Here is a 144,179-nt window from a genome sequence, read left to right on the forward strand (position 1 = left end):
GGAGTTACTGGGGTGACAAGCAGCAGCATGTAGTGTGCAGATTTAGTGCAACCCCTCTCCTCTACCCTGGGACCCTCCACCACCTTCTCCTCTCAGGCTGCCTCTATCTGCTCTATATGCTGCTGCTGGCAGTCGGGACACAGGAGGAGAGGAGGGAGAGGGGCTGCAGCCTGCCCAGTGTGGCCCTGGGGCTGGAAATCTGTACAAGAGGTAAATATATGTGTGTGGACATGAAGTATGTATATTGTGTGAGTCTGTGTGTATGGTGCATGTGTGTGTATTATCTATGCATATATGTAACGTGCATTTGTGTGTATATGTGTGTATTCTGCATGTGTATGAGTACTATGTATGCATATAGATAAGTTGTTTATATCTGTGTATGTATATTTGTATATAATATAATATGTATGTACATGTTATGTGCACACACTTGTAACTCCCCCTCCTGCATCTAAACCTGCTGAGGACTCCAGGTGTTAATTAAGCAGGGAGGAAGGAGACTTTGCCTTGAAGTCTTGTAAAACTAACAAATGACAGGCAGACAGGGGGGTGCAGGAAAATAATAAAGAAACTATACGTCCCTCTGTCGCTCTCTCTCAGTAATTTTCAGTAATTTTCGACTGGGTTCTGTGTATGTTACAGCCCCAGCTCCTTTAGCTGCAATGTCACATACTCGGCTGATGGACTGCCTGCTCAGCCAGTCAATGACTACAGTGGTTTCCATCCTCAGTCAGTGATCAGCAATCCATCAGCCGAGTATGTGACGTTGCAGCTGGAGGAGGCCGGTGGCTATTGGATATCATTAAGGAAGAGCTACCCTACAGACAGGAGTAGAGCTGTTTCTGGGATAAGGCTGTGTTCACACAATGCGTATATCTGTTGTGTTTTTAACATGCATTTTGATTGGTGAACTTATTGAGAGACTTGGAAGTTCTCCAACCAAATCGCATCATAAATATCCAGGTAGGGATACCCTCCTTCTGTATTATTTTCAGCAGCTTTATTTATAATACTTTTTGGCAGCCCTTTTTAGGGTGCCTTCACACCTACCGGATCCGCAGCTGATCACACTTCTGCGGATTCGCAGCGAGATCAGCTGCGGATCCAGTATCATTCAGCCCTATAGCACATACTCCCTGATAGCACATACTCGCAGCGGGATTGACATCCCGCTGTATGTGCTTTTACTCCCTGCCGCCCGCATCCCCACCGCCCGCATCCCCGTCCCATAAGCCCCACTGCCGGCATCCTCCATCCCCGTCCCCGGCATCCTCCATCATCCCCGCCGCCTGCCACCGAGAGCATACATTACATGCTTGGCGGCGCAGCTACAGTGAGGCTCCCGGGAGCCTCACTGCAGCCGCGCCGCCGAGCAGGTAATGTATGCTCTCGGCGGCGGGCTGCAGGATGCGGGCGCGGGGATGGAGGATGCCGGGGCGGGGATGGAGGATGCCGAGGACGGGGATGGAGGATGTCTGGGAACGGGGATGATGGGACGGGATGCGGGCGGCGGGGCTGCGGGCACCAGGGAGTTAAAGTGCGATGCCCTGGCCCCTAGGGGCCACTCCGCTATACAGATGTTAGATGGGTGCAGGAATCGGGGCAGCTGTAGGAAGTAGTGGTCACGGTTTAGGCACGAGGGTGCTACAGCTGGAAGCCGGGCTCCTGACCATGCGGGAATACTGGGCGTGCGATTCTTCGTTGTCCTTAGTCAGGGCACCAATGATCACACCAATGCCAAGGTTCAGAAACAACGGTAGTTGTGTATTTATTGTAACGGTGGTAACTAGTAGTAACAGTCTCTCCGGATGCAACCGGGAATAAGGCAATCTTGAATAAAGCAGAATAATGGGTGATGCTGCAATAGGCTGTGAGATTAGCGTGCTGAATAATGGGAGTAGTAGTGATACTGAAGCAGAGATGCTGGGTGGAATGAGACTTGAATTGAATACTTGCTGTTGATGAATTGAGAAGATGATGATGAGAGAAACTGAAGAATGACTGAAGAATCGACACCCAGATGAGAATCTTGAGACTTGAGACAGGAACACAGCCAGTGGACTGGAGCAGCAGAGCACACAGAGGCCTCTCTCTTTTGCAGGGAGAGAGAGGACTAACAGACAACCTATCCCCTTGATGGTAGGGAATAGACTGAGGTAGCACAGGAAGTCACATGGTAACCCCAGCCAAAAGCTCGATGACCATTGGTGTTACCATGGAAGCAGGGCACAGTCACGTGACATCCAGCCATTGCATCATCACACCATTAGGCATATACAGAGGAATATACATGAGAAGTACCAAACTGAATTCACATGCAATAAATGACTGAAATGGCAGACTCAAATACTGAGAAGGGGGACACAGTACACGCAGTTTGCAGTGGACCATAGCTTTCCAGAACAGAACTGTTTATAATGAAAGTGTGAACATAAGAAGGGCTGTTCTGGGACACTGCAAAAGCACATACTCACTGCGGAATGTCAATCCCGCTGCGAGTATGTGCTATCATAGGGGTGAATGATACTGGATACGCAGCTGATCTCGCTGCGAATCCGCAGAAGTGAGATCCGCTGCGGATCTGGTAGGTGTGAAGGCACCCTATAATATAATTACATCAGATTTCCGCAGTCTCCTTCATGTCAACAAATCCGTAGTGTATACCAGTGGTTTCTAAACTGAGTGACAGGAAATGCTGGGAATTGTAGTGTATAAAAATGTCAGTGAACCACAAGTGTTCCTCCAAAAAGTCGGGAGGTATGGAGGAAGGGCTGAATGCAAAGCATTATGGGGAAGCTTTGTGTCATGTGTTTTTAAGTCATCATAATCATCATAAACTTTACAGCAATGGAGAAGCTTTATCAACCTGCCAGAGATAAAACACAGTCTGATTCGCCCGTAGCAACCAATCACAGCTCACATTTCATATCTTAACAAGCACTTATAAAATTAAAGCCAAGATTTGATTGGTTGCTGTGGGCAAGTTAGACTAAGTTGTGCATGGCAACCAATTACAGTTCAGCTTTTATTTTACCAGAGTCATTTGAGAAAAGAAAGCTGAGCTGTGATTGGTTACTATGGGCCCCATCAAATTATATTATTTAGTGTTCTTGGTGTGGCCTAACCATAAGCTGTTTGCTTGGTCACAAGTGTGTTTAGTGACCTCTGCAGTAAAGTGCATTGCCAGTCATTAATGGGTTGATGCTTTAGATGTGTTTACCTGCAGTAACCATGGCAACCGTGTACTGTGATGACAAGCGCTTATGTCATAACAAAGGTTCCATAAAGCAATGCACCGCACCCTGATCAGTGCCATCTTGGATGCACTGTGGACCTTGAGCTTGACTACTTTACTGCCCCCGACCCTTGATGAAATTTGGAGGTTCTAGCAGGAGAAAAGGGCTGGTCTGCATAAGACTACCCCTTCATCAAGTTGCCACCTTCCTGAGAAGTGGATCTGGATCTGTGAGAAAGAAGAGATACATCAGCCTAGCCATTAATAAGGTGATAGATACTGCAGCCAGATTTCTCTCACATCCAGTTTATTATATTTATAGTATGGTATTACCCTCTAAGCCCAGGGGAGGAGCAACTCTCCAGCCATGGCTCCTTCGAGGTTTCCCCCCCAGGGGGTTTTTCCTCGTCTGAGTGCTGGAGGGTGACTGTTCGTGAGTCGGGGGTCTGCCATTTTCAGTGTCATGTAATGTAAATAAAATTGGGACCCTTTCACACCTGATTACAAGGTGTTGTGTCTTTATTTTGCGTTCTTCAGTTTAACTGCAAGGTTTGTCAAAAGGTTTTTTCAAGTGACAGGGTCAAACCCATCATAGCAACATGGACACCACCATAAATATACATCAAATAGACCGAGAAGAGGCAGCACTCCAATATATGGTGAAAATAGAAGATGCTTGAAGTTGCTTGAAAAAGATCTCATTGGGAGATCGAAACGTTGCACATTGATGGGTGAATAAATCATCTTCTATTTTCACCATATATTGGAGTGCTGCCTCTTCTCGGTCTATTTTATCACTAAGGTGGGCTTGGAGTCCGTCCACGGAGGTAGAAGCACCCACCTGAGCCACAGTGCCGCACAGTGCCGTCCAGCTCTATATTATCTCCTATAAATATACATCATATATATGTTGCAGGGAAATGATAAAATCAAGGATGTCCCTAAGGATTTAATGTATGTATTGTGCATGTATGTGTACTATGTATGCATATAGGTAATGTAAACATCTATGTATGATGTGTGTATATATTGTGCATATTTTTATATAAAATGTATGTACACATTGGGAGGGATTTACTAAGCTTACGCCAGAGGCGTACACCAGGGAGAAGGTGCAGATTCGCCCCTTTTCCCTGGCGTACACCTCCCGTGCGCCCCCCCTCGCCCGATGGGCGGGCTGGCAGAGCTTGCGGGGGTGTGATGAGGCGGGAATGAGGCCTAAATCATTTCCCATGACTTAGGCCTGCTTACAGGAGCAAATCATGACGCAAATCTACACTTGCTAAGAGCAGGTGTAGCTTTGGTACACCAGGTTCAGATTCAGGCGCCCGGATTCACTAAGAGGCGTACGCCGGTCTTCATAAATTCCCGCCCCGTTATGTTCACTAATTTGTACCTCCCCCTCCTATGCCCAAACCTGCTGGGGACTCAGCGTCCAAAAGTCATTTCAGCAGGGAGAAACCTCTTTAACTCTTTGTACCAGAGAACTAAAGCATTTTCTTTACTATGGAAGCACAGACAGATATATTTAAGGTACCACGTGTCTTCTTGACCTAACAACATCTAACAGTGTCAGCAGTTTGGAACGTGAATTACAGCTGACAGATTCCCCAAAGGAGAAGTCTTGTGAAACTAACAAATGACAGGCAAGCATTGGGGTGTGGGAAGATAATAAAGAAAGTATACTTACCAGTCCCTGTGCCCTGTAGCGTTGCTTTCGGGTCTCTCTCACTGCTGCCAGAAGACATTTTTGCCCTGGTTCGGTGTATGTATGCGGCCTGGTTCCTCCAAATGCAATGTCACAGAGCGGCTGAGGGATTGCCTGCTCAGCCAGTCAGTGACTGCAGCAGTGTCCATCCCCTGTCACTGATTGGCTGAGTGGGTGATCCATCGGCCAAATATGTAATGTTGCAGCTGGAGGAGCTGCAGGAGGCCGGCAACTGTCAGATATCTTTAAGGAAGCTCTATGAGGGCATGAGGGCACGGGGACAGGCAAGTATGTTTTTGTTATTATGTCCACCCCCCCCCCCCCCCCCCCCCCCCCTGCTTTTCTGAGATTTCTACTGTCAAGAAAATTAAGTGGCAAGTTACTAGCAGTGAGCTAGCATCACTGGTCACATGCCCAGCTCTGTACAAAGTTGCTATATTAATGTGAAAGGTTTGGCACTGGTTATATCTGGTATATGTAGGGTGGGCCCCTAGAATTAAATTCAGGCACTGTAAATATGCCTTCCTTAATATGTTCCCCCACTAGAGGCATCCTGGGGGAGGAGGGGGGAACTACAATACTATACAATTCTAGGGTCATCGTGGAGCGGGGTTTAACTACAATACTAGGGGCATCCTGGGGGATGGGCTCATATACTAGTAGTGCACTACTAGTAATTTTTACTGCCCACATAAACCCCTTTAAGGGAACACTCTAAGGGTGGTATTACACGGGCCGATGGGGGCCCGATAATACCTGTAAACGAGCAGCAATCTGCTAGATCGTTGCTCGTTTACTTGACCTATTACACGGCCCGATAATCGTTAAACAAGGGCTGCAGGGACATCGTTACCGATGTCCTTGCAGCCTTTGTTTAAACTGTATACATACCTAATCCATGGTCCAGGGTTCCTCTTCTTCTTAACTTCTCCCCGGGTCCGCGCACTTCAGCTTCACAGCGGCTTGTCTCTGCTGACAGGCCGCTTGGCCAATCACTGGCTGCGGCGGTTCCGGCCTGTGACTGGCCGAGGAGCTTGTCAGCTGACACAGGCCACTGAGAAGCCGGAGCGCATGGGACCCGGTAAGAAGCTCTGAGGAAGAGGAACCCTGGACCATGGATTAGGTATGTATTCTTCTTTGCTAATCGTCAGCGTCGGCCACGCACCGCTTTTACACGTAGCGGTGCACGGTCGGCGCCCGACGATTATAGGTCTGAACTTATATCAACGATCAGCCGATGACAACGATCCAGCCCGATTTGGCTGATTATCGTTCCGTGTAATAGTACCCTAGGTATCCACACACAGTATAATGCCCTCAATGCTATCTTACAACCTTGTTGACAATAAATATTACCACCATACAGTGACTATATATTGCTTCCATCCTGCAACTAAACAAAACAGAAAGACATTACCAATGATACCACTACATAATACCGCCACACCAAGACCAATATCACTACAGAGCCTATAAGAGAGTGCAATTACTTCCAGTGACTCACAGGAGGCGTCTTCTCTGATCAGAGTCGTTCACTTTTTCTTTTTCTCTCCATTCTGCCTGGGCCATCTTACAGCCCTCTTCTGGCCATGAATCCTCTCTCCAGAATCTGCCAGAGAAACATTTTAGGCTACTTGCTTCAGAACATATAGTAGTTAGATCCCCTGTGCCCCTATATAGTATAGTAGTCTGACCCCTCTGTGAAGCCCTTATATTGTAGGTGGCCCCCTCTGTGCAGTTTGTATATAGTAGGTGCCCCCCCTTCTGTGCCAACCCCTATAGTAATCCCCCCGTGCTCTCTCCATAGTAATCCCCCCTGTGCTCTCCTCCTAGTGATGTCCCCTCCCCATAGTAATCCCCCTGTGCTCCTGTTAGTAATCCAGACTGTGCTCCCCCATAGTAATCCCCCCGTGCTCCTCCATAGTAACCCCCCTTGTGCTCCCCATAGTAATTACCCCTGTGCTCCTGCATAGAAACCCCCCTGTGCTCCTGCATAGTAATGCCCCCTGTGCTCCCCATAGTAATCCCCCCGTGCTCACATAGCAATATCCCCCTGTGCTCCCCATAGTAATATCCCCCCGTGCTCCCCATAGTAATATCTCCCCCTGGGCTCCCCTATAGTAATCTCCCCTGTGCTCCCCAAAGTAATCCCCCCTGTGCTCACCATAGTAATATCCCCCTGTGCTCCACATAGTAATCCCCCCTGTGCTCACCATAGTAATATCCCCCTGTGCTCCACATAGTAATCTCCCCTGTGCTCTCCATAGTAAACCCCCCCTGTGCTCCCCATAGCAATCTGCCCTGTTCTCCCCATAGTAATCCCCCTGTGCTTCCCATAGTAATCCCCCCTATGCTACCCCATAGTAATTCCCCCCTGTGCTCCCCATAGTAATCCCCCTGTGCTCCCCTTAGTAATATCCCCCCTGTGCTCCCTATAGTAATATCCCCCCTGTGCTCCCTATAGTTATCCCTGCTGTGCTATCCCATAGTAATCCCCCATGTGCTCCCCATAGTAATCCCCCTTTGCTCCCCATAGTAATTTCCCTGTGCTACCCCATAGTAATCCCCCTGTGCTGCCCATAGTAATATCCCCCCTGTGCTCCCTATAGTTATCCCCCCTGTGCTACCCCATAGTAATCCCCCCTGTGCTCCCCATAGTAATATCCCCCGTGCTCCCCATAGTAACCCCTTGTGCTACCCCATAGTAATCCCCCTTTGCTCCCCATAGTAATATCCCCCTGTGCTCCCCATAGTAATATCCCCCCTGTGCTCCCCATAGTAATATCCCCCTGTGCTCCCCCATAGTAATCCCCCCTGTGCTCCCCATAGTAATCCCCCCTGTGCTCTCAATAGCAATCCCCCCTGTGCTCCCCATAGTAATTCCCCTGTAATTCCCATAGTAATCCCCACTGTTCTAGCCCATAGTACTTCCCCCCTGTGCTCCCCATAGTAATCCCCCCTGTGCTCCCTATAGTTATCCCCCATGTGTTATCCCATAGTAATACCCCCCTGTGCTCCCCATAGTTATATCCCCCCTGTGCTCCCTATAGTAATCCCCGTGTGCTCTTTATAGTAAGCCCCCCCTGTGCTCCCCATAGTAACCCCCCCTGTGCTACCCCTTAGTAATCCCCCTTTGCTCCCCATAGTAATATCCCTCTGTGCTCCCCATAGTAATATCCCCCCCTGTGCTCCCCATAGTAATATCCCCTGTGCTCCCCATAGTAATCCCCCCTGTGCTCCCCATAGTAATCCCCCCTGTGCTACCCCTTAGTAATCCCCCTTTGCTCCCCATAGTAATATCCCTCTGTGCTCCCCATAGTAATATCCCCCCCTGTGCTCCCCATTGTAATATCCCCCTCACAGAACATCAGAAACAAACAAAAAAACAAACAAATGAACTCACCTAGTGCAGGCTCCACCGCAGCAGCGCCTCTCCCGGCAGTCGGCGCTCCTCTTCTCTCCTCCAGTTCAGACATTGTCTCGGAGGTGCTGCCTGTACCGGAAGTCCCCACTCCCGGGCGTGCCGCATACGCATCTCCCTGCGGTGCTTAATTCCCGGGATGCCCCTGGTTCACCCGGCGGCGCCCCCTTTGATTGATGGGGTGATGCGCTCTGTGCGGTTGCACAGGTCGCACACTCCTAAGGGCCCTGCGCATACGTCAGGGGGACATAGTGATAAATCTCCCTCAAATTCTGCAACATGCCGAGCTAGAGTTACAGAGGCCTACTAAGACTTCAGGTACAGGAACTGTTGTCTGGTACCTCAAAAGAGCCTCCAACTGGGACCATGGGACTGTCCAGATTTGTATCCTATGATAGGAAACCACAGCTCAACTGGACTGCAACATCTAGAAAGTCAACAGCACACCAGGAGACATTATCCCCCAGTGCGGGATAGGACCAGGGGCTAACTTTGGACTTGACACAACTATGATACATACTGCACAGGTTTTACTCTTCACTACCAGCAACATCCGTCAACTGTTTAAAGACTTTGTGTGCTGTTCAAGTTGTGGACCTCCAGTCTGTGGAAGACGTTTTTTTTGTTCAGTAAAGTTATGACACAAATCTATTTTTATTTACCTGTAGCACAATCGTAATTATTACAAATTCTAATATTAAACTGGGGGTATATTCTTGATCTAAAGTTGGATTTACTAAAGGGTCAATTTCCAAATAGAGATGGGATCTATTCTCACTTATGTGATCTTTGCACCTCTGGTGTCTAGGCAATTAACCCTCCTATTGCCTGACCTTTGGTGAACCTTCAGCACATAGCAGACTTCAACTTGTGAGAGAGTCTGCCAAAGTACATAAAAAGAAAACAGCTGTGACCACAAATAGAGGTGCACCAGCTACTACATGCACAGGGTTTTATACCCATCTGATGGTAATAATTTCATTTCCAGTAGTAGAATATATAAAAGCTGCCATTCATTTTATTCCTGACATCATTAAAGGATGGTTGAGTTGGTCGTTCTTGAAGGGCTGGCAGCGAACTCTGCCCTCTGGACCACTCTCAGCTTTACAGATGGTAATTTTAACTGTGCAAATTGATAAGAAGATCAGTCTGTGCTATTAAATAACTCTGAATTAGAGACAGAGCATAGTGATAAGCCATATCAGTGTCAGGTTCCTTTTAAAACAGAGTTATACATCAGAAGGTACTTTTTATTCTTTTTTATTAACTTCCTCAATCCTTATCAGATTCTATTGTATTTGAATGCAAAAAGCGACTCTCACTTCTTACAATATTTTATTAAAAGAGATTCTCGAAAATGAGCAGATCACAGGTTATCCCTCTGCTGACACCTCCAACATTCAGCCCCAATCTCTGTGACAGCCAAGTTGTAAATGGTTAATTTCCCTGCAAAACCTTCATTGGGTAATTAAAGCATTATATGGTGCCCATTAAAATCAATGAGACACCTGTGTAACGCATGAAAACACTGGGTCTTCCACAGGGACATGCCCTTTGTATCCAGGCTCAGATATAGATTATATATGAGGTACTTGATGAGACTGACCCATTTACATTTTATGTGGATAGAGACTATAGGAAGTCCTGGATTACCTGTGCTGCTGTTGAAGTAGTATTCCCAGAAAGAAGTGGTCACTATGTGATCCCAGGACGAACAGCTGACAATCTTCTCTGCCACAGATTTCCTTTAAGATCATTATCTATCTTAGTTATGGTATAAGGCTTCTTGATGGTAAAAATTATATTTTAAAAAAGAAATCACTAGAAAATATAGATAATCCTGCAGCATTGAGCTGTCATCCATCCAACTCCAATTTGACCCCAGCCAGTTTTCTATATAAGTAAGATGGATAGTCTATGATTGGAGCTATGGTCAGTTTATTTTACAGAATCCAGGATTGTAGCTTAGATCTAGTCACCATTCTAGAGTTATCACATGTTGCAGGGATGGAAGGGTGAGGGGATGTGTGCTCTGTACTTGGCAGGCTCAAAATATTCCAGGCCGCAGTTGGAGCTGTGAGCTGGAGCCTAAATATAGATGCCATAATTCAATCCTTGGGGAGTTGTGTGCAGCCACTGAAAGATGGCAGCTCGTACCAGGGATGCCTGGGTCAGGTGCTTCTTCATTCTGTTCTGATGCCAGATGAATCCTGATGCATAACTCATTAACCACAGGCTAACCCTGGCAGTGCAAGACATTTCTGCATGGAGGCTATCCAAGGCTTACTTCCGCTTCAGAAAGAATGAACTCTGTCCCTTCTGCCTGAAGATTATATACCCCAGGGAATGGGAATGCATCTCTGTATGTATATGGCAGGCAGTTTGGTGCTATGCCACATAGAAATGGCCTGAAATGCCTCTATAATAGGCCTCACATTCAGCCTTGGAATTATGTATAATGTAATATTAGAACAAGTGCCCAATATAGGCTTTGATATCTGAACACGTACATCCAAGTTTACATATAGAGGCTTGAAAAATCTGAAAATCGGCATAGTACATTACCCTCTGACTTGTAAGGAATCCACCATTTTGCAAAGCGCATGGTATAGTGACTGATTCTGGGGCAGCCACTAATGCTAGTAGACTTCTTAGTTCCCCAAACGTTGACTAGCATCAGTTTCCTGCAATGCACCAGCTGCTCACCTGGCTGTTTCTACACCACCATGAATCAGTTTTTTCCTTGCTTTTTCATGCTATTCACGGCAAGAAGCATTAGCACTGCCTTATTAGCTGCCTCAAACACCTGTCCACCACAAAATGTATAAATGCCACACAGTGTAAGCAGTAGCGGATTATAATAGGTCCGTTTCGGGCGGTAGCTCGGGCCCTGAGCTCCTGGGGGCTCATGGTCCCCCAAACAGACTTACACTTTCAGTGGTGTATTATCTCCAGGCTACAGTTTTGCCATGATTTGCATAAAAATTGCTGTTTTTTAAAGCAAATTTGCTCAAATCAGGGCAAAACTGCAGCCAGAAGAAAATGCAGTAACATTACAGAACATACTGAAGGTCCTTATCATGGGACAATGATGTCACCACAGGTCCTTTACAGGCTGCATTATGGAAGAAAAAGACTAAAGCTAGTGCCCCCTTAGTTACAGTGGGTTGGGGGAGGGGGGCAAGCTTGGTGAACAGCCTGGGGTCCCTGGTGAGTGTAAGGCTTGATTCACACTACATTTTTGCAATCAGTATGAAAAAAAAAACAGATGCATTTGTGTGCATCTGTTTTGATCTGTTTTTCCATTGACTTCCATTAAAAAGAAAAACGGATCACAACAGATCTTTTTTAACAGACACAAAAATGAGGTCGACTACGTTTTTGTGTGCGTTAAAAAACGGATCAATTTTGATCCTGCTTTCTTTTTTATAATTAAAGTCAATGTAAAACCGGATCAAAACGGATCCACAATTGCATCCATTTTTCTCATCCATTTTTTTGCAAAAATCGGGTGAAAAAAAAACGTAGTGTGAACCCAGTGTAGGGCTTTAGAGTGCTCCTACACCTTCAAGGTTTTTTTTTAAGGAATACAACTTGGGTAGCCATTAGATTACTAGGCTTGGCTTAAAGCCCTGGAAAGTCCTTGGGTAGTTATGGAGCACAAATCCAACTTATCCCTACAGACTCTGTATAATGTTCTTTCTCCTCACTTTCTCTTCCTAGGTAGGTTCACCGCTACAAGAAGGGTTCATTGCGGGAACCCTTGAGCCTCAAACTAATCTGGGTTTAATTCACAGTAGGAGTAGTAACATTCTAAACTAAACTAAACTCAGTGGCGTAGCTACTATAGAGGCAGGGTAGGCAGTTGTTGTGGGGCCCGTGCAGGAGGGAGGCCCCGGGGGAGAAGGTAAAAGCGTGTGTCCTTCTGCCTAACCCCTTAGGTACTGCAGTGTGTAAGTGACCCAATGTTTACTTACATGCTGCAACACAAAAAAAGTGTTAACAAGCAGAAGACAGAGATTTCTGCTTTACTGCACTGATAACCTCTGGACTTTGTTCTACAGCTGCGCAAGCAAGTAGGAAAGGAAAATGTGAGTGCAGAGGTCAGGGGTTATCAGTGCACCAGCAGTAAAACAGAAAAGCAGAAAAAACAAGTGAATAGTTTAGGTTTAAAAATGCTCACCTGATGGTGTTGTGCTAAGAACACAACACCTCTAAGCGTTTTCAGTGTAGAAGATACTGGTGATGGTAGCCGGAGCAGCCTGGTCCAAAGGAATACCACGATTCCAAGCCAGGGAAACGGGAATTGAAGAAATGAAGATCCAGTGTCAGGTCCAAGGATTTGTGCCGAGGACCGCAGGGACCAAAAGAACGGAACTCGACGGCTTCAATGTTTACTGAACATTGAAGCCGTCGAGTGCCGTTCTTATGGTCCCTCCGGTCAGTGCCACAAATTCTTTATTGGGACTGTTTATGGAATATGTTAACTGTTGTTGAACGCCACCGATAGTGGCTTGGAGTCATTCCTGTAGCGGACTGTGTCTTGTTCCCGAACTGAGCCTGTGTAGGTAGTGCCAGGAAATTTTTCCTCCTTGATTGGACACAGCTAACAATACCCAACCAACAGGGGTATCCGGAGTACCATTAGAAAGCCAGGCAGTCTTAACAAAATGGCAGATTCAGCCACCTTTTCTTATGGGGGCCTTTCGATTATTAGCATCATATATACCATTTCTGACCCAGATATTTTATAATAAAAACACAGCGACGTTAATGAACTTTAGGACTGGCACATACTGTATGAAAAATGAAAACAGAGCACCATATGGAAAACTTGCTCAAGGATATATCCAGTTTCACCTTGACTGACTGCTGTGCTGTAATGAAAAAGGTGATGTCACTACATCTCTCACACGTCATCTGCCACTTTCATGCCACTTTTCTTGTTGATGCATATATTTTGAGAATATTTGTTTATGGTAAAAAAAAAATATGTAGTTTTAAGCAGAACTGGATCTGAAAAGGTTTAAAAAATGAAACCAGGTCAGGCGTCAAACCAGAGGGGGAAGGGAAGATACAGTGGGTAACCAGTATGTGGGTTAGGGTACAATGTCCTATATCGAACAAAGAAAGGAAGCTCAGCAAGTGTTCCATGTTTGCAAGACTTTACACAAAGGAAAGAATCTAATGGAAATGACATTACGGTCCTCTGGATAGCACATTTGGTGTATGACACAGGGATCTGAAGAGAATACCATATAGAGAATTCTAGTAATAGGGGATTTAGGGGTAGTAGCTTAGCCATAGGTCCTTGGTGGCGGAGAAAAGGCTTTTCTGCCACATAAGAAGATATGAACAGTATAAATAGCAACTGTAACTGGGTAAGGCTATGTTACAGACTTTGAATTGGGGACAGCTTTAAACCTTACACCTCTAATCCCTTTGTCAAAGTCCATCACTTTCAAACCACATGGACACTGACATCGTACAATGGTTTAGTAAATTGTCATTGTTGTTATAACTTTCAAATGTAAATCAGCCAGAGAAGCAAGTTTGCAATATACATTCATTTTTTTAAGTCATATATATATAAATATATATATATATATATAGAAGTGACTATACACAGGAAGTGCTTTTTCATGATAAAAAATATTGAATGTAAATTGCAAACTTGCTTCATATCACATCTACTGTTGATTTAGGTTTAGAAAGTTATAACGACAGCAACACTTTAATTTAGATACTGTAGTTCACATAGTTGCCCCATAAACTGGTAGTATGGTACTGAAAAACATAGCTGTTTTATACCATATACAGCACTATTTTTGTCCAAGGCTATGTCTAGTATTGCCTCCACCTGAATGTGGCTGAGCTTCAATATCAGACCCTATTCATGATAAGGCACCATGCTTTTCTAGTCTCAGACAATTCAATTCACATTATTCTCTTACTTCAGTAAACAGCAGCCGTATACAACCTTATACAGTGGTATACAGATCTGACCACACAACGGTAGAAGAAGAAATGTTTAAAAATAGAAAAAAGACACCTTACTGAGTTGCCCTTTTATAACCTAAAAGATTTTGTCCTCTGCAAGTAAGATTTTCCTTGAAGTTGGACGAATAACTGCAAGTAAGGGAAGACCTGCACGTCTAGTATTCATTGTCGGTTGAGATGAAAAATATCATATGCACTGTAATTTAAATGACCTTGGTTAGAGATGCTTTATATAGGTGGGCATAAAGCACTTTATACCCAAGACACTAGTTTTCTCGCAAATATCCCTGCATAAGTAGGCCATGCCACTTGTAACCCACAGGTGTCATCCCAACAACTGTGAACATTAGCTCATGACATCTATCACCAAACTTCTCATTTTCTTTTGACAGCAGTGGAATGCACTTGAAGTTCTTCTGCATAGATGTTACATGATGAACAGTTCTTATTAGTGAGCTGTCTAATACTACACCAATGATATTTGTGGGTTGTTACGAATGATGCATTTTTGAGACTCCAAAGGATTTTTTTTATCAAAAAGCTGTGGCCAGACGATAATTGAACTTCAATAAAGAATATAAAAATATAAATATAAAACATTCCATAAACTGCTTTTTATTTTGTGTTATTTTTTTTTTTCCCCACTTTTGTGTGTTTTTGGTTCTACGGCATGTGATAGAAGTGCAGTGGGTCTTTTAATTTAATATGTCTGCTAGAGATGAGTAAACTAGGCCGGGGTTCAGGTTCGTATGAACCCGAACCATCGGTATTTGAATCCTGCTGTCTTCCCATTCCGTGGGGAAGGTGGAGACAGCCCCGCCTGGAAAACAGGAATACAGTCTAGATCACAGCCTCGGCCCAGTTCACTTATCTCTAGCTGCACCCTCTATGGCTTTGCTACTGCTTAGCTTTATAAAAAAGCAGATAATCTGCAATACCAGACATGGACAGGTGTGGTGCTGTTCTTATAAGATAGAAGCTATATTTTCTAATGCTTAGAACCATATAACTACCATAAAATTAAAACTCCAGGCATATGCATAAGCAATATCGAATGACATGACATGTTTAAAAACCAACAGCCGTATACAGTATATCTCCCTGTGCAACAAGCAAGTACGGCCAACGGCTGATTAAAGAGAAGGGCTGTGCAAATGATCTAGAGCTGGCCGCATGATCATCAGGCTATGTAATAGGCTCTTCCTAAGAATTTTTGGATCGTGTTTCTTTCCTTCAGGCAAAGTTTTCCCCGTAGCGACTAGATATCCTTAGCATGTGAGTTCTTCTTGATAGTTAAATAAAGGAGCTGCAATACTCTGCAGAACATCAGACTTTTAGCTTCCAAGGTAAAGGCAGTCATACACTAATCTAACTATTTGCAATGTGTGGCTCCAATTGTTGTAAAACTACAACTCTCAGCATGCTCTGACACCAGCAAATTTCTTTGAACTGTACTTTCACAACAGCTGGGACTATGAACTGAAAATATTTCTAAAGCAGTTATATGGCTTAAAGGGAACCTGTCACATTGAAAATGCAGTGTAATTTGCAGACACTGTATTTAGAGCCATGTATAAGAGCTTATTTTTTGCAGGACCCAATGCACTTTGTAATAAGTCCCTTTATTTCACCATAGATTATACTATGAAACAGGAAAACAATTGTGAGGTGCAATTGAAAATGTGGTAAAATTGACATTACGTTCATTCCTCACGCTGGTACCCAACTTGTTACCGTCATGCTTTAAAAAAAAAATTTAAACTTTAACAAAATGTAAACTGCTATTTTCTGACCCCCTACAACTTTTATATATTTTTTTCTATTGCACTGTTTTTAATATTTGTGTAGATTGTGTAGGACATTGGGACCACAAAATGCAAAATTCTGTATTTTTTTTTTTACATTTATGCAATTCAAAGTGTGCTTTAGATATTTTAATAGATAAGACATTTCGACATTTCTAACGAACAGGTTTATGTTTGTTATGCTGGGTTCACCTACGCTTTTGCAGTGCATTTAACAGATCCGTTTTTAAATAGTTACTTTTATTGTACAGAAAATGTGGTCAACTATGTTTTTGTGGACACATAAGATAAAACGGATTTGTTTCTGTCTGTTATTTTTAGCAATGGAAGTCAATGGAAAAATAAATCTAAACAAATCCAGACAATTGCATGCATGCAAAGGTGGGTTTCTGCAGAAATGTGAATTAGCCCAAAGGCTACATTCACACGTCCATTTATTTTCAAGGATGAAAATTTGGATCCCCTATTTTTTTTATTCTCAATCCGCAAAAAATCATCCGTTTTGCATCCGTAGTGTGTTCAGTATTGTAATTGTTTTTTTGAGGATCCGCAAATAGGGGATCGCAAAAATGATGTAATTAGCTGTCCCAACCCCCCAAAAAAGGTCACATGGTTGTTTGGGGGGCCATTTTACAGTCCTTTCTATCAGGCAGGATATATCTGACAGGAGGAGCTTGGTGGTGTCATAAAAATCAGATCCATGATGCAGATGGTTTTGCGGATTGCAATGCTCTCTCTGTGCAAATTTTGCACTCTCCTTAGACTTCTATTGGGGGTACTGTTCTATAATCATGGACCGTATTACAATATGTCCAATTTTTGGGGGGGTGTGGATTGCGGATCTGCAAATTAATTGGATGTATGAATAGCACCATTGAAAATAATGGGTTGTAAGGGATTCCGTATTTCCTGCTCGCTAAAAACGGATGAAAAATACTGACGTGTGAATATAGCATGAGGGCTCATTCACAGGTTCAGTAATTTTTCAGGTCCGCATATAGGTCCACTCTTTTAACTCCGTGATCTGTGAAAAATGATCCGTAATTGCATCTGTATTGCATCTGTATCTGCATCAGTATATGCTAAAATTGTACTGTTCTAGTTAATAAAATTGATAAAAACTACAATAAAATAAACTGATTAAAAAAAGAATTTAACTAGCTTGCCCATATTTAATCAGCATTTTTTTACGTTTGTGAAAAACTTTCTATGCTTTAATTTTTAGAAGGAGTTTATGTCACAGGCTTGGGTCCGACTTTTTGCCCAAAAAACGGATCTTTTTACATTTTGTTACAAAACGTTACATTTTGATCTAAATATACATGGAGGCACTCATGACTGTAAAGTGCTGGGTGGTATTTCTAATGTGCCAGATGCATACTGTATATAAATAGCATGAACAGAAACACATTGTCCACATAAACACATCAACACAACTAATGATTAATAAGAACCAAAATATATCAGGCGTCATAATGTATCATCATAAGAGATATGAAACGGAATCAATTTACTTGACCAAGTACAACATAGAAAACATGGGAGGTTACCTGTAGTCAGCAGAGGACACTAGAAGGGTCATTGATGTAACGCAGTGACTCTCAACCCAATTACTATGGAGGATGCCATAACATATGGGGAAACCACTAAGTACAAGGATGCTGGGTTTAGAACTAGGTAAAGCATTAAATAATTTTATAACCTAGTTAAAGGGGTATTCCGGGCTAAGGTCATTTTTATTGTACAGCCAGGGAGAGGGTGGATATAGAAGGCGCCAATCACTTACCTCCCCGGTTCCAGTGCTGGCTCCTGGATCGCGCCACCCCACCTCAGCCGCTAAATGGCTGAACGGCCTTGAGACATCACATCTCAAGCCACAGCTCAGACCAGGAAGTGGCGGCTGGGCGGGAGAACGGGGTGGTGCGAACCGGGACCTGACACTGGAACACGATAATCCAGGGTCCTTCTGCAGAGTCCCCTGCTGAAAACTCCCACTGTTGCTTGTCTTGGCAGTGACAGCCTGCTTAACCAATCACTGTTTGATGCCCCATGGACACATCAGGAAAATCTATCCAGATTTCCTATAAGGAATTGCCAGGACTTCTTGAACCCATAGGGTTCTATTGGGCATGTACACCTTTCAGGATTTTTCCATACCACAAAAAAGGTCTGGAAATTATAGAACATGTCCTATAATTGTTCAGAATTCTGTCATGGATGCTCCATGAAAAACTATGAGGGCATCTGAAATTTCAGATGAGCTGCCTGGCAGACCGGTGCCACCAAGTGCCACTGGGTGCTGTGCCTGGGTCTTTAACTTTAACTCCTACCCAGGAACGCATGCAGTTAAATGGGGCTCTGTGTATGATAGAGCAAGAAGCCCTTGTCAATCACTCTTATGACCGGAAACAGTATTATACCTCAGGTCATAAGAGGCTGCTCCCCCCCCCCCCCCCAGCATTGCAGCAAATGAGTGATGTCACTCGTACGCTCGCAGTACCGTAAGAGAGGGGAAGAAACTGGAAGGGAGCACTGCTGCAGTAGGTGAACATGTTTTATTCTCTTTCTCCTCCATTTTTGCACAGGATGGTTTCCTGAAGTCTCCTGAAATACTTCCTGATCAGTGTTTTGCGATCCTGAAAATGGCCATGGATGTGTGTGCATGTGGCCTGAGGTGGGACAGTGCCAAGGCCAGTTGCTGTTTGCACAAAAATTTGCAACATTCCCTCGTCATACACCCTGCTTGGGAAGTGGTTTGGCCTCCTCTGTGCCTGACTTATCATGGTTTATACGCCTGCTAGCAGCTGTAAATTATGACAAAAATCGACACCAGCTGTAAAGCTGGATGCATCTCTCAGCAAATCCGGTGTGGGGCATGGGGGCAAGGACTTGGCTTAGACTAGTGTGGAATTAAGCTGGTCTTGAAAAACCCTTATGGAGGAGATTTATCAAACTGGTGTAAAGTAGAATTGTCTTAGTTGCCCCTAGCAACCAATCAGATCCCACCTTTCATTTTTCAAAGAATCTGTGAGGAATGAAATGTGAATCTGGCTGCTAGGGGCAACTAAGACAATTCTACTTTACACCAGTTTGATAAATCTCCCTCTATGTGTCTAATGGAGGCTTAAAGTCCCAGATTTATCAATGTGTCTGAGACAAAAATCAGTAGACTTGTGTTAGTAGTAGATAAACAATCACAAACGAGATTGTTTATCGTTAACCTGAAATCGTTCACCATATTACACAGAATAGATGTTAGTCAACAATTAACAACACACAAGCGATTTTTCGATCGTTGCCTGCTATTACACAGGACGATTATTTAAATTTGAGCGATATAATGATTTTCTGCACAGTAATCGTCCCATGTAATAGGGCCTTTAGTCTGTACAATTGTGATTAATTCAGCACTATGATTGAATCACCTATATAACTACAGTCACTTGCACATAAATTCAGCTTGAGAGAGAGAGAGAGAGAGAGAGCTTTACAATAATTGATATGGGAATACACCTTTAAGTAACCTGATATACAGACTTTATTTATAGTACTTAGAAACTCTGTAATGATAGGGTGTATTTCCCAGAACTGAGACAAATGTAGTACCAATATTCAAAAAGTGATCCCAGAGAATTCCGGCCTGTGAGTTTAACCTTTAGGCTATGTTTACACACCATAAAATAAAGGTAAAATACAGTCACAATTTCGAGGTAAAAATACAGCCGTATTTTCAATGTTATAATTGGCTGACAATGCACACACCATATAGAATAACTGCTGTAATTGATTACAACTGTCCAAATAACAAACATGCTCAGTATTTACGACCTGCTTTTACAAAATACAGTTGTTTTTTTATCTGTTCACATGTTGTTTTATTTTCAATAAAAATTAGTCATATTTAGCTTTTATTTTACTGTGTGTAGACACAGACTTATAGACAGTCAATTGTTTGAAGGATATCTAAGAGACAATATACTAGATTATCTCAATGAATATAAATACTTAAATGGTTTTATCATAGATGGATCCTGTCAAGCTAACCAGATTAGCTTTTATGAGGAGGTAAGCTCTAGACTGGACTGGGTTAAGTTGTTGGATGTCATATATCTTTATTTCATTAGGGTACAAACCCACTTGCCGGATCCACAGCGAGTCCCCTCACTGCGTATTTGCAGCGAGACTCGCTGCGGATCGCGGGTCCCCGCTCCTGTTTGCTTCGGCGGTTTCCCTGCACGTCCTGCTCGGCCAATCAGTGCGCTGCCCCGCCGCAGCGCACTGATTGGCCGAGCGGGACGTGCAGACACCGGGAGCCCCGAAGTAAGCAGGAGCGGAGACCCGGTAATGTATAGTGTCCAGCCGGCAGGGGGTTAACGGGGCGCGCTGCGGACAAACTCACAGCAGGGATGTACATTCCTGCTGCGAGTTTGTCTGGCATTAAAAGTATAGGGCCGGGATCCGCAGCGAGGGGAATCGCTGCGGATCCGGCTAGTGGGTTTGTACCCTAAAGGCATTTCCAGCTGTGCTGCATAAAAGGTTGGTACATAAGATAAGAGTACTTGAGCTGGGGGTAAATGTGTGTCAGTGGGTAAATAGTTTGCTAGGATCCTCATTTTTTTTATATCTATAGAGCAGGTTTTTATTGTGTGTACACCAGGGAGCGTATGTACAGTAAGTGCTTGCACCTGTGGGTTGCTGTTGCACTTTCTGGTTTTTTTTTTCTGTACTTAAGCCACATCTTAGCCCTCCCAACAAAGCCACTGGTTGCAGAAGTGGGGCTGTGTCACCCCTTACTGGTGCCACTCAATGTAAAAATGTAAGAAAAAAAAATATTTACACTTTCTTTAATAAAGTTATATTACAAAGATTATTAATAGCGATGAGCAAACCTCAAACATGCTCGAGTCGATCCGAACCCGAACTTTCGGCATTTGATTAGCAGTGGCTGCTGAACTTGGATAAAGCCCTAAGGCTATGTGGAAAACATGGATATAGTCATTGGCTGTATCCATGTTTTCCAGACAACCTTAGAGCTTTATCCAAATTCAGCAGCCCCAGCTAATCAAATACCGAATGTTCGGGTTCGGATCGACTCGAACCCGAACTCGGTTCGCTCATCTCTAATTATTAACCCTTTGTAATAATAGATTAAACGGGTATTCCACTGAAACATAGCTTTTGATATGTTGCTGTGAAACTAACAATTCATTCCATACTTGTTATTATCTATTCAGTCTCCTTGCCAGTTCTCAGCTTATTCTTTCTGCTGAAGACACAGAAATCTGTGTATTAGCTTTTATCTCTGTCTCCCCCTCCCTTCTGAGACGGCTGATGTAAACAAAAAAAAAAGTCCATGACTGGCTTCATCTGCAACACTGTAGTTTCTTTATAATGCTGGGCGGTTTAATCCCAGTGAGTTCACTAGCAACTTGACCTCGGATTAACCCTCCCAGCATTACAAAGAAGCTACAATGTTGCAGATAAAGGCAGTCAGGGACTTGTTTACATCAGCTGTCTCAGAAGGGAGGGGGAGGAGGGGGAGACAGATTTTTGTGCTTTCGTCAGAAAGGAGCAGCTGAGAACTGGGGGAAGGAGACTAAATAGATAATAACAAGTATGGAATGAACTGTAAGTCTCACCACGGACAGCAACATATCAAAAGTTATGTCTTAGTGGAATATCCTTTTAGACTGTGGCAATAAGGCAAGACTGTAAATAGGGTAGGGGGTATAAAGGATTGGTACCATGTGTTCATTTATCATAATAATTAGCTCCTTCTAAATCTTAGTCTTTGTGCATTTTCCAATATGTTACCACTCAGGACATCTTCTCTTCTCAGTACAGTTACATGGCTCAGTTTTCTATTCCATTTTTCATGACTGCTGCAGATGACATGTTAGTACAACTGGAGATGACATTGGATTAATCTGTTGGACGTGCAAAGGGTCATTTCTTGACAAATATTTACGTAGGAGTTTTAAGGAGATAAATGAGGCTTAAAATGAAGCTTGATTATTGGAATAGTCTTCAAGAAAACAGTATATTAGGGAGTTCTATGAAAAAGCATTAGTTATGAGGGAATGGTTAAAGGATCGGAAGGAACTTTTGTTAGCGCAATTTTCCATTATAGTATTTATAGATGTCCGTTCTCCGTTCTTTTATCTGGTCTATAAAATACTTTTATTTCTCATAAAATACCAGTTCTGGAACATTTCTCTGGTGTGCCATCTGTCATATATACGGTAATATGTTGTTATGCTTCTTTGTCTATGCACTTTGTTTTATTTTACCTGCGATTAGAAGGGCCCATTGCACTACACTGTCTTATTTACTTATATTGGGAAGGTTCTGGATGGTAGGATGAACCTGTCTGACTTAGCCTCTATTTCTTAAGAGACAAGGGTCAAGTCAGTTAGAGGTGAAGAAGTGAGAGTAATGCCCATTATCCTATCTTTCCAGACAGTGCTACTGTACATCCAGAAAACGCCTTGGGCATAGGAACCCTTGTGAAGAGGAAAATGTATACATTCCAGTGGACAACACACATCCCATCCTGAGGGAGGAAAAAGAAAGAGAGGAAGGATTAAAGAGCAAGTTATAGAGACATTGAAGAGGAGGTCTTCCAGCGCTCCATTGCTGGGCCAGGACCCTTTCTGGCTTCAGGCTGGGAAATTGTGGCACCCCTGGACATAACTGGACACCTCTGGGAGCCAACTGTGTATCCCTTCAGTGGATAGAGACTTCCTGGGCTAAAGACACCCTAAGAGGTTAAAGTACCCTATTATACAGTTCTGAAAATCCCCAAGGATGCAACATTACTCCAGCGATTTATAGTCAAACATTTGTATGGTGTTGACTGTGTATTACTTCCAAGAGAATTATCCTTCAGCAGTAAAAAAATAAACATTAGATATACCAGCGGCACAGAGACAGGGACACTTACCTCACTGGTACTGCAATTCCCAGCTGGCCAGTTCTGTAATGTCCATGACATGGTAGCTATACTGTACTAGGCCTGGCCAAAAGCCTACTTCAATCCTAGTGTGGAGCTTTGGGGTTTCTCCTCACTCCTACTCAGGGCCGTTTCTGCCATGAGGCGGAATGAGTATTCCGCCTCAGGCGGCAGATTCTGCGCCCCTGCAGGGGGCGGCAGACAGCAGCCCTGCAGCCGCTCACCTGTCCTGCCGCAGCTGTCCCGTCGCCAACGCTTACCGCTGTCTTCACGGCCCTGCAGCCGCTCACCTGTCCTGCCGCAGCTGTCCCGTCGCCAACGCTCACCGCTGTCCCGCGCCGTCAGCCAGCAGCTGTCATCGCCCTCCAGCGAGTCATAAGTGCCCGGGGTCAGTGGGGGCATCACGGCCCCTGCTGACCCCGGGCACTCACGACTCGCTGAAGGGCGATGATAGCTGCTGGCTGACGGCGCGGGAGCACGGAAGGGAACAGCGGTGAGCGTTGGAGGCAGGACAACCCATCGGCGGCAGGACAGGTGAGCGGCTGCAGGGTCGGGAAGACAGCGGTGAGCATTGGCGGCGATGACAGCTGCTGACTGACGGCGCGGGACATCAGTGAGCGTTGGCGGCGGGACCGGACGGCTGCTGCAGGACAGGTGAGTGGCTGCAGGGCCGGCCGGGGAGGGGGGGGGGGTTGTGCAGGCGCGGGGGGGGGGGGGTTGTTGCTAGTGAGGGGGCGGCCGCCTGAGGTTTGCCTCAGGCGGCAGAGACCCCAGAATCTGCCCTGCTCCTACTGCAAACATAGAACAGAGTCATGGACTGAACATCATAGCTGGTGCTCCTCATCCATGCTGTCCTGGTCTTATCACTGAGTTGACTTCCTCTCTGTAGAGAGGCTGCACTAAACTAGGCCTGCCTGCTCTTCTGAGAGAATTCTGCTTTGTGCATGTGTGTATGGGGGGGGGGTAACTCTTTACAGCTCCAAGCTTTGCCTATTATATAGGAAAAAACCACAATCACATAAAACATATTTAAACAGTGCATTTAGTGTAAAACATAAAAGAACATCCAAGGATCTCTGCGTGTACAGATTGGTTCCTGAGACTTGATGTAAGATGCAGTAGTCTGACCTCAGTGGGAGGGAGACAGCCTACTACAAGAGCTGCTTTGTAGTTAAGGAGACAACCTGCTAAAAGAGTAGCTCTGCAGGGAAGCAAATGTCTTGTCACAGAGAAAGAGACTAGGATACAATACACTTGGATTATATCAAAAAGGTGAGCTGTCTGCTGCTGTCATTGCTGCAAGTAATACAAAGACTGCTTCAACACGTACCAACTATCTGTTCACTTTAAATATTTGGGTGGTCAGCAATTTGCTCTGCAAGGACATTTCTAGGCATCTTTTTAGAGTTTGCCATCGTGGAGATAATGCCACTACTGGAATGGTGAGACCACTGCTAGTGACAGCTGGCCTCTACAGAAAGGGCAGGGATGCTTTATGACTGTCACTGCCTTCCTAACCCTTCTTTGGTATACATGTCAGCAGTATCTATAAAGCTTCCCATCCAGGAGATCATGTAATGTGGGCAACTGCTGTGACCTGCTGGGTCTTAATATGCCCAGATCAGCGCTGCAGTAAGTGCCGGGGGGGGGGGGGGGGGGGGGGTATTACCCCTACACCTGCGGCTAATGTGTCAGTTACAGGGGAAAACAGGAAAATTGTATTGTTCTATTAAAGTGCCCATGAAGGCCTTATGTGGGGCACAATATGTAAAATAAAAATATAAATATATGAAAGATGGGAAAAAAATGAATTTAACGAAATAAAGTAAAAAAAAAATAGTCCCAAATAAAATCTTGTATATTGTCTATGTGGAAATCACTGTACCAGAATTTTTAGCAGCACTTTGTGCTATTAATAAGAAAGGTTATATAAAAAAAACAATAAGAGACACCTTTTTACCTTTTGTTTTTTACATTTTCCCTCATTATCGAAAAATAGAAGTTTAGAAGGGGGGGGGCGGATAATGCATCTGAGCAAGAAGAAACCTCGGTGGCTGAGCTTTTGTTTCCCCTCTCTGTGCAGGTGACCGAGATGGTTCCATACACTTACATAAAAGGGGTTCTCTCAGAAACAGTGTTAGGGCCCTATTACACCAACAGATTATCTAACAGATTTTTTAAAGCCAAAATCTGTAATGGAATTAAAAAGAGGAGAAATCTCAGTCTTTCCTTTATTACCTGTTCTCTGTTTATAGTCCATGCCTGGCTTTGGCTAAAAAAAAATCTGTCAGATAATCTGTTGGTGTAACAGGGCCCTTACTCTTGTCCTCAGTTTTGGTGTGGTTTGGAGCTCCGTTCCATTAAAGTGAATTGAGCTATTTTACAATTCCACACACAACCTAAGGACAGGGACGGTGCTGTTTGTGTTTTTTTTATGTATAATTCTGGATAACACCCTTAAAGCGGCACTATCAACAGGTTCGGGCCAATGAACCTGCTGATATGTGCCAGCCGCTAATAACTGTAGGACCTCAGTGTCGCTCTTCATACTCCTGTGGGGTCCAGATTTTTGATAATTCCCGATATGCTAATTAGCAGGTTCCGAGCATTTGGGGCGTTCCCTGTCTGCCCGGAGCACCCACTCAGCCGCTCTAGCCTGCCCTCCTGGCCCACCCACTATGCATATTCATATATGCATAGCTAGGCCGCTTGTTACGGAGCATGTGCAGGAAGCAGACTGTAACAAGTGGCCTAACTATGCATAACTGGCCCAAAGTGCTGCTTTAAAGAGTCGGACCTGCAGCTACAGACATCAATATTGATGTGCATCCATGACATGTAGAATAGAGGTCCAACAGCATCCGGGGATGAATTTCAATATTTATTGAAAGCCATGTACAAAAATTACGACGTTTTGACCCCTGCTGGTGTCTTTTTCAAATATACAGAACCGAAATATACAGGGGCCGAAACGTATTCTTTGTAAGCTTGGCTTTCAATAAATATTTAAATTCATCACCAGATGCTGTTGGACCTCTATTCTACAAGTTACGTGAGCCCTCCTGGGGATTCTGGGCTCTCCGCATCTCATGCATCCCACAACATCTACTTATCAGGATCTATTGGTGCTGCTGACTCCAACCATTGTTTTGATGCATCCATGACAGTCTGCAATTGTACGGAGCCATTCATAGGTGTATGGTGATCCATGCAGCGCCCATTTAACATTTGTGATCATAATTATATGCATGCCATTCCTATACTTGTTACAATACTATTTGCTGCAATCTTCTAGGTATAGGACACAGGACTTGCCAGCATTTTCTATGCAGTGAGGCTGTGTTATAAAAGCACCACTCACCCTTCCAGGCAGGGCCGTATTTACCACTAGGCACCCGTGGTCCGGTGCCTAGGGCAGCACCTTGCAGGGGGGCAGCCACAGGGAGCAGGGGGACAAAAAAAAACAAAAACATTTTTTTTTGTTTTTATTTTTTTAGTTTCCCTTCTCTTGTTCAGACTTGCCAGTAAATCTGGTGTCTTTTCCAGGGGGGTGGGGGGTATGGTGGTATTGGTCAGGTCTGGTATCGCCAATAGGTGCGTGAAGATGGGGCGTCTTCAGGTTTAGTGCCTAGGGCAGCAGCAGCTATTAATACAGCCCTGCTTCCAGGGAAGACTGACAGAGGATGCTCATTCACAAGTATGTTATATTTGAGTGGAGAAGTGTTTTACACGCATGGATTCAGTTGCTGTATTATCTACATACTGTAGATGTCACAGATTTGGATGACTACATGTCAGGGATAGCTTCTTCTACTGTTTACATAATTAGCAAGTATCTTCTCAGCAAGCATCAGCTACAAGCTTCCTATATTGAATCATCTTCACATACAATCATGGTTTACATGGCTGAATATGTAATGGTCTGAATGCCCTGGAGCTAACATCCGCCATTCCTTGCATCTTTCATACCATGATGAATCTGTTTCTTGCCCATAGAATACTTTGTAAATCCTTACTTAATTCAGAGATCAAAGCAAGGGATCAATTGCAAATTCTATAATCTCCTGAGCTTGCAATGTTTCTGAGCATCACATTGTGTAACGTGCCTGGCAGGTCTGTTTAACATACCACCAGTGTAAACTCCATAATCCGCCTAAGTACCAGAAAATCTAGAAATCTATGCTGCATGATTACTAATCGGACTGTGTAATCTGGGTGATACTGTGACAACCCTGTCAATCCACGGTCACCTAATGGCTGTCATTTACAGTTATCAGCTGTCATGTATTGAGATCCAAACAGCTTCATATATTCGTAAAGGGAAATCCAAAAACAAAGTAATATATGTGAGCTCTTCTGAACGTTAATCCTATACTGACAGTCACTCTCCTTCATCATTCTATTTCTACTGACTTCAGTCTCAGTTCTCAAAGTTATGAAGGTCATAAAGGACACCGAGAGAATGTGAACTGAGATAAGCTATAAGAGTTCTTGGTAGCTGTCCTTGTGTTACTGATAGGTGCCTGGCTTCCTGACCTGGACTTATTAGAATACAAGGTTAAAGGGGCTCTTCCAGAATACATAATGTTGCTCATGGGCAACTCATTGATTAGAACTCAAAGGTGGGGCATATGGGGCCACCCCTTCTTCTGTCCCAAGCTCTGCAGAGTGCATATACTATACACCATAGAAGCAGCCCAAGCAAGACTCATAAAGACAAAGATCCATTACAAACTGATCTAGTATTTAAAACATAAGGAAACAAGACCAATCTGGACCCAATCTAGAGGAAAATAAAGGGTGGACATGCCATATGTATACAGGGGGCCCATAGGGTAACGAAGCCAATAATTTCTGCAGCTTCCTACTGCATGTAACGAATTTTGCTGACCAATGTCCTGGCATACAATTAATGGAGAGGTATTAAAAAAAAATATGGGGTGATCTATACAGAGTTACTCACAAAGCCAGTGGGCTCCCTGTTTACTGAGACCTCCACTGTATAGAACAGATAGTTGAGATTCAGATTCGGATGCTGAAGGATCCAGAATGCTAAAGGATAGATACCGGAGGGTCATTGTTAATGGTGTATATTACGAGTAGACACTGTTAATATGAAGGGTCTGTTTCGGGTCTAATTCTTTTTAATATGTTTGTGACATAGGAGAAGGTTTGGTAGACAAGGTTTTCTGCTTGCTGATGACACAAAAGTGGGCAATAGGGTTGATATTCCTGGAGGTGTCAGTAATATGGAAAATTATTTAGCTTTGCTAGATACGTGGTCCAAACAGTGGAAATTGAAGTTAAATGTTTCTAAATGTAAAAAAATGCACTTGGGGAGGAGGATTAATCTATTCGCAAATCATATCGGCAGTTCTATGTTGGCAAAGACTTTAGAAGAGAAGGATTTAGGGGTAGTGATTTTTGACTTAAAATGAGTCAAAAGTGCAGCCAGGCAGTGGGGAAAGCAAATCGTATTCTGGGCTGTATCGCTAGAGGTTTAACCTGTAGGAAGAAGGAGATTGTGATCCCGCTGTATAGAGCTCCAGTGAGACCACATCTGGAACACTGTGTCCAATTCTGGAGGCCTCACCTACAAAAACATATTGATAAAATAGAGCAGATCCAAAGACAGTGACAAAAATGGTGTCAGGCATAAAACATATCAGGAAATACTTAAGGATTTGAATCTGTATAGTCTGGAGGACAGAAAGGGGAAAATTATAGAAATGTTCAAATATGTTAAAGGACTAAATAAGGTTCAGGAGAGAAGTGTTTCTAATAAAAAAAAAATTGAACAAAAGGACACAGAATAAGATTACTTGGGGGAAAGATCCGAAGCAACGTGAGAAACTATCACTTTACTAAAAGTGTAGAAGATGCTTGGAACAAACTTCCAGAAGATGTGGTTGGTAAATCTACAATAACAGTATGTAAACCTGCCTGGGATAAATATATATTGATGCTAATATAATAAGAGTGGTAATAATAAAAGGACAGATTAGATGGACCCAGTGGTCTTTTACTGCTGACACTCTTCTTCCATACATCTACAGTATGCTTGCTAGGATAGAACAGCAAAATGGCAGCACATGGGACCTTAACTATTTCTGTCTTGCCTGGCCCGTCTTGAAATGTCTATACACGCTCTATACCTATCATGTCTGTTTACAAGGTCAGCTGCAAATGACAGGAGCTTTCAACAAGTCCACTTCAATCACTAGTATAGAGAACTTTCTAGTGACACTGCTAATAGTGCAGCGGAGCTCACAGTAATCCTGGCGAAATATGCGCTGCCTGCCATTGGGCAAGTAACTGGGCTTGGCAAGAGCACTGTCTGGCATAAACATCAAACCAGTGCAAAACCACCAGGATCATAGGGCAAACAACAAGGCACTGGCAGCTTTGCTATATATATCACAGCTGATATGTCCTGTCAAGTGAGGTCTGCAGGCTGGAAGGTGACAGCACTGTGTGACAACAGGAGAGAGTGTTTGGGGGGGTGGAGCACTGAGGGTTTTTTCTTATCTTACTTTTTAAAGGGGGACTGGAGAATCCAGCAGCTCCATACCGGTCTCGACCACAGGCTGGATTAGTTCTCCTGCAGCTTGCATACTTCTTGTGGGACTTTTTTTCCCAGGCTGAGCCAGGATGCCTGAGCCTGTTAAGAAAACAGGTATATGGGACATGTGGGGAGGTGAAAACATGACAAGGGAGAAGCATGTAGAAGTAATGCATGGGATCTTATGCATGGGATATCAAAGCATCTTGGCTTTTGAGGATGCAGATTTAATGAGACTCACTGGTCTGTACTTTGGTAGGATGAGTGACCTTCCCATGACTTTGATGACCTGGATACATTTCGATTTTGTACATGTACTGTATATTTATATCCATATAATGTGTTGAAAGAAGCATGGTTTTACATTAATTATAGGAGATTATTCCCAATCTTAGGGTTAACTGCTAACATTAGGTGGGTATAAGCAACTATAAAAAAGTGAAATTTGCGTAGGAATAAATGGGGTTGTTCAATATAGAGTCATAAAATTTGGATTTGTCAGCATGTGACAACTGGATGATCTGATTGTAATATTATGAAGAAACCCATTATAGGTGCTTTTTTAAGTATAAGGCTATATTCACACAGCGTAAATTAACGGCCATTGTTTTCACCCGGCCGGACACGTACGTCTGAAACTACGGCCATAGAAATACGAGCATACGGGCTAGTCGTGAAACTACGGCCGTTGTTTAAATTTGCTTCCTAACATGTTTCTAAGCGGGCTGACACAGGTCATTTACTTTAAATACTGCGCCCAGCCAGAGAAACCACTCAGAGAAACATTTTTTACATTAAAATCAAGTTTAATTCGGCAGATATAAGTTTTACGTTCGCGGCTGCATTGAAATCCACGGCCATTGTTGGAGCATTAGCGGCCGGAAATAATTGACATGTTCATTTTTCACTGGTCCGTATAAACAACGGCCATTGTCTGATACGTAGTGTGCATTGTACGACCGTAGTTCGTATATATTCCAGCCAAGTTTATAAACTTCAAAACAACGGCCGTAGTTTTTTGGCGAGGACTACGGCTGTTGTTTTACGTAGTGTGAACATAGCCTAAAACATTTTTTTCTGTTAGGGTGGACTGTTTGGGGGAGAAATATCAAAGAGTCGGTGGCAGTCATTATTCCACAAACATGGATCCAGTTATATCTCCCTTCTACTTTATAAAGTTTATCAATAAGTAACACTGCTATATAGTTCACAACATGAATTATATTAATACACAATAGGAAACTGTTGCTGGTAGTGGTTGACTATATTTTTGGACATTTTCTTCAGTGTTTAAGGGTATTGGTGACAAGTAAATGGGGTCCATCATAATTCATTGGGATTCAGATCATAATAGCTGTCTAGAGGCCATTACACAGGTGTGAACAGAACCTGTAAATTGCTCATCTTTTTAGGTATTTTTGACTATTTTTGTTACTGTATATCTTAGCTTCTAGACTTGGCCATTCAGATTAGAAGTTATTTAATCCAATCCCTGCCCTCCATTAAATGGTTTGATTGTCATCTAGAGAACAGATATCAGTGTTTTTTTATGATTGTAATATGTTGCATTACTAGTATGTATTTGATTCTTATAAATCCTTTTAGTATTTTATGAAATGTTTTTTGGGGGAAATTATGGCTCTTAATTGAGAGTTGGGATTCTTATTTGCCTGGGATATATTAACAAAGTGCATATATTAGGATCTCTATATATGAACATAGTCGAGCTCAGTGCTGAAGCTGGCAGAGGTATGAATTCAATCAATCACTGGGAAGGTGATCTAAACCTGTCCTTGTCACTAAATATACAGCTGCATAGAGCTGTCATACGACCATATGCATTGAAGTTTTGTCACACTGTCAGTGATCTAGGCCTCCTCATTTAAAAGTTCAGGTTAGAACCATAGACATAATGAACATCAATGCATATAATTAAGTATATATGAATTTTAGATGTTAAACCATGTACATACTGTACTGTGATTACTATAGAAATTTCCCAGAAGTGAGTCCTTCTGATCCAGAACTGATCTCAGAGTGGGCTAAAATGGTTTGGGTCTCTAAGCTATAAAGGTCAGGAACTTCTTACCACCTATCATAGTACTTTTTTTTTTTAAAAGACCCTAAAGGTAATCAGTGGAGCATTTGGCTGAGCACCACTACCCACTTTGACTATGGCTCCTCAGGCCCTGCCCCAGTGCCTAAATGGACAGCCCACCTTTGACTCGGCTCATAGATACCAAAAACTAATAACTTTAATTTATTTTAGTGTAATTAGTCATAATTGAAAATCAGGCCAGTAAATAAGATTATTTTGCAACTAATGATGCCATAAGCAGGGATGAAATTCTGGAGCACTTGTTGATCTAGCACTATTAGAATGGCCCTGTATAGTTGTATAGTTTCAGTGGCTTATCAGAACTTCTCAAAAAAAGGTTAAGTCTTAGTCACAGACTAAAAGGAGGGCCATGTATTTTAGGTCAATCATTTAATAGAGGTCTCCTGTAGTAACAATACGGAATATACATTTTTCTTTTGATAAGATGTTACATGTGTGGATTACTTTGGGGCCTCGCTTGTGGTATATGGTTCTGATGGATGGTCGCTATCAGTGCTACTGTACAGCTCAGCCAGAGATGGTATAGTTGTGACACCAGTGCTTGTCCAGCACACAGGTGTGATGTTGGTACCTGCTTTATGTTGTGGCTAGCTGCACTCCCCAGAAATGGTCCGTGACCTGCCAGGTTGTAGTGGGTCCCTTGGGCTCTTGTCACGGTAGTCCTGAGTGGCAATTGACCCACCCAGACTATCAGTACTGCCACCCACAGAAAGGGGAAAAATAACCCAAGGTGTGTGGTTAGTGTGTATAGGTGCTGGTGTGGAGGAAAGGGTGACTGAGTCCCAGTGATATAAAAATATAACAACTTTACTGTACAGTTTCTTAGTAGTGCAGTACTCTTTGGCAGCAGTAGATAAATCTTTACGCAGACTTTAGTGCTTGAACTGGTTCGTGCTGAGGAGATGCTTAAAGAAGTAGAGTAGAGTAGAGTGACTCTTTGTCCTAGGGTGATACAAGCCCCAGCCTTGGTTACCTGGGTGAAGCTAAGCTTCCGGGGCTGTCCCAGTTACCTGCACTGCGAGATAGGATGCGTAGACCTTCTGGTAGCTTTGTCCTATCCAGGCTAGTTCCTCTTGTATATCAGGATACTGTCCTGCACTTTTTAGACTGGTTCACGGCGTGGGCTAGGATGTTCCTAGATTTTTCTCCCTTGGTAATGTTTAGCACTGCATATTAGATGTAGTAGGAATACTGAAAGAACTGGTTGTCTCTAGCTGCACCTGTATACACACGTGTCTTAGACTAAACCAGACTAGACTGAACTGCACGGACTTGTCCCACATGAGGGTCCTGGCAGAGCTAGGCCCTGGCTTAGCTACAGCAGGGATGGCTGCTCTGTGTGTCCTTCTCCCACGAGAATCTGAGTAAGAACTGACGCTACACCTCCTCCCACCAAGCAACTTCCTACAGGGGCTAAGTAAGGTACCCTGTCAGTGGTGGAAAGGAATGTGTGCAAGAAAAAGAAAAGAAGAGATAGGTTAGAAGTGGAGAGCATCTCCTATAGGTCAGCGAAAGCACATGGTAGATATAAAACAGTAACCCATTCCTAACTTCAGCTGTGCAACACATAAGAGCACACATATAGAAAATTCTGACATATAGTGGTGAAACTTTAAAGTGCACTGCTACACCACTTAACCTGGAGTAAGAAGCTTTTGTGACAGGTGCACAGGAGAAAAGAACACCCGTGGTGGGACACCACACATGCAGGAACATACAGTGACAAATAGAGAGTCTGGGGACCTTATGAGATGAAATGAGTTATTAAAATACTATTCAAAGACAAAAGAAAACTCCCTGTGGTTGTTGTTGGTCAGATCTGGGAGATATTTCATCTTACTCTCCACAGGCTTTAACAGTTTCATCACCACTACTGGTCAGGGGCGTAACTAGAAATGGCTGGGCCCCATAGCAAACTTTTGATTGGGCCAACCCCCCCCCCCCCCCGACTGACCACTAAATGGTCAAGTGAAGTCGTATGGCTGCTATAGTGGTAGTTACGCCCCTGCTACTGGTATAGATATGTATTCTTTTTGTGGGTTGTAGTTGTCTGTATTCATTTGTCTAGTGTTTTTTTTTTTACGATAAACTCAATTTTGTGCAACAGGAGCCTTAGGGATGGTGTAGAAAGTATGCAGTGTCACCTTAAAAACCCCAATGGGAGATTAGGACCTATGCAAAAAAAAGGGACGTGTCACTACATTTCTAGGTGGCTACACTCTGAACCTCCCATTGATATCAATCGGTGCCCCCACCCGGTACAGACCATGGCTTAAACAAAGCTGCATCACAGCAAGGTTTTACTGGTACGGGTATCACCCTATTGTTTCCATTCTTTACGTGACCATTCTACCATTCTGCAATACCTAGGGGTATGTAACTGCAGGTCAGATGTACACAAAAATATTACTTATAATCCAAAGGGAGATTCACCAGAAAATTTGCTGAAATTATACTGACTTTGATGGGGATTTTATTTCAGATTTTCCACTTTCCCTAGAACTCTTATTGTGACATGTATGTCTCAGTATACCAAGCCTTTAGCTATGACATATCATCACATGTGACCACTGTACCAGTCACATGTGACCAAAACAATACATAGAAAAGACAAGGCACCACAATGAAGAGGCTCTCCATTATGATGTTGTGTTTCACCTCCCAGATAGGAAGGGCCTGGAGTTTTTTTCCTTTTTTCTTTTTCTGGTCTATGCTCTTTTTTCAACCTTGAGCCAAGTCTCGACCCATTGTTTATATATTGCTAACAGTATAGGTCGCCTTTGAAGGGACGTCCTGTATGGGTTCTCTCCAACAGGGATGGGACCGAACATGACTGGGCCTCCAACTTTTTCTCTATGGTACATGTGCCTTTGTGTATAAAGCTCTGAAATATTTTTTCCATTGTCCACTGTATTATATGCTATATATTAGGGATGAGCGAACTGAACCGTAACAAACCAGATTCGTTACAAAACTTACGAAAGTTTGTAACGAATCTGGTTAAAATAACAATAACAAATAAAATCACAGAATAGATCAGGATACAAGGGATTATTACTCCTATAATCCCTCGTATCCTGGTTTTCTGTGAATATCAAGATGTGTGACATCACCCCTGTTAGGGTGAGACCTTAAATTAGTCTCCTCAGATATACCTGGGTGCTGCCTAATCAAAAATGTAATGTGACAGCTGTCTGTGAGTATCAACCAAGACACATGAAAGCAACTTCAGTGTTCAAGCTGATCTACTTTATTAAGTGAAAATCTCTCAGTTTATATCTTTACAAGAAAGCTTCAAAAAACAAAATAGGAGAACCCTGTTTAGCCGCAACAAAAAAAGTTTAAAAAAAAAAACGTTAAAAAAAGTCCCATCACTGTCCCAGCAAAAAAAAAAAAAAAAAAGTCCCATCAGCTGTCCCATCACTGCACAGTTGTGTAGAAAAATGGGATTCTTGGTGTCCAAGACTGCGCACCCAGGGGGTTATGTCTGGTCCTTTAATTATTGGCAAGGGCAGTACATGTCTGTTAGTGCCCATTGAGTGAACATCCTTCCAGAAGACCATTAGGAAGTTGGCCCATTCTTGCCACTGTCACCTCCCCGGTGCTTTAGGGGGCCAGTTCTGCACCTGTTCTGCCTCCACCACCTTGCAATCATCCGCCACTTTGACTGCAGTCCAACCTGCCCCGGTGTCTTACCAACGATGTCAGGACTGGCGATCTCAGGCTGTCCTCCATTTGGTAAGCCTGGGTGAACGGAGCCACAGTGGGCAGGAGCTCCTCCAGACCATCAGGGAGGATATATATGAATGGCTGACCCCACGTCAACTAACGGTGGGAAATGTTTTAGACGACAATGGGAGGAACATTGTCTCTGAAGTGTAGCAGGGAGGGCTAAGTCATACACCTTGTATGGCACATGTGATAAACCTCATAGTGCACAGGTTTCTTTGAACATTTCCTGCCAATTGTTGATCCCTTTTGAGGACGTGACTCTGTTTGTAAGCAGGCATGACTTTGCGATTATTGACATCATCCCACTTATCCGTGTTCTGGAAAGTGCGCTGAACAACATCATCAGCAAGGATTTCCAGGCCACCACTCCAAGGCTGAACATCCTCCTCCTCCGTCAATTGTCTGTTCTCAACCATACTGGCCTGGGTGCAATGAAGTGGTGCCACCTCCTCCAATATTCTCTTCTCAACTATACTAGCCTGGGTGCAATCAAGTGCTGCTGCCTCCTCCTCCGTCAATTGTCTGTTCTCAACCATACTTGGTCCAATACAGTACTATTACTGCTGCTGGTTCCACTGTCAAAGTCTGTTTTCCACCCTACTGGGTCCAAGGAACTTTGTGTCCTATGTCCCGTGTATTCACTTACACCTTGGCTAATTTTTTGTCACTATTTTTGCACTTTGATTTTTTCCACTTTTTTCTTTGTAATAGCAACTGCAACTAAACAAAACTATACCCTATCAGACTCCCACTATTGTAGCTGCAATTATTCTGCCGTTATAGCAAGGTTTGTTTTAGGTTCGGTTCATACGAATCCAAACTTCACAAAAGTTCACCTGATCGAACCGAACCGAACTTTTCAAAAGTTTGCTCATCCCTACTATATAAATATTATATTTGCCTCAGATTTGATGGTTTACTTTGCTGGATCTTAACTTGCAAGTCAAGATGATGATTAGTACATTCATGATAATCCCAACTAGTTCCCAAAGTTTTTCTATTAAATGTAATTGTTTCTTTATGGCTCTAGAGTATTATTCCACTACTTTTGCTCACTTTTGTGCACAGCTTTTACCAAGAAGCCAAAATCTTCAGAGGTTGTGGTGGGAGATTCCATTACCTTTGAGGCTGAGGTAGAGAAAGCTGGTCTTAAGGTGAGGTGGCAGAAAAATAATGTAGACATCGCTGCTAGTGAAAAATATATCATCAAGTCTGATGGAAACAGCCACTCTTTGACCATCAACAATGCTAGCGCAGAGGATGAAGTCGTCTATGCCGTCATTGCTGGGACCTCAAAAGTCAAGTTTGAACTCAAAGTAAAGGAAGCAGGTAGGAACTCATCAACCCACATCCAGTCCTGTACAAAAGATATATTGGTTGTTTGCATTGTATGCTCTTTTTTAATGTTAGTATGTTATGGTATTATTAGAGCTAGTGTGTATCTATCCTATAGACATATTATATATATATATATATATTTTATTTTTTTTTTTTTTTTTTTTAAACTTTTTTATGATGTTAACTACATGCTATGGTCACTTTTGGGCACAACTGCTAATTTGAGTGTATTCACACACAGAGGCCAAGTGAATGTAACTCTACAGTAACCAACTTACTGTCGTAACATGTTCTTCTGTTGTACAGCATCTCTCTCCTGTACCAATCTCTAAATAAGAAAAGTACAGGAAGGGGAAATTACAACAACAACCACTGACATGCTACCCACTTGTAACATCCTGACAACTGACAATAGAGAAAAGGTTAATGTAAGTGCATGGAACATTTGGCAGCATATTGTGTTTCACAATTAGGATGGCACTATGGGGTATTGTTGGGTTTGCCATTTTTAGAGTTACTATGACACTCTGGAAACTGCTATAAGTACTATAAGTGGTTTAAAAAGTGCAGGCATAGTACAGGGGCAAACTTGTCATGGCATGTTGTGAGCTCCTGTACCATTTCCTTTTTCCTCATCTCCATGCAACCTAGTCAATAAATTAGTAATGTGACATAAGATGTGACATAGATACAGTATTAGGCCACGTTCACATAACGTATCTTTAGTATCAATCATGGCCATTGTTGCCCATTTGCAACAATAGCCGCGATTAATACAAAAGATACATTGCATAGAAGTCAGAGGAATACTGGCCGGAGTGTATACACGTAGTATACACTCTGGACGAGATTCCAACCGGTCAAATGAAAAACTGACATGTCAGTTTTGTGCAGCCGCTATTCATTGAAGCTTTGGCCGCACTTTCCATTGTGTGCAATGTTGAATTGGAATGCAGGCACACACAGATGTGCCCACATCCCAATTTAATAGAAATGAAGTTTATCCCAGCCAGTACTGCAGAACTGTCCGGGATAAACTCCACTGACTCCGGCCATTCTGTGACGCGGACGGGTCACAGAATGGCCAGTGTCTCACGTTGTGTGAACGTGGTCTTAAAAGTTAAAAAAGTAAGCAGAGTGTTCCAAGTACCAAACCCCATCTTAGGAAAAGAGGTTTTCATCTGACCATCATTTTAGAGGGAACCCATAAGCATAATTGTGCTGATATGGTTCCCAGCACCAAAGTATACAGCTAATGTGCAGCTGGCAGAGTATACCACCAGTAGCTGTACAAAGCAGAAAAAGAAGTTTTATTATGTCGGGCAAGGCCGGGAGAGGGGTGGCAACTAGTTATCTGGATGGGAAGTCATTTGTGACTATTCACAGCTCTCTGCCTGCTATCGTCCAGTGTGGGAAAGATTGACAGGCAGAGAGGTCCGTGAATGGCCTCTTTATCTGTCAATAATTCAGACTAGTCACAGACAGCTCCCGGCCCATATGACTAGTTGCCACCACTCTGCCTCCCATGCACCGCATAATAAAGGATCTTTTTCTGCTTTGTACAGCTACTGCTGGTGTACTTTACGAGCTGCACAGTAGCTATATACTCTGGTGCTGGGAACCATACCATCACAATTGTGCTGATTGGTTCTCTTTAAGCTTGATGTTATGAATAATTAGTACTCTGTGATCAGGACAGAAGCACAACAGAAGCATGTAGTCAGCAGTCCCTGATAAATCACATGACTTCTTTGCAATAGCTTTACCTTCAAAGGCTCCATTCACAAGGAGTAAAACTGGCGGAATTCTGTGGCGGAATCCTGCCAACCTCCATGTCATAATGACAGTCTATGGGAGGCTCGCGCAAGCCACAGAGAGAGGAGGTGCGCAAGCCTCCCATAGATTGTCATTATGACACGGAGGCTGGCGGGATTTCGCGGCAGAATTCTCCGCCAGTTTTACTCCGTGTGAACGGAGCCTAATGTGTAGCTGAAACCTGATGTTTAACAGATGTACCTTGTCTAAGATGGATAGCAGCGTGATTACACTGGTCTATGTCAGTATTTGTAGAATACACCATACGTTTTGTGCTCTGCAGTATCTCTTGGAATCCCTGGCAAAAGGCTGATTTTACTTTCAACAGTTTTTAAGGATACATTGGCTCCTTTGCTGTATATTGCCTTGCAGCAGTGCTAAGAAACACAAAAACTCATGATACTGGAAGCAGGTGCAGATTTGTTGCGCGGGGTGCAGGGTCTGCTGACTTTACCGAGAGGCATGCCCCTCTTATTGAATCCGGCCAGGGAAAAGGGGACAGGAACTAAATTAGGACTGGCGTATGAGTATGCCAGTCTTTGTAAATATACCCCTATGTGTCCTACTGTATATCCAAACGGTCGCCCTGGCCCTATAAATAGCCTAAAATCTGACTTGTAAGGCTTGGGTTCTAATGGAAACCATTACTTCACACACATTAAAAAATTCTGTGCCTAATAATTCAGTTGACTTTGGATGAATATCTGATATTAGTGGCCTACTATACTGGGTATCAAGGTTATTGTCGCACCCGGACACTAAAAGTTCTCGTCATTGGGAGACCGGTACAATACTGAAGTGAATGTAAACATGCCTGGGATAAACATATAGCCATCCTAGGATAAAAATAAAAAAGAAATGAGGGCAGACTAGATAGACCAGGTGGTCTTCTTCTGCTGACAATCTTCTTCTATCTGGAGAAGGCAGCCCTAATATAGCTTATCCAAATGAAGCGAAGATGAAGTAAACGGGTAAGGGCAGAAGATTATTTTTCCTAACAGGAACTGAACACATCAACCCAAAAATTGCTTGCCCCATCAGAATCTTGATGTTCCTCTTTTGTAAAGTATTCCTTTTACTTTCTATGCTATTAATATGTGTATAAGCTTAGAAACTCTTCTAGAAATCTGCAGACCATTGCTCTGTTCCAACTTCCTCTTCCTTTACTGATACCAAAGATATATTCCACATAGAATATCATGTTTATGTATAATTGAGCAATAAAAGACTTTTAGTTCTATCTTCCTTGGCCCAGTGGGTAAATGCTAAACCTGTAAGTAATAACTTGTAGGATTTACACGCTCTGTATTCTCTTTCGAACTGCAAACCTATCCTGAGATGTATCACAATAAAATTAACATTTCAGTCCATGTGTTTATGACCCTTGACCATCTTTAGCTCCTGTGCAGCTGTCAAGGAGACATAGGATGACTTATCTCAGATGTCTTCATCCGGAGTAATGTGTATATGCTATGTTTATTACTGAAACAATTGATAGGGTTAAACATTATTTTGAGATTCAGAGAACACTAAAGTTACATGGTATTTCCATGATTCATTCTTACTGGAGGAAATACTCATTGTTCCTGATAAAGCCACTATTCTGGGAGTTAAAGAGCCATTCCAGTCAATTCCTCTGCCAACATTTGTTGTCTAGTCCCTATTAGATTCAGTTTAAAGGGAAACTAACAGCAGGTTAGAAGACTGTAACTTGCTTTTACATTCCTGTAGAGCAGGAGACGTTGAGAGAGAAGATAGTTTTCTAAGCTTCATCTCAGCACCATCATCCCTGCAGTCCTCTGTTTTATAATTACTTCGATGCACTGGGGTGTAATACCGCCCTTGAACACCAATTCACCTGCCCCTCTTCATTAATTCGGCACTAAAAAAAACTACCCCCTCCTTCAGCATCCTGGGCCCTATGGAAACATAATAGCAGGTTCAATTCTTCTGTATCCAGGTTGGAACATTAAAAGTCCTGTATGAGATCCAAAGGAACAATAATTTGTTGATTATGGACATGGAGAGAAAGGAGCTGCTGCACCTCACACCTATGGCTGACACTAATGACTCTCGGCTACATTTAAAAACCAATGCCAGGATGTTGGTATATAATTTGATCAAACCATATTGCCTCATGTACCACGTGCAGGTCCCCTGGCCCACATGAGTCCCTACACTAAATCAATACTGTGTCGGTTGGCAACCGTCAACCCCACAAAGCGAGCGCAAGCAGGGAAGGGAAGCCTTGGAATGGCCCTGCAACCTCACTGTGACAGGACCAAACCCCAAGGGCCCCCCCAAACCCAGCAGGCGCCGCTGGCGGAGAAAGCGGCCGCCAAGCAACACAAGTGTGAACAAGCTCTTACCACTCTCCACTGCACCAGAGGTAGAATGGGAGAAATAGGAGGTACATACCAAGTGTGCACAGGTGCTTCCCGCTAATTGGGGTCACATGAATTTTACCAGGAGGAGTGCTAGCCACTCAGAAAAGGGAGAAAAGTAAAATATGGACATGGAGAGAAAGGAGCGGCTGCACCTCACACCTATGGCTGACACTAATGCCTCTCGGCTACATTTAAAATTTGTTATTTGTTGAATGTATCAGAGTACCCTATGCAAAGACATATGGCTTTATTTAATTACTGACATTAAAGTGGTTTCTAGGGGTTCTAAGGTGTATGGGGCTCTCCAGACACTCCACCAACAGATTGTGACAGTAGAGATAGGGATCAGGCTTGAAGGAAAATTACTGCCACTGCCAGAGCACTCTGGCTGTGGTGTACCCCTCCCCATAGAAAACACGAGAATGCTCAGCGATGCTGAGCATTCCTGTGCATGGGGAGGATGGGAGACTGCTGGCCAAACAATCACTTTCATTACAAAATGTTTCATACTGATTAAATTAATTCAGAAAAAGGGGTGTAGCTATAGGTAGCATAGACGGTCCACCACCAGTGGGAGAAGCCACATCATAGAGGGGAGGGTGGTTTCCTCCCTCTGGGCATGGGCCGGCCCACCTCCAAGGCTTCAGGCCAGGCAGATGCTCGATAATAGACCAGCGCAGCATGTGGCAACTGGGCCACTGTTCAAAAAAGGACTGCAGCACTGGCATACCCATGCTGGCACCAGTCTATTCATAGTAAAAACAGAAAAGCAATGTACCACTGCTACTTTCGCCTTGAGTTCCTGAACCTTCATATTTTTTTATTTTATTATTATTATTATTATTTATTTTATTAGATATATTATTATTTTTTTCACCATGTGCATCTATATATTGATAACCTGCATGTTTCTTGCAACCTCCATCTAACAGCATGGCTGTTAATGTGCTCTGGATATGGTAACACAAATGTAATGCACCTGTAACCTTTCATTAATCATGAACCATAGTTTGCATTTACATTGGTTCTACCAGGTTTTTTTTTATTGCAATGAAACTTTTTAAGTTGAGGGTAAAAGACAAAAGCTATGAGGGTAAAAGACAAAAAAATATATATATAATATATAATTTTATAGAAATGGAAATATTTCTGTTGTAACAAACTGACATTACTATAAAACCTGTAGTGAAAGGCAAAGCCAAAGCAGCTCCAGCCCCTGCTGCTCCGGCTCCTGCTGCTCCGGCTCCTGCTCCAGAAGCTCCAGCACCTGCTGCTCCAGCTCCAGAAGCTCCAGCACCTGCTGCTCCTGCTCAAGAAGCCCCAGCACCTGCTGTAGAAGAAGAGAAGAAAGATGCCCCACCTGCAGATGGTAATTATACCTATACGTATGTTATGTGCATGTGGGAAGGGGGATGAAACAATGGGAACTATTCAAAATGCATACTTAGAAACAAAGTATGATCTGGCTAAGGCTAGGGCCACAAGGTGATGGTCATGGGACTGTTTGAGGGAAGGTGTCTCACAGCAGGTAGTGTGATCTGGTGATTATTGGTCACGCAGATAGAAATACCCTTGTAGCTCCGGCTTAAAGCTTCTTTCAGAAGGTTCAACCATATTAACTACTATGCTGCTTTTTGCATAAACATGCACTGTTGAGAAGGCAAGAAGCAATAATCGCTGACTCCAGGTATATGGTGATTTCTTGAAATCATACCTGCAGTGGGTTCCTACACCCAAATTGATAAACATACAGCAGGTCTTCCCATGTGCACACGGTCTGTTCAGTCCAAAAGGCCCTGTGTAGGTTTGCCTGTTGTTTATACCAACAGTCCTGATTTTGCCAGGACAATGGGAGGGGGGTCCTACTATTTCTAAGATGCTCCTAGTTGGTCTTAGGATCAGATTATGATTACTTAGATCTTCTAAAATCTCGATAAACTATGCTAATGCAAGTGTAAAGCTTCTCCTGCCACTGACCCAGATACCTAAGCACTTTTGCATTAGGATCATCATTGTAGGACGATCATTTCTATGCAAATCCAAGACGTTAAAAGATTTATGCCTGTGTTTTAATCTCTTTACAATCTCATAGTTCCTGCACCACCCCCAGAGGCTCCTAAAGATGACATTGGGCTGTTCTTGGAGAGACCTGTTGATGGAGAAGTTGCTGTTGGTCAGTATCTTATTATTGCTGCGTCCCGAGAGTATTATATAATGCAAAGGAAATGGATTGCTTCTAATAAAACTCCTTTTATTTTATACCTTAGGTGCAAATATAAAATTCACAGCAAGAGTTAGTGGTGCCAACCTGATGAAGAAACCAGTGGTAAAATGGTTCAAGGGCAAATGGATGGACCTATCCAGCAAACAGGGCAAACACTTGCAGATCTCTGAAACATATGACCGCAACACTAAGGTAGAGGAAGCTATACATTTTACTATGGATGACAGAAAATAGAGGGGTTGACTATTTGTATTCTATATAAGATAGCAATTTGGGAGCATCTTACCGCTATGTGTTATTCCTTCAGTATTCCTCTTAGTCCTCTTACTCCTATTTGCTTGCACAGTTGAGCCCCTGCCAAATTGTGTTCTCGAAACTTAATTGTATTCTGATTAAAGTGAATAGGATGGACGGATGGAACAGAAGGACGGATGGAACTGCCGGGCAGGGAAAGCATTTAAATGGACACAGAGTTAAACCCGCTGTGGACCCCTTATTCTGAGGAGATCCTAGCAATATTTCATTCCTTTACATAAAGGGAATAACTCTTTGACCCAACATACTCTCCATCCGCTACAGTGTAAAGACAAACCCTTTTGACATTGGGAATTGTACCACCCAGTTGTGAATTTATTCACGCATTTCCGGAGAAACGGCACATTACAGAGTTCTGAAAAAAGATTCTCTAATTGCAGGAGAATGCAATAAAACACATAGGACAAGCCCTCTTTAAAGGGGGTTTCCTGTACTCAGTAATTGGATGCTATGAACGCACAAGGCATACTTGCAATGTAATATGTATTACTGTTTGGTCACTTAGCTTTGGTTTCAGGGACCATGGTTACAGAAAGGACAACATGCACACGACAAGATGAACGCACAACTTGGGTTGGTTATTGCCCAGAATAGAACACCACAACTGGACTAATAAGCCGTTTTGCATTTTTGACTTGTACTTACTGGTATTACGTATAGCATGCATTTAAAATAGATCAGTCTATTTTGGTTTGCTATTTTGGTTACTACATCTGTGATCCATACAAGCAAGTTAGCAGGGCAACATGTTAGTATAGAATGGTGACAAGGTTGTTCGATCTGTTGCCAAGGCTCTTCTACTTATTTTTACTATCTACGTATTTTTACTCCCCGTACAGCAGAAACTCTGTCTCTCATTCTTGTGCTGTATTTTTGGAATTTTCAACTTTCAAAGTTGATAATAGTTTCTTCTATGAAATGATTTTACCCACTAACCATCAGCTACTCGCTTCGTTGCCATCCATGTATTAGTTTTCCTAATCACTGATAGGCTATCTGCTTTTTCTGTTTATTTAGCATTTTAAATGATGTCAATAGAATGTATTGAAGTCAATGAAATAATGGTCGCCCAATGTACAGTGTATTGAATAATGGACGTTGTTTGCGCAGACATCAAAATAATGATCATGACAATTATTTTCCTTTGCAAACAATGGACGTTAATTTCTAGTTGTTCACACACAGTTCACGCACAGTTTTTTCTTTTGAAACACAGACAGGAAAGAACGTTGCTGGAACATGGCCATAAATTGCTAGAATGTATAGGAGTCATCTGGTTTAGAAATACAATTACAATTTGTACCTGCAATAGCCAAAGAGCCCATTAAATACAATGGGCAGTATGTAATATTTTATTTTCTCTCTGATTAACACAGTTCTTGTTATATGTGCTTACAGATTTACACTTTTGAGATTCATATTATCAAGGCCAAGACCACATATGCTGGAGGATACAGATGTGAAGTATCCAGTAAAGACAAATTTGACAGCTGCAACTTTAATTTAAATGTGAATGGTAAATGTTTTCCTATTTATCAGAAATTGGTTCTCAATTAAACATAACAATAACAAAATCTATGCGGGAGATTTATCAAAGGGTGTAAAATATAGACTGGTGTAAACTGCCCACAGCAACCAATCACAGCTCAGCTTGCAGCTCTGGTAAAATGAAAGCTAAACTGTGATTGGTTGCTGTGGGCAGTTTACACCAGTCTATATTTTACACCCTTTGATAAATCTTGGCCTATACGTTTAATTGGAGGAAACTCAAATGTTACAGCCAAGAATACTGTAACAGATTTTCAGGGTTATTTTAGAGTTATTTTAAAGGGGTACTCAGGTGAATATTTTTTTTTAATACATTGCTGTAATAAAGTTATATTATTTTTAATATAACTTAATATACAGTGTATATATATATATATATATATATATATATATATATATATATTTAATTTAAAACACATTTTGCATTGATTGGCAGCATTAAGGGTGACACAGGCCTCTCTGCTGCCACCAATGTTTGTGCTGGGAACTGCACTCCAAGCCTTGGTACCGCTCCTCACTCTGAGCCCTTGCTGCCACAAACAAAGCATGCTTGATACAGATTATATAATAAATGGGGAATGAGCGCTGATTATTATTACTGCTGTCTGTGCTAGAGTCACTGGAAAATTAGAGAAAAAATCCAAAAATTTCTAAAGAATTTTTTTACATAAAAACCTACTTTAAACAATAGATCATTCTCTGATGACACATCCCTTTAATTTTTTTCCCCTCCATTTAGAGGTCAGCAATGCTGGAGATATAGATATTCGCTCAGCATTTAAACGCACGTAAGTATATTATGTATGGCATCTTTTTATTGCATCTTAGATGTTTGACAATTTATAAAAGTCTTTCTGCAAATGAATGTGTGATACATTACCAGCAATAATTATTTCTTATTTACACATATTTGCTGGTTAAAGTATAATACTACTGGTAAAATTGTGCATTCATTGTCCACCTAAATGTGAGTGTTGTTCTGTCCACATGCGGCATCCACAAAGTGAGACTTTACCCTTTAGTACTAGGAAAAGTTAAGTAGTTAATTGGTAATATAATGTTAAAGAACTATAAATCACAAATATTCTAAGGATAGTCCATCAATGTTACGCATAGTAAACGCCTTTAAGCAAGGATTATTTTTTTTTTTTTTTTTTTTTTTAGAACTGAGCTCATGTAGGTGCTAAATAGAAATAAAACATATACTACCTTCCTAGCTACCATTCTTCTCATGGGCTCCGAGTCAGCACATGCAATTGTCTGCTCAGCCAAACAGTGGCTGCAGTCTTGCCTCATCCACTGATTGGCTGAGCAGGAAATTACATATAATGACCACAATCATAGTAACGCTAATCACCAGGACCAGAAGCTCCTTGAGAATTAAATAGGGAAGGTAAGTATATGTTTATTTCCTATTTAGCATCTGCCTAAGAACAGTTGTAAAAAAAGAAGAAAAATGATCCCTGAAAAAAATTATATTCTCCTTTAAGTTGTTATTCTTGAAATGTTGGAGCCAAATTTAATTAAGAAATTTCTAATTATATGTAAATTAGCTATATACCGACTATACCGACATGCTATATGTGCAACCTGTGCATATGAACAGGGGTCATTAAAGTGGCCACTGCAATGCTAATGAACGAATGGGAGATCTTCTGGGGTTTGACAAAGAAGGTGTACTCTGGCTAAGCCCTCTGTGATTTGGAGAAAGGGTCCTTTCACACAGACTGATATGGGGCCGTGAAAGAATGGGCCTTCAGAGGGCACAATTAATAACTTTGCTGGGCCGGACAAATGATCACTGTATTGTTTGTGTGTTCATTTAACTATATTGCTATCGGGTGCACATCCACTGTTTACAGAGAGAGATGTGCGGCTGATAATGATGTATTTAAGTGCGGCACAAAAGATGCGATCAGGTGAGGATGCGTGTTGCTCCTCGGCTGATTGCTGACACCTTCGCCCCCATTAAATCAACATATCGTAATATTGGACTTGATTGAAATATTGAACTTTTGTTGATTGCAATTTTCAACTAGTGAATGCGTGTCTAAATCTTGTCTAAAACACCCAGGAGCATAGTAGGACCAGCAAGAAGGAGGCTATCCTGTGCCAGGTAGCTAAGCTTTGCTCCAGCAATTTTCATAAAATATCCCAATGACTGGTTTCCTAAGTGGAAAGGAATAAATCTGATCTTATAGTAAAAGAGATAGCAGGCTGATTGATCTTAAAAGCAGAGATGGTCAGAGCAATCCTACCATGCAGGCTCTTCATGTTAAAAAAAAAAAAAAAAAAAAGCTTTGGTGGTTGGAACTTTTGACATCTGTGCATTCCTATGGCTACATTCGGGGCTATACACAGTTTTAATTCTAAAAACACATCCTTTAAATCTTGATCATATTCTTCAAGTAGCCCACCCCTTTAGAAGACCTTTTATTAATGCAATGTTGTGTGGTTGTCTCAAAGAGGTCCCATTTAATGTAGAATGATTTATGTATCATTTGACGATCAACCTGAACATCTACTGGATAAAAATCAGTCTTCTTGGTTTATGTCTCTCTTGATGTGTGTGTAATCAGTTAACAGCCATGTAATGCCTATAGATACCTTGTTACATGGGCCTTGCCATTATAGATATGGACCTAGATGTTGGCCTTAAAAGAGTTGGCCACTTTATAGTAAAATTGCTCAGTGTACAGTATTAGTAAGTGTACTCACTGCACTCACTGAAAACAGCTCCCTCTGTACGTACAATCAGACTCCGCTCCTCCAGGCTGTGCTGCTCTGCTAGTGGTTAGTCTGCCCATAAGATGGCCGACATGGAGGAGCATGAGACCATGCCCTGCCCCCTGTGTCCTCTATAGGCATATACAGGCTCAGTGGTGGACACTGGGGGTGGGGCATGGTCACATGCTACTCCATGTCAGCCATCTTATGGACAGAATCACCACAGAGCAGGACAGCCTGGAGGAGGGGAGTCTGATTTTAGCTCTATGAGATACTCAGGGAGCTGCTGTTAATAAGTGCAGTGAGTACACTTATTAAGGCTGGGTTCACACTACGTATATTTCAGTCAGTATTGTGGTCCTCATATTGCAACCAAAACCAGGAGTGGATTAAGACACAGAAAGGCTCTGTTCACACAATGTTGAAATTAAGTGGATGGCCGCCATTTAGGGTACAAACCCACTTGACGTATTTGCTGCGTGAATCAGTCTTAAAAATAAGCAGGCAAAACGCAGGTTGGCTTTATACAATTGTTCTGTGTTAAAATACGCAATTGCGTATTTTTGAAGCGTGAAGCTACATGCGTTTTTCGCACAGGTTGTTAACAACTGATGCTTTGCTAACAACAAGCTTCACGCTTCAAAAATACGCAATTGCGTATTTTAACGCAGAACAATTGTATAAAGCCAACCTGCGTTTTGCCTGCTTATTTTTAAGACTGATTCACGCAGCAAATACGTCAAATGGGTTTGTACCCTTAATGGCAAATATTTGCTCTTATTTTAAAACAACAGCTGTTATATTGAAATAATGGCCGTTATTTACTGTTATATGGCGGCCATCCACTCAATTTCACCATTGTGTGAACAGAGCCTTTCTGTGTTTTTAATCCACTCCTGGTTTTGGTTGCAGTATGAGGACCACAATACTAACTGAAATATACGTAGTGTGAACCCAGCCTAATACTGTATACAATTTTACTATAAAGTGGCCAACCCCTTTAAGCTAAAAAGATCATATTTTCAGATATATTTGTAAGCATTCACATGGGACATCTGACCAAATAACTATACATCTTAGTGCCCTATTACACACACAGATTTATTTGACAGATCATTGAAGCCAAAGCCAGGAAGAGATTATAAACAAAGAACAGGTTATAAAGGAAAGACTGAGATTTTTACCTCTTTTCAAATCCATTCCTGGATTTAACTTCAAGAATCTGTCAGATAAATCTGTGTGTGTAATAGGGCCCTTAAATTGGACATACACCCTCAATAACTGTCATTTATCCCATAGCAAATATTGTAGACCTCCCTCATACACACTCCTACATCATCTATTGGAGGAGAGCTGGTAGGCTCCTATACCCATAGGATAGTTGGCTGCTCCTGCCAAAACGGGTAGGTCTGCAGACTTTTCTCTAAAGTGTATGGAGGACCATGGGTCTATGAGTTAAAAATGTCTGCTTTTGTAATTAGCTTTTTTTTTTTTATTACTTTACATCCTTCAGAAAAGAAAACCTAGCTTCCCCTTACCTTACCTAGCTTCCCCCCTTACTAGTGCAATGATGGTGTTATATTTAGCAAAAGCGCTACTGTCATTTAACAAAACATTTGACATGTCAAAAGATTTGATGATCTGGGACTGAGTGTTCAGACCTTCACCAGTCACTACAACAAACCCCAAAAAAACACTTGGCCGAGTGCTTCTCTCCCTGTCTTGCTGTTCTCCCCATGACACAGAGAGTAACACTTAGCCATGTGCTTCTCCCCATCAGTGGGGGTCTAAACAGCCAGATTTTGAACATTTGATATGTATCTATGACATGTTAAAAGTTTGATTAAATGACAGTTACCCTTTAAGTCCTACGAGACCAATGTTTACCAGATGAGCATGATGAATGGCTTAGAGATGCCAAACCTGAAAGAAAAGAGGCAAGTAGTTGTTAATATGGTAACAGTGGTTACAGATTACTTTAGGAGAAAAGGGACTATAATGGTTGCAGGCCATAAACTATTGATTATGGTACAGAGCTGCCCATTTGTAGCCCAACTGAAATGAACACCAGTACATTGCCTCTTAGGAGAAAAAAACACAGTGTGTCCCATATCTACTCTGACATTGGCTTGATAATCAGAGAACATGTTTGCCCCCATCCCTATAGGCGCTGAGCTCAGTGGGCCTTAACAGATGGCCAAATCTGTCTTGTGTTCTTGCCAGTCCTGCAGTCATTGAAAGGAAATTGAGATATGGAGCTACCTGCAAAGATCAGTACAATATAAGATCAGATTTGTAACCTTTTAGAAAGATCATTGGGATAATTGCTGAGCAAATGAACATTAGAATTCTGTGTGTTGTCAAGGAAGATCTGATTCTGTCCTTTGACTATCAATATATCCGTACTGACGAGAAACATTCTCCATTTCCATCCAGCACTACCACACTGTTATAGCAGTCTACCACTTACCCTCACTCTCTCTTGCATGCTATGCCCATTGAAATGTATAGAATTAACTGATCTCTGGCTCTAGGCAGCTTGTATTACACCTGTCATCACAAGATTTATGTTTCCCCGTAACACACAGAAGACTTCAGCTTGTAACGTCTATATATTGCCGCAGGCTATGACTGTCTATTGCCATACAAGCACATTTTGCGAATATTTCTGTCACTTTTTTAAACTTGTCATTATTGTCATACATATTTAATTGATGGTATTTATATGCAATTTGGTAACTTTTCCTTTGCAGTTTACAGGACTGGTCACACCCAGATCATGTGATGGAGGTTGGTTTGGTGGAATTAACAATTTTCCAAACCATATTATATCAATATTTTCCAAACTTTTTATCATTAGGGAACCTGAGGAATTTTTTTTTATTATTATTTTTATTTTGGACAAGTTGTGCCAATTCATTATTAAAAATAAATTAAATTATAAAATAAGCAACCTGTCACAAACATATGGCAACATATACTGTGGTGTGCTCTTGGTGGACCCACTGAGTTCAATGGACTGTAGTCTAATAATGACTACATTAGGTCTATTTAAAGACTGTGTTTGCCAGCAGGACTTGAAAGCACAGCAGATCCCTAGAGTCCCACACAGAAACAATATACTGTACATCCCTCATCTGTGTAACAATTGTGTTTTGCAGCCAGCTTGGAGCCTGAAACTTTTATACCATGATGCAGTTGCTGCCATTGGTGACTGCAGCACTTGGGCTTCTGCATTTGTCGCCTCCACAGGTGCTTAGGGTCAGCCCTGACATTGCTGTTCTGAGTTGGTGTACAGGACATCTCAGAAGAAGCCCTGAGACATGAACATATTGGCCAACCTAGAGGCTGTGGCCATACATAGATACCTGGGATGTAGATTTAGGTCTCATTTATCATACTTTAATGGTATAGGTTTCAGCTAGTAACATTTTAAAGGTTTTTAGACTGAATCACTAAAGATAATGGTCATATACTTAGAATAAAAAGAATAAAAACAGGATAGGATAACAGAACAAATCTTCAAATTCTGTGACCTAGAGCTTGTAAGTGTTTGAAACATGTCAAGAGATTCCTATGGGTGGATTGCACATCGGAGTGTTGTCTGGATTTTAAATAAATTTCCAATACAGTTTTTCAATTTATCTAACTACTGGATCAATTCCTTTTTGATTGGGAGATATTGTGAACATTAGGCCAAATTTGGATCCGTGCAACCGGACCAACACATAGGTCAACTGGCAAGGACTTTCTATAGATACTTACATTGTGTATTCGAGGCAGAAGGAATTAGGATTAGTCATGAGCAAAGCAGCCAAGTGTCAAGGTCCATCCTAACCCAAACACTTGGTAATTGACTCCAACGGCCTTAAACCAATCAGCACACAATAGATCTCTTGTGCTTCTCCCCCACCATACCAGTGGTGTCTCTCTGCCTCTCAGTCATCCCTGCAGAGTGCGCTGAAAAGCAAAGAGGCGTGACTAGTCATGGACAGGGCTCCATTGCCGCCCCTCTCCCGACCCTGAATGCCCATATAAACATAAGGCTGCAGACACCGCTGGTATGGTAGGGGAACTGCTATAGAGATATATTGTGTTTTATTGTGTATCTCTTGCCGCTGAGAGCTATGTCACAATCATTCTGATTGTTTCCCTTTAAGAAGTTGGATGCAGCCCTAGGGCTGCCAGGAAAACATGGATACAGCCGGCTGTATCCGTGTTTTCCATGATCTCCAAGGGCTGCATCCAACTTCAGGCAGCAGAAGTCAAATGCTGCCTGAATGTGTCCTTAACCTCTTAAGGACGCATGACGTACCAGTACGTCATGCGCGCGCAAGAGGTGTTCAGAGCGGGGCCGCGCGGCGACCACGCTCTGAACCGTCGCGGTCCTGGGTGCCGCGTGTAGCCCGGGACCACGGGTATTAGCGGGCACGGTCCGATCGCCGTGCCCGCTAATACAGTAATCAGATGCAGCTGTCAAAGATGATAGCTGCATCCAATTACCAGACGCAGCACTTCCCTGGTGTCTAGCGTTGTCCCGGAGGAGCGATCTCCGTGACTGGTGCCGACCGGGGTCTCCGCCAAAATGGCGCTGATCGCGGCTCGGCACTCGGATGCTTTCGGCTGCAGCAGCTGAAAGCATCCGAGTGCCGATCTCATTGATCTTTGCTGTATAACTATACAGCAAAGATCTCAATGAGAGATCTGTATACTTATACTAGAAGTTCCCCAGGGGGAATAACCCTAACCCCAGGGGGAATAACCCTAACCCCAGGGGGGCTTCTAGTATAAGTGTAAAAAAAAAAAAAAAAAAATGTTATTATTAGTAAAAAGCCCCCTCCCCTAATAAAAGTCAGAATCACCCCCCTTTTCCCATGTTTTTAATAAAAGTAAATAAATAAATAAATAAACATGTTTGGTATCGCCGCGTGCGTAATAGCCCGAACTATTAATTTATCACATTACTGATCTCGCACGGTAAATGAAGTCAGTGCAAATAAATCCCAAAGTGCAAAATTGCGCATTTTTGGTCGTATCAAATCCAGAAAAAAATTAATAAAAAGCGATTAAAAAGTCGTATATGCGCAATCAAGGTACCGATAGAAAGAACACATCATGGCGCAAAAAATGACACCTCAAACAGCCCCATAGACCAAGGTATAAAAGCGCTATAAGCCTGGGAATGGAGCAATTTTAAGGAACATATATTTGTTAACAATGGTTTGAATTTTTTACAGGCCATCAGATAAAAGAAAAGTTATACATATATATATATATATATATATATATATATATATATATATATATATATATTGTTTTATGATGACAGAGACTAGAGTTCATGGTATTGCACAGGCAGACTTCTGTCTTATGCCAGTGCTGATCATGTAGATTACCACTTACTGGGTTTACACTGTGGTCAGTTTAATGGATCCACTGTTAAATATTTAATTTTAACATACAGAAAAACATGGCTGACCATGTTTTTGTGTACGCTATAATAAAAAAAGGATCTGGTTTGATATGATTTCTTTTTTTAATGTAAGTCAATGGAAAATGGCTCCCGACAGATGACATACTACTGGACCTGTTTTTACCATTTTTGTATCTGGTTTTTTTCCCATAAAACAAATATATTAAATGGACAACAAAAATGCAGTATGAACCTAGCTTTAAAGGGGTTATCCAGTGCTACAAAAATATGGCCACTTTTTTTTCAGAAACAACACGACTCTTGTCTCCATTTCAGGGGCAGTTTGCAATTAAGCTCCATTCACTTCAATGGAACTGAGCAGCAAAACCCCGTCCAAGCTGGAGACAAGAGTGGGGCTGTCTGTGGAAGAAAGTGGCCATATTTTTGTAGCTTTGGATAATCCCTTTAACAAGCTTATTACCTGGTTCCACATTTGCGCAGGCAGGTCTGCATAGATGATTGCTGGATTGTCTTTGCGGCTTTTTCCTAACATCATTTGCCAAACCAATGTGATCGGCCCAAAAAATTGCGCTTGCAAATTAATCAGCTGTTCGCTAGGTTTATTATGCAGGGCAGTATTGTCCTGTGTCATAGGGCCATTAGAGCCTACATTTATAACGCCAGTATAGCAAAATACTCATACTTGGTCCTTGTTTTTTTCCAGTGGAGATGGGGCTGAGGAAGCTGGAGAACTGGACTTTAGTGCTCTTCTCAAGAAAAGGTGAGTGTGTTAAGTAGTGATATACCCCACTGTGCCCAGTAATCTGCCATCTCTCTAACCACAATAGTGTCTAGAAATCACTGGTATGCTACATTACATACCACATTTCTGTATTGTTACACTGATGTTGTAGAACTCATGTTCAGATGCGTTATATCCCCTCTCACAAGGCTTGTACCACACTCAGGATGGACCTAACTATAGAAGTTAGAAGACTGTTCATTCTAAAACTGCTATAAAGTGGGGACCTTGGCTATCAGTTGTTTAGGTCCAGATTCATAATTCTTATGAGTTACAGTTGTTTTACTAAAACACTAAGTCGGGAATTTTAGGGGGACAATAAGGGAAACATTTCAATTGATGCTTTAATATTTTGAACAGCTCAAACCCAGAGTCCCCAGTTCATCCTTATGAGCATAGACTGACATTCTCTGAGGAATTACTATCCACTGGTGATCATTTACATGTGCTTGGCATACATATTGGATATATTTCTCCAAAAGGATAATATATTTAAAGGTTTGATACTGACAGCCAGAATTAACATTTTATCTCCGCTTTATTGCTTCTTATGTAACATGATACTGATATCCAGACTCCCACAGTCCATCAATGAGATACTTCTGTTCCATGTGAGAGCTAGTAAGGATATAAAATATAAACACCCCATATTAACATGGCAGATTTTACCATTCATTTTGTATACAGTGTATTTTCTACATAGTATATGACAATATGTATATTGTTTAGATTTTGATTCTTTATAGATGTATTGTGATTCATCCATTCTGTGTCATGTAGATTTACAGCTTTGTAGATCTTTAGCTTTATATGTTTCCATTGGCTCTGACTACATGGATACCCTTTGCGCAGCTTTCTCTTGTTGCTTGCTATATCCCCTGTTCCTGCTATTTGCAATGTCTGTGGCAAATCTACCTTGCTCCCTGCGTCCTACGTTTTGCTTTCTGGGGAGGGCTGGCAAGAAGCACAGGGGTTAACTGTCCTTCAAGCTTTCTATTGTTGTAGACTATTATCTACAGGAAATTGACAGAGAGTTGACTAGCCATAAGGAAGGTACACCATAGGCTGCTTCAATTGCCAGCAGTCTGCTGTTTGCAATGCTAGTACATTGCTTGCAGCATCCAGGAACTGCTTGCTATGATCCAGATTTTCTGCTCTGTTGTAGTGCTTGATCTCCTTACCTCTAGCTATGTCATGTCTGACTACATCTCATTTCTTCTACTAAACCATTGTTATCTGCTTTATTCCCTTTCTTTTCCCGTTCCCTTAAATTGCTTGCAGTAGCTCTTTCCTCCATGCTTTACTACTGCAGGATGCAAACATTTCTCTTGCGATTGTCCTAGAATTGCTTGCTATGTGCCTTATTGTATTGCTATAGTTTCTTGGCTCTCACTTTTTGTTTTTTGTTTTGTCATTGCTGGCTACACTCCTTCTGTCTTGCTTTTTTGTCTTACTTTGAATATTTTTGGTCATGTGTTGCGTATCTTGTTGCATACCTTGCTGCTGCATCCCTATCCTGTAGCATAGCTTGCAGCATCCCTTTCGTCCTGTTCTCTAGCATAGCTTGCAGCATCCCTTTTGTCCTGTTCTCTAGCATAGCTTGCAGCATCCCTTTTGTCCTGTTCTCTAGCATAGCTTGCAGCATCCCTTTCGTCCTGTTCTCTAGCATAGCTTGCAGCATCCCTTTCGTCCTGTTCTCTAGCATAGCTTGCAGCATCCCTTTCGTCCTGTTCTCTAGCATAGCTTGCAGCATCCCTTTCGTCCTGTTCTCTAGCATAGCTTGCAGCATCCCTTTCGTCCTGTTCTCTAGCATAGCTTGCAGCATCCCTTTTGTCCTGTTCTCTAGCATAGCTTGCAGCATCCCTTTTGTCCTGTTCTCTAGCATAGCTTGCAGCATCCCTTTTGTCCTGTTCTCTAGCATAGCTTGCAGCATCCCTTTCGTCCTGTTCTCTAGCATAGCTTGCAGTATCCCTTTCGTCCTGTTCTCTAGCATAGCTTGCAGCATCCCTTTCGTCCTGTTCTCTAGCATAGCTTGCAGCATCCCTTTCGTCCTGTTCTCTAGCATAGCTTGCAGCATCCCTTTTGTCCTGTTCTCTAGCATAGCTTGCAGCATCCCTTTCGTCCTGTGCTCCAGTGTTATTTGCACCATTCTGCCTACCCTGATCTTTAGCATTGTTTGGTGTATTCTGCCTAACTTGAGTGCTAACATTGCTTGCAGCATCCCTTTTGTCCTGTGCTCTAGCATTGTGTAGCATCCTTTTTGTTCTGTGTGCTTACCGTATCCCTTTTGTTTGCTTTGTTTCTGTGTCATGCTGTTGCACATGCCCTCTTGCATTTTCCAATGTTATCCTATGCTCTCTCACAATGCTTGATGTCCCTTTCTATGTGCTCTTAGCCAAGCTTGTTTAATTCCATTGATTTATACAGTTCCCATTGTTTGCTTTGTTCTTTTTAATACCAAAGCTTGTTGCACTATATACTGTACTTGTTATCTATTTCTTATGACATGTCGCATAAACTACCATTTACTTTTCCTTTTTATTCTATAACTTTTTCTTATTTTTCTCTGACATTGATCCTGCATACAGAGAGTAAGTTCTTCACGATATGCCCGTCATATGCATGAACGAATTAGCTTTACTGATGCTTCTGGCCAAGCCTAATATGCCATTGACTTGGACTGATCCATAGGCCAGCAATACGCATTAAGTAACGCTTAGCTAATGCTGCACTCACCAAATATTCTCTGACATTGCTGATCAGATCTAACTAGTGAGTCATTGTTACCGATTCTGCTATTCATTGCAACGCCCCCAACTCACTAACACCTTGAGTGTTCCCCGAGCTCCAGAAAGTGCAAAATCTAGAGGAGAGTACAAAATGCAGCTGTCTTTTTCTCCGAGGGAATGGCACCTTTCTGTGGAAGTGACAGCTGGTCTCCAATGAGTAATGGGATAGCATGCCTCATAGTCTGAAGAAAGGGCTGTGCTACTATATTAAGCCCACACTGCCTGTTTGCCAGATGTATCACTCATCACTTCATGGCTTTTGTGAAAAAAGGAACATAAAAGCTTCTGAAGACTCCTTAACGCAAGTTATTCTGGATAGAAGTGTTTTGGTTACTATAAATATGTGTGAAGAAATGAATGAACACAGTGAAATGATGGACCTATACATATCATGATATTGGTCATTAATGTGGTCATTGGCATAAAAACTTGGCCATGACTAGATATTTGTTCCAATATCAACTTTTGCAAGTAGCTTATTGAATAGATTTATACATTTGGGTAGTTACCTGAATCCTATATAACTCTTACGGCCATAGATAAAGTTATTCCTATCTTTGTGTACTGAAAAAAAGGATAAATAATAACTGAAAGAACATATAATACTAAACCTGGCACATAAGTGCAAATTTTATTTACAATTATTTTAGTTAGCCCTTCAAGGGATAATATTGCCTTCCACAGTGCTGGCAGCCATTTGCAGGTACCATGAGATTAGAGATGCTTGCCAAATCTTTATTGGGAAATGCAGGAAAATGGATCTGTGGAGCCTCAGTTGCGAGTCTCAAAACATTGCAACAGCCAGATATCCCTCCTGGGAAGGAAATCCGCTGCTAAGGGGTACCTCCAACTGAGGAGATCACCAAACCACCCTGATACGTAGCCCCTTAAGTCCTACAAAAATAGAAAAATACCAGGGTGGCCCCTATTGTGTCAAAGTCTAACTCAGTTGCGAGAATTGCGACACAACAGGGGAAATTCCAAAGCCAGGCATCCATCCACAGACAGGGTATTCAGGGTTTCTTTATTGGGTCAGATAACTCATTCTGCATATCCTGGTGTTAGTCAGCAAGTCTGTATCAGAAAAATACCTAAATACTGCTGAAACTAGGAATCAAGGCGAAAACAAAAAAAGAGCAAGCCCCTTGTCTACCAATCTTAGACCATGCTTACTCAGATTAGACACCCTAAATCCAGGTTTAGTTGGCACCAACACCAGCCTATGATGTGTACAGTGTGTCTTGCCAAATTGCCAGTCCTGGTAACAATTAAAATGTATATGTGGTGGTGGCTCCTCTGCTCTCAGGCATACTACAGTCAGAGGAACCTTCTTGTTCTTAAAGTGGCATTCATAACTCCTAAAGAAACAAGCTGATTGAAGAAAATTCTCCCCTGAATAAATGGACTACAACGTGCCTGCATGGCATTCTCTGTGGGGCTTCCAAACATTCCTGAATGCTAAACATACTGTGCTCCACTCAGTTTTTCTCTAGTCACATGATCGATGGTGGTCCCAACAGTTAGACCCCGACTGATCAGGTTGTTCCTATGTCCTATGAATAGGGAATATCTTTAGGAGTTGAATCACCCTTTAAGGATACAGAGTTCTTGGCAAATTTCTGTTGGACACTTTGTAGAAGTAATGGGGCATATAAGTGAGTACAACTGTGCTGACTAGTTCAGCTTTTATAGGACATTATGCTATAATTGAAATGGAAACTGTCCCAATTATAACATCCCTTAAAATTAAACTAGCATCCTATTAAAGTTTGAGGCTATGTTCACTCAACATCTTTTTTAGGCAAAGAAACAGCTGTTATTTTATAATGATGGCTGTAAACAATGATCGTGATCATAATCTACGACTGTCATTATAAAATAACGGCTGTTTTTTAAATTTTTCTCTAAATTATTTTGTGTGCACATAGCCATAAACTGTATTTTCTATATTTTACACACAAAATGAGGCTCCATTGACAGTTGGTTGGTGATTTTTAATAAACTATGATAACACCTGCAAATTTAGAATGATTGCACCATATTGCTTTAGATGTGGCCCAATGTAAAGGCCAGTTTTTGTAGCTATAATGCTGTAACAGCAATTCACAGAGCAAATGTGTTTAACTAGTGACCCTCACAGTGAGAAGGCAATGGGTCCAAATTCAGCTTAAAGAGGATGTACCACGGATCCCGTGCACGGCGCCGTTCTATCCAGCGGTACCCGCCGGTGCTGAAGCAATGGAGGTCGGCACCGGACGATACCGCTGGATCGAACGGCACCATGCACGGGAATCGGGCGGCGGTCCGAAAAACGGACCGCGGCACGGGCTTCCCCGTGCCGGCGCCGATTGATCCGTGGGTTCAGGTTAAAGAGGATGTACCGGGTGGTACATCCTCTTTAAGGAAATTATATAGAAAGGACAAAAGGTGTAAAATATAGACTCGTGTAAACTGCCCTCAGCAACCAATCACAGCTCAGCTTGCAGCTCTGGTAAAATGAAAGCTGAGCTATGATTGGTTGCTGTGGACAGTTTACACCAGTCTATATTTTACACCCTTTGATAAATCTGGGCCAAAGTGCTTTAAGATGAGACCATGACTAATGTTTGGCCTACAATTGTAGGTCCTTAAAGGGAACATGCTGTTCAATCTAATGGTATCTTGTTTTAGAGCCGAAGGATCTGAGCAAATTGATATATACTTACTCTAGACTTCAGTGTTCCTAATCAGTAATCCATAGCCTTCCCTGTATAAATGTTCACACATAGATAGCTGCCAATGATTGATTAGGACCACTCACTGGACCCTACAGACCACCACTGATCAAATTTTAATGTTCTTTCCTAAGATGCCATTAATATTAATGGACTGCCAATACATCCTTTCATGGTGGTCACTAAGGGTCCTTATTTTAGGAGGCCTTTTTACAACAGGTCCACACTGTATCTACTAGAAATGGAGAAACCTCCATTCCTGGTATATTAACCCCTTACATGTTCCAGTCAGATCGTGACCACAACATGTTAAGTGTCTGCAGTGCAGCACTAACCTATTGGTTTACGAATGATGTGGTCTCCAAAGTGGATGGGTCTCCATGGCAGCTTATTGCATGAGTACCTGGTCGTGTCTTCAGCACCGTCAGGGACATTGCATATCGTTGACAAGCTGAATATAGGCTGTAATACAATGCACTACATGACTAGTGCATTGTATTATAGTAGTGATCTGTGGAAAAATAGAAAGGTATGTCAATGGAAAAATGGAAAGGTTAAACCAATTAGGAGATGACCATAGAAAAGAGATTACATGGGTATTAAGACCCAAAATGTGTAAAGACAACATGCTAGCATTTCCAGTCGCAGAACACCCATTTGTACACATCATAGACACTAACCTGGACATAACAGATAATCATTCTTCTCAATGGCTAGTTATCCATCCATAAGTTAGAAGCTTCCTTCCTTCATCCAACCATCTTATATTGAGCTGTTAATATAGAAAAGCTTACATAGCTATATACTATAGAGATTGATTTAAACAAAGGTCATTTAGCACATTTTTTTTCTGTGATTGTCTCATGCCTTAAAGATGACACAGTAGTGCTCCACGAATGCTGTCAAAGAAAAAGCTTTATAATGCTAACACTTCACTTGCCTGTTTTGTGGTTTCTCTTTCTCTTGTTCCAGGTTTTGCACTCTTGGCACTTTGTTTTGGTTGGCACATTCTCTTTTTGCATGTAATGGACAATTTCTTTGTACTGCATGTCCAAGAAGTTATGTCTGCCTTTCTGTCTCTTTGCCGGTCTTGGCAAGTTATCGTGGTTATGGTGATTGCCTTGCACTGATGTGTCTTGCTCTCTCTTGCCCCGGTGATGCGGGTACTGTCTTCGATGCATGCTTTTCTGAATGCCTCTTTGCAAGTCCAGCAGTTTCCTGCGATCTGTAAATCGGTAAGACCCAAAGCACACAAAGGTCTTCCCACAAAGTTGAGGGGTGTATGACTAGATAACTAGAGTTTAACAACAATGACCATTATTGTCTCCCGAAGTCATGTTACTATGTCACTAACAGCTAAATACAAATTGTTGGGATTGAAGGGATTGTCCTTCTTGGTCCACTGAAGATAACCTGTTTTTTCACTCCTCATAAGCCATCAATCTGCTGGGGAACACGCCAACAAGCATTTATTTTCTCTGTAGTGCCACTACCGGAGAAATTGATTAGTACATGTTGCCATTTGACATGAATGGACTGACCACATAATATATGCATAGGCTATGCCCTACAGGGAATGAGGCACTCTTTGTAGGATAAACGTATCCTCCTAATGGGAGATTTCCCTCATTTAACATTTAAACATGATAAGTAGCATAATGTCATCATGTCATGCCACTAGAATGAAGCCAGAAAATATCAAGTGTACTTGTCGCCTCTTTCTCTACTCTATGTGAGTGACATGGCCAATAGACTCATGTTATGCAGTTCTCACTGTACTGCATACACCCAGTACTAGTTGGTACCTAGTGATACAGGGTTCCTCATCCCCTAACATACAGAATGCAATTAATCATGGCACCCAAAAAGCGATAAAAAAAAGATAAGTTGACATACTCCAACTGGACATAAAGTATGGTGTCAAAGATCATTGAGAATACAAGCAGTGGCTACAGATGGCGACTTTTTGGTTGAACCTCGACCTTTATCAAGCCTGTGTAGCTCTGTATAGGAACCAATTGTCAGTGGACATGTAAATTATAACTAATACACAGTCAATGAGGAGTATCTCAAAGAGAAAGGGTAGAGGTAAGGGAGGTAGCAAATGGGAATATAAGGGACAACATTATACAAACATATATACATATGTACATTCGGTTAATGCAGCCATCTCAGTCACATGACATGGAGTTGGGAGAGAATGCACAAGTGCAGGCATCTCCCAACTCGTCCTCCCAATCTGTTGGGGTCGGAACACTAAGACCCTGACTCATAAAAACTTCTGATATGTCTCTGTATCAACATGTAAGTTCAACATCGCCCATGTAAGTTCATGTTTTAATCCCTCCGATGCTGTTGACCAGTGTTCAGTCTCCTCTTTATAAAGGATTTACTGCCCTTAACAACGTAAAGTGCTGATGGGCTAATATCCCCTATAAACACATGTTCCAGTGTGATTTACGGTGTCATATATACATCAGTACCGGCTCACAGCTTTTCTGAACACCAGCCAAAGCACGATGGTTTACACAACCTATTTCTATTTGCAGCTTCTTTATTGCTAGTAAATAGCAGCTTTACTTCATTGTAAAAAAGGATCTTTGAAGTAACTGGAGAGCCGTAGAGAGACTTTTTTTCCTTGCAGAGTTGCTTGTTGCACCTTCCTGGCGCCCAGCTCAAAGTGTACACCCCCCCCCCCCCTCCCCCATCCGACCCTCAAAAAGCCACAGATTACATTATGAGTAAAGAAGGATACAAACACGTCATGCCAGATGAAATAGCCTGGCGGGATTAATCTCTATTTTATGTTATTTTTTTCTCTTACATGAATTCCTTGAGATTACATGCCCATATATTATTCTCTTTATTCTAGCTCACAGTCACCTTACATTACCCAAGGATGTCATGTAATTGCTAAACTTGGACATCAAAATCCCATTAAAATTATTTAAAATTTTAGTGATCAGTCCGAATCCTACAATTCCATTTTAGGATAGATTGTGTAATGTCTATCTTATTGCAGGAGTCACAATTACCAAACTACGATTACATAGAAATGTATGCCATGCAATGTCTAACACAAGTGGCCCGAGTATCGAAAGGATATTTACAAGTCATAAAGTATTACATTTCCTCGAATGGAAATATATCAGATGCATCATGGCAACCACGTAAGAGTTACATTACTCAAATGATGCAAAAGTTGGTACCTACTGCATTATTGTGGCATATAGTCATTTATCTTTTGCAAATGGTGTTACTATAAAGCCTATAGGGCTACAGTAGGTTCTTTCACCAACACATATACAGAAGTTGTCATCTACTTAAGGCGTATAATACAAATGCTATTATATGTCACAGTGGGCCTCATTATCATAATGTAGTGCAAACCCATATTAATCCAGTGGTAGCAAGTACTAGGTTAGGCACCTGTTATAGCTTTCTTCTTTTTCTGGGGTTATGCAATAAGTATTAAAATCCTTTGCGCCCAGTTATTATCACTATAATATTTTCTTACTCCATCCTGAGAGCTAGGCTGGTGGCATCCATGGCTGTATTCTGACAATATTTCTTCTGACAGCAATGAGGCAAAGCAGGATGTCTCACCAGATGTAGATGTTTGGGAGATCCTGCGTGGAGCACCTCCCTCAGAGTATGAGAAGATTGCCTTCCAGTATGGTATCACCGATCTCCGCGGGCTCCTAAAACGTTTGAAGAAGATGAAGAAGGAGGAGAAGAAGAGTGAAGGTAAGAAGGAGGTTTACCTGGAAGCTCTGAATGTTTCTATAACTGAGGCACTACAGATAATGCCGCGCTATCCTTTTGCATATGCGCAAGATATATGGTGTCATTTGCTAGAAAAAAATGGGTGCATGCCCGATTATAATTTTAGACACCCAACAAGGGGACATGGCTTTATGGAAAAGCATGTAACTGAAGATATATGATTACATGGGCATTGGCACCTTAAAAGGGTTTTGACATGTGCTGGAGATATGTCAAAAAATTTTATGTGCCAGCGTCTGGTGCTCAGATACCCACTGATTGTTAGATAAAAGGGGGAAGTGATTGACTAAGCAATTCTGTGTCAGGCTCGCTGCTTTTAATGTCTCATTCCAAAAGGCAGTCTTCACTGTAAGTCTATGGAGACCATCTCCTGAAGTGAGACAGATATTGAAGGGAGTGAAGCACTTAGACAGATGCTTCTCCCAGGTCTCTCTAACATTCAGTAGGGATCTGAGCACCCAGACCATGCCTGATCTTGGGGACACATAAAAAGTTTTATAAAGTTACAGGGACATTTTAAAAGATCCAAAGAAAGATGAAATTCTCAATGCCTGTAGCCACCACTAGGGTAAGCACAGCATACTTGTTTATAATTATGTTTAATGCATAAAATGTATGCGGCAATCTCCCAAGCCTTTGTGGGAGCTGCAGACAACCAGAATTTGTATTGCAAACAAATTTGTCTAGTAACACTGCATTGATTGGAAATGTAGAATCTGGACATTTTTCTATAAAAATTGCATACATAATTTGCTTTACTGATGTTAAAGTAGGAAAAATAACCCTGGATTTCACAACTGCTTGTTTATTAAACAGTACTTTCTGTTATGTTGTCTTAGCTACTTAAGCTGTAAATTACGCAAGTATAACCACTTGCTTGGCCTTTCCCCAATTTGCAAATTGTCTCACAGTAATGCAATATTTATATATTTATATGCAAATAGAATAGAAACATACAGGTGTCCCTATTTAAGAGACCCCCATTGTCTCTGAGCCAAATTCTTATTCTGAGGGGATTGTTTAGCCTGGTGTACAATGGAGCCATGTAACTGGCCTAGCCCCATATGTTTTCGATCCAAAGATGAGTAAATTTGAGAAAATGCTGATAATATTCTGTAAAATATAGACTATGATGGATATTGGAAACGACTCTATAATTCTAGCACAGATTACTTCTGTGGCTTCCAATATCCTTTTGAATATCACAACATCATTCTTCTCCCAGGATAAGATTGTCACAGTAAGGCTAGGTTCACACTGCGTTTTCAGCATCCGTTTAACGCATCCGTTTTTTTCAAAAAACGCATGAAAAACGGATTGCAAAAAACGGATTCATTTGTGTGCATCCGTTTTTCCATTGACTTCCATTATAAAAAAAAAACGGATCCGTTTTTTTTGGCGGACCAAAAAACGTTGCTGACCCTATTTTTCTGGACGTTAAAAAAACGGATCCGTTAAACGGATGCTGAAAACGCAGTGTGAACCTAGCCTAACATTACAGTGACAGAAATAATGTTCACTAAAGAATCCATTCTAGAAAGATTAGCAAATCCCATTGTCATTGAAGGGGTACATCAAAATTTTAATGCCTCTGACTTAAAGTGTAAACATTGTATATGAGCCCTACTAGTAAGAATAGGACCTGTAATTAATACTAGCTACGGTTGCCTTCCCATCTTCATCAGTTCCTGTCACAGACAGAGGTGGCAGCAGAGAGCACTGTTTCTGACTGGAAAGAATACACCACTTCCTGCAGGACATACAGCACTAATAAGTACTGGAAGACTTGAGATTTTTAAATAGAAGTTATCTACAAATCTGTATAACTTTCTGACACCAGTTGATTTAAAAACATTTTTTTTCTCTGAAGTACCTCTTTAATCACCTGTAACTATATATGTATAATTAAAGAAGAACCCCACAAAAATGTTACTGTTTTTATAGGGCCATACAACAGATAAAGAAAAACTGAGGACCAATGGGGCAGAAATAAAGAGTATTTTGTCAGTTTACTTTATTTACATAGATTTCTGCTAGAGATGAGTAAACCTTTCAAAAGTTAAGTTCAGCAGGTTCTCAGATCTTTGGCGTAAAATTCGGGTTAGTCCGAACCGAACCTTACATGAACTGCACTGAAGCAACTAAACAATTGCAGTTGCTCAGTTGTTTGGGTGTGTTTCAATAGTTCACTCATCTCTGCTTACCTGTTCATGCTCCCCCAGTGTCCTCGGTCTCTGGTTTTTGGTGTCCCCCGCAGCCAAAATCCCGCTCAGCCAATTACTGACTGAGGGACAGGAGGTGGCTGGAGACACCAAATGGCTGGTGGCTGGAGACACCAGAAACACAGAGGAGGACTCTGGAGGAGCATGGACAGGTTAGCATGCCTTTTTTGTAGCTGCCATGTTTAACGATTTTAAAACGAGGTTCACAAAAATGTGCTTTGTTAAAGAAGCAAATTTTTGCAAACTTCATTGCAATTCCAGCCTTACTGGGTTTGCTTTGTTCATCCCTAATTTCTGCCATTCTTAATTTCTGGGTTAACATTTTTTGCAGTTTTTGGGTAAATTGTAGTTGTTGTCTATAACAATCCTATCTGTAATTTCAATTAGCTTTCCTGAAGAAGCTGGATCCCGCATACCAAGTGGATAAGGGTCAGAAGATGAAGCTAGTTGTGGAAGTAGCAAATCCTGATGCAGAGGTGAAATGGTTGAAGAATGGTCAAGAGATTCGTGTTACTGGAAGGTAAGAGGATTATGAGAACCTGATTATAAGGGACTTGGTAGGGGCAAAGTTCTAAATGTCCACTCCCCTCAGAAAAATCCACATCAGCCTTGACCGACTCTTTAACCAGTGTACTATTTAGGCTGGGTATGATACTATTATTTGGACAAAATATGGTGGCATTACTTAGAGCGGTATTCCCCTGGCAACCAACGCATCACTGGCCCCTTCCAGCCTCTGTAATTGTAATGGGATCTATTGGGCTTTCACCATGATGTTCAAAATTGTGTTGGACAAAACAGTGTTGCATACTGCATTATTTTGTCCAGGATTTTTACAGAAGTTCCTAACAAAGCTTAAGAGCCCTACTACACCAAAAGATTATCAGCCATACCTGAAAGATTACCGTCTGTTACAGGCGATAATTGTTTGGTGTAATAGCGCCTGTGAAAAAAAAAACAATTAGCCGACATGCGTGATGTCATCTGATTGTGCTCTTAAAACAGGTTGAATAATTCTGATCACGATAGTGATGGTCTGCTGCCTGACGCTCCATGTCATCCAGGGAGCCTCTCCCGCAGCTCCCCCTGCACCGCCCCTACACCCCCCCCCCCCTCTTCCCCCCGCTCCTCCCCACTCTATGTCTGTGCGTGCAATAGCACAGATAGCAAGTGGGGAATAAGGAGGTAGCAAGCACTGACCTAAGCGATTGGCGCTCGCTTCCTCCTATAGATCACTAGCAGTAGTATGGCCCTAAGGGCCCTATTACATGGAATGATTATCTGCCAAAGCAGGCCAATCCTGCAGATTATCACTCTGTGTAATAAGGAGAACAATTATCTGATGACACCGATCATTGACTGATCGTGTCTTTTTCAGGTCCTGACCTAAAATCATTGTCCGTCTGGCGCGCATTGCTAATGATGACTGTGTAAAGAAAATAATAAAGTTCATATGCTCCCCGATGTCCTCTTCGCTTCTCCCCACAGCCGCCAGTGCAACTTCAGAGCCGTTCTGTGAAGTGACAGGTTGCTCAGCCAATCTTTGGCCTGGACAGGACCGCTGCAGCCAGTGATTTGCTGAGCGGCCTGTCACTTCAGAGACCAGCTCTGAAGTTGCACCAATGGCTCCAGTGAGAGACCAAAGAGAACACCGGGAGACTGAAGAGGTAATGTATTAACTATATTAGCCTTCATTAGTCACTTTTGATGGCCATAATAGTGATATTCATGCCATCAGAATTATTAAAACCTTACTGGAACCCTAAAATATAAGTCAACTGGGTCCATCAAAATCCTTTTGGAACCACCATGTAAGAATTGTGGCTGTTATTTTGAACAGAAGGCAAAACACCAATGTGAACAGTATCTTAATCTATATTCCTATATCTCAGAGCCTCTGCCAACACATACACAAATAGAGAAAATGGCAAGCTTGCCTCTAACTGTATCCCAGGCACAATCACAGGTTCCCAGGTTAGGAGCACGTGGCAAAGTCTAAGGCCATATCCCAGAAGATACCAATGGATAAACGTGAAGGTCTAAAGCTCCAGTATAGATGAAGTCATTTAATGAAGCATATAAAAAATAAAACGTGTTTTAGAAAAAAAAATTATTTGGTACTATTTTTATATGCTTCAATAAAAATCTTTACCGTACCTATGGACCTTCACGTTTATCTGCCAACACATCCATAGGGTACTATGCTAATAATAGCACAGCATGTAACACTATTCTTATGATGGAAAACAATATTATGGCAAAGCTGACAATACCAGATTAATTTTTTTAAACAGTGTATTTGGCACAAGTGTGGAAGGTGTGTTAGAGGCATACCGCATGGCTTTCGTATGTGATGTAACATTGTACTCCACAATAATGCACTACAAATTAACCTCATCCCTATTTCGTCTCTGGAATTGTTAGGATCTTAGGTAAGCCCAGTTGCGCACCTTTATAATTTAATAGGATACATTTTAAAATGTGTAAACACAATACCGTAGTTTCTATGACCTAAATATCAGGATGGTCTTACTTGTGTCTATATAATGACTGCTTGAAAATTACAAGTATTTAATCCATATTGTCTTTTCTTCTTTTATTTGCTTTCTTCGGTGCCTTTTGGGTTTACCTTGGAATTGTAAATGATCCTTCAGCAAGTAAGTTTTCATAAATGTTCCTATAGAACAAATGGTAGCTCCTATCTCAGCACCCATTAAACACATACACATTGTACATATGATGCAACACCTGCAATTGACGTCTTCTGCTTTATAGAGTAAGGGCCCTATTCCACGGGACGATTATCGTTCAGATTATCGTTAAATCGTTCGAATCTGAACGATAATCGTTCGGTTGAAATGCAGTTAACGATTAACGACCGAACGAGAAATCGTTGATCTTTTAATAAGACCTGGACCTATTTTTATCGTTGCTCGTTCGCAAATCGTTCGCATTGAATAAGACATCGTTCGGTCGTTCTCAATAGATACGAACGCAATAGCGAATAAATAGCGAAGAGAAACGATCGCAATTACGATCATAAGTAACGATTATCGTTCCATGGAAATGAGTGAACGTTTTCAGGTCTTTCGCAATAGCGGTCGTTTGAGATCGTTAATCGTTAACGATTATCCAAACGATAATCGTCCCGTGGAATAGGGCCCTAAAGGAAAATGTTAATATACTTTTTTATGGCAGAACCTCCTTCAATAGATAGGAATCCAAAAACATCTGATTCCAAAATTAGGAATCTTACACCTCTGTTGAGGTTTTAAGGGACAAGGGTCAAGAAAAGTGATGCAAGATTTTTTTAATAAGAGTCTTGAGGAGTTGATAGTATCTTTTTACCCACTTGTCACAGCTTTAATTTTATCCAGCGCTAGATTCTTGTGTCTTATTTAACTATCTGCCTAAGTACACCATGTACACTCATCTGTCAATAGCTGAATAAGGAGCAAAGAGAAGAGAGAAGCAAAATTTCCTTGCCAACAGCCAGTCCATAGTAGGTCAATGCACCTAGTACATCAGTCCACGCTATCAATGGATGACACACAGAATTAATAATAAAATGCGCTCCTGTATTTTCTGCTGAAACATTCCGGCGTATAGTAAAATATAGCAGTATGTGAGTGGTGAACCATGTAACAAGGTGTCTGACATTTACAGTGTTAAAGGTTCAGCTTGTTAAAGTGTGGTGCAGAGACACTCCGAGCTGTGAAATGGGAGGAGGGCAGTTTCCTTTTCAGTTAGGCATTTATTTGCTATACTAGATGTTTGCTCAGAAGTAAAGTGTAAGCAAATTCTACTGTCATTTATTTTTCTTGAGGTGTCATTTTAATCACTTGGGCCCCAATGCAGAATGTAGCAGACTTTGAATGGACTGGACATGTACTCTGGGTATGGGTATTCAGCTGTGCCCTTCTCCCTGTTTGTTCTAATGATCGGTAGGGGCCTGGATACCCAATTTCCACTGATCAAAATGTTTGACATGTCCCTAGGACATTCTAAGTTTTTTATTTGGCAGGTACACACCAAACTCTTCCTTACTCACAGATCCCCTATTCTGATGATGAGAGCATGTCCCAGCAAACTGACACCTATACCACCCATTCTCTGAATATTATTTCTGGGAAAATGTCATGGCGCAGATGTATGAAAGTATAAACTTTAGGACCTGTCTTATACTGCAGCACACAATAACAAGCACCCTTCAGGGTCCTACCAAAAACATGTTGAATATTATAACCAATAAAACCCATGGCTAAAGGCAGCGACACTCATATTCTTGTTTGAACTTCCCAGGTACATCTTTGAGAGCATTGGGAATAAAAGGATTTTGACTATTAACAACTGCTCGCTGGCTGATGATGCAGCATATACATGTGTCATTGGAGAGGAGAAGTGCTTCACCGAACTGTTTGTAAAAGGTTTTTATCTATATAATATAGTTATAAAAGACCATCTTTAGCTCTAATGATCTTGCTTGTGAAATTGTAAAAACATGCTTACTTTCTTCCATAGGCAGCACTACCTCTGTCTATGGGTTGTCTGTGGCATTATAGCTCAGACCCATTCACTTTAATGAAGTTGAAAAGCAATACCCGACTAAAGTCATAGACAGGCATAGCGCTGTGGTTCTAGAAGAAAGCAGACATGTTTTTAACTCCTTTGTATCCTTTATTTTCTTGCTAGAATTATATTTCCATCTATGTAGTGGGTAGATAGACAACAACGTAGTCATTTACATCAGCACATCCCCCGACCATAGGTTTTATTATAGAATACAGACATCATGTATGTAAGTCAGTTAGTGAGTCACAGCAAGGAGTATGACCAAATCACTAAGAGTTTCAGCTGCAGATATCCACTAATGTGTTTACACAGAAAGATTATCTGATTGAAGCCAAAGCCAGGAATGAATTTGAAAAGAGCAATCCCAATCTTTCCTTCATGACCTGTTCTTTGTATACAGCCTGTTCCTGGCTTTGGCTTCAAAAATTATTCAGATAATCTGTCTGGGTAAACACACCATAAGACAAAGAAGCTAGACCAGGTCCACCAGGGCAAAATCTGCTCTCTCCTAAGCAAGTTACCCATCTGTGACACCTTATGCCCTAACATTAGCCTTGGATTAGCGGTTGTCTTATTGAGACAACCCTTTGTAGAGTTGTCATGGTGTGAATGAGATATTGAGAACAGTAAAATACTGTGCATACTAAACTAGTCACGGACAGAGAATAACACCTTGCAGATAGTAGGTAGCAACAAGAGCTATTTTCCCCCTATTATCGTTTAAATACAGGTGATGTTATAACAGCAAGAAAACGAATAAAGATAAATTACAAAGACGCTAGATCTTGCCGTTGCTAACTATAGATTCAACATTAATTACTTGTGAAAAATATTTGACATTAAGTTTGAGAATGACACTTGAATGTGTCAGAAGTGTCACCATCCTTCGCACATCATAACTCATTATTTTGTGGGTTCCCTGCTTGCATGCCACTGCCCCTCGCCCCTTCGTGTATCTAGCGCATTGAAAACATAGAAAATAAATCAATGTCACATTGTCATTCCACCTGATAAAATTCATGCTGCTGTAAGTTATATCTTGGGACAAGGGTTCTTTACTAGAGATGAGCAAACTGAGAGTTCAGGTTGGAACAAACGTGAATGATCAGTATTTGAATCCCACTGCCTGAAGAAGATGGATGCAGCCCAAGGACTCCCTGCATTGGATGATATTCTGTATTTCTCTTACAGAGCCACCGATTGTGGTCCTCCGTCCTCTAGAAGACCAAGTGGTGATGGTTGGAGAAAGAGTGGAGTTTGAATGTGAAGTATCAGAGGAAGGTGCACAAGTGAAATGGTAAGAGACATGATGGAACCTATAAAGCATATACATGACTATATATGTTAGTCCTTATGTTCTTAAGGAGTTGTCAATCAGTTTTCCTAGACCACACAATAGCAAATCTGCATTTATACAGTGGCCTAGCCATATAAACTGCATGCTCCGTTACGTAAGGCAATGATACCTATTACATAAGATATGACATGAACTGATATGAAATCTCTTAAAGGGAAATCAAGGCAAGTCACAGTTCTATCAACAGCAGCCTAATGTTAACCTTTGTCCCTTTGATCCTATACATATATATTTATATATACAGTAGATGTCCTTGTTTGGAGAAGGTATGGCCACCTCCCTACTTTAAGACATAGTTTGATATGATGTCAGCAGCTGGTTAGGCTTCACGTGGATCCAGTCTCTTGACTCTTTGCCACTTTGCAATAGGAGCCTCCGTTCCTGTTACGTGTTTACACCCTGTCTTATAATTATCAGCTTGGACAGCATCGCTGTTTGCTTTTACTCTAAGAAGTAGTCCTCACATTCCAGGGAATGAGTCTTACACCTCCCTGCTGGAAGTGTTGGCACTTTAACAAACCTTCTTGCACCGGTCCTGCAACCCTTATAATTATAACAGAGGATAGGTTTCAGCAATTAAAATAGCCTTACTGTGCCTACAGTGAACACATAAAGCTCAGGATGCCATCTCGATTATGTCATCTTACAGCTGCCAAAATGCGTCTTCCACTAGCGCAGACTTGGAGGGGAAATACTTTGTCAGCAAAATTCATCTGAAAGGCACCTTGCCTAGACCTCTGTGAGCTGCAGACAGCTCCTCAGTCTGTGTCACCGACCATGAAATCAGATACTTCTTCCACTTTAAACCGTTTTCTTGGAATGTTAAGACCCTTATTCTGTATCCTACAGTGTCAGCAATTCTAAATCACATAAATCTATAAGACTGACAAGTTGAGGAACAGACGTCAAGAAACAAGTTATATACATCAAGATATATCACATATATCAAGAAGTGAAATCTGGCGCTTTTCCAGGATAGCTTTTCTTTGAAGTGACAACTTTTATTGTGTTTTTTTTTTCACCTGACTTGGACAATCACTTTTAGTTAAAAGGGTTTCCAGAATATAAGCCGAGCACAGGGTGTAACACTGCTGAGATCCCAAACTATTCGCTGTAATCTGCAGAAGAACATGGCCGCTAGTCTTTCCTTTCTCTACGAACTTCTTTAACTTTTTTTTTTCTCTATATGTCACAGATGGCAGTTATTATTTTACTCACTCATAAATGTATATATTAATATGCTAGGCTGCAATGGGTTTAACAAGTTATTGGTTTGTGTGAAAAAAAAAATCTTCATAACACAAATAGATGGATTTAACCATTTCTACAACACAAACCCAAATATGATGTGTTTTTTGTTTTCTTTTTGCTACTTTTTATTTAGTTCATCTGCACCAAATAATACAATTAATGAACCCTCTTTGGAAATACATTTTTTATAAGTCAAATCTATGAAACAATGCAATATCCTATCGCCTATATATACAGATAAGGGCAAACTAATATCCAACACCAATCATTTTTAGACTTGATGAACATATATGTCAAAGAGAAAATATTCCCATGAACAATTGGCTGCTCAGTAAAATATAGCTATATATTATCTGTCGACATTTACCAGTACATGATTATAATGATATTATTTTCAACATTTTTATTTCGTTAGTGCAATCAACCCTATGTTCACTGGTAGCGATACACTGTTACACAAAGCAATCCCCTCCAAACAGGATCACTGTGTGTAGCAAGGGCATTGGCATGTAGCAACGTTGAACAATAGCTGCAAGCTTGCTTTTAGAGATTCTCTAGCAGTGAGTTCTGCACTAGAGATAGTAAATTAGCCCAGAGATGCCAAAAAATGTAAACATTTTAATAAAGATAAATTACAAAATTGTATACATTTGTAAAAACAGTTCAATAATTATAATTTTAATCCCCTAGAACACCCCTTTAAGTCAACTGCAAAATTCATAAAAACTGTTCTGCATTTTATTTGGGAATATACACTTTACTGATAGAATTAGAGGACTTATTACTGATAGCAGTAAAAATTATTCTGATGCTAGTTGCAAGCTTAGTTTGTTAGTATAAAATACATTTCACTGGGCCCTAGTATGTCGCTGCTCACTGGCAAACTCAGTATATACTAGAAGTACCATATTCATTTAGGTGTAAGTAGTTTTTTCCTTTGACAACAGTGCCACCTATCTGTATGTACCTGTATTGCACAATGTTAAACTAATTGTATTATTTTCTCAATGGGCAGTTATTTTTAATTAATAAAGCATTTTATAAATTGACGCAAAAGAAAATGTAATTTTTTTATGCCATAAGTGCTTGTAACTTCAGATTAACCAGATTTTTCCATTCCATTTTATTTTTTGGCTCAAATAACAGAGTAGGTATTGTTTCTCTCTGGAAAATGGAAGGCATCCCAAGAAGGGGGTTCCCCTTTATGACTTCCATGTGCACTAATAGCAAATATGTGAGTTGGCTTCATGAATAGATTTTGGCTACCAGGGGCAATGAAAAATAGACCAACAAAACACAACAATCACTGAGCTCGGTGAGATCAGTCAAAAAAATCCAATGGAGTACTCATTTAAGAATCTCCATTGATTGCCCCTACAAAATATGCAAAAAAGGTGTCTGTGGAGCCTAAGTTGTGGGTCCCAAAGCTGGCAACAGAGTGAGGACCTTAGAGGCTACCTATCAGGGTGGTTTGGTGTTCTCCCTACTGGGAGGCACCCCTTGGCAACAGTCTTCCTTCTCTGGAGAGAGGGATATCTGGCTAGTCCTGTGTTTTGAGACTCGCACCTGAGACTCCACAGACCCCTTATATTTAAATTTTGTAGGGGGCAATCAGTGAAGACTCTTAAATGAGTACTCCATTGGATTTTTTTCACTGATCTCCCCGAGCTCAGTGATTGTTGTGTTTCGGTGGTCTATTTTTCATTGCCCCTAGTAGCCAGAATCCTGCTCCACACTGATGAGGGGCAAATACCCCAAAACAGCTGTCTGTGGATGGATGCCTTGTCTTATGTCGTTACACTTGCAACAGAGTTAGACTTTGACTTATAGGGCCCACCCTGGTGTTTTCCGATTTCGGTCCCAATGCTCGCGACAGAGTGAGGACCTTAGGGGCTATGAATCAGGTTAGTTTGGTGTTCTCCGCACTGGGAGGCACCCTCTTGGCACCAGGCTTCCTTCTCTGGAGAGAGGGATATCTGGCTATTCCCATGTTTTGAGACTCGCGACTGAGGCTCCACAGAACCCTCTTTTGCATATTTAGATGGATAGATAGATTTGGCAAACTTTCAAGGTGAGCAAGCCAAACATTTATGTTAATAGAGGCAGGGTCGTGGATATAGGGGGTGCAGAGGTTCTAGCACCTAGCATTTAATAGATCCATAGACCTCACTGCAACATAACTAAACACCAGTATTATCGGGAGTCCTAATTATCACCTTTGAGCTATATGCCATGCCATTGATGGGATGTATTGTTTTATGGCATCCTACAGGGAGAAGGATGGAGTGGAGCTGACCAGAGAGGAGACCTTTAAATATCGGTTTAAAAAAGATGGGAAGAAGCATTTCCTCATTATTAATGAGTCAACCCTGGAAGACAGTGGTAACTATACTGTGAAGACCAACGGAGGTGACTCGGTCGCTGAGTTGATGGTGCAAGGTAAATACATTTATGTAGCAATAGGTTACTATGGTATGAGCCAGAGAGTAAACCTCAAAGATAATAATGCAAGCAACATGACTACCTACCATACTATCTGTGAGCACATACTGCATTGTTTTACAAGTTCCATTGTTTTCTCTTGAATAATCAAATTTTACAGAATAACAAGCAGGCATCTGATGCAAATGTGAACAGAGCCAAATTGGGAGATGTTGTTGATGATTCTTTTGGCCTTTACACATTAAGGCTATGTTCACACTGCGTATGATTCGTCCATAGATCGTACACCGCCATACATGTGCGGCTGAAACTTCGGGCGTGGGAAAAATAGACATGCGGCCAGATGCATACGAACCGCGAACATACGCCCGTAGTACAGATATGCTTCCCTAGCTTGTTTCGAAGCGATCTGAGGCAGGTCATTTACTTGGAAATCTTGGCCCAGCCCCATAAACCACACAGAACCTTTTGGATCGAAAAATCAAGTTCAGTTTGGCTGAAATAAGTACTCCGTACGGGACCGCATGGAAATCCACGGCCGTGAGTTTCAACATTTCCGTCCTCAAACAATGGTCTTGTTCATTTTTCACGGCGCCGTATACGATCCGGCCGTAAGCTCATACGTAGTGTGCACTGTGCAGGCGTATATCGTATACTTTCAAGCGGACGCATCAACCTCAAAACTACGTGTGTATTTTCGCGGTTCGCACTACGGACGGCCTAAGGCTATATTCACATTATGTAAGACACCGGCCGGGTCACGGAAGGGCCGGTCTCTGAAAAGATCATCCCGGCTGGTACTGCAGTACCTGCCGGATGATATTTTGGGCCGCAAAGTTCTGATGCGGGCGCATAAGTGCACACCCGCATCAGAACTCCCCACAGCACACAATAGAATGAGCGGCCAGAGCCACTCGCTCTATTGTGTGAACTGACAGGGTTTTTTGCGGCCGCTATTCACTGAATAGCGGCCACAGAAAACTGACATGTCAGTTTTCTACGGTGCCGTTAGGGATCCCGGCCGGAGTGTATACTATGGGGGGGATTTATAAAGACCAGCATACTTGTCTTATATTAGGCCCCGCCCCCTTTTTCCTGGCAGGATTCACTAAGAAGCGCATGCCTCTTAGTGAATCTGGCCGGCTGGGCGCCCGAATCTGCGCCCGGCGTACAAAATCTACACCTGCTTCCAGCAGGTGTAGACGTTGATCATGATTTACGCCTGCGAGCAGGCGTAAATCATGCTAAATAAGGTGCGGGGGGAGGTCACGCCTCCTCCCCGCATTATCACGGCCCCGCAAGCTCCGCCAGTCCTCCCATCGAACCTGCACCTTCTCCTTGGCGTACGCCTCTGGCATACACTTCGTAAATCCCCCCCTTTGTGTATACACTCCGGCCGGGCTTCCCTCAAGCTTCAGCCGTGATTTCCGCTGCACTTACGTAGTGTGAACATAGCCTAAAGGAGCATTTCCCTCTCATAAGGGGATGGCTCATCACTCAGAGATGATTGGTGGGGTCTAACCTCTGGGATCCTCACCGATCCTGAGAAGGAAAGGTCTGCAGCTGTAGTTCCAGTGCACAGTGGATGGCTGGGTGCTGCTGTACAGGGAAACAAAGCGAAGGGGCCACATCTCTGAATCAGCACTGCTTAACTTTTTTTTGTTAGGATCAGTGGGGATAGAGAAGCTTTATATCTAATAATGCCATTATTTTCTTGCCCGAATTCTGCAGTGAAGTATAATATGCCACTTTGTCTCTCCAGAAAAGCAGCTGGAAATCCTGCAGGGTGTAGCTGATCTCACAGTGAAGGCCAAGGAACAGGCTGTATTCAAGTGTGAGGTATCCGATGAGACTGTCACAGGAATATGGGTGAAGAATGGAAAAGAGGTTATTCCTAACAACAGAATCAAAATCAGCCACATTGGAAGGTCAGTCCCAACCACTTATATCAAAATCAGAACTCATACACTTATTGCCAGTACAGCAAGAAAGAAAACTGTCTCTTTACTGCCCCCTATTGGACATAGCTGCCCTGTAAGTCAGTGTTGTTACCTGTGGCTCTCCACCAATTGCAAAACTACAACTCCCATCATACTTGGCCATTAGGCTATAATACAGTTTGTAGTAATCTGAAAATTTCAACATGACCAAGGATATTGGCCAAGCTATAAACCCACCTGGACACTGCTGTTTTGGGGTTATTGCCCCTTACCACAACTTATTGTGAGTAGGAGTTATGACTTAGGGTGCACTAGTAATTATGCATGCATTATTAGATTTTATAGGGTTCCCAGCTGCATAACATGCTGGCTATCATGTATACAGTACATTGGCAGTGTCTGGGGGACCTGCCTGTTACCCTTGATCTCTAACTTGGCCAATGATGTCTGCAGCCTCTTATCCCCATTTGCAAAACGAAAAGCAGCTCTGGTTCCAAAAACTGCAGCTCCAACAAGAGAATTAACATTATATTTTATTTCTGCAGAGTTCACAAGCTGACCATTGATGATGTGATAGCATCGGATGAAGGAGACTATTCCTTCATACCCAATGGATTTGCCTTCAACCTGTCTGCAAAACTGCACTTTATGGGTGAGTTAAGTTTAATGGTGGGGGTGTCCACAAACAAAGAGAAAGCGTTTATAGGGAAAATATACAAAATCTATATTTAAGGACTAAAAAATATATTTAAAAAAACACACACAGACAACTGAACCAGGGTCTGTGTAATGTCTCATGAAAAAAAATTGTTACAAATTGAACACATATGACCAAACAAATGAACAAAATGGGATACCAAGACACCTCCAAATAAATATACTTAAGATAGTGATGTTACCATCGTGTAGTATTCCCCCCAACACATGAAACAAGAGAAAAATATTAGCAAATAAAGTGCAAGTGCTCTAACAGGTAACACAGCCAATAAACAATACCTTGAGGCTATGTTCACACTATGTAAGTTCCGATTAAACAATACCTTGAGGCTATGTTCACACTATGTAAGTTCCGCAGAAATCTGTGATCTGTGATTTCTGCGGTACTTATGTAGTGCTGCAGGCTGAGGGAATCCCGACCGGAGTGTATACACTGTACACAGTATACATAGTATACACTCCGGCCGGGATTCCTAGTGGTGCCATAGAAAACTGACATACAGTATCAGTTCACACAAAGTTCACACAATGGAGCGAGCGGCTCCGGTCGCACGCTCTATTGTGTGTTGTGGGGAGTTCTGATGTGGGAGCGTACTGATGCGCCCGCATCAGAACTCAGTAGCGCTAGAGATCATCCGGCTGGTACTGCAGTACTGGCTGGGATGATTTTTTCTGAGACCGGCCGGGTCACGGAGTGGCAGGTCGTATACTACGTGTGAACATACGTATGGCGGGTTGTGGAACTGAGACCATCCATTAACTGTTTACAGGTTTGTTGCAGGCAGATGTGACAGGTTTACTGGGATATACAGTCCACCCCCCTGTTCTTGTGCTGTTGCATATTTTACTTTTCCTCCCTCAAGCTATTGTTTATTGGCTGTGTTGCCTGTTAGAGCACTTGCACTTTATTTGCTTATATTTTTCTCCTGTTTCATTTGTTGGGGGGGAATACTGCACGGTAGTAACATCACTATATTAATTATATTTATTTGGAGGTGTCTTCGTATCCCATTTTGTGCATTTGTTTGGTCATACTGTATGTGTCCAATTTGTAACACATTTTTCTCATGGGACATTACACAGACCCTGGTTCAGGTGTCTGTGTGTGTTTTTATATATTTTTTTGTCATTAAATAAACATTTTCTATATTTTCCCTATAAACGCTATAAAATCGTTGAGATTTTTATTGTATTGGGGATTCTTTGACCATTCTGAGGTTGTTGACCATTCGGATTACAGTGTCAATATTTTACATGATGTGGAAGATTTATCAAAACTAGTGTTAATGGAGTGATCCCACGTTACAAAAACATGGCCACTTTTGTCTCCAGTTTAGGTGTGGTTTGCAATTAAGCTCCACTCACTTCAATGGAACCGAGTTACAAAACCTACACCCAAACTGGAGACAAGAAGTTGGACTGTCTCTGGAAGAAAGTGGCCATGTTTTAGTAGCACTAGATAACCCCTCAAAGTAGAATTGGAGTAGCTAATAAGGTTTAAGCCCTGAGTTTTCATAGACCCTTAATTCAGAGACAGACACATGCATACTGATATAATAGTGCCCAGAGACACAGGGTTGAAACAAGGCAGTATACTCTACAGGTTTTGGGGGACGCAGTGCAAGGATGGCACAGGCACAGGACTTTCGGTGTAACTAGGACAGGTGTAACAGATAGCTAGACCTCCTACTTCTCCTGGAATCACACCTTTGCACCTTTGGGGTACAGGCTGAATTATACTGCTTCCACATCCTTAATCCCTGTGATACTGGACCAATGGGGACATGTCCCATACAAAGCAGCAAGGGCAGAAGGGTACGAATGCAGCTCCTCCAGTGCACAATAGCCATACAATGCTGACTTGGACACCATGGCCACAAGGTTTAATGTCACTCACAGGCTTTAGCATCACAGCATAAACTGGCACCTTCTTCTTTCTCTAAGGTTTCAGGCCTTTGTTCCATTCACCACACATTGCTGAAACCCATGTCACAGACCACCTGTTTAATACCACCTTGTGGGAGCCCAAATCCCTGCACCCTCCAGGTTACAGGGTTACTTGACCAGGCTGTAGGCAACCATAGTATTCAAGCCGTAACCCCAGGTACCATGGTAACCATCCGAATGTGGGGGTTAGACATAAGACCCCATGTACCTCTATGGGTGCCTTATTACGCCTCCGTACATAATACAGCCATGTGCTTGAGGGATAAAATGTGTAGACAATGTAGATGTGGCATTATTGCTCAGCCCTGTATTTTCTCTACATGAGTGTTATAATCTCTCTTTTTCTTTGTCTTTCCTCAGAGGTGAAAATTGACTTTGTTCCCAGACAAGGTACAGTGCTTGTTATTACCAGCAGTGTTACTGTGTATATGCCATATTAGTTTTACTGTGCGCAGACATGTCATGCTGATATCATAGTCATTATATTCAGCATTCTCATTGTCTGTAACATCATGGAGAATGGACTGTTATGTACCTTTTATGAACAATAAAGAGAATGTGATAAATGACAAATCAACGTGGCTGTAGTTCCCACTGAGAACTGTAGGCGCGTCTTTTGTGTTACTAGAATATTTCGTCTTTGATGAAATGCAATTTGTCACGTTTTGTACTAATATAGTTTACTGTTTGCTCAAAAATTGCATCAAAGTAATCTGTAACATCTTTTTACTTTGGCGATTCTTTATGGAATATATAGTATAATAGTGTTCCTCAACTTGTGATTGCAAAGCTACCACTCCCATCATGCCCTGATAGCCTCCGTAGTTTTACAACCACTGGTCAGTCAAATGTTGGAGAATATTGCAATATTGGAATGACTGATGGATCCATTCTACCATTGCATTTTACCAGGCACTTTTATTCTGTCATATCTCATGTACTAAAAATCCATTAAGGCCATTATGCCCACCAGGGACAGTACAGCCTATCAGAATGTGCCCCCTTGGTCCCTCCATGATGTTGGATAGTTAATCATTTATTAAAAGTGATTTTTCCAATTAACAGCACTCCACAGGATAGGTAATAACTGTCTAAATGCTGAAGGCTGGACTACTGGGGACTCCCCTAATCAATAGAAATGGGGTCCTGCGGGCAGCAGGGCACATTGTGCCCTATGACAAGCTTGGCTCTGCTGCATTAACCCAGTTTTGACTTGTTTTTATTGCAATGAATAGTAAACTAGGCATACCTGCTGACTTGGGGGTTTAACACCTTTGCAAAGAACCTGATTGGTTGAACCTGACAGACTCTTGTCTTTCTTTGACCTTCTCAACCATATAACTAGTGAATTGTAAACTTCTCATAGTGGATTTGTGTGTCCAATGTCTGAGTAATCTGTCAGCCTCCACTGTTGTGTTCCCTTATCTCATACGGATTATTGAACATTATCAGAACCTCCAAAGATTAAGTTGGACTGTATGTCTGGTAACGCTGACACCATCATTGTCGTTGCTGGGAATAAGCTGCGTCTGGACGTTCCCATCACTGGAGATCCAGCACCTACTGTAATTTGGAGTAGGGGAGATAAGGTAAGAACCAACCCGCATCATCTTTTTTGATAAAGCAATTTTAGCCAGATATGAAAATTCTATTTCTGTTTATGTTGTTTATGTCCACAGGGGGCAGTATTATACTAGTAAGTGCATTGGTGGAAAGGAGAGTACTAGGAGTACTAGGTCTCATTGGAGAGTCCCAGCTGACGTATGGAGACTTGCTCCATGGGAAACTATGCTTTCTTCCTGAAGATGGAAAACTATCTTCCTAGTGCCACCTATAAGTAACTCCCCTGTTTTCATTAAAGAGACCCATCTTGTGTATGGGTCTTGTGAATTAGAGACAGAGAGGGACATTTATCAAACCAATTGCGCCTGTTTTTAGTCTAATATATCTAGTTTGCGCTCAAAATAAATCTGATTTAAATTTATGAAGCTTTTTTAGACAAGACTATCCAAATTAGATGCGACTTTTTGAATTAGATTTTTTGTTGTTAATTAGATCGAAAGTGCGCCAGAATTCTTTTTTAGCTAAATTTATCAACTGCGCAATTTTTTAAAAAGTCGCATATATTGGCGCATCGCTACGTCTGCTCCGAACCAGGTAAATTTATAAGACTAATTAAAAGACCATTATTTTTAAGACACATTTACTATGCTATTAGACAATTTACATACATTTGACTAAACACATTAGATTGGAAATTATGCCAAAACATCTTTGACAAAATCGTGTTTTTAGATTTGTTAGTAAATCTCCCCCATTGTTTTTGATGTGGAAACTGCACTGATTGCTGCAGAAAAACACATGCCGTCACAGCATCAGAAACCCTGCTCTCATTCAGTTACAGCTTCAAAGAGAGGTGACATGTCAATGGGAGATTTGGAGCTTGGCTCCCCCTCACTGACCGTCAATCATACAGAGGTGTTAACTACTTATAGGTGGCACTGTGCAGATAGTTTTCTTCTTTCTGGGAGAGAAAAATCTTATCTAGGTGGCATTCCTTCCTATTCATTTCAATGGCAGTGCTGTCGATTATAGATCAAGAACTAAAACGGTACTTAGAAGAGCACTTAGTATACCTGATGGTACATTAACTTTAGTTTTACCCATGTAAAGAACGGCGCCGGCGTGGGGAAGCCGGTACCACGGTGCTTTTTTTGAACCGCAGCCTGATTCCGGTGTATGGTGCTATTCTATTCACAGGTAGCGGGCCAGGGGTGAAGCATTGGAGGCGCCGTAGACGGAACTGGGCCGCGGTTCAAAAAAAGGACTACGGCATCAGCTTCCCCACACTGGCGCCGTTCTGTACATGGGTAATACTTTATGTGAATGTACCATCAGGTACATTCACTTTAAAGAAGACCTGTAAAACACCAACCCCTTCTCCTCCAGAAAATGATATGCTTCTACTATTAAATAGCCCTGATTACACACCGTTTCACAGTCTTTGGTATGCACTCACCTAATTCCTGATATATGGGGTTTATGGGCTTACTCACCCAATCGGCATTCAGTCACTCCTGCCGCCAGAAGTCCAAGTGAATATGAGTAAACCCAGTGTAAGGTACCATAGGATGGGTGTGAAGTTAGGCCCAGATTTATCAAGATGAATAGAAGCTGGTATAAACTGCCCATAACAACCAATCACAGCTCGGCATGCAGCTCCAGTGAAATGAAAGCTAAGCCGTGATTGGTTGCTACGGGCAGTTCAAACCAACTTCTGTTACATACAGTTTGTTCAATTAAACACCCTTTAATTGTATGGTCATCCACTGATATTCACTTAGCCCTGAGGTGTAGATATAGGGGGTGCAGAGATAGCAGTCACAGGAGCCCAAAACTCTATGCCACATAAGAAGACACCAGTGTAATAAATGGCTGGATATAGATTTGGCATTGGAACCCAAGAGCTTCAACAGCTTCTATAAATGTCCTCACTGACGTCACAAGGGCCACCATAGGCTGTTCTAGACCAAAATGTTTGACATTGCTCTTGTTTGTGGTTTTTCACTTATGTTCATGATCTCACCAGCAACATATGTCAGCCTCCCATTATCCATTACCACCATTTGTGTACCCCTCTACACTTCCTTTAGTCTCAGCTTTATTTCCTAATATCAGGTCTTTGAGCAGACCCATGTTAGGAGGGCAACTGAGCCAGGGGCAGACGACGACGATGTGGATGTAAGTGGGCATACCCTGCCCGTGATGTATTTGAAGAAGTATTTAACGTGCACAACTACTTATATCACGTGTGGACTTCTTTTTTATCACAAACAACTTAACCTCACTTTTGTTTTGTGGGTAACTGCACCGTTATACTAATGTGTATTTACTATGCTCATATAGGGTAGATGTTCATATGAGATAGATAAATAGATAGACTGATAGATGTACTAATAGTAATTAGGCTGATTGGTTCCCTTTAAAGATACATAGATACATAGACATAGATATATGTTCATATGAGATAGAAAGATAGATAGATAGATAGAAAGATAGATAGATAATTCATATGATAGACAGATAGACAGACAGATAAATAGATCTTTTCTCTATCCTCTATGTAGAATGTATGCAGCCACTTAGAACCTCCTCACATCTAAAGTCTTAGAGGACAATGATCTCTTTGCCATGATGTTTAGAATAATAAACTCGTAATTTAGCTCATTTCAGAAGGTGAAGGCAGAGTCCACGTGGAGAATCATGCAGACCACTGTGTGTTCACCATTGAAGGAGCAGAGAAGTCAGATGAAGGGTCATATACTGTTGTGGTTAAGAATCCAGCTGGAGAGGACAAGGCCACCATTAATGTAAAAGTCATCGGTAAGACACTAAAAAGACCATTTCCATAGATACATATACTGTATACAGGTACACATATTACACCATCAATTTAGCTATGGCAATGTAAGTGCAAACCATCCAAAACACCTACAAGACAGCACACAACCTACAGGAGAGAGTTGAAAGACAGTGATGTTCAGTCTTACAGATGTACACTAGTATTGTGAAAGTTGAGCAGCCATGAAAGGGATGCAGAAGGAAAGTTATAGACTTTAATTTTTAAAGAAACACTACAGTCAAAACCTATACCAATAATTCTGCAACCATTGATAAACACAAACACTCCTCAATCAAAGTCAATGTTCGGACACTAAATGGAACAAGTGATAATATCATTTGAGTCAAAGGGCTACAGAACATTAAAAAAAAAGTATGGGTCTCACAGTTTGCAGTTAAAGTCTACTGTCTTATATAGACTCATTTTTATACAGTCAAAACTGATACACTGTGTCTTACCTAGTGTAGCACATGCAGGAGTGGATCATGACACAGAGATTCAAGACCAAAAATAGAAGTGCATAACACAATGTATTAGTTTTAAAGTGTCACTGTCGTTATAACTTTCAAAATCTAAACCAATAGTAGATGTGATATAAAGCAAGTTTACATTCATTATTTTTTTAGTTATCATGGAAGACACGCCACTTCCTGTTTTCTGACTTTTTTTCTCAAAGAGTCAGAAAACAGGAAGTCCAGTGTTTCCCAGGCCATCTGAGCACTCACTTAAAGAAGGCAGTCATGTGATTGATGGATACATTGAGCCGTGACTCTCCCTACTGGCCAGAATTCCTGTCGCCTGTTTAGTCTGTTTTTTACAATCAGCATAAGTACAAAAATCTGCCTTCAGGACGTTGGACCTGGATTTCGGGTAAGTTCGGCTTTGTTTTACAGCGGGATAACAACAACAAAAAATAATGAATGTATATTGCAAACTTGCTTTATATCACATCTACTGTTGATTTAGATTTTGAAAGTTATAACAACAGGTACACTTTATTGTTAATTTTTTGCGAAGATGATGTGACATTAAGGAAACTAATAAAGGAACTATTGAAAGAGAACCTTCTTAGATCTTCACAAAGCAGGTTCCCTGGTTAAACAACATATTGGGGGAATGGGGGATTGACATAAAATCACTCTAAAAGTCATTTGAACCCATATATTATTTGAACATAGATGCAATCTGTAGCCATGTATCCAAACTAATGCATAATACCTTATCAAATGTAATCTTATTTCACAGAGGTCCCAGATCCACCAGAGAGTCCCAAGATCTTGAACATTGGAGAAGATTTTTGCACCGTTCAGTGGGAGGTACCCAAGTATGATGGAGGCATGCCAATCACGGGTGAGTGATGATCGGAAAAGACATCCTGCTACCCTAGCTATGCCAAGATTAATAGGGGAAATGAGGTGTAATATACATTTTAGAATCCTCCTGCCAAGCTGTGGTTTCTAGTTTTATCTGTTTCTCAGAAGTCTGGGTGCAGCAACCAATATCACTACAACCCCCACTGAAGACTAGCATTATATTATGCTTTCGTGGCCCTAGTTATGCAATAATAGTTTGCAGATTTAGTATCTCCTTATAATTATGCAGAGTTATCATTCAGGGGCTAGGTGCTCTTTGGTCTCACAGTCAACCTTTGCTTGTATCTCTGACCCTGCAGGTTACATTTTGGAGAGGAAGAAAGTGAAAAGTTTCCGCTGGATGCGTCTAAACTATGACCTGGTGAAGGAGCTGACCTATGAATCTAAACGCATGATTGAAGGGGTCATCTATGAGATAAGGATCTTTGCTGTGAATGCCATCGGAATGTCTCGTCCTAGCCAATCTTCTCAGCCATTTATGCCAATTGGTAAGTTATGCACAGTTAGTGTACACCTGTCCTTTATATATTCATTCTTTTTACCTGTATCCAGTGTCTCTGGTTCTTGAGTTCACCAGTTGAAATGATTCTCCTCCATCTATACAGAACATGTGCATATCCACTCTAATATACATTGTAACCACTGTTGCTATGATTGTATACACAGGGCTTTTATTCAACAGGATGTAGCAGGTTATTACTGACTCTTCCAATAGAAGAAATAGACACTAGCGACAACTGACTGGCTCCATCAGTGACTACTGATTGGCTGACATCAACTCTGAGCATTACATGGTACCTAGTAAATGCCCTTAAAATGTATGGGTGTCATTGTTCCTCCAGAGTAACGTCATGATGACTCAGCACCCTTACTAAAAGAAGGAAATCCAGTCCTCTAGGGGGGAGGGGGAGTAAAAAAGTGTTTAAAAATTTAAAAAAATATATTTAAAAAACCTGTATAAATTGTAAGTGTTTCCCTTTTCCCATTTTTCAAATATAAAACATATATTATAAATATACATACAGTGAATAACATAAACTTAAAAAAAAAAAAAAAATACCAGAATTTTAGATTTTTTTTCACATCACATACTAGAAGCAATGGAATAAAAAGTCACATCTACTAAAAATGGTTCTGATAAAAACTACACATGAAGGCACAGAAAATCTGCACACCCATGTTATACATTTACATATACTGCTTCTCTGCAAAATTTAAACTAACATCAGGTAGTTTACTTTTTGACTAACTGTACAAGTCAGCGCTGCGTTGAACTGTCCAGTCTGGGACACTTATGGCATAGCCACCAGGTATTTGTCGCCTGCCAATTTTTTTCCTGGTTTTATAATACATTATATGGTAAAATGAAGGGTGCCAATAAAAAGTACAATTTGTACTGCAAGAAAAAGGTCACGTCTGTTGATGGAAAAATAAAAACTCTATGGGTCTTAAAATTTGAGAAGGAAACAAAATGTAAGTGAAAAATTGAAGTTTTCATGGTCAGGAAAGGGATATAGGGAAACTGTTTTGTTGCTATAGGGCTGGGGACACTGAGAATAAAGGTCATTTATTTACCTTCATCCTCACTGCTATGTATATATATATATATATATATATATATATATATAATGTGTATTATGTATAATATGTATAATAATAATATGTAAATAAGGTAGTTTGGTGCACTGGGGGCAATACTAAAGTTCACAACAGTTCACAATTCACCGATCAGCCCTAACTGCCCACTATCTCCTCTTGAATATTAAGGCGGCACCCTGCAGTGACATCACTCCAGCACTCATCACTGCCGAGCGCCACATGAATATTTATAAGGAGGCAATTGGTGGATCGCAGACCGCCTAATTTATTATATATTTAAATAATTACCTTCATACTCATATCCCCAGCCCTATGGAAACATAACAGCACATTAAGGTCTTTTAACCTGCCGTCAGTTTTCCTTTAAAATAATCCCAAAAAGTGGATCTCTAAAGTCTGTGTGAATGTTTTTGTGTATCGCTGAGAATATTGTATGTGTTTCACCCACATGTATTTAACCCCTTAAGGACCGCGGGCATTAATTTACGCCCCTCGCTGCCTGGGCCTTAAGGCAGGAGGACGTAAATGTACGCCCTGGCGCGGTCCCAGGCTATGAAGCAGGCTCACGAGCTGAGCCCGCCCCATAGTGGGTGAGGACCGGCTGCTATCTGCAGCCAGGCCCTCACCCTCAATGGCGGGCTGCCGCAATCACGTGGCCGTCCGCCATTAACCCCTTAAACGCTGCGACCACAGCATTTAAGTATAAGTGACCGGAGCATCTCCGGTCACTTAGCGATCGGGACCCCCGCAGCGTATCTGCAGGGGGTCCTGATCGCATTCCCTGACTGCCGGAGGTCTTCTCCTTACCTCCATGCAGTCCTCGTATCCAGTGGCGTAGCTACCGCGGTCTCCGCCGCGACCGGGCCCGCCACAAGGGCCCTCCCGATCAATCACTCTTGTGACTGCAAGCATTGTTTTGCTTGCGGTCACAAGCACACCCCCGACCGTGCAGCAGCCGGGGGTGTCGCGTCTTACCCCCGGCAGCGCGCGCATCCTAGAGCTCCATGCGTGCCTTGGGCCCTGACTTCCGGTTCCGGCGTGCAGGGAGCTCTGGGATGCGCGCGCTGCCGGGATAAGACGCGACACCCCCGGAAGCCGCGCAGCAGCAGGGGACAGACCAAGAGGAATGAGGATCAACGTGGGAGTTGTCAGGTGCGTTGTCAGGTGAGTTAAGTTTTGTTTTGTTTTTTTATCAGCCTGCACGGGTGGGGGGAAAGAGGGGGGCATCTATGAGGGTGGGGGGAAAGAGGGGGGCATCTATGAGGGTGGGGGGAAAGAGGGGGCATCTATGAGGGTGGGAAGAAAGAGGGGGGCATCTATGAGGGTGGGGGGAAAGAGGGGGTATCTATGAGGGTGGGGGGAAAGAGGGGGGCATCTATGAGGGTGGGGGGAAAGAGGGGCCTTCTATGAGGGTGGGGGGAAAGGGGGGCATCTATGAGGGTGTGGGGAAAGAGGGGGGCATCTATGAGGGTGGGGGGAAAGAGGGGGGCATCTATGAGGGTGGGGGAAAGAGGGGCCTTCTATGAGGGTGGGGGGAAAGGGGGGGCATCTATGAGGGTGTGGGGAAAGGGGACCATCTGAGGGTGGGGGGGGAGAGGGGCCATTTATGAGGGTGGGGGGGAAAGAGGGACCATCTATAAGGGAGGGGGGAAGGGGACCATCTATAAGGGAGGGGGGGAAAGGGGACTATCTATAAGGGAGGGGGGGAGGGGACCATCTATAAGGGAGGGTGGGGGGAGAGGGGGCCATCTATAAGGGAGGGTGGGGGGAGAGGGGACCATCTATAAGGGAGGGTGGGGGGAGAGGGGACCATCTATAAGGGAGGGGGTAGAGGGGTCCATCTATAAGGGAGGGGGTAGAGGGGGCCATCTATAAGGGAGGGGGTAGAGGGGGCCATCTATTTGGGGGGGGAAACATAGGGGGAGAGGGAATACACAGAGGGGGGCATATATTATTAGGGGGTCACATAGTCAGGGCTACCCACTAAATGAGGGTGTAAAGGGGCCAATACAGATGTGCAGCTTGTATAGAGATGAGGATGGTGACAGTGTGAGGAGCCTAATATGTCTATCTGGCAGATTCTGTGGATTCGTGGCTCAGAGAAGTTCTCATAACGGCCCAGGACAGATGGAGAAGATGAAAAGGAAAGAACTCCGATCAGAAAAGACATCTCCTGTGAGTCACCTGATATAACTGCACTGTAATGTATATGGTGTATAGAGCCTGTGTAGAGCTGGGGCCACCTCTATATGACTGGATGAGGTGATATAGTATACTGGATTTGGTCAGTAACAATATGGTGGTGATGGTAGTGGTTGTGGTGTGGCAGTAATGTTTCCTTCCTATATACTGGTATTACTGGTAATATTGGTCTCAGTATACAGGATTTGGTCGGTAACAGTATGGCGGTAATAGGTAATATCTGTCTTGGTGTGTGTGTATATATATATATATATATATATATATATATATATATATATATATATACACACACACCAATAGCATCACTTGGTCGTGAAAGGAGGGGGGGGGGCAAGTTGGCCTCTCGCACCAGGGCCCAGGAGACATTAGCTACGCCCCTGCTCATATCGGACATCTGATTCAGCCTGCCACAGGCAGGCTGAATCAGAAGATCACAGATTACACTGATCCCTGCAATGCTATGGCATAGCAGGGATCAGTGTATACAATCCTATGTATGTAAGTGATAGTTCCCTAAGGGAACTATAAAAGTGTAAATAAATAAATAAATAAATGTTTTACAAAATGCCCCAAAGCCCCTCCCCCAATAAAAGTGTAAATCACCCCCCCCCTTCTCATATCATACATTAAACACATAAAAAGTAATAAAGTTAATTAACATATTATACACTGTAGCATGCGTAATTGCCCGATCTATTAAAATAAAACAATACTATTCCCACACGGTGAACCGCATGAACAAAAAGTGGTAAAAAAAAGCAGAGATTGCTAAAAAGCGATCAATACGTTTGATCTAGAAAAAAATTTTATTAATAAAAATTAGAGATCATGACGCAAAAAATGACACCCCATACGACCCTGTAGGTGAAAAAATAAACGCTATAGGAGTTACAATATGGCCATTTTAAATATGCCTATTTGCAAAAAAAAATGTTTTACTGCCAATAAAAATAGTAAAACGTTAGAAAACCTAGTAACCATGCATATCGCTGTGTTCAGACCGACCTAAAGAATAAAGGAAAAATGCCAGTTTTACCGTTAAGTGCATTCCCTAAACATGGACCCCCCCCCGGCCGTACGATCGCCCCCCGCAGCCCCAGCCGCATGATCGCCCCCCGCACCCCCCGGCCGTACGATCACCCCACGCACCCCCCGGCCGTATGATCGCCCCCCGCAGCCCCCGGCCGCACAATCGCCCCCCCGCAGCCCCCGGCCGCACAATCGTGGGGCGATCGTACGGCCGGGGGGTGCGGGGGGCGATCATCCAGCTGGGGGGTGCGGGGGGCGATCATGGGGCTGGGGGCGATCGGGGCTGCAGGCAGGATATACATTACCAGATCCCCGCTCCTGCTTGCTTCGGTGGCTCCTGGCACGTTCTGCCCGGCCAATCAGTGGGCTGCCCTGCCGCAGCGCACTGATTGGCCGGGCGGGCCGTGAAGACACCGGGAGCCCCGAAGCAAGCAGGAACGGGGACCCGGTAATGTATAATGTCTGGCGGCTAGGGGGTTAATGGGGCGGGCTGCAGACAAAATCGCAGCAGGGATGTAGATCCCTGCTGCGAGTTTTTCTGCTAATGAAAGTATAGGGCCAGAATCTGCAGCGAGTCTCGCTGCAAAAACGCAGTAAGGAGACTCGCTGCAGACCCGCCAAGTGGGTTTGTAGCCTAAATGATATTTTGGGGTTTCCGTCATTCATTTTATGGCTGATTGAAAGATACCATTAAAAAGTACATCTGTTCCTGAAATAAACAAGGCATCACATGGCCCTGTAGGTGAAAAAATGAAAGCGTTATGGGTCTTAGAAGGCGAGGAGGAAAAAACGAAAACGCAAAAGTGACAATTGGCCCGGCCCTTAAGGCCATTTCAGGCCCGGTCCTTAAGGGGTTAAAGTGGACCTTCACCCCCGTGCCGGGGCAGAGCCCGGCCAGCCCCCCGGTGGAGACCCTTATACTTACCCCTTGCACAAAGTCCCACTGCTAGACCCGCTCCCATTGCTGAGATATCGCCGTTGGAAGCCCAGCGCCCGCTAATCAGAGATGAGTCCGACACTCAAAGAGAATGAATGGAGCCGTCATTCTCTATGAGCATCGGACTCATCTCTGATGAGCGCATGCTGGGCTTCCAACGGCGATATCTCGGCAACGGGAGCGGGTCCAGGAGTGGGACTTTGTGCAAGGGGTAAGTATAAGGGTCTCCATCGGGGGGGTCATCCGGGCTCTGACCCGCCAAGGGGGGTGACAGGTTCCCTTTAAGTAGGATTTTATTGCATTACCACACACAGCCAATGGACAGGAGAGGTAAACTTTCTGGATGAACTCTCTTAAATCATTGGCAAGAATATGAAGCAAGGGATTGTTAACATCATAGCCTTGTTTTTAATATATTTACCTTTGTGTCCAGTTTGGCCCACACCAGAAACATTGTGTAGGTGACAACTCAAGACACATCCAGAAAAGGCCAGTTCTATTTTTACTCTGCGTTAAGGTGCTGTGTTGTAATTATAGACTGTGCACTAGTCGGGTTCCATGGTGTGTAGTCTACACGATGATACCTTACACTCGTTTGTCAAGGTTAATGTCCAAACCTTGTCATAACTGTCACTAACTTTACTTTGGGTCATGTTAACATGTCATACAGTTCCAACGGAGGTGAATATGTATACATATACACTCACATACAGTCAAGTCTCATTATTACGACTACCAGCTTAAATCCCAAATAGCCTCTTAATGCAACATGGACAGCAGCTAGACTGGCTGAAAGTGACTCAATAAGTAGGTTGTCAGATGTATCTGGAGCCATGCTGACTACAGTGCATCCCACAGCTGTGCAGGGTGCTTGGGGGAGAATATTAGAGATGAGCGAACCGGCCAAGGTTCGGGTTCGTATGAACCTGAACTCTTGGCTTCTGATTCCCGCTGTCTGCCTGAAAAACTGGGTGGGACTGCCTGGAAAACTGGGATACAGCCATAGCCATAGGCTGTATCCCAGTTTTCTAAGCGGTCCTCAGGCTGTATCCACCCACTGCACGGAGCGGGCAGACAGCGGGAATCAGAAGCAGAGAGTTCAGGTTCATACGAACCCGAACCTTGGCCGGTTCGCTCATCTTGAGGCTGGGTTCACACTACGTAAGTTTCTGGCCGTAGCGCGCTCCGTGAATAAGCGGCCGGAGATTTACGTAGTTTGCGTACAATAGAAAGTATATGATGTACGGCTGCACAGTTCACATTACGTAAGAACTTACGCCCGGATCGTATGCGGCGCCGTAAAAAATGAACCAGACCATTGTTTCAGGACGGAAATGCTGTAACTTACGCCCATAGCGTAACATGCGGTCCCGTACGGAGTGGTGATTTCTTCATTTTTACACTTTGATTTGCCGATTCAAAAGGTTCTGTGGGGTGTCCGGGGCTAGCCGAAGATATCCAAGTAAAAGACCGCTGTCAGATCGCTACGTACGCCGCTCGGGAAGTGTACGTAGATTACAGGCGTAAGTTCGCGGACCGTACGTAGCCGGCCGCAACTTGCGTAAATCCCAGCTGGAGTTTTACACGTATATGTCCGGCCGCGAAAAATTTTTCGTGCCCGGACATCTACGTAGTGTGAACATAGCCTTAGAGAATATATAGAGTGAACATGATGATTGACGTGGTCCCACAAATGCTTATTTGGGTTTAAATCCAGGGAAGTAAATGGGTTGTTTAGTAAAAAAAAAAATGCTTTCAAATCAACTGGTGGCAGAAAGTTATACAAATTTGTAATTTGGTTTTATTAAAAATTCTCAATTCTGCTGTATGTCCTGCAGAAAGGGGTGTATTCTTTCCAGTCTGACACAGTGCTCTCTGCTGCCCCCTTTGTCCATGTCAGGAACTGTCCAAAGCAGTAGCAAATCCCAAAAGAAAACCTTGCCTGCTCTCCAGGCTTGAAAGAATACCACTTCCTGCAGCACATACAAAAGCTGATAAGTACTGGAAGACTTGAGATTTTAAAGTACCCCATTAAGGGGCAAGGATAGTAATTTCAACCAATGTTGCACATTTTTAGATTCCTTCTGCTTCAGGGGTGACAATCTGCATGTATACTGTAGGTATATGCAGCATTGGACTGGGGACCAGATTATCCTCCAGCTATACGCTGCCAATGTCAAAAGTAGGATGTGGTCATAATAATGTCTTCATGCTGCAGCTCAGCCCTGTCTCTTTGACTCATGAGATTAGAAGAAAAACATGATTTTATATCCTCACAAACAGCAATCAGCTACCTGGTTTAATTTGATTTATATTCTTTTTATGCGATCCGCCAATGTTTGCAGCCCTGAGCATGATACACAGCTGAAAATTCTTTAAGCTTATATATAAATCCTGTCAAATCCTTTTAAACCCTAGTTTTTATTTTCTAGTTTTAGGAATTTTTTTCTAGATTTTACTCCTGTGGGAAAATCATTTTGTTGTGTTTGTTGCATTACATTTTTACGCGGCATTCTTATGATCAATATAAACCTCACATTTATATTGATATATAATACCGTATATATTAAACTCCACATAAACATAAGACATAAGAAATGCTTGAGATAGCAGCAGCATGCTACACATACTTTGTGGTTCCCTTCAGGGCCAGACTTAGGGGAGTAATACTTATCAGCCATGCTCTACCAATGGAAACTCTACCAACCCCTACTGTGCCCAATAGTCATGGAGACTTCCACACAACTGTCAAGACTAATGTATATGCAAGGTCCCGACAATCCTCCCCCCGCCCCCCCATCAAGGCCATAACTGTTTTAGGTTATGTAACTGTAGACATAAATGAGACACATGAGACACTTCATGGGCTTAACTGAATTTTTTTTAACCCCTTCGTGACCGGACCTTCTCCCTATGGAATGCTTCATTCTAAAAGTAAAGCTGGCTAGCATTACATCACTATTTACAGAGATCCTTTACCGCAAAGAGGCAGGAACCATTAACGTTTTCTGCCCAAATAAGGGTGTCTCTTTTGGAGATGTCACCAGTGATGTCACAGGGATTTAAAGTGAATGGTTACCTATAAATGTCAGGCTATTATTCAGGGAGCCGGTTAGAGGCATCCATAGCGGGCCATTATCTAGTTATAAGGTTTCTGGTTGGAAAACCTCCTTCTTACAGTAGCACAACTCATTTTGAACTGCAGAACATGTTTATAACTTTACCCATAATTCCAAATTTAAATTCATTATTATATAACTATTTTTTACTGTGCAAACTTTAAATGTATCAGATTTATTAAAACAATTGATAAATCTGCCATATCTGTAGACTACAGTATATAGTTAATGTTAAAACCAACTATTAACTGATGTACTTAGGGGCACATTTATCATTCTCTTTGTGCCATTGGTGTTTTGGTGTTTTTGTGCATGGTATAAAATTTTAAGCAACATTTATCCAGGCTTTATCCGGGTCCAAAGACGGGCTACAAAAATGGTGGAGGGTGTGAGGCATAAAACATATCAGGAAAGACTTAAGGATTTAAATCTGTATAGTCTGGAGGAAAGAAGGGAAAGGGGGGACATGATTGAAACCTTTAGGTATGTTAAAGGACTAAATAAGGTTCAGGAGGGAAGTGTTTTTAGTAAAAAAAAAAAAACTGAGCTCAAGAACAAGAGGACACAGTGAGAGGTTAGTTGGTGGAAAGATCAGAAGCAATGTGAGAAAATGTTATTTTACTGAAAGAGTAGTAGATACCTGGAACAAACTTCCAGCAGAGGTGGTTGGTAGATCTACAATAACAGAATTTAAACCTGCCTGGGATAAACATATATCTATCCTAAGATAATAAGAAAGAAAATACTAAAAGGGCAGACTAGATGGCCCCAGTGGTCTTTTTCTGCCGACAATCTTCTATGTTTCTATGTTTCTATTTAAATTTTTTCCTCTCAGAGGGGGCATTGTTTCACGTTAGATACTTTATTTAGCCAGAATTTTGGAAGCAGTACTCCACTCCAACCCTGGTGTAGTTATTTAGCAAAGTTTTTAGCCAAAATTGCACAAGAACACAAAAAATGCACAAGATTAATCAAGACAGGTGCACCTAATGCTAATGATTTTGAGCGAGGTCTGTGAGCTTTTTCCCAGTCTTAAAGCTTCACTTGTGCAGCTGTGCTCCACAATTTTTGCACATTTTTGGTGTACATAGACAATTCCCTCTTTGATGAAACCACAGACTTTGTCAGACACTCTGTAAAAGTGTCAAAAAAGTGTATAAAATTCATAGTAAATATGTTTTTGTTGCAAATTGAGCCACACTGTTTGTGTTTGCAAGAGTAAACCAGAGCCAAAGTATACTCAGTAAATCGGGGCCATAGTATTTTGGTTAGGATTTTTTGTTCGTTATTTTGGAGCCTCTTTTAGTCAATATTTTTAGTCAAAACCAGAAGTGAAACTGACAAAGGAATAAACTATAAGATTAATTTAAAAACTCGCTATGGTGCCAGTGGGTTAAATGTTGTTCTGTTTTTTTATCATCTAAAGAGAAATGTAATATTTGATCTTGCGACTAGAGTTGAGTAAATCTACAGTGTGATTCGTCTAATTGTGATGAGTTTCATAATTTGGCCATGAGTTTATTTAGTATTGTTAAAGATTTCAGTGTTCCAATTCCACAGTCTGAAATAAGACTCTGGACTTTGTCACTCCAGACTTCTCTTGGTAATAAGAAGACTTGAAAAGTGGTAGATCTTTACAAGACTAAATAAACTGATATCTGATACTGATTATTGTAGATTCACTTAACTCTACTTGGGACAACTCATTTAAGCTATAAGGCTATGTTCACACAATGCCTTTTGTTTTTAGCCATTTTGCGTCAGTTTTTTTGGGCACCAAAACGCTGACAATTTGCTTTCCAATTCCGGACATTTTATTCAAATGATGGCCATCCTACAACGTTAAAATGATGGCCAGCCTTCAGGGTCAGCTGGTTATTGATAATGACAGACTCAAATAATGACCATAAACATTATTAATGGCTTATATTATCAATAGCCATCTTTTAGCACTAAAATGACGTCTGTCCCCAAAGACAGCCATCATTTTAAAGTTGTAAGGACACAGCCTTAAGGTGACCATACATTATTTTGCCCTAGGGCTCCCACAGAGCTTTGCGTGGGTGCGATAGCTGTATAATAACAAACTTTTCTGATTATAATTTACCGTTCTTACAAATTATTTAACACATTCTAAGGCCACCTTAACCCACTGGTTATCTGTATCTGTAATTTCACTGTGACACCATCACAAAACACTGTCAATTCCAATAATACATCTTCCATGTAATAGTTTGAACTAGGAAGGTTGGCAGGACCTTTCCGTGACTTGATACAGAGATCTGGCTCAAACCCTTCATACATAACCAAGCGGTAGAGTGTAATAAAATTTTTATATGGCAAATGAGTCAGATTGCGGTGACATTTAAGAGATTCACTGCGACAGCTGGTTACTTCTTAATGCTGTTTAGATGTGTCCCATCTTTTCTTTCTTTATGAAACTTTATGTCACCTAAAGTCACCTTTCACACAGTGACAGAGGTGACTCCAAAGAGATAGATATACAACCTACGGTCCTCGTACATAGACTCTATATATAAAAACTAGTGTGCTTTGTTATATTGGAAGAGGAGACTGTGCCTTTTCTTTTCCCTATTCCTCTTCACATTGTTCTCTTATATTATTTCTATGAAATTATCATTCCTTGTCTGGCTTTAGTTACGTAAATGTGCTGATGGGAAAGCGACTGCTATATTTAGAGGTGAGAGAATTAGAGTTGTTGAGGATCAAGGCTCAGAATGCAAGAAAGAAATGTTCCTTGCTATAAGAAGGGGTGGGGAGTGGGGTCTCTGTTCAGCTCATCCTTCAACTCCCCCCTCCCATGTACAGTCCCTATGTTAGTACATCCCTGCCTTAGTTCTTTCATCCTCACATTTGAACAGTGAGTGGGAAGTTTGGTTTCCGCATCTGGAGGAGTTTCCATAAGGTTCACCATGACTCGAGTGTCACGTTTTGTGGAAAGTTCTCAAGTGGATCCTCCAAGACCAAGAAAACCAAAAAAAGAATTTCCAGGTCTGGGCCACCTCTATAACCCTTCTCATTGGAATAATCAATGTCCATTGGTTCTAAGGACTCCACCATCATAAGTTTGGAGGAATAGTTTTGTGGTGCCAACTAGTGGAACTAGTGGAACCATCCTTTATGCTTTTTAAGCTTGAATATTCAAGGCATATCTGGAGCTTTTTTGGCTTATGTGGAAACCTTTATATTGAACTTTATGTTCTTCTTGCTGCTGTACAGTTGATTTACACCTTGTATGTTGCATTGTGTGCGTGACTTATATTCATTGTATATGTATATGTATGGCAATCATAGCTGGTCATTGTCATCTTCTGTATCTATTATAGTAACTTAATGCCAGCAAAATTACATTCTAGCAGTTAAGGTATAAATGATGAAGAGTATTTTCAAACCGTGACGTGAGTCAATAAAATATTTGTGTGTTTTGTTAGGCTGTATATAGGTTCTATTGTTGCCATTTTTCTTATCAAAAATGACAGGAAAACTGCAACAACAAAAAATGCAACAAAACATCATGTATGATAGCAGATAGCGATAATACCACTGCATTTTATAGTCTGTGTTAAACTGCAATACCATTAGCAAGGTGATCCAAGGTGATATTTGTCCGGTCATGGATCTGAGCTATGGGGAGATATGCCAATAAGAAAAAGCATTTCCAGTACTAGCTGTAATGTTGTGGTAGAAATGCAGGCAACACTATAGCAATCTACTATACGACACTGGATTTTCTCATAAAATGTGGCTCCACTAGTTCCTGTAGTCATGCTAAAAAGAAGAAATAATTGGGACATGCACATATAAAAATATGGCCCAATGGACATGATCAATATGATCATTTCACTATAGTCAATAAGTTGATAAGAAACTAGCTATAGACAGACCCAAATTTACAAGTTCAGCTATAGCAAGTTTGAATTTATTATCTGACACAACTTATACTACAGCAGTTAACTCTACAAATTCAACTCTGCTACATCTATTTCTAGGAAATAGCTTGATGATATTATTTACATAATGGATACACACAATTTCCTTATTATTATTTACTAACTGTTATATTATCTTGTGTTTCTCTGAGTGAGAACAAGACATTAGGTCACTGTGATTTATGTTGCCTTGTAAGTTGTTCCTTGAGGTGACAACTTGATATATGGACTTGCTGCATATGTAGAAGTCAGTAGATGAACTATATAGCTGTGTAAAGAAGCTGAAAATATGCATAACAGTCAAGGTCACCAGGATCTGAGCTGAGACACCACATTGGGACATGATGTAAATGCTAACATTCCCAAGCTTAGTGGTTTCAAAGGTTGTTAGTGGTGTGATCCCACGTTGTAGTGTAGCCCTAGTAGCAATACATTTTTGAAATGTTGCTTTTAGTCTAGATATGTTTTTTTTTAGGTTCCTGAAAAAAGAATATATTCACATATTACAGTTTTGTAAAAAAAAAAATATATATTTTTTTTCCCTAAGGATTTCCTCTTTTTAGCGCTAACCAACCATAATATAATTATTCACCAAAGCCATTATGCTGAATGTAAATAATTTTATAACAAGTGTTTGGATGCAGCAATGTTTTCTTCCAAATCCTTCATAACATTGATCTGAGTGCAACATTGGAAGAACAGCCATTACTCTGGGGAGGACTGAGGGACAATAGCAGTAGAATGCAAAAGAATGCCACGTTTTATTTAAAACACTTGCTTTGGGTCATGTACATTCAGTGATAATTGACAGAACCTTACAAAACTTGGATACAATATCAGTAAGTTTTCAAAAGTTTAATTTTATTTGTATTTTTTAGCTCCTACAAGTGAACCAACTCAGCTGACAGTAGATGATGTGAGCGACACCAGCATTACACTGAAATGGAGGCCCCCAGAAAAGATTGGTGCAGGAGGATTGGATGGATACATGGTAGAATACTGCAAGGAGGGTTGTAAGTACTAATATTATTCATTCCTTTTGCCTATTCCGCATCACTATACAGAATGTCACCATTCACATCAGACCTGCCAGAACTGTAATTTAACAACTGGGACAATATAATTCCACTATATGAGATCCATGAACACTGGGGCCAATTAGTTTACCAATATTTCTTGGGGGATGTGGGAGGATACAGGATTACCCAAAGGAAACCCAGATGAGCACAGAGAGAACTTACAAACTCCATGCCACTGTTGCCCATGGACGAATTCAACTCCAGGACCCAAGAACTGCAAGGCAACCGTGCTGATTATTCACTTACTATTCTATTTCTAAGATACCTTAGAATGACCAGCCCCAAACTGGCACATTATACAATCAATAACTAAAATGCCTCATCTCCTTATTCCTTATTCCCTATAGCTTGTAGTCTACATATCGGCTCAAAGGCTTATGCAGATTACATAAAAGTCTCATCTACAAACATCTTTATAGTCATTGCAGTAATTCACACATGGTTGGAAATTTTTAATTAGTTAATAATTTTTTTCATAGTTAATAATAGACAATTACATGAGGCTGCAACCTTTACGAGCCACAGATGCCACTTTAATGCATAGCTGTTTTTTCAGGATAAGCTTGTGTGTACACAAGGATGACCACTAATTCCAGGCATTACCTAACTCTTGGCATTTTAAGGCTATGTTCCCACACAGTATTTTTGTTCAGTATTTTGCAACCAAAATCAGGAGTGGATTAAAAACACAAAAAGGCTATGCTCACACACTGTTGACATTGTGTAGATGGCCTTTATGTAATGGGAAATAGTGTCCATACAATGAACACACACAGGAAGAGATCCTGCACTTTTTTTTGTCTCCATACACACCCAGCAGCACCAGGGAACAATCTAAGCTGTGAATCAAGCCCTAGGGTGAGGTGTTCTACTTACAGTAGCTAGTTTCTATGCTATCTTTCTGCAGCTTCTGGTCCCTCCAGTCACCCTACTTCACCCCCACATTTCTCCATAGATTAGTATTGGTAGCTTATAACATGATCTAGCACTAGGCTATGTTCACACTACGTAAAACTACAGCCGTTGTTGCCGATGGCAACAACGGCCGTAGTTTTTGTGCAGTGCAATACAGCCTATTGACCAATGGCATCCCGGCCGGAGCGTACACACATCATATACGCACCGGCCGGGATCTGTGCGGCTCCGCAAATAACTGACAGGTCGGTTTTCTGCGGCCGGAATTCAGTGAATTCCGTCCGCAGAAAGATCATCCGGCCGGTACTTAAGTACCGGCCGAGATAATCCGGCCAGAGACCGTCCTGTAAACCCTGAATTACAGTTTAGTGGGGGGAAGCTTTATTTGACAAGAAGAAAAATCTTCTCTGATAGGATATATTACAATATTTCATACATGATGTATGCAAAGTTTGTTGAAACAACAGTGACCATTTAAATTTTTATACTTGTGCATGCAAATATAAATCCTTCTACATTTGAATAGTAGTAGTAGTAGTAGTAGTAGTAGTAGTAGAAGTGATTGAATAGTAAGGAATTGGATAGATGCTGTTTTGCTTATATATAGCAGTCCGGTATCTAATGACCTAAACTAAAAGCAATATAGATTCCTATGGTGGTGTCCGTTTATTACACTCATCTGGCAAGTTGTGTGAAGTCATGGTAAAGACTATAAGGGTCATCTTCAGATGATGGGTGATGTCATAGAAAAATAGACCCTTCTCCCATCACTAGTTTACTCTCCTACCGATATTGTGTACTAGAGAAAAGTTAGACAGCAATACCTTCTGGATGACAGATAACCAGCACCATGACAGCCAATATAGCCGATGGTGACATGTGTCAGATAGATACTTTCTGTCGCAGAAATCCAAGACTAGAAAAGTCTAAAGAGTAGACAGCTGAGTTTATAATAGAAAAACAGTACAATGTTACTGTACAGAAGCAAAGACAGCATAAACATGTCTTCATTTATAGCTTAAAGTAAGCTTCACTGCCCTCCTGCACAGTCCTAATGTAGGCACAGAGACACCTCAAAGACTCCCTGACACTGGAAGAGAGCAGCTTAAAGGCTTATCGTCTTGTGTTTCTCACTCCGTCTTAAGAACTGGGACTCTGCCATGATAAACACGCCACTCTGTTTGTACTTAGAGACTATAGAGCTCAGTAACAAGCACAGGAATCTCCAGATTAATCACAATCCAGGCTTGGTACATCTATTATCTTTAATCAGGTGTCACCTGAGCTTTTCGGCTCACTGCCCCCATCACACGAGATCCATTTACTTCTGGCTTCCACATGGCTGATAATGATTTAATGCGATTTGGGCAGGACACTTATGTCTATCGTGCTCACTGCCTGACACAGCAAGCAAGTGCTGCCATGTGCCCAGCGTATAAAGAGGCCAGCTGAGGATTCACAGATGCTCAGAATACATCTGACAGGAGTGCTGAGGCCCGCCACCATTTCCATTTGTAATAAGAGGCCACAGAGGCCCTTGCATCTGATATCAGGACTGTAAGGGCCCTATTCCACTGGACGATTATCGTTCAGATTATCGCTAAATCGTTCGAATCTAAACGATAATCGTTCGGTTGAAATGCAGTTAACGATTAACGACCGAACGAGAAATCGTTGATCGTTGGAAGAGACCTGGACCTATTTTTATCGTTGTTCGTTCGTATCTCGTTCGCAAATTTTGCCGTTGAATTAAAAATCGCTTGATCGTTCCTTGGTCGTTGGTGGGTGCGCTTAGTGCATTCAGTGCAAATTCTAATTGGCTAAACACATTGATTGACAGGGACCATCTTCCATTGTTTCAACTGTGCTCCAACCCACCGCTTGTGTCCACGTGGCGCAGGCTTCACTTCCTGTTGGTGAAAGGTAAATTGAGTAGGTTTGTTCCGTACGCAAATTTTCCCTAGGAACGAACGAATCTAGCCACGCCACGTGGAGGAAACGAAGGCAGCGTCACGTGCGGCGATTTGGTTAAAGATGGGGAATAATAGCCTAGGAATAGTTGGGTGGATGAGGGCGAAAGGCTTGAAAGGCTTGGGTCTTCAAATTACGATCTGTTGTACTTGTAGTTGTAGTTCTGTTGTAGTTTTGCACTAATCCAAGATGGATTCCAAGATGGAAGCTGATTGGATTCCGTACTGACTGAAAACACCCATATAGGTGGACCAAAAAAAAAAAAAAAACCTACTTGTACATAAATCGCATGCTTATCGTTCTGTTGAATCAATGTGAAGCGAACGAACAACGACCTAGAATCGACCGCAAAAACGACTTGATTTAACGACCATCGCTTAATTGAATTGCCCTAACGATCTCAAGAAACTCTCAAAGCGGTCGTTTGAGATCGTTGATCGTTAGCGATTAAGCTAACGATAATCATCCAGTGGAATAGGGCCCTAAGGATTGTATAACAAATGTTATAGTGAAAGGTTTTATTTGTACTTGATCTTATGGCACATAACAATGTAACATACCGCTATATAATGCTTACCTGAAAGCCCCACGAATCTCAAGAATAAAAAGTCAGAAACTCCTTTCCTTTTACAGTGCCGAGCACTGTGGCCCCTTCATTCTGACAATTGGCGAAAGTCCTAGTAGTCAGATTCTAACATGTTATGCTATTGGACATGCCATAACTTTCTAAAAATCCCATCCACGTGTAACAGAAAAAAATCTGCACAAATACATGGACTCCCCATGACTGCTAAATTGAACTGTGGTGATCTATTTTGTTTCAGTATTTGGTTTGGTTTCTTTGCCCTATGTGTCTCATTATATAACAACTCACTGGGCTATTGCTTTTTGTCTGCAGCTTCTGAATGGGTCCCTGCGCTACAAGGCCTAACTGAAAGAACATCTTGTCTGATCAGAGATCTTCCCACTGGGGAGAGGCTCACCTTCAGGGTCAAAGCGATCAACTTGGCAGGACCCAGTGAGCCATGTACTATGAAAGAGCCTGTCACCATCCGGGAAATTATGCGTGAGTGTCATAGAGTTTTGGAATATGGTGTACATCAGCAGGGGCGTAGCTAGGGGTTCAGCCTAGGGGGGGCGAGCAAGTCTGAGTGGGCCCCCAACCGATTATGTTACCCAAAGGGAACCTCGCTTGACAACAATGCTTTCTAAATAATAAAGGGTATATTCTGCTCCATTACTCATAGTGAATTAAGAGCAGTGTTAGAGGCTTCTACATTTACATATATAGACACATAAAATGAAACAGTGACTTACAAGGGGTGTCTTCTCATCGGAGTCGCTCACTATCCCAATGTCATGGATGTATGGGCAGTATAACAGGTTCACCTGAGATCTGTAGTTAAAACTGTAAAAAAAAGTTAAATCCATTATGCAAAGACTATTATTTTCCCTATACACTGACTGACCCATATACCATAGAGGTAGATAATTTGCATTCTGCCTAAGACAGGTGCATCACTCACAGGGAGGTACCGCAGGCTCAATCACTAGCTAACTCGGGCAGCCACTACAGGCTGCTGCACCCTGCTCTCTGTGATCCGAATCACAGCTTTCTGATTTAAACATACTTGTCCCTTATCCTGTAAGAGACTGGGGTGGAGGGGTCGGACCTCTGCCCCCATTCCCCCAGGATCTCCAGATCAGCCCCCAGCTCCTCTATGAAGCTGCCAGAGAGAACTGGGCCAAATAGGGTTAAATCAGAAAACCACTGTTTTCCACATGTCCAGCTCCCCCTGGTTTCCACATGTCCAGCTCCCCCTGGTTTCCACATGTCCAGCTCCCCCTGGTTTCCACATGTCCAGCTCCCCCTGGTTTCCACATGTCCAGCTCCCCCTGGTTTCCACATGTCCAGCTCCCCCTGGTTTCCACATGTCCAGCTCCCCCTGTTTACCAGCTCCCCCTGTTTCCACATGTCCAGCTCCCCCTGGTTTCCACATGTCCAGCTCCCCCTGTTTACCAGCTCCCTCTGTTTCCACATGTCCAGCTCCCCCTGTTTCCACATGTCCAGCTCCCCCTGTTTCCACATGTCCAGCTCCCCCTGTTTCCACATGTCCAGCTCCCCCTGTTTCCACATGTCCAGCTCCCCCTGTTTCCACATGTCCAGCTCCCCCTGTGTCCACATGTCCAGCTCCCCCTGTGTCCACATGTCCAGCTCCCCCTGTGTCCACATGTCCAGCTCCCCCTGTGTCCACATGTCCAGCTCCCCCTGTGTCCACATGTCCAGCTCCCCCTGTGTCCACATGTCCAGCTCCCCCTGTGTCCACATGTCCAGCTCCCCCTGTTTCCACATGTCCAGCTCCCCCTGTTTCCACATGTCCAGCTCCCCCTGTTTCTACATGTCCAGCTCCCCCTGTGTCCACATGTCCAGCTCCCCCTGTGTCCACATGTCCAGCTCCCCCTCTTTACCAGCTCCCCCTGTGTCCACATGTCCAGCTCCCCCTATGTCCACATGTCCAGCTCCCCCTGTTTCCACATGTCCAGCTCCCCCTGCGTCCACATGTCCAGCTCCCCCTGCGTCCACATGTCCAGCTCCCCTGTGTCCACATGTCCAGCTCTCCCTGTGTCCACATGTCCAGCTCCCCCTGTGTCCACATGTCCAGCTCCCCCTGTGTCCACATGTCCAGCTCCCCCTGTGTCCACATGTCCAGCTCCCCCTGTTTCCACATGTCCAGCTCCCCCTGTTTCCACATGTCCAGCTCCCCCTGTTTCCACATGTCCAGCTCCCCCTGTTTCTACATGTCCAGCTCCCCCTGTGTCCACATGTCCAGCTCCCCCTGTTTCTACATGTCCAGCTCCCCCTCTTTACCAGCTCCCCCTGTGTCCACATGTCCAGCTCCCCCTGTTTCCACATGTCCAGCTCCCCCTGTTTCCACATGTCCAGCTCCCCCTGTGTCCACATGTCCAGCTCCCCCTGTGTCCACATGTCCAGCTCCCCCTGTGTCCACATGTCCAGCTCCCCGTTTCTACATGTCCAGCTCCCCCTCTTAACCAGCTCCCCCTATGTCCACATGTCCAGCTCCCCCTGTTTCCACATGTCCAGCTCCCCCTGTTTCCACATGTCCAGCTCCCCGTTTCCACATGTCCAGCTCCCCCTGTTTCCACATGTCCAGCTCCCCCTGTTTCCACATGTCCAGCTCCCCCTGTGTCCACATGTCCAGCACCCCCTGCGTCCACATGTCCAGCACCCCCTGCGTCCACATGTCCAGCTCCCCCTGTTTCTACATGTCCAGCTCCCCGTTTCTACATGTCCAGCTCCCCGTTTCTACATGTCCAGCTCCCCCTGTGTCCACATGTCCAGCTCCCCCTATGTCCACATGTCCAGCTCCCCCTGCTTCCACATGTCCAGCTCCCCCTGCGTCCACATGTCCAGCTCCCCCTGTGTCCACATGTCCAGCTCCCCCTGTTTCCACATGTCCAGCTCCCCCTGTTTCCACATGTCCAGCTCCCCGTTTCTACATGTCCAGCTCCCCCTCTTTACCAGCTCCCCCTGTGTCCACATGTCCAGCTCCCCCTATGTCCACATGTCCAGCTCCCCCTGTGTCCACATGTCCAGCTCCCCCTGTGTCCACATGTCCAGCTCCCCCCGTGTCCACATGTCCAGCTCCCCCCGCGTCCACATGTCCAGCTCCCCCCGCGTCCACATGTCCAGCTCCCCCCCGCGTCCACATGTCCAGCTCCCCCCGCGTCCACATGTCCAGCTCCCCCCGCGTCCACATGTCCAGCTCCCCCCGCGTCCACATGTCCAGCTCCCCCCGCGTCCACATGTCCAGCTCCCCCTGCGTCCACATGTCCAGCTCCCCCTGCGTCCACATGTCCAGCTCCCCCTGCGTCCACATGTCCAGCTCCCCCTGCGTCCACATGTCCAGCTCCCCCTGCGTCCACATGTCCAGCTCCCCCTGCGTCCACATGTCCAGCTCTAGTCTATTCCTAAAGATACAGACTGCCTGTGCAGTCTGTATCTTATGCTTTTACCTATAGCTGTGTAGCGGAGCAGTAAGGCCGGGGGCGGCCATCTTGATGACGTCAGTGGTGCGTTCCAGCGCTGGAACGCAAGGGACGTCATCAAGATGGCGCCCGGCTTTACTGCACCGCTACAGAGGACTGGGTAAAGTATAAGATACAGACTGCACAGGCAGTCTGTATCTTCAGAAATAAACTTCATGAAGATACAGACTGCCTTTGCAGTCTGTATCTTATACTTTACCCAGTCCTCTGTAGCGGTGCAGTAAAGCCGGGCGCCATCTTGATGACGTCCCTTGCGTTCCAGCGTTGGAACGCACCACTGTGACGTCATCAAGATGGCCGCCCCCGGCCGTACTTCTCCGCTATACAGGATTAGGTAAAAGCATAAGATACAGACTGCACAGGCAGTCTGTATCTTCAGGAATAGACTTAGGGAGAGAAAATTCAATAGCGATCTGAGTGGGCCCCTGCCAGAGTGGGCCCGGGGGCGGCCGCCCCCCCTGCCCCCCATCAAATTTCGCTACTGTACATCAGTTATCCTATGTCTATCCATCTCATATCCAGTTTGAGTGTTGTTTTGTAACTCAGTTCCATTGAAGTGAATGGGGGTTTATTGCAAACCACAGCTGAACTGGAGACAAGAGTTAGTCTGTCTCTGGAAGAAAGTGGTTTTGTAGCGCTGGGTAACCCCTTTAAGTATTTGTATAGTTTTAATACAGCATGGATCTATCTGTAACAAAAGAAAGCCATCTACAGAAGGGTTTATAGAAGGGTTGTATTCCTTTCGAAGAGATTCTGGTTTGGCTAATAATCCTTTATCAATGTATCAATATAAATTTATTGTTTAGACAAGCTACCTCCAATAGAGAGCTATCTTTCTTCTTTCTGGAGGAGAGTTAATATGCACATCATTTTCCATTGGCATGGCATTGCATGGCCTATACTATTCCTTACACTAGCTGGAAAGTCTCCAAAAGTAGACATCTTGTCCCCTCAGACATCCTGTGTATATTAGCTGTTCATGAGGTTCCCTGCTGGTTTGTCAAAGAGCACTCTTTGGGATTAGCGATACATAATATATGTACACCATAATAGAATTCTGATTTCTACCTTTTATCCTCTTTTAGAACGACCAAAGATTTGGCTCCCTCGATACCTAAGACAGAAACTTGTGAAGAGAGTTGGTGAGACAGTGAATATTGTCATACCCTTCCAGGTATTTACGGCTCATGGCTGATGTCTTTAGGACTCTTTGATGTCTTTGACTTCATAGATTATTTATAGGTGGGTGGTAACAAATGGTCCCCTTACTCCTCACTGTCAACCTATCTGCCACCATGTGAGTAACGGTGCCTATACACTTTATACTAAAGTCAGCCAAACCCACCTCTAGCAATGGGTTCAGCCTACAGCATAAGGTGTATGGGGGACCCCAAATCTGCACCAACAGATGATGTAGGTAAAAGTAAGGGTCAGGCGTGATGGAGTTTCACTGGTCAATGCTTTTTGTATTTGGAGGAATAGACTGGGGCCAGAGTTTACTGCTCCCCATAAACATTTAGCCATACCAAGCGTGTAAGTGCATAGGGAGGCAGGGAGAGAAAACTAATCTCTACTAATCTGGATAACACCAATCTCTTTAAATCCATATAAAGCCAGGCCGATGTTCTCTCATAGAAGGCCAGGTTCTCAGCTTTTCTCAGATCCTTCACTACTGATCTGCAACTGATTGACCAGTTGACCATCATCTCTTGACAGTTATTCAGATTCAGGTTGTCTGCTTTGCAAAAATTATTTTCAGTAATCCTATTAGGATGCTTTGGGGACAACCTATTGGTCTCAACAGGCCACATGTAATACTTAATTCCCCCTGTGGTGGCACTGTAGGAGAATTTAACACTTACTGTCTGATTCTTTTGCTGATTACTAGAGGTGAGTGCAACTGGAGCATGTTCAAGCCTGATTGTTTGACATTTGAATACCCGTGCCTGAAGAAGTTGAATGTAGCCCTAGAGGTTTGGGTATCCATGTTTTCCCTGATTCCCTAGGGCTGCAGGGCAACCTGTGATCAACTTATTTTCTGCAGATGCTTCTGAAAGAAGATGTTCTTAGAAACAGAAGTCTTTAGTGTTAAAAGCCTTGGGCTCACTATGTTATCACAACAAGCTGTTTCATTATCCCAGTCGCTCCTCTTGATGCTGACTTTTCTTGTGAGTTTGAATGGACTCTTTCTTATGCCCCACAACAGCTAGAATTAGGGTATGTTCACACTAAGTTAAAGCAAGTGAAATTCCACGGTGGAGCCCCCACCACAGAATCCCACCTGTCTCAGTGTGTCAAAGGGATGCCTCTCACGCCTCTTTGAGCGTAGAGCGGCAGAGAGCGGAGGCACACTAGGCTTCGCATTGACACACTGAGGCATGGGAAAGAGCATTCAACAGTACGCACATGGTGAAATCTTCAAATCTTGATTGTGCAGTCAAGCATACATGCAACGTTTCGGCTCACAATGAGCCTCTGTCAAGGCAGGTGGGGTTCCGAGCAGAGTCTGCGGCGGGGGCTCCACTGCAGAATTTCTCCTGTTTTACTCAGTGTAAACGCATCCTAAGGCTGGGTTCACACGCTGTAACTGTGCGGCTGTATTTTTTATGCGGCTGTAAATGTGCGGGTGAAACTCCGGCCGTGGGAAAAAATAGACATGCGGCTCAAAACATACGGTCATTTACTTTGAAATCTGGTTCAACTAAAAATAACAAATAAAATGTTAAGAAAGTGATGCAAACACCTCTGGATGCATCTGGGAAAGCAGGGAACACAGTTTACATGAATCGCTATTACCGGGGTTTGCGATCCTCTGCACTATAGCCGATGTCTCTCATGGTTAATATATTGAATTAATAAAACACATTTTCTGTCTAATAAAGTCCTTTTTATTGTTCAATAATTAAATGTAAACGATTCCATCATTTTGCAATTAAATATACTGTTAAAATAAATATATATATAAATAAATGTATATTTATATATATATTTATTTTTTGACAGTATATTGAATTGCAAAATTATGGATTCGTTAGAAATAAATTATTGATCAACGAAAGTGTCTTGATTACAAATAAAATGTCTTTGATTAATTTAATATATTAACTATTAGAGGCATCGGCATTCGGCATCATTGCCGGCTATTTTTGAAGTACTCCGTACGGACCGCCTGTCAATCCACGGCCGCATGTCCAGCCGCAAACAATGGTCTTGTTCATTTTTTACGGGTCCGTTTACGATAGGGCCGTAGATTCAGAGATAGTGTGCACTGTGCAGCCGCATATCCTATACTTCCCAGCATACACACGAACCATCAAAAATACCGCCGCACAATTACAGCCGCACATACAGCCGCACTCTTACAACGTGTGAACCGAGCCTTATGGTGTAGACCTTGGGAGAGAGACATTTTAACCTCCTAAAACTCCAGACAGGAGATGTTTTCAGACTACCTTAGACTCCCAATAGGCAATGCAGCTAAGCTGGAGTAAGAGATCATAACTGTGTCATAATAGAAGCTTAAAACAACTGTCCTATGTGGGTGCCCAAATATAGTAGTGAACTGTACATGTGGCTCCTAGTGAGGGGTTTATAGATACAGAAGGAATAGGAAAAATTTATTTATTTTTTCGTAAGCCTGAGAGCTGCTACCACACTTAGGGCATTTCTATTTGGAAGTTTGCGTAGTGATTACAGTGTAGAAAGACCAATGTCATATTGCTTCGTACTTCACACTAAGTTCAAGTGGAGGCAGATGAGTGATGGGAATGTACAATGGGAGGGGTGAGGTTATGGAGATGATGGCTGAGCACCATAAGAGTGTTGCACATAGTAGCAAGGGGCAAAGCACTGGATAAATTTAGGATACTGTGTGTCTATATGAAACATGAGCTCTGGGTGGATACAAGAAGGGATAAGAAGTTGCTGTTGGAAATGAAAAACAGCTACAGATATAATTACTAGGAATAAGGACACGAGTGCCCTGTGGTTGCTCTATAACCTGCAGTGGATCATATTGCATTGCTCATATTCATATTAAAAGATGTGACTGTGAACCCTGTAATGACACTATGTATAAATACTGTAACCGTATCCCATAGGACTGGTGTGGTTAAGATACAATTACAGATAACAGCAACATTAATTCCACCACCCAATGGCAGACTACTGTACATCTACCATAACTGTGATCACTATTCGTAAGTAACCATTATTTTTTTGGCTACTTAGGGAAAACCTCGTCCTGTGGTCACTTGGTTGAAAGACGGGCAGCCTATTGATCCAAAACAGGTTGGCATTAGAAACAGTGAGGCCGACACCATCTTGTTCATCAGATCTGCTCAGAGGAGTCACTCTGGAGAATACCAGGTCAAAATCCAAATTGAGAACTGCGAGGACGCTGCCACCATCTGTATCCAGATTGTAGGTAAGTCATCCAGAGAGAAGCCATGTAGACCCCAGACACTGGTTTTCAATGTGATTATAACAGAAATCTTCTGATTTAGACAAGCCCAGTGCTCCTCAGAACCTGAAGATTGTGGAAATATGGGGATTCAATGTTGCTGTGGAATGGGCTCCACCTCAAGATGATGGAAATACTGAGATTACTGGCTACACTATCCAAAAAGCAGACAAAAAGACCATGGTGAGATGTAATAGACTAGGAATGGAGAGAACTAATAGTTACTTGCCTAAAGGTGGCCACATATATAAGATAATAAATTGTGGCCGACCCCATACCAAACCATTCTGTTTGATCAGTCCACTGTCTAGAGCAGAGCAGTCGCAGAAATCTACACGAGGCATAATTTATGCTTGCTAGCAGGCTTAAATCATCATGCCCCCTGCCCACTTATCAGACGAGCAGGGAGGTTTTGCGCAAAAATCAATTATACAGATGAATGAGCATACTAAGTGACCTTTATAGAGGTCATTCCACAGGGAAGACCCTGATTTGTGAGCAATAGCCTTTGCATGTATTTTTGTTATCTATATACTGGTGTCACCCCACCCGTCACTGTACTCCTGCCTATGATGATAAGAAGGACACTGCTGGGAAATCATCTGCACAGAACAGGAAGTCTCAGCTAAATTTTAAGCCTAGTGGTAGAAGTGAAAACTGCAAGAGTTCACGACTTTTTTAAAATATAGATCATATTATAGAAAATAGGAAAAATCATCACCAAAAATGATTTTAAAATATTGTTTAAATCAAGTTTTTATGTTAATTTTCTGATGAAAAATTCCTCTAAGGCCTTGTGTAAACAAAAAGCATCACCTGACGTTCCTGGTCCATTTTTTTCCCTTTAGGAATGGTTCACAGTCTATGAACACTACAGACGCCTTAACTGTGTTGTGTCTGATTTGATTATGGGTAATGAGTACTACTTCCGAGTATTCAGTGAGAACTTGTGTGGTCTGAGCGAGAAACCCGTCACCACCAAGAACAGTGCATATATCCAGAAAGCAGGTAAATGTGTTTAAAAACAGAATTATCTATTCAAATATTGTTGTCTATACAAAACTAAATCTAAGTGTGTTTAAAGAGGTATTCCAGAAAAATGAACTTTTTCCAAATCCACAGGGGAAAAGTTAATTTTTCCTGGAATACCCCTTTAAGTCTTCTTTTGCAGAAGTTCAGGTAAACTCCTCTGCCCTGTGCAATAGATGCATCTGCATGCTGGACAGTCAGCTTGCCGAGGCAACCATCCAACACCCAACGAGTATAGTGTATGGGTTTTATTAGAATAAGCTGTGCAAGATACTCAGTGGGGACCAGATTCTTGAGACTGACTTGTTTGCATTTGTATTTCTCTATGCTCAATGCCAGATGAGGCCAGAAAATAGGCTTGGACAGCCCCTTTAACATATATTATAGAGTTAAAACTATTATAGTGGCTTTGGGAACAGTTACCCATAACTTCCTAGCCACCACATTGCACTTGGAGGATATGCCATAAATGCCTATGTTACCCCCTTCTATCAGGAAAATGGGGACCCCTTTATTCTTTATCATAGTGGCAACTCTATCCATAGAATTCAACTAAAAGATAATCATAAAAGTCATCCATTCACTCACATGTAATCTGCTGCAAATTACATGTTGCAGCTTGCTGGTGCAAATTTTATGTTGCAGATTTTAACTATTTAGACATGAATTTGGCATACACAGACTTCTTTGCCATGGAAGGGGGCTCGTTTCAACATCTATTAGGCGCTGCTGGGAACTTAATCAGCACAATTGTGCTGATATGTTCCCTTTAGGGCCCTTTTACACAGAAAGATTATCTGACAGATTATCTGCCAAAGATTTGAAGCCAAAGCCAGGAATAAATTTGAAAAGAGGAGAAATCTCAGGCTTTCATGTATGACCTGATCTCTGTTTATAGTCTGTTCCTGGTTTTGGCTTTAAATCTTTGGCAGATAATCTGTCAGATAATCTTTCTGTGTAAAAGGGCCCTAATGCGTAATTATGGTAATTATTAAGGGAGCGTTTACACAGACAGATTTATCTAACAGATCTTTGAAGCCAAAACCAGGAACAGACTATAAACAGAGAACAGGTCATAAAGGAAAGACTGGGATCCATTCTCTTTTTAAATTAATTTGTCAGATAAATCTTTCTGTGTAAACGCACCCTTAATAATTACCATTTATTTTCCAAGTTTACCTATGATGGTGAAACACTCAGTAGAGTGAATACATCAACTGCACTCATTTCCAGTCAAAATGCTTAATTTGCCATCATTTTATGTAAACAAAACGTATTTAAGTTTCCATATGTATAATGAAATTTGGCACATGTAAATCAAGTAATGGTTACATTTATTGATGTTTCATTATCAGTTTTGGTCTCACTGACCTTTATCACAAGGTATACGGTCGGTAAGTGGAAAGATAGTAGTGGTGCTGTTCTGCAGTGAATATACTATTGAATGATGGGGGTAGGGAGCCAAAACACTTAGGGGGAGATGTATCAAACATTGTCTAAAGTGAAACTGTCTCAGTTGTCCCTAGCAACCAATCAGATACCACTTTCCATTCCTCACAGACTCTTTGGAAAATGAAAGGAGGAATCTGATTGGTTGCTAGGGGCAACTGAGCCAGTTTCACTTTACACCATGTATGATAAATCTCCCCCTTAGTGTCAGGTTTCCATGCAGGACACCCTGTGATCAACTTATTTTTTGGCTGACTAAAATTTATTGTCTACTTTTGACAATGCTTTCAGTAAAACTACATTATCATAATTGGCAACATTTAAAAAAAAAATTCCAGGCACACTCAGACTTTGTCAGTGAGGGGTGTGACTTATTGTGGGACATGGTCTATTATGAGTGTGTTTTGCAAGGTTGTGACTTGTCATCTGTGTTGATTTTTTTCAAAGAATTTTCCCTATATTGTTCTCATTGTATGGACCTTACAGTTAAGACCATACACATAAGTACAAGATGTTGGAAAACTGGGTAACCCTATCAAACTGAGTACAAGTTGCTGGGAAAGGTGGGCAATCTCCATCATACTGAGTACAAGATGCTCGGAGAGCTGGATGACCACTATAATACTGAGTATAAGAGCTTGAAGAAAGCTGGGCGACCTCTATTATACTGAGAACAAGATGCTGGGAAAGCTGGGTGACCTCCATCATACTGAGTATAAGATGCAGGGAAAGCTGGATGACCTTAAAGGGGTACTCCAGTGTGGGGACACTTTTTTACTTGGACCGGGGCTGAGTGGCTGTGCGGACCTGAGACGTCACATCTCGGGCCCGCGTCAAACACCTGGAAGCGGGCGGGAACCGGGCACCGGAGCGCGGCGATGCGGGACCCGCCACTGGAACCGGGGAGGTGAGTGGACATCTTTTTCCTCGACCACCTCCTCCCCGGTCCCAGTAAAAAAGTGCCCCCACACTGGAGTACCCCTTTAATTATACTGAGTACAAGATGATGGGAAAGCTGGGTAATCCCCTTTATAATGAGTACAAGATGCTGGGAAAGCTTGGCGAACTCCATAATACCAAGTACAAGATTCTGGGAACGCTGGATGACCTCTATTATACTGAGTACAAGATGATGGGAAAGCTGGGTAACCCCCTTCATGCTGAGTTCAAGATGCTGAGAAAGCTGGGTGACCAGCATCATACTAAGTACAAGATGCCCCCACCCCCCAAGACAATGCACCCCATAGGTATAAGCAATTGTTACCCATTCCTCCTTTAGAATAAGCCCCTCAGGAGAGCAATCCCTCCTGTAGTAAAAACAAAAGCAACAAACATACCTACCTGGCTCCCTGCACACCACTGTCATCTTCCCTTCCTTCAAGCTCTGCTAACCAAGACACAACAGTTATGTCCCTAGAGGCAGAATACTGCCTGCAGCCAAAACAGTCACTGGCAGAGCAGTGAACCAATGATTCCTCGCTCTGCTAGAGCAGTTTGCTTTAACTATAAGCCTTGTTAGGAGTGCTTATAGTTAAAGAAATAGGGGCCAATGCAGGGGGCGGGTTTTAAGGCACAGAGGTGGGGTTTGCCAGGACATACCAAGGCCAATAATTTGCAGGGACTGCCCATTCAAAACCGGCAATGTTGCCAACTATGTATTACTTCAGGCAATTGAGTACTGTTTGTTACACTTTACAAATCTTTTCTTTTTATTTCTTTAGGAACTTCCTACAAACCTCCCAATTACAAAGAACATGAGTTTGCAGAGGCTCCTAAATTTACACATCCTCTGGTAAACCGCTCTGTAGTTGCAGGATACAATGCAACCCTCAGCTGTGCTGTACGTGGCTCACCTAAGGTAGGTATAAAAAAAATACTATAGACCTGGATAGGTATAGACTGCATAGTAACAAGAGAAGGCTTTTTACCTTCAACACATCACTGAAATATTGCTTTTTAAGAATGCACACAGGGATTCTCGAAAGGCCCTCTCAATGGTACCACTTACTGTATCAACCTTACTGACCAAGGACTATCAGTTAACATTAGCAAACAAAAATAATGCATATAAGAATCTTAATAAATATAGACTCCACATTAGACCCTCATATTAGTCAACACCTAAACAAATCTAGACCTTACCCAGACACCCAAAATAACTCCAAACCTCAGAACAGGCACCCAAAATAAATCCAGACCAGGCCAATAAACTAAAATAGACCAACTGCCACAAAATAATAAATACAAACCCAAGATCAAACCTCCTAAATAGGTGTATATACTTCAGACCCTCTTATACAGAACCCAGAATAAACATCCAAAACTAATCTAGAACTCTTAAAAATACAGACCAGAGACTCTCTAATGAATACAGACCCTAGGCCAAACCCCTAAGCTATTCTCACCAGTGATGATTGCTTTCCCTCGGTGCAGCATCATTCCTGTGCTAAGACACATCCTACTGGTGCCCACGTGACCTCTTCTCTGGCTGCTCCACATGTGAAGAGGCTTGAAGTCAGTGTTTTCAATGGATCTCAAGAGATCACTCTCATAGAGATGCACTGAAGACACTGATTTCAAAAGCCCTGTGGAAAGACATCAGAAAAGACATAGATGCCAGCGGGATCCAAATGATGTTGGAGCGCCAGAATGACGATGCCCCACAGGAAAGCAATCAATATGGGTAAGTAGATTGGGAGCATGCAGTCAGGAAGTCAATAAAAAGGGGGGGGGAGAGTGCAGGATTGAGAAAATTCATAAATTTTGAGTACATGGTATGCCAAGCAATTGTAAGGGTTGTATTACACGGCCTGATCAGCAATATAAACAAGCATTGATCTGCTAGATCAACACTCTTTTACTTAGCCTATTACATGGCTCAACTAACATGCAGCAGGGGCTGCGGGGACATTGTTAGCAATGCCTTTAGTGTACCGGTGGCTGCGGACAGAAGCCTGGAAGACACCAGGGAGCAGGCAGAAACACCGGGGAGCGTGCCCACAGGCCATGCATCACTATTATATGTAGCGATATGCAGTTGGCGGCCAATAATTTTAGGTCAGGACCAAAAGACATAATCAGCCAATGACCATTGTCATCAGATGATCATTGTCTTTATTACAGTCATAATCTGCCAGATCGACCTAATTCGGCAGATTATTGCTCTGTGTAATAGGACCCTAATGCCCCTATTCCACGAGTCGTTTGGAGGAGCAAACGAGCGCTATTAGCGCTCGTTTGCTCCTCGTTCCCCGCTCGCTGCCGCCGCTATTCAACGCGGCTGCAGCGAGCGGGTGAGTGCGGGAGGGGCTGCTCGGAGGATCGCTGATCGTCCGGGCAGCCCATAGGATACAGCAGCGTCTGCTGCCGATGCTCCTATTCAACGGAGCGACGGGAGCAGATCGCTGCTATATCAGTCGCTTGTTTTTCAACATGTTGAAAAACAAGCGACTGCAACGATCAGCCGACATGAACGATGTCGGCTGATCGTTGCACTCTATTCCACAGGACGAATATCGTTCGTAGCGGCCGATATCGGCCGAATACGAACGATATTGCTCCTTTAAACGACCCGTGGAATAGGGGCTTAAGGACAAGTGACTTGCCAGACCTTTCATTCTGGGAGCCCTTAAGATATTCCAGGATAATTTGCAAATCTGGAATAATTGGACAATTGGTAGGAAGTATTAACCCTTTATTGATATTGTCTCTCTATTTTAATCTCCTTCTTTACTACTCTCTATTCCTTCTTTCTTCTCTTATTTACTAAATCAATCTATTCTTTATTCTGACCTATTTTCCTGCCTCAGTCTTTCTCCCTTTCTATTTTACGTCAACTTAAATTTTCTTTTTAAAATTTTTTTCTACCTGTAGCCAAAAGTCACTTGGTACAAGAACAAGATGGATCTATCTGGGGAGGCCCGTTACCGCTCCTTTAGTAAACAGGGAGTTCTCACTCTGGAGCTGAGGAAGCCCAGTCCATTTGATGGTGGTGTCTACACATGCAAAGCTGTAAATGAGCATGGAGTAGCTGAGACTGAATGCCGCCTGGAGGTTCGAGGTGAGTTTTTGGTTTACTTACCTTGTAGTAAAATGTTAAATTGGCTTTGCTCATACTGACAACATGGATATGATGTCCTTAAGTTACCCACCTTGACATTCCTTTTTTTTTTTTTTTTTTTCGTGAGTGTCATATAACTATTTAGTTCACTGACACTGGTAGATGCAACCAGTTGAATTCCACATATCTGCCAAATTGGGCAAATGAACACAGTGAACATCTCCAGACCCTTTTCTTTGTACTGCACTGTACATGCACTGTGACCTTTGAGACCTGTGCAAAGGTCATTCCACTGTGAGGAGGAAGCAGAGCTGCTATTGTTTTTGCTATCCCTAGTGTCACCTTTCTTCATAAAGATGTACAGTAAACTTTCTAGATGCCCATCTTATCACAGATGGAATAGGAAGTCTCAGCTTTTTACCTATGATTGACAGACAAAGAGGCCTGTTAGAAGCCTCTTTGCCTGTCAGTCATCCCTGCAGAGCACACTGACAGGCAGAGAGCTGTGACTAGTTATGGCCCAGATGACCATTTCCTGCCTCTCTCCCTGCAACGCGCCAGAATAAAACAACATTTTCTCCTAGATACCCTCTAGGAGGACGCACACCAAGTACGATAAGAAAATGCTTTAGCAGCTCTATTAGGAAGTGCCAACAGTGTTCTATGTGTTATCCCATTGATTGGTTCCCTTTAAGGTTACACAGCAATCATAAAATTTGTTTTCTGGGTTACCACTATTTCAGTCTATATCTAGAAGGTGTCAGAAGAAATTGTTCTCTGATCTGTGGTACAGAAGCTTGTAATAGGTTCACCACAGCAGACAGAAAGGACCAGAAGACTGCGGTAACAAAAATCATGATAAATTGGGAGTTACTGTTATAAAAGCTTGTCACACTATTTCCCTGAAGCTCACATATCACAATGATAAAACTTAAATACTGTTTAAATAATATTTATTTTTATTTATTTTGCAGTGCCCCAGTAAATTGCAGTGATGGGTAATAATGGGTAAGTTCTTTATCACTTAAAGGGGGATTTAAAGGGGTGGTAGCAAAGTTAGTAAAAGCAGATGTGTTCTATATCACTTAAAGGGGGACTTAAAGGGGTGGTAGCAAAGTTATCAGTTAAAGTAAAATCTGATGTGTACCACATAGATATATGCAAAGGAACTTTAGTAAGTTATACCTCTGTGCTGTTTTTTTCCCCCATGGATCTAGAAACTTCCTGGTTTTGTCTCCGAACTGGCACCCTTCAAAATGATTCTCTACCTATACCATGTTGTGAGCCAAAGTTTTAGCTGATTAATCACCTAATATATTTTTATAGAGGTTGTAATTTTTGATAAAGTGACCCAAGCACTATAAAGAAATAGTAAGGGTTTAATCAGCAAAGAATTGTGAATCTATTCAGGCCTCCTTCACACTGACATAGAAAACAGTCTGTATACTATCCACTATTGTGTATAGTATAGTATAGGATCCATTCTGTTATATAGGCCAACGCACATGCCAGTGACTTCAATGGTCGATGTAATTTCCTGGAACCTGGTCTGGATTTGTGGTCCAGGCTTCTATCATTCTATTGTGTGCACAGTGTCCATGTGGTCTCTTCGCTCCAAGGGGTCTGTTTTGTGACCCGTTGGAGCAAGCCCCCTGTTTTGTGATCAGTGGGGGTCCCAGCAGTCAAACCTGCCCGCTCAGACACTTAGCAACTATACTCAGAGTATAGGGGACAAGTTGTCATTATGAGGTTCTCACTAAATGTTTGCAACTGCAGTTTATAAGCCAGCCGGAGCCACAATCCAATCCAAATCAGTTACATCAACTAAATTGTGCATTACATAGTATCTAGCCATGATCTTACCAATGTATATGGGCACAGATGTACAAAGGGAAAAAAATCATTTGGGCATTCACCATAGAGAACACGCATCTACTACATTGAGATACAACCTGCCAATCCTAATATTACAAGAACAGAAAAAGATAAAGCTGCAAAACTTTATAGGCTATAAATAGCTTTTGCACACTCCCCGAATCACTTCTTAAGCATCAGCTGCGTGCCAGTAAAACCGCGTCTCCCTGCTTACTGCTTCTTTTTATATTTAAATCTGCTTCTAGTAGTTTGGTGACAGCTGCCAGCACAGCCGGATACAGCTTTGTACTGTATTAAAATTTGGCATCATCCCTACAGTGTTATTTTATCCTGTGCTCCACATCACTGGACTGAGCAGGGAAATGTACAGGAATGTAGTATTCACTTGGCTGTTATACTAAATGGCTATCTTGTTTCCATGGACTGTGTTTTGTATTACAACTCATCTCTATATAAGTGAATGCCAATCTCTAGTATAAGCTGGGAGAGAAGCACAGGGTTTAGCGGTTCTCTCCCTACCAAAACAATACCATTTTGTTAGATTAAGAGATTATCTTGGTCATGTGGTATAGAGCCGGGAGAGAATACACAATAGATTTCCCATAGCCATTCCCATTTCTCATTTGGATGGTGATTTTTACATTGGAAATAATGCTCTCCCCTCCTTTTCAATAACCATAGTTATGAGGTTGCCATAGTAGTAGCGGATTTCTCTGGATTAGCTTCCTGTCATGTGACACATATGTCATTCACAATTAAGAAAGCCATAGCTTGGAGACCCCTGCTAACTTAATGTCCTTTTTTCTCCACAGTGAAGGAAGATGGCGGACCTGTAAAGGTGCAATCTACACAATGCAGTAGCTTATTACAGACACAGTATTTACATGTCTACAATCCAGTGCAGTGCAGACAACGTGATGTCATCATATCACTGTTATGTGTACCCCTATTCCATCATGGATACATTGGTTTGAATTGTTTTATTTGTTTTGTTTTTGTTTTTTTCTAAATATTATGGAGGATGTGGAATGTGACTCCTGCCTACAGTAATACTGAGGGAAGATGATGATGTATCACTAAAACATAGAAGTGCTTTACATGGAACCAGAAGGTGAAATAAAGAAATAAAAATGCACTGTATTTCTAGAAAGCATTTTGATGTTATATTTTCTTTTGGATTGTGGTAATGATTGAAAAAATGATCCAGAGGGTTCATTATTTGCATGTCCACTTGTAATTACATCATAAACTTTACCATTATCATTATCAGTCCCAGCTCCAGGGTTTTGTATGGCAAATTATGTGGCATCATTGTTAGAGGGTCTCTATCTCTCGATTCTGTGTAGGGGATCAGCAGTGTATTATATACTCAGTATCCCCCTTCCTGTATGAGTGTGTGTATATCTATCTCTCGAGCACATACACTCACACTCATACAGGAGGAGGATAATAAGTATATAATACACTGCTGATCCAACACAGAGAGAACACATATAGAAAAGTTTCTATGAAAAAGCAGCATGTGTATTATACCATATGGCAATGTTTGCTAACCTTTTTCACCTCAGGTCACACCTACCAACTAAAGTTTCACAAAATATAGAAAAAAAAAGTAATTAGTAACTCACAGGGGATGTCTTCTTTCATCTAAGGCAATGCTGTGCCCCCATATAGTAATAATGTCCCTATGCTGTGCCCTCCATATAGTAAAAATGCCCTCTGTCTCCATAGTAATGTCCCCTTGTCAGCCCCCATAGTAATGTCCTCTGCTCTGCCCCATAGTAATGTCCCCTGCTCTTCCCCCATACTAATGCCCCCTGCCCTGTCCTCATAGTAATATCTCCTGCTCTGCCCCCATAGTAATGTCTCCTGCCCCCAAAGTAATACCCCCTGTCCTCATAGTAATGTCCCCTGCTCTGTCCTCATAGTAAATGCCACCTGCTCTGCCCCCATAGTAATGTCCACAGCTCTGCCCCCATAGTATTATCCCCTGCTATATCCTCATAGTAATGTCCACTGCTCTGCCCCCATAGTAATTTCCCCTACTCTGCTTCCTTAGTAATGTCCCCTGCTCTGTCCCCATAGTAATGTCCCCTGCTATATCCTCATAGTAATGTCCCCTACTCTGCTTCCTTAGTAATGTCCCCTGCTCTGTCCCCATAATAAAATGCCCTCTGTCCCCTTAGTAATGTCCCCTGCTCTGACCCTAATAGTAATGCCCCCTGCTCTTCCCCCATAGTAAAATCCCCTGCTCTGCTCTGCCCCCATAGTAATTTGCCCTGCTCTGTCCCATAGTAATGTCCCCTGTTCTGTCCCATAGTAATGTCCCCTGCTCTGCTCCCATAGTAATGTCCCCTGCTCTGCCCCCATAGTAATGTCCCCTACCCTGCTCTGTCCCCATAGTAAAAAATGCCCTCTGCCCCATAGTAATGTCCCCTACTCTGCCCCTATAGTAATGCCCTCTGCCCCCATAGTAATGTCCACTGCTCTGTCTCCATAGTAATGTCCCCTGTTCTGTCCCCATAGTAATGTCCCCTGCCCTACCCCAATAGTAATGTCCCCTGCTCTTCCTCCATAGTAATGTCCCCTGTGATGTCCCCATAGTAATGTGCCCTGCTCTGCTCCCATAGTAATGTCCCCTGTGATGTCCCCATAGTAATGTCTACTGCTCTGCTCCCATAGTAATGTTCCCTGCACTGCCTGAATAGTAATGTCCCCTGTGATGTCCCCATAGTAATGTCCCCTGCTCTGCCCCCATAATAGTGTCCCCTACCCTGCTCTGTCCCCATAGTATTATCCCCTGCTATATCCTCATAGTAATGTCCACTGCTCTACCCCCATAGTAATTTCCCCTACTCTGCTTCCTTAGTAATGTCCCCTGCTCTGTCCCCATAGCAATGTCCCCTGCTCTGTCCCCATAGTAATGTCCCCTGCTATATCCTCATAGTAATGTCCCCTGCTATATCCTCATAGTAATGTCCCCTACTCTGCTTCCTTAGTAATGTCCCCTGCTCTGTCCCCATAATAAAATGCCCTCTGTCCCCTTAGTAATGTCCCCTGCTCTGACCCTAATAGTAATGCCCCCTGCTCTTCCCCCATAGTAAAATCCCCTGCTCTGCTCTGCCCCCATAGTAATTTGCCCTGCTCTGTCCCATAGTAATGTCCCCTGCTCTGTCCCATGGTAATGTCCCCTGCTCTGCTCCCATAGTAATGTCCCCTGCTCTGCTCCCATAGTAATGTCCCCTGCTCTGCCCCCATAGTAATGTCCCCTACTCTGCTCTGTCCGCATAGAAAAAATGTCCTCTGCCCCCATAGTAATGTCCCCTACTTTGCCCCTATAGTAATGCCCTCTGCCCCCATAGTAATGTCCACTGCTCTGTCTCCATAGTAATGTCCCCTGTTCTGTCCCCATAGTAATGTCCCCTGCCCTACCCCCATAGTAATGTCCCCTGCTCTGCCTCCATAGTAATGTCACCTGTGATGTCCCCATAGTAATGTGCCCTGCTCTGCTCCCATAGTAATGTCCCCTGTGATGTCCCCATAGTAATGTCCCCTGCTCTGCTCCCATAGTAATGTCCCCTGCACTGCCTGAATAGTAATGTCCCCTGTGATGTCCCCATAGTAATGTCCCCTGCTCTGCCCCCATAATAGTGTCCCCTACCCTGCTCTGTCCCCATAGTAATGTCCCCTGCTCTGCCCCTATAGTAATGCCCTCTTCCCCCATAGTAATATTCCCTGATTTGCCCCATAGTAATGTCCCCTGTTCTGCCCCATAGTAATGTCCTCTGCCCTGCCCCCATAGTAATGCCCCCTGCTCTTCCTCCATAGTAATGTCCCCTGCTCTGCCTCCATAGTAATGTCCCCTGTTCTGTCCCCATAGTAATGTCCCCTGCCCTGCCCCCATAGTAATGTCCCCTGCTCTGCCTCCATAGTAATGTCCCCTGTGATGTCCCCATAGTAATACCCCCTGCTCTGCTCCCATAGTAATGAGTAATGTCCCCTCTGATGTTCCCATAGTAATGTCCCCATAATACTGTCCCCTACCCTGCTCTGTCCCCATAGTAATGTCCCCTGCTCTGCCCCATAGTAATGGAGGAGCTTGAGCCACCCGGACCTTATCAGGAAGCCATCCCTCAGTTTCCCGGGCTCAGTCCAACAGCAGCATCCCCCCCCCCCCGGGTTCAGGGATGGGATGCAGTGGAGGGCATTGCTATGCTGCAGGTGTCCAGTGGCTAATCATTCCGGGGGTGGGTAAGTGCCCGAGTAAGCCAGGTGCTGACGCCGGCCCTGATCATTATATACATAGTATAAGAGGTTCTGGGATGAACATATAGTCTGTGCAGCCTCACAGGAGCACAAGTAACAAGTATTCTGTTTATCATGCCCCTCTCCAGTAGTGATAATCGGACCTAAGATTTTCCACCTTACATTACTTAGCGGATTTGGGGTAAGGGGAAAGGAGGACAGAATTAGTCTATATGCGGACGATATGCTGTTATTTTTAGAGCAGCCTGAGAGAGTGCTAAATTATGTAATTGAGCTTATAGAGAAGTATGGCAAATATACGGGTTTAAAAACAAACTGGGGTAAATCATTTCTGATGCCTCTTTCTGGCCCTTGGAAGGAAAGTGCTCCACAACATCTTAGAGTGAAGGTATTGAAGGATAAAGAAAGTTTTAAATACCTGGGGGTGAATGTTACTGCTAGGGTACAAGAATTTGCAGATAAGAATGTAGTGCCGGTCATGAAAGAATTGAGAGAGAAAGTAGAAACCTGGATAAAACTGGTGAGATCCAAAGTGGACAGAATAATGTTGATAAAAACAATTATACTCGCAAAAATACTATATCTCTTCAATGCATCCCCGGTGTGGGTGGATGATATGACCTTTAAGAAAATAGAACAAATGTTAAACTAAGATTTGTTCAATCGTCTCTACTCTCCATGTGTCCTCTTCTTCAATGCTTTACACATTACATAGACTCTGCATCATCCCAGACACATAAATATTATGAACCTTTTCACTGCAATAGACCATTATTATATCAGACCCTTGGCCCACTGGGACTGGTACTGTGGTGAAACAGCTTCACCAATCTCCATTCATGCATATTCATAGATATCAGGGAACACGAGTTGCCCAACCCAGTAGCTGGGCATGCACCAATGTCAAATCTGCCGCTTCGGGGGGAAGATTTAGAAGAATGACTTGAGTACTATGGCTGTCAGCTTCCTGTTCCACCATTCACAGAACCACTACAGACATGAAAATAATTAAAAGCAACCTCCTAAACTGCTAAAAAAAATTCCCACAAAAATAATGAGGCTCTTGGTTACCATTTGCAAACAGTGTAAACCACCCCACCAACGATAAGGTGACCTCATATCAGGGCCGACCCTACACTGTACTATGGCTTCTCCATGGCGTATAATACGCCTATGCTCTGGTAATGCAAGATCCGTCTTATACCTGCAAAAACAATTGCACCACCTGGGTGGGATGGGTGGAGTGCACGACCAAGTAGAGGCAGCCACTCCCTCCATCTGGAACACAGAAAAAAAGACAAATTTGTTCAGCTCTCCTAGAACACCATTCACATTTTTCTGTGTTTGTGTTAACAATTTTAGCCATAGCAACATGCTCCTGTCTAGTGTGAATAATGTTCTAGGAGAGCTGACCAAATTTGTCTTTTTTTCTGTGTCACAGAATATACTCTAGCAGTCCAAACTGGCAGTAGACAGGGGTCATCCTCTGTTCCCACAACTCGCTGAAATAGTGTGAGGGGGTTTCCATACCATGGTTGGGCAGTAAGGTGGCATCAATACTGTGAAGGATGTGAGTAGGGGAAATAATGGGGGACATAAAACAAATCTCAGGACCTCAGTGGAATGAGGGAGAGTCTGAAAGAGATTGGCCCTATTACACACACAAATATCTGACAGATCTGGCAGATTTTTGAAGCCAGAGCCTGGAATGGATTTGGAAAAATGTCACTCAGTCTTTCCTTTATAACCTGTTTGCTACATTAATTCTGCCAATTCATGAAAGGCAGCAAGCCATGCCACCATTACAAGCCAAAAATTGCCCCCACCAAAATACTGTACATGAAAAATTTAGTTTGAATAGTGAGTGTGTGGTGTGCCACCCTCGCGTTGATATGGAGGTGGTTCGGCCAGTCACTTGCTAGGTGGGGGAGTGTGACGACAGCTCTATGGTGGTTTGCCGAGATGTAGCCGGACCCTAGGGCGTTATGTTGTGACGTCAGTGCCAGTTGGGCACACAGGCATGGTCGGTTACACCTTGTTCCCCTGTGGTCAGTGACCTGCCGGGTTATTTTGGGGTCCCTTGGGCTTTAGTCACGGTGGTCCGGAGTGGAGTAGTGACCCACCCAGACTATTGGTACTGCCACCCACAGAAAGGGAAATGTCCCAAGGATTGTATGTGTACTGTGTTGGTGTGGAACAAAGGATCACAGAGTCTCTTTACCATAAACAAGATCTTGTTTACTCTGAAGATACTTGTGTGCAGCAGAACATACAGCTTTACATTGACAGAACACTTGACACTTCATAAAACACTTAACAGTTCAGGATGCAGATCTGCGATGACAGTATAGGCGGTAGTACAGTCGTGCTGACTGGGTTGCATGTTGAGAGGTACAAAGAAGAATCAGATGAGCAGAGAGGAGGATGTCGTGAGAGTCCCAACCCAAGTAGTACTACTGTGCTCTGCCAGGATGTTGGAGGTAGAAAATAGAAGGAGACTTGAGAGAGAATACCTGTGCCCGTGCATTAACTCTTGAACCACCTATTGCTCTACCAGTCCCGTCCTAGTGGGCGACACAAGCCCCAGACCTTGTTACCTGGGATGAGCGGAATGCTGAGGGTTCCCTGCTGACAACCACACTGCAAGATAGAGTTCATATAGGCTTCTAGCAACTTTGCTCTATCCAGATCAGTTCCTAGATACAAATACTCTGCAGCTCTCCAAGGTAGAACGTGACGTGAAAACAATTTATTCAATCCAGGAACGATACACAGCAAACAAGGTAAGTAATACACACAATGTTTCGGCGTACCTTAGGCCATTTTCAAGTGCAATATTCTGACCAACAATCAAAGATTAAATACACGTGTAGTAATTGGTGCAAAAACATGATAGATGCTATGGACTGTTAATCACATAAGTGTTTCCACCCCTTGCAAGTTGATAATTAGTGCTCAATAGTGTCATTACATAGTAAGAGCCAATTCGGCATTTCAATGGTGTAAAGTTCATTCATAAAAAGAAGTCCCATTCATAAGGATCTGTAGTGTTCACCACGTAGTGAAAAAATTAAAATACTTGAACCGGACGTATCCGTTCCTGGCTTTCTGCCTTTGTGGATGCTGTCCTGCACTGTGACTATCCTAGTCCACAGTGTGGGTTGAGATGATCTCTGACTTATCCTCTCCTGTAAAGGGTCTAACACTGCATAGTGCTGAGTAGAATGACTTGAGGCGAAACTGTCAGGTGCGTCTTGTCTTGCTCACTCACTGTACAGGCAGGGCCGCTTCTGCCATGAGGCGGACTGAGTATTCCGCCTCAGGCAGCAGACTCTGCGCCCCTGCCGGGGGCGGCAGACAGCAGCCCTGCAGCCGCTCACTTGTCCTGTCGCAGCCGTCCGGTCCCACCGCCAACGCTCACCGCTGTCCCCTGCTGCGCTCCTGCGCCGTCAGTCAGCAGCTGTTATCGTCCTGCCCGGGGTCAGCGGGGGCCGCGATGAGGGGACAGCGGTGATCGTTGGCGGCGGGACGGGACAGCTGCGGCAGGACAGGTGAGCGGCTGCAGGGCCGGGGAGACAACGGTGGACGTTGGCGACGGGACAGCGGTGATGACAGCTGCTGACTGACGGCTCGGGAGTGCGGCGGGGGACAGCGGTGAGGACAGGTGACCTGTTGCAGGGCCGGAGCGCGGGGGGTGTGGTTGGATACGGGTGTGCCGGGTACGCGTGATGTGTGCATATGAGGCAGGTGATGTCACACACAGGTGATGATGATGTCACCAACAGAAAGCTCTAGGTTAGTGAGTGGACACTGTAATCTCTTGTTGTTCGCTGCCTCTTCAGGAGTCACAGTGTCCAGCTGCTTTTGTTTTTTGACGACGGTCAAGTTCTCTGTATCCTCCATTACTTCACTGCTATCTCCATCTGACAGCTAGAAAGACCAGGACCCTGGGGTCTCCAGAGAGTCCTGGTACAGCTACATTAGGGCTCGTTCCCACTGAGGAAAGGTAGCGGAATTCCGCGACGGAATTGTCCGCCGCGGAATGCCGTTAGCCTCCCGCTCATAATGGGAGTCTATGGGAGGCGCGCGCTCCTGCCCTGTCCGCGCTGAAGAATGAACATGTTCATTCTTCAGCGCGGACAGGGCAGGAGCGCGCGCCTCCCATAGACTCCCATTATGAGCGGGAGGCTAACGGCATTCCGCGGCGGACAATTCCGTCGCGGAATTCCGCTACCTTTCCTCAGTGGGAACGAGCCCTTATACTCCTTCTCTGCCTGCTGTGTTGTGGTCCTCTACAGGTGAGGCAATTTCCAACGGGGCAGATAAAAGATTACAACAGAGTTTAGTATGCGGATAATCCTATGGCCATGAAAGAAAGCATCACCCTGGATTAACCATCAGAGCCAGAAGAAGACCCAGATGCCTACAATCCTCTGCTTGCAATGTAGTAGGACTCTGTAGGACCATTGGTGCTAATGGTAGGATTTGTACCAGAACAGTAGAACGATAAATCCCGGCAGTGTCGGACTGGGGTACCTTTGGCCCACCCGGGAATTTAATTCTAGGGGCCTACCCTACATATACCAGATATAACCAGTGCCAAACCTTTCACATTACTATAGCGACTTTGCACAGAGCTGTGTATGTGACCAGTGATGCTAGCTCACTGCTAGTAACTTGTCAGTCACTCTATGCAAACAACATAGCGTGCCACTTAGTTATCTTGATAGTAGAAGTGTCATGAAACTAAGAAATCTCAGGCAGGCAGGGGTGTGTGGGAACATAATAACAAAAGTATATTTACCTGTCCCTGTGCCCTCGTAGCGATTCGTTAAAGTTATCTGACAGACGCCGCCCTCCTGCAGCTCCTCCAGCTGCAACGTCACATACTCGGCTGATCGATCACCCACTAAGGTATTCAGTGACTGTGACGGGACACCGCTGCAGTCACTGACTGGCTGATCAGGCAATCCATCAGCCGCTCTGTGACACTGCAGCTGGAGGAGCCAAGGCTGAGACGTACACCGAACCCGGCTGAAAATGACTACTGGCAGCTGTGAGAGAGACACAGGGACTGGTAAGTATACTTTCTTTATCTTCCCGCACCCCCTTGACTGCCTGTCATTTGTTAGTTTCACAAGACTTCTCCTCTAGGAAATCTGTCAACTGTAACTCATGCTCCAAACTGCTGACACTGTTAGATGCTGTTAGTTCAAGAAGACACGTGGTACCTTAAATATATCTGTCTGTGCTTCTATAGCATAGAAAATGCTTTTATTCTCTGGTACAAAGAGTCAAAGCGGCTTCTCCAAGCTCCTGAATAGCTGCAACCTGGAATGTCTCCTCTCTTCCCCTCCCTGCTGAAATGACACTTGAACGCTGAGTCCCCAGCGGGTTTAGGTATGGGAGGGGGGGTGTTACAAATTGGTGAACATACCATGAACTTCTATATTACATACAAATATGGACAATATATGGACAACATATTGCTGAAATGACACTTGAACGCTGAGTCCCCAGCGGCTTTAGGTATGGGGGGGGGGTTTATAAATTAGTGAACATATCGTGTACATATATATTACATACAAATATGGACAACATATACACACATCATAAACAGATATAAAGAAATGAACATTAGCTTTATGCACATGCAGACACACGCACAATACGTACACCAAATTCTTAGGGATTTGATGAAATCTCAGATTTTATCATTTCCCTGCAACATATATATGATGTATATTCATGGTTGTGTCCATGTTGCTATTATATGCTATGACCTTGCAGATGTAGGTATAAAGATTTTAGTGTCCCTTTAATCTAGAGATATGCACATACATGCGGGACTTCTACTATCCTCTGCTCCATCCTACTTGTGCGCATTGTGCAGGTGATAGATCTGTGTAGCAGACAGATGTCCAGCTTTATGACTCTGCAATATGTAATGGACCCCCACCCCAAGCATAATAAGTTAAACCAAAGAACACAAAATAAAAACACAACACATTGTAATCAGGTGTCAAAGGGTGCCAATTTTATTTTAAATTACATGACACTGAAAATGGCAGACCCCCGACTCATGAAGAGTCACCCTCCAGCACTCAGGCGAGGAAAAAAACCCTGTGGGGAAAACCTCGAGGGAGCCATGGCTGGAGAGTTGCCCCTCCCCTGGGCTTAGAGGGTAATACCATACTATAAATATAATAAACTGGATGTGAAAGACATTTGGCTGTAGTAGCCAACTTATTGATGGTTAGGTGGATGTATCTCTTCTCACAGATCCAGGTCCACTTCTTAAAAAGGTGTAGACTTGATGAAGGGGTAGTCTAAAGCAGACCACCCCTTTTCCCCTGCTAGAACCTCCAAATTACATTGAGGGTCGGGGGCAGTAAAGTAGTCAAGCTCAAGGTCCTCTGGCGCATCCAAGATGGCACTGATCAGGGTGCGGTGCATTGCTTTATGGAACCTTCATTATGACATAAGCCCTTGTCATCACAGTGCACGGTTGCCATGGTCACTGCAGGTAAACACATCTGAAGCATTAACCCATTAATGACTGTTAATGCGCTTTACTGCAGAGGTCACTAAACACACTTGTGATCAGTCAAACAGCTTATGGTTAGGCCACACTAAGAACACCAAATAATATGGTTTGATGTGGCCCATAGCAACCAATTATCTTTCAGCTCAGCTTTCCTTACTCAAATTACAATGGTAAAATAAAAGCTGAACTGTGATTGGTTACCATGCACAATTTAGACAGTCTAACTTGCCCATAGCAACCAATCAAAGCTTTAATTTTATAAGAGCTTGTTAAGATATGAAAGGTGAGCTGTGATTGGTTGCTATAGGCAACTCAGACTGTGTTTGGTTTTTGGCAGAATGATAAAGCGGCTCCATTGCTGTAAAGCCTATGATGATGATAATGACTGAAAACACATGACATCAAGCTTCCCCATAATGCCTTGCAATCAGCCCTTCCTCCATACCTCCCAAATTTTTGGAGGGACACTTGTGGTTCACAGACATCTCTATACACTACAATTCCCAGCATTTCCTGTCACTCAGTTTAGCATCCACTGGTATACGGTTATATACAGCGGATTTATGAACATGAAGGAAACTGCTGACAATCTGATTTAATTGTATAGTGAAAGGGCTGCCAAAGAGTATTATTAATAAGGCTATATTCACACTGCGTATATGTCCGGCCGCATATTTTTGCGGCTGGACATATACGCGGTAAACTCCGGCCGGAGATTTACGCTACTTGCGGCCGGCTACGTATGGACCGCGAACTTACGCCCGTAGTCTACTTACGCTTTCCGAGCGCCCTATGTAGCGATCTGACAGCGGTCTTTTACTTGGAAAGCTTCGCCTAGCCCCGGACAGCCCACAGAACCTTTTGGATCGGCACAAAAAGCTGCAAAAATTAAGAAATCACCACTAAGTACGGGACCACATGTAGCGCTACGGGCGTAAGTTACAGCATTTTCGTCCTCAAACAATGGTCTGGTTCATTCTTTACGGATTCTTTACGATCCAGGCGTAAGTTCGTACGTAGTGTGAACTGTGCAGCCGTACATCGTATACTTTCCATTGTACGCAAACTACGTAAGTCTCCGGCCACTTATTCACGGAACGTGCTACGGCCGGAAACTTACGTAATGTGAACATAGCCTTAAGCTGTAAAAATGAATTGACAAGGAGGGTATCCATACCTGGATATTTATGATGCGATTTGGTTGGTGAACTCCTAAGTCTCTCAATAAGTTCACCAATCAAAATGCATGTTAAAAACGCAACAGATATACGCATTGTGTGAACACAGCCTTGTCCCAGAAACAGCTCCTCCTCCAATAGCCTCCTCCAGCTGCAACGTCACATACTCGGCTGATGGATTGCCTGCTCAGCCAATCACTGACTGGGGATGGACACCGCTGCAGTCATTGACTGGCTGAGCAGGCAGTCCATCAGCCGAGTATGTGACATTGCAACTGAAGGAGCTAGGGCCGTGACATACACGGAACCTAGTTAAAAATGACTGAAAATGACTTCTAGCGGCTGTGGGAGAGAGAACGCTCATGGGCATGGGGACTGGTGAGTATAATATCTTTAGATATTTTCCCGCACCCCCCTGCCTGTGTTAGAGTTCATTCTGTATGTGTGAATTCGGCTAGAAGAATCAGCCAACACCTGATTTCTCTCTGACCTATTCACACTTCATGCTCTGCTGCTAGGGAGCCGACACCCGGCGTCATGCCTTCTCCTGATTCCTTTTCTCAGGTGCTCTTAGGGTTAAGCATTCAGGTGTTGCTAACTGCCTCCTGAGGCTTGCTCTATTATGAGGACAGGGGAGGGCTCCCTGGCTGTTATTGGTCCCCATCACTGCTGTCAGACTCCTTGCTCCTATCAGCGGCTGGGGCGGGAGTTCTTGCAGCATTTAAGCTGGTGGTGTACTCCCTAGAGTTGCCAGTGTATGTTTGGTTTCCAGCTACACCAGTGTTTCTATTGTGTTGCTTGTATTTGAGATTTAGACTTTGACTTTGCTTAATCCTTTTGTACTGTGTTACCTCTTGTGCTCGACCTTGGACTGGACTCTGTTAACCCCTTGCTTGCTGATTTGGATTTTGACGTTACCTCCTGTTGCCGACTCGGACTGCCTGACCTGTTTGTATATACCTGTCTGTGTGTTCTGTTTACCGCCCCGTATCCCTAGTTAGGCTAGAGACTGTCGCCCAGTTGCTGCCCTAGGGTTTACCCTAGGGGGGCAAATAGGCAGGGACAGGGGTTGCGGGCCGAGAGAAGGGACTGCTATCTTCCCGGACCCCAGGACTCCCTAACAGCCTGCCCGTCATTTGTTGGTTTCACAAGACTTCTCCTTTAAAGGGAATCTGTCAGCTGTAATGCGTGTACCTAATTGCTGACAATGTAAGATTGTAAGGTGGAGAAGACATATGGTACCTTAAAAATATTTGTTTGTGCTTCTACAGCATAGAAAAAAAATTTTTTCCTTTGGTACAAAGAGTCAAAGAGGCTTCTCCAAGCTCCTGAATAGCTACAAGCTAAAAACGAGGAAAAGCACATAACGTGTATATACATATTACATACAAATATGCACAATACATACTCTACACAGATTTAAAGAAATGAGCATTACCTATATCCATACATAGTACACGCACCATACACAGATATAAAGAAATTACCTACACATAGTACACACACACACATCTAAACAAAAGCATTTTACGTATACGCATAGATAATACATACACATGCACCATACACACAGACTTACACAGCATACATACCATCATTCATTGGCTTCCATAATTTTTTTAAAAAAAGGATCTAAATGTATCCACTTTTTTTTTAAGCGTACACAAAAATGTTGTTGACCAAATTTTCTGTATGTTCAAAGTAACCATTTAAAAACAAATCTGTTAATGGACTGCAAAAACGCAGTGTGAACCCAGTCTTACCTCTGAGCATGCAGTTCTCCCATACTCTGTATGTAGTAGATGCTACATACATACACTAAGACCATGTCAGTGTGACATGTGAGATATATAGCTGCGTGTCATCAAAATAGAGATGGTACTGAAAGCCAAAATTCCTGAGGGTGTTTGTCTAATAGGGAAGTGTAGCCAGGACTGAACCCTGACAGCAAGAGGAAAAGAAAAAGAGGTAGAACCAGCAAATGATATGCTAAAGGAGCGGTCAGAGAGGTAGAAAGAAAACCAGGAGGATACAAAGAGCAATAAAGCAGAGCATAGTAGGGAAGAGCTTTCTACAGAAACAAATACTGCAGAGATATCCAGGAGAATTACTAGAGAGTGGTCGCCCTTAGACTTGGCAGTCAGAAGATTGTTAGATACTTTAGTTAGGGCAGTTCCTATATAGTGAAAGTGTTCCAGAAGAAAAAAAAAACAGAAACCAGTCAGGCATCTTTCCCTCCTTCTAAACAATTGTCCACTTAGAGAAACTGACAGATACACCTACCTGGGAATAGAGATCAGCCAATCTGGCAGCTTTGAACAAGCGAAAACTAACATTTTCAACCTCTCTCCTTTGGCATCATTTCCTCAACTTTCAAACACTTTGTCATAACCTTATAACAAAAAAAAAACATACATGGACCCATCCTGTGCAGCCAGCTATCGACCTGTCTCTGATCTCCCGTTCAGCTCTAAACTCCTGGAATGTCTGGTCTATTCCTACATAACCGCTATCTCTCTGAAAACTCTTTTCTTGACTCATTTCAGTCTGGTTTCCGCACTTTTCAAATTCAAATTTAAACAGGCTTTATTGGCAGGGCCAAATCCATATTAGCATTGCCAAAGCAAGTAGGGAATGATTGGGTAGGAATGGGGATAGGGGACACAGGGTGGGATAGAGGTCCATGGTATATCATGCAAGCAAGCAGTGCCTTTAGAAGGCACAATTAAGCGAGTGGCCAGGCCACACAAATGATCACTGTATACATAGGAAGATGTGTAGCTAATAACACTTAATTTTACGACCCCCCAAAAAAATGTGATTAGCCAAAGAGCCAAGAGTTTCCCCGCTCTTCAGCTGATCATGGACATTGAGACGATTATCGGCCGAAGGAGCGTTTTTAGAAACGCTTCTTGCCAATATATAATTATATATATATATAATATATATATAATCAGCCCCTGTAAAAGTCTTAAGTTAAATAAAAATAAAAACATTACTGGTGTTGCAACCTTCTTGTATATCTTAATTTTAAGGCCAGCTTAGTAGTTTTGACAAGTTGCCTTTTAGGGGGAAAACTGAATGACGTTAGACCATAACTGATACAAATGTCATACAAATAATATATGGATAGAATATTGCTGACAAATTAGCTCACATGCATGAAGCCTTACGTCTGACTAAAGAATTCTAATCAGTCAATCTTGCAATTTTGCAAGAAATATTTAGAACTGGGAAAGTAATGCTCATATGAATGACAAAGCTGAGCCCCACAATATTCTTAAGTTACATTATGTTGACATCTTTATTGGAGGTAAGATCGCATCTTAAGAGGTTGGGGATCTTCTTTCTTCATACTTGGCCCAACAAACATTTCTGACAGGACTGACAGGTTCTGGGCACTGCTCCGTTTCTTTTTTCAGCTCTCTATAAAAGTTAAAGCTTGTTAGACCTTTCGTTACCACATACTTCAAATGATTAAAAAATGGAAAACAAAACAAAAAGCCTACTACCCACATGTATTACCTTTTATATTACATGTTCTCCTACCTCAGTCATATATACGTTAGTCATATAGTTCTCATTGGGAGCTATTGAGCTGGTAGTTATGTGCCCCACGTCTTCTGTGTTTTCCAATTTTAATCCTGACCAAGACATTGTTTTCCAAAAGAAAAAACACGGCTACACCACACACATTATTAAAGGCATCATGTCATGTATGCTATTTATTTTCTCATAGAGAACACCCCCACATTTGGGGGGGCTGTTATGTTGCCCCCTACAGAGGCAACATAATAGGGGGCAGAGTGTTTCCCAGTGGCAGCTTTCTGAAGCTTTGGGACTGTGTAAAGATGAAGCATGTTAAATTGTATGTTGATGCACTGTATTACATATTTTTTCTGTTAATACTTTTACCCTTTCTAACTTTTCACCTATTCCTCTGTATACCAACCAAGGCCTACACAATGAGTTTTTATAGAAACATGTCAAAGGTTCAAGCTCAAGAAATTCTTGTAGTGTCAGAAATATGCAGTGTTTGTGGTTCCAAAAACAACCCAATGCCAACATTTGTTAAAGGCGTCTTCGCTGAGGGGTCACACTGGTTGACTCCTAGCAGATTGCCCAGTATTCACTGATCTGAGCTGCAATGCCTATTGCAGGGTGAAAGTACTCAGATAATTTTGTCATGGGGCAAAAACGTCTCTAGGCCCAGCCCAAAAGAGCCTTGATGTGCTATAGAGCTCCTGTACAACTTCTCCACAAAGTGTCTCTCTGTATCTGTATCCCCCTCCCTGTGACAAATAGCTCTATTGCATGGGTCTCAAACTCGCGGCCCTCCAGCTGTTACAAAACTACAATTCCCATCATGCCTGGGACAGCCAAAGCTTTGCTTTGGCTGTCCCAGGCATGATGGGAATTGTAGTTTTGCAATAGCTGGAGGGCCGCGAGTTTGAGACCCCTGCTCTACTGTATAGTAATGACATGTGCCATCATGTGGCATCTTTCATATGCAGACTGAAAGTATACTGTGCAACACTTTTGTTTTTACTGGATCCTGCTTTATGGAAAACAGATATTGTAATGATTGATAAGAATTAATGTGTCTGTGTTTGTAATGTTATATTGTATCATACTGTTCATTATTTCTATCTGGCTTTATTCATATTTACATATAAATCTCATTATATCTGTTATAGTGTAATATTTTATAGTTACACACTTAGCATTGATTATGCCTAACCTTAAAATCTAACCCAATGGGTTCTTTTAGACGGTCCGATATGAGGCCGTCTACATAAACAAATGGCTGCCGATCAGTAAAATCAGTGAGATTAGTGCTCGTTTGCAGTGCCATCAGAAGGCAGGAATAATTTAAACATTTAAACATATTGCTGTCGGCTGCACAGAGAGATGTGCGGCTGACAGCAATATATTACAGTGTATTTCAGTAAGCAAAAAAAGATGCTATCAGCCAAGGATTTGGCATTTTCCCGCTCCTTTGGCTGATCACTGACACTTTTACACAGACCATTTATCGGCAAAGGAACGTTTCTAGCAATACTCCTTGCCAATAATCTGCCCATCCAAAAGGCCCTTAAGAGGGTAGCTATCTATAACCTATCCTTTGTTATGAAAAGTAAGGCATTGTTCCTACTTTTTTAGGATAAGCTAAGGGATATTCCTCAAAAGCTACCGTCAATTTCAACAAACTGGACTTGACCTATCTTTAACAATTAACAGTATGCATATTTGTACACCTGAAACCATAGGTGATCAGGAGAACGTATGTGCATTGAGAACGTAAGTGGCCCCTTATTTGGCCATCCAAACCTGTAGGTTCACAAATTCTATTACTTTTAGAGATAAAGGACCCTCAAGCACACTCGGGTTTGTCTGATCCCGAGCATACAGCATTTGATTACTGGAGGCTGAAGAAGTTGGATGCAGCCCTAAGGCTGCCTAGAAAACATGGATACAGGATAGGCCATATCCATGTTTTCCAGGACTCCCTAGGGCTGCATCCAACTTCAGCCGCCAGTAATCAAATGCCGCACACTTGGGTTCGGAAGAACCTGAGCATGTTCTAGGTTACCTTATCTGTAATTACTTTACAACAATCTATATCTTTCCTTAAGGCTGGGTTCACACATAGCGTTTAAGTAGCATTAATTTGTCGCATTTTGCTGCAAATTATGCAATTCTCCGTAAAATAGAGCTATCTTTGCAGTCATTTTAATGGAATTACAGAAAAATAGTGCTATTTTACTACTATTGTGCAATTGGCAGCAAAATAGGGCTAATTAAACGCTATGTTTGAACATAGTCTGATAAATGAAAGTGCAGCACATGAGTAAAAATGGTCAGAGGAAGATTCAGGCCCTTGAGCATTAACGGTCACAGCTCCTTACCTACCACCACAAACTATGCTTCAGCTAACAAACTGCATTGTAAGGAATAATGGAAAGCGCCAGGCACAACTTTTTTTATATCTTAGGAAATGTTTTTTGTAGGGTTCAAAAAGATCTTCAAAAAGGTTTCTTTTTATTTTGGGGTCAGGGCCGCCGATAGGGCAGTACAAGTGGTACTGCCGTACGGGGCCCGGACCCTAAGAGACACAGGGGGGGGCCCGGCGGGCCCGCCGGCCGCCGCCCCCCGACCGCTACGCTAGGGGGGTCCGCACGGCCCCCCTTGCCACCTGTTTTTGAGCATCCCGAAAAGCTGCGGCCACGCAGCTTCTCGGGATGCACTGATCGCTTTAATGTTCCGCCCGCACAGCGGGCGGAACATCAAAGCGATCAGAATACAGGAGAAGGACCTGTCAGCGTCCTCCTCCTGTATTCTCTCCCATAGGCTGCCGGCACTTCATACCAGCAGCCTATGGGAGGCCGGGCCGTGGTCATGTGCCCCTCCGGCAGGCGTGATGATGTGACGTCATCACGTCTGCCGGAAGTCCCGTCCCTGCGGCTCGCAAGATGGCGCCCGAAGAAGAGGAGGAAGAGCTGCTGCCTGCACAGCGCGGATTAGGTGAGTAGGATGTTTGTTTTTTTTAGGGGCACCTCTGGGGGCATTATTAGTGTATGGGGGCACCTCTGGGGGCGTTATTAGTGTATGGGGGCACCTCTGGGGGCATTATTAGCGTATGGGGGCACCTCTGGGGGCATTATTAGTATCTGGGGGCACCTCTGGGGGCATTATTAGTGTATGGGGGCACCTCTGGGGGCATTATTAGTGTATGGGGGCACCTTTGGGTGCATTATTGGTCTACGGGGGCACCTCTGGGGGCATTATTAGTGTATGGGGGGCACCTCTGGGGGCATTATTAGTGTATGGGGGCACCTCTGGGGGCATTATTAGTATATGGGGCCACCTCTGGGGGCATTATTGGTGTATGGGGGCACCTCTGGGGGCATTATTAGTATATGGGGGCACCTCTGGGGGCATTATTGGTGTATGGGGGCACCTCTGGGGGCATTATTGGTGTATGGGGGCACCTCTGGGGGCATTATTGGTGTATGGGGGCACCTCTGGGGGCATTATTGGTGTATGGGGGCACCTCTGGGGGCATTATTGGTCTACGGGGGCACCTCTGGGGGCATTATTGGTGTATGGGGGCACCTCTGGGGGCAGTATTAGTATATGGGGGCACCTCTGGGGGCATTATTGGTGTATGGGGGCACCTCTGGGGGCATTATTGGTGTATGGGGGCACCTCTGGGGGCATTATTGGTCTACGGGGGCACCTCTGGGGGCATTATTGGTGTATGGGGGCACCTCTGGGGGCATTATTGGTGTATGGGGGCACCTCTGGGGGCATTATTGGTATATGGGGGCACCTCTGGGGGCATTATTAGTGTATGGGGGCACCTCTGGGGGCATTATTAGTATATGGGGGCACCTCTGGGGGCATTATTGGTCTACGGGGGCACCTCTGGGGGCATTATTGGTGTATGGGGGCACCTCTGGGGGCATTATTAGTATATGGGGGCACCTTTGGGGGCATTATTAGTATATGGGGGCACCTCTGTGGGCATTATTAGTATATGGGGGCACCTCTGGGGGCATTATTAGTATATGGGGGCACCTCTGGGGGCATTATTAGTATATGGGGCCACCTCTGGGGGCATTATTAGTATATGGGGGCATTATTAGCTCATGGGGGAACCTCTGGGGGCATTATTAGTATATGGGGGCACCTCTGGGGGCATTATTAACTTATGGGGGCATCTCTGGGGGCATTATTAGTGCATGGGGGTACCTCTGGGGGCATTATTAGTTCATGGGGGCCACCTCTAGGGGCATTATTAGCTCATGGGGGCACAGCTGGGAATCCTACATACAGGGGGCACAGCAGGGGATCCTACATACAGGGGACATCCCACACAGCGCAGTTACTATGGGAGCCTACAGGGGGGAGAAAGGAAAGGAAGTTGCTAGAAATGTGCGGAGCCTAAATTGTTTGTCTCGCAGGTTCTAAGGGGATGAAACGTATCTGGAAGGAATCATCATGGAGGTCTGGGCCGGATGGAGAGGAAAAGGGAAAGTGACGCCTCAGATCAAAGAAGACGTCACCGGTGAGTCACTGTATGACACTTTTCTTATTTTGTAGAACATCATTTAGTAGGGGCGCCCCGAGGTGACAGCTACTACATTATCTGTACTCAGAGATATCACTGTGTTATCTGTTGTGTTACATAGGACTGCAGGTGACTACTACATTATCTGTACTCAGAGATATCACTGTGTTATCTGTAGTGTTACATAGGACTGCAGGTGACAGCTACTACATTATCTGTACTCAAGAGATATCACTGTGTTATCTGTGGTGTTACATAGGACTGCAGGTGACTACTACATTATCTGTACTCAGAGATATCACTGTGTTATCTGTGCTGTTACATAGGACTGCAGGTGACATCTACTACATGATCTATACTCAGAGGTATCACTGTGTTATCTGTGCTGTTACATAGGACTGCAGGTGAAATCTACTACATTATCTGTACTCAGAGATACCACTGTGTTATGTGGTGTTACATAGGACTGCAGGTGACATCTACTACATGATCTATACTCAGAGGTATCACTGTGTTATCTGTGCTGTTACATAGGACTGCAGGTGAAATCTACTACATTATCTGTACTCAGAGATACCACTGTGTTATGTGGTGTTACATAGGACTGCAGGTGATATCAGGTGATTTCTCCAGGTTGCAGAAGTTCAAACTTCATCGTGCCCTGGTGTGCTGGTGTCTGTATGTGTGTATACATGTGTGCTGGTGTCTGTATGTCTGTATACATGTGTGCTGGTGTCTGTATACATGTGTGCTGGTGTCTGTGTGTGAGATCAATTCTAGAGAACTGGCACATATACCCCATTTTCCCCAGTGGCTTAAAATGTAACCTCTGTTATACAGTTATAAAATTGTAGAAATTAAATGTGAACAAGGTGCAATTCAAATAGACACTTACTTGTATAGCTGCCTCTTGTGCTCTGTATGCAGTGCATTATACTCACCCCTGCAACGTACAATTTATAGCGTGTCTACAAGCCCAGCGGGGCTCATTATGATGGAGACTAAAACTTATACAAGAGTGGGGTAGGGGTTCCCCTGTATTCAGAATGCTGCTGAGTGCTCGGCAATGCCCCATCTGGGATTATTGAATTTCGAGGGTCTATGCAGAGCAGGATAAAGACACCTCTGCTGCACAAACAGGATCTCCTAGAAAGCGTTCTCACCGCCATGTATTCACTATCACTGTCTTGGGTGAGCTAAACTAGTCTGCCTGGGGGGGGGGTGATTTGTATATGCTCACTAACATGGAACAGCCTCATTATATTAGCCTTATCAACATATTCTATGTTAGTGAGCATACCGGGGGGGGGGGGGATATTGGTGAACATATACAAATCAAACAGCCCCCCCCAGACCCTCGAAATTCAATAACCCCAAACGGGGCATTGCCTAGTACTCAACAGCATTCTGAATACAGGGGAACCCCTACCCCACTCTTGTATAAGTTTTAGTCTCCATCATAATGAGCCCCGCTGGGCTTGTAGACACGCTATAAATTGTACGTTGCAAGGGTGAATATAATGCACTGCATACAGAGCACAAGAGGCAGCTATACAAGTAAGTGTCTATTTGAATTGCACCTTGTTCACATTTAATTTCTACAATTTTATAACTGTATAACAGAGGTTACATTTTAAGCCACTGGGGAAAATGGGGTATATGAGCCAGTTCTCTAGAATTGATCTGAACCAAATTATACCTCCCAGCAAGGCGTGGGGCCAACACACAATTTTTTTTTTTTTTTTTTATTAATGTGGGGGGCCCAGACACTTTGGTTGTATGGGGCCCCGAAATTCCTGATGGCGGCCCTGTTTGGGGTCACAGCAGTTTACTATTGAAATCCCCTTTGTTATGTACTGTTACTGTCTAAGAGGCTGTGTGCTCTCATAGGAAATGCTGAACCAAAAAGAGCTGTAGATGGGGTAATACATGTCTTCTCCTTATTAGTATTTAAAGGACTATTTTGGCAAAAAATCTTTTTCTTTTAAATCAACTAGTTTCCTTTTACTATTTAAAAAATCTCAAGTCTTCCCATACTTATCAGCTGTTATATGTCATGCAGGAAATAGTGTTTTCTTTTCAGTTTGACACAGTGCTCTCTGCTGCCACCTCTGTCCAACACAGGAACTGTCCAGAGCTGGAGAGGTTTTCTATGGGGATTTACTACTGCTCTGGACAGTTCCTGACATAGACAGAGGTTGCAGCAGAGAGCACTGTCTTAGAATGAAAAAAAACACCACTTCTTGCAGGACATGTAGCAGCTGGCAAGTATGGGAAGACTTAAATAGAAGTAAATTACAAATCTATATAACTTTTTGAAACCAGTTGATTTGAGAGAAAAATATTTTCATTGGACAACCCCTTTAAGATTGCAGACAAAACTAAGCTGATGCAGGTATGTAAAAGAGTTTTCTGTAGCTTGCAGCTGGCATCTGGACGTTGTGTGCTCATCATGTGCCAGCCAGGGATGACAGTAAGAATGCTGTGCTAAACTATGCAAAGCCTCTGGCATTGAGAATATTGTTTTTCCCTGACAGGACAGTATGTGTGCTTGGTTGAGCTGTAGCGTACAATATGTAGATTACACATCAATATGTCACTTTGTGGGAGATATTGCAGCTCAGCAGCTATTAAAGTTAATGGAGAAAATTTGAATTGTGATGCACAACCTCACAACAGGTGCGGCACTGTTTTTTGGGGAAGTTTTTTTCTAATCCTGTATAACTTTTTTTTAAGTTTAGACATACATGGTACCAATGGCTGACATATCATTAGTGCAGCTGGTTCAGACTCTGGTGGGATACGAGCTAGACTTGGCCCCCCGCACCTACGTCACTTGCAGAACACAGCCCTCCCAGGAGCTGGATGCTGCGATTGTCTCATAAACTGCAAGGGCTCCTGATGAGCGCTCACTGTTAAAAAACGGTGCTGTGATTGGCAGGATGAGGTGGGTGGTGAGCTAATAGCTCCTCGCCCTGCCAATCACTCTTGTGGCCAGAGGCAGCATATGCCTCCAGCCAGTAGAGGCCACACTTTCTCCATGGGCTCTTATGCACAGGGCCGTATTAACAACTGCTGCTGCCCTAGGCATTAAATCTGAAGACGCCCCATCTTGGAGAGCGTGGGGGGGGGGCGTGGTTTCCCCTCCGCAGCTCCCCACGGCCTCCCCCAGACTTACCCGTTCGCTGCGCGTGGAATAGCGGCGGCAGCGAGCAGGGAACGAGGAGCAAATGAGCGCTAATAGCGCTCGTTTGCTCCTCTCTGTCGGTCCGTGGAATAGGGCCTTAAAAGTACAAATGAACAGACAAGAGTCAGAGTTGTAGTGAGTTGTGGTCACAGATAAACATCAGTGCAGGATGGGACCAGGCCAATATAGGTAGCTTGAGAGTTGGCTGACTAAGATCCCTTTTATACTGGTAAACACTTAAAATAGACCAACAAAACACACCAATCACTGAACTCAGGGAGAACAGTGAAAAATTCCAATGGAGTACTCATTTACGAGTCTCCATTGATTGTCCCATACAAAATTTAAATATGCAAAAAAGGGGTCCGTGGAGCCTCAGTTACGAGTCTCAAAACACGGGAATAGCCAGATATCCCTCTCTCCAGAGAAGGAAGCCCATTGCCAAGGGGTGCCTCCTAGTGGGGAGAGCACCAAACCACCCTGATACGTAGCTCACTCTGTTGCGAGCTTTAGGACCTAAATAGGGAAACACCAGGGTGGCCCCTGTGAGTCAAAGTCTAACTCTGTGGCGAGTATAACGACATAAGACAAGGGTTACCAAGGCTAGGCATCCATCCACAGACTGCTACTATATAAAGGCAGTTTTCTCATTGGAGGGGAGGACACAGGGAAACTTTGAGTCTGACTTGTCATAGGTTTACTAAATAGAGGTGGGATATCTGCAAGGAACCCTTGACAGGGATTGGATCTCAGCCAAATCTCAGCTGTGAGCAAAACATAATATAGCTCATGACTTTGTTCACATATATATTTAACCCTTAACACTTTCAGCTGTGCTAGGCAATAGTAAAACACACTGTGAAACATCTAGTGGTGGGAGTTCAGTACTACACCTTCAGCCCAGAATACATACTTGTTAGTACTGTCCTACAAGGGCATACAGAATAGCAATGGCACATCCATTCTGGGACAACGCAGCAGTACAGCACAGACATCAGGACCCACCAGTGAATCATTTTCTGTAGGGTCCTTCCAGGAATCCAGGACACATGTGACAGATCACCTGCTGCCAGGGGCTGGCTGGCAAATTTTAGCCCGGGGGGCAAGTACACAGCACTGGCCCATGAGTAGCAGGCTGGCGGCCCATCCTTAAAGGACCACTCTGGCCTCTAACCTCTTACCTATAACATCTTCGGTCCTTCCAGTCATTGGTGACCAAATATCCTACTGTGCCCTGTGAAAGGGTCAGAACTCACTTTCCTGTATAAGTCTATTGGGCGGCTCAGTGATGACACGAAATGGTCCCATAGACAGATGCTAGGAAAGCTGGGTGACCTCTATCATACTGAGTATAAGATGCTGGAGAGCTGGGTGACCTCCATCATACTGAGTATAAGATGCTGGGAAAGCTGGGGTTACTGTATTTTTACAATAGTTTATATCACTCGATGTACTTCTGTATATATGTCTCCTCTATGTACTCCTGTAAATATGTCTCCTCTATGTACTCTTGTATATATATGTATCCTCTATGTACTACTGTATATATGCCTCCCCCTGTATAT

The 144,179-nt window shown here is 42.9% G+C and overlaps 1 protein-coding gene across 1 annotated transcript; it reads left to right on the forward strand.

Moving 5' to 3' along the window:
- The first annotated feature begins 29,703 nt into the window (after window positions 1-29,703).
- On the forward strand, window positions 29,704-118,537 carry MYBPC3 (myosin binding protein C3). The gene is made up of 29 exons (XM_069965842.1): window positions 29,704-29,800; window positions 42,264-42,446; window positions 43,170-43,250; window positions 43,345-43,493; window positions 45,015-45,132; window positions 45,904-45,952; window positions 54,029-54,085; window positions 63,190-63,356; window positions 66,005-66,137; window positions 66,785-66,787; window positions 69,920-70,044; window positions 71,381-71,486; window positions 75,070-75,236; window positions 77,002-77,167; window positions 77,725-77,831; window positions 80,204-80,233; window positions 81,296-81,432; window positions 84,067-84,226; window positions 85,491-85,595; window positions 85,918-86,106; window positions 99,333-99,467; window positions 103,318-103,485; window positions 107,573-107,661; window positions 110,718-110,913; window positions 110,993-111,132; window positions 111,798-111,957; window positions 115,149-115,285; window positions 117,301-117,487; window positions 118,462-118,537. The coding sequence occupies exons 1-29, from the start codon at window positions 29,776-29,778 to the stop codon at window positions 118,470-118,472; spliced, it is 3,480 nt and encodes a 1,159-aa protein (XP_069821943.1). The 5' UTR covers window positions 29,704-29,775; the 3' UTR covers window positions 118,473-118,537.
- The last annotated feature ends 25,642 nt before the right edge of the window (window positions 118,538-144,179 follow it).

Source organism: Dendropsophus ebraccatus, chromosome 4 (genome assembly GCF_027789765.1).
Source record: "Dendropsophus ebraccatus isolate aDenEbr1 chromosome 4, aDenEbr1.pat, whole genome shotgun sequence".
Taxonomy (NCBI): Eukaryota; Metazoa; Chordata; class Amphibia; order Anura; family Hylidae; genus Dendropsophus; species Dendropsophus ebraccatus.

Coding starts and splice junctions, on each gene's coding strand:
- MYBPC3 (XM_069965842.1), top strand. CDS start 29,776: ATGCCTGAGCCTGTTAAGAAAACAG. Junction 45,953..54,028: donor CGCTCAGCATTTAAACGCAC/GTAAGTATATTA, acceptor GTTTTTTTCCAG/TGGAGATGGGGCTGAGGAAG. Junction 81,433..84,066: donor TTTGGAGTAGGGGAGATAAG/GTAAGAACCAAC, acceptor CTCGTAATTTAG/CTCATTTCAGAAGGTGAAGG.